The following is a 144,179-nucleotide window of genomic DNA, read 5'->3' on the forward strand; positions in this document are numbered from 1 at the left end:
CATATTGTTATTCTCACTAAGAATTGTACAAAACTGGGTTTCACAATGACTGCGAAATTTGACTCAAGTGACGAAGATGGGTTACTGAATAATAATCAAAATTTAGCACACTTTGATAGAAGATCTGTCTGTCGCAAGGACGCGGCTGAGGATGAACCCAGATTCAGGACACAGGCACTGAGGCAGAGTTGTTAGGCGTTAGCTCCACTGCGAACAGAGAGCCAGTATCTTGGAGAGTCTTTATACAGAGACAAGGTTCACATGGAGAATCCAGGAGACGAAGCAGAACTTAAAACTGACAGTCCTAAATAACCATGAAACAAGGTTACTCATACAAGAGCTGACCAACGAGCTGGCAGTTCCTTGTTGTGATTCCAGGGTTTTTATCCTGCAGTTACTGATGGGAAGCGGGTGTGTGTAATTTGCTGAACTGGGAACAATTGGAAATCAGGCAAGGGGGTTAGGGCCCAATTAAAGAAGGAATGGAGAATTGCCAGAAGGGACAATGACACTCTAAATTTCTCCCAGGTAAAAGTAGTATCCTTTATCTCGTCATCTATTAGGTAGCTTCTTGTGTATCAAACATATCTCTTTATTCTCTTCATAGACATGTGTCTATCCAAATACAACATCCATCATCAAGGATAAACACCTTACAGGACATGCATGCCCTTTTCTCACTACTGTCATCAGGTAGCAGGTATCAAGTCCTTAGGTCCCACCCCACCAGGTTCAAGAACATTTACTACTCTCACCAGAATTCACCAGAATTCTTGACTGATTCTATGACCTACAGACTTACTTTCAAGGATACTTTACAATTCTTATTCTCAGTAAGCTTTGTTATTTGCTCAGTTTGTCTTCTTCAGCAGACTTGATGGGTTAATGAGGTCTTATGGTCTTTTGATCTTTTGACTTGCACACTGGTTGTTTTGGGTTCTGATGAAAGGTCTTGGCCTGAAACATCAACTCCTTAATCCTCTCTAAAGATGATGTTTGATCCTTTGCGTTCTTCCATCATTTTTTCTGTGTAACCCAAGTTTGCCCAACTTTTTGACATGGAATAGATGGGCTAAAATAGTTCAACACGGAATAGATGGGCTAAAATAGTTCAACACAGACTAGATGGGCTGAAGGGTCAGTTTCTGTTCTCTACTTTTCTATGACTCTATGGCTCTACTTTCTTATTCTATTTTCCTTACAGCTTATATCCTCTAAATCTGTGCCCTTTGTTGCTTTCAGTTGGTGCTTTCAAAGTAATTTTTTTTAGATAAAAAAAGCACCACAGTAGCGTATCAGCCAGCAGGACTCTGTTGCAGCTTCACGTGTCAGAGATCAGATTTCATTTCTGAGGCTGTCTGTAAAAGTTTGTGTTCTCCCCATGACCACGTCCAAAAGATGTACTAGTTAGTGAGTTAATTGGTTAATATAAATTGTCCTGTGGTTAGGCTAGAGTTACTGATCACCATGGCTCATTGGGCCAGAAGGGCCTGTTCTGCACTGTATCTCTAAATAAAAATCAAATGAAAATAAATGAAAAACTTTGAAGTAAAAACAAACCATGCAGAATCTTGAAGACAGTATGGGGCATGCCATATTTAAGTCCTACAATCAATATTCAGAATGTGAACAGAATTGATATTGATTTTAGAGCAATCTCACATTTATTCACATCATCTATTTACTCAGTCATTGATCAGATTTATCCAGCATGGAATGAGTATATTATTCAGAGGTACCACGTTGTCAATGACAGAGCTCAAGCAATCTCGCTGTCAAGTTCGCATACCCTGTCAGTACAAACACATCTCGTCATCAGCCACTAATGTTTTTCATTCTTTTGCATTCAAAATCGTCATTGATTGATGACCACGTGACTAAAAGATTGTAGATTTAAATTTAATTACATCTCCCATATTCTCCCCAGTTGCTCAGTCAAATGTATTTGTCTTGCATTCCACATTGGATGTATTAGGGAATTTTACAGATCAGTGGTCGTGTGAGACAGAACAGAGGCTTGGTGGATGCATTGGAATCTCTGCTGGGTTGGGGACTGCCATCTCCTATTGGGAATGCTCTCCTGTGTTAGGTCCCTGCAAGAACAACCTAATAGGAGCAGAATTAGGCCATTTGGCCCAAGAGTCTGCCAAACAAGAACCTATCGATCTCTGCCTTAATCACCTGGCCTCCACAGCTGCATGTGGCAGCAAATTCCACAAATTCACTACCCTTTGGCTAAAGAAATTTCTCCGCATTTCTATTATGAAAGAGCACCCCTCTATCCTGAGGCTGTGTCCTTTTGTCCCAGACTCCCCCATCCTGGGAAATCCTTTCCACATCAACTCTGTCTTGGCCTTTCAACATTCCAAAGGTTTCAATGAGATCCCCCCACCTCTCCTTCTGAATTTCAGCGAGTACAGACCCAGAGCCATCAAACATTCCCCGTATGATGACCCTGAGGAAAGTCACAGTGGTCTGGTCTCTGCACTGAGAAGGGAAAAGGGAAGAAAAATCATGCTGTAGTGACAGGAGATTCATTAGTTAGGGGAACGGGCAGGAGGTTCTGTAGGTGAGAACAAGATTCCCGGATGGTACCGTATGTTGTCTCCTGGGTGCCAGGGTTCAGGGTATCTCAGATCGAGTCCTCATCATTCTTAAGATAAGCAGCCATAACTTGTGGTCCATGTAGGTACCAATGACATGGGTAGGATGAGTGATGAGGTTCTGTATAAGGAGTTCAGGGAGTTAGGTGCTAAGTTAAGAGACAGGGCCTCCAGATTTATGATCTCAAGATTGCTACCCATGCCACATGCTAGTGAGCCTAGAACGAGGAAGATTATACAATTTAATATGTGGCTGAGGGGGTAGTGTAGGAGGGAGGGCATAAGATTTTTGTATCATTTGGATCCAGGGAAGGTGGAAGTTGTACAGAAAGAACGGTTTGCACCTGACTGGAGAGGAACTAATATCCTAGCGTGAAGATTTGTTAATTCTGCACGGTGGAGCTTAAGCTAGTGTTCCAGAGCAATGGGAACCAGAGTGGAGGGATTGTGGAAGCAGATTCTGGTTAAAGCTCGGACAAAATTAAGAACCGAAAGGTTGAGCATGGTGCGACAAAATCTAAATGGTGAAGACGGAACTGGAGGTGTTGAATCTGAATGGATACTGTAAATGGAACAAGGTAGATGAACTTGCAGTTGCAGATTGGCAGGTGGGATGTTGTTGGCATCACTGAATCATGGCAGAAAGGATATATCTTGTAGTTTAATGTACAAGGATGCACATTGTATCAAAAGGATTGACATGAAGACAGAGGGAGTGGCGTTGCTCTATTGGTAAAAAAATCCAAATAATTAGAAGGAGGTAACATATGGTTGGAAAGTATTGAATCATTGTGAATAAAGCTAAGGAAATGCAAGGGTGAAAGATGTTGACGGGAGTTGTATACAGACCCCCAAACAGTAGAAAGGATGTGGCCTGCAAATTAGAATGGGAGATAGAAAATGCATGTCAAAAGGGCAATGTTACAATAGTCATCTGGGTCTCTAGTATGCAGGAAGATTGGGAAAGTCAGTTTGGTTCTAGATTCCAGGAGGGAGAATTTCTAGAGTGCCTATGAGACGGCTTTTTAGAGCAGCTCATGATTAAGCCCACTGGGGGATCAGCTATTCTGGATTGGGTGTTGTGCAATGAACCAGAATTGATAAGCGAGCTGAAGGGAAAAGAACCCATTGGAAAGTGATCATGATATGATCAAATTCACCCTGAAATTTGAGAAGAAGAAGCTAAAGTCAGATTTATCAGTATTACGGTGGAGAAAAGGGAATTACAGAGGCACGAGAGAGGAATTAGCCAGATTTGATTGGAAAAAAAACATTGGCAGGGATGACGGCACAGCAGCAATGGCTGAAATTTCTGGGACCAATTCAGAAGGTACGGAATATATACATCCCAAAGAGGAAGAAGTATTCTAAAGGAAAGGTGACACAACCAAGACTAACAAAAGCCAAAATAAAAATAAAATCCAGAGATGTCATACAATAGACCAAATATTAATGGAAAATTAGAGAATTTAAAAGCTTTTAAAAATGAACAACAGGCAACTAAGAAAGTCATTGATAGGGTAAAGCTGGAATATTAAATATTAAAGAGGATACCAAAAGTTTCTTCAGATACAAAAAGTGTAAAAGAGAAGCAAGAGTGGGCATAAGACCACTGTAAAATGATACTGGAATGTAGTAATGGGAGAGAACAAAATGGCAGACATATTGAGTAAACATTTTGCATCAGACTTCACTGTTGAAGGCACTAGCAGTATGGTGGAATTTCCAGGTGTTAGGAGGCAGGAGGTGTGTGAAGTTATCATAACTAGAGAGAAGGTTCTTTGGAAACTTAAAGGTCTGAAGGTAAATAAGTCACATGGACCAGGTTTCTGAAAAACAGTGTCTGAAGAGATTATGCAGGCATTAGTAATGATATTTCAAAAGATCACTAGATTCTGGAATGGTTCTGAAAGACTAGAAAATTGGAAATGTCACTCCACTCTTCAAGAAGGCAGAAAGGCAGAAGAAAGGAAACTATAGGCCAGTTAGTCTGACCTCAGTGGCTGGGAAGATGTTGGAGTATATTATGTAAGATGAGGTCTCAGGGTACTTGGAAGCACATGATAAAATCGACCATAGTCAGCATGGTTTCCTCAAGGGAAAATCTTGCCTGACAAATCTGCTGGATTTCTTTGAAGAAACAACAAGCAAGATAGACAAAAGAAAATGGATTGGTATTATGCACTTGGATTTTCAGAAGGCTTTTGACAAAGTGACACACAAGAGGCTGCTTAACCAGATACAGGGTATTACAGTAATAATTTTAGCATAGATAAGGCAGTGGCAAATTGGCAGGAGGCAAAAACTGGGAATAAATGCAGCCTTTTCTGTTTGGCTACAGGTGACTTGTAGTGTTCCACAGAGCCCTGTGTTGGTATTAATTTTTTTTATGTTATATGTCAATGATTTGAATGATGGAATTGATGGCTTTTTGCAAAGTTTGCAGACAATATGAAAGTAGGTGGAGGGGCAGGTAGTTTTGAGGAAGCTGAGAGGCTACAGAATGACAGACAGATTAGGAGAATGGGCAAAGAAAAGACAGATAGAATACAGTGTTGGGAAGTGTATAGTCATGCATTTTGGCAGTAGAAGTTAAAGGGTTGAATGTTTTCTAAATGGAGAGAAAATACAAGAAATTAAGCCGCAAAGGGACCTGGGAGTCCTTGTGCAGGATTCCCTAAAGGTTCATTTGCAGCTTGAGTCTGTGATGAGGGAGGCAAATACAATGTTAGCATTCATTTCAAGAGGACTAGAATATAAAAGCAAGGATGGAAGGTTAAGACTTTACAAAGCACTGGTGAGGCCTCACTAAGAATGTTCTGAGCAGTTTTGGGCATGTTATCTTAGATAGGATGTGTTGAAACTGGAGAGGGTTCAAAGGAAAATGATTTCAGGATTGAATGGCTTATCAAATGAAGAGCGCTTGATGGTTCTGGGTCTGTATTCACTAAAATTCAGAATAATGAGGGGTGACATCATTCATTGAAACCTGTCGAATGGTGAAAGGCCCTGTTAGGGTGGATGTGGAGAGGATGACCAAAACATCACACAATACTCCAAGTTAGGTCTTACCAATGTCTTATACAATTTCAACATAGCATCCTAACTCCTGTGTTCAATACTATGATTTATGAAAGCCAATGTCCCAAAAGATACCTTTATGACCCTATCTACCTGTGACACCAATTTCAAGGAATTGCGGATCTGAGTTCTCAGATCCCACTACTGTACTCCCCAGTACCATTCACTGTGCAAGACCTGTTTGTCCTTCCCAAGGTATACCAAACACTTGTTTGAGTGCAATTCCATCTGCCATTTTTCCAGCTGGTCCAGATCCCACATTGGAAGCTTTGATAGTCTTCCTCGCTGTCCATTACACCTCCTATCTTGGTGGCATCTGCAAATTTGCTGCTCCAGATTACCACATTATCATCCAGATCATTGATATAGATGACAAACATCAATGCACCCAGCACCCAAGGCACACCCAAGTTCCAGGCCTCTAATCAGAGAGGCAAGCATTTACCATCGCTCTTTGGCTTCTTCTGCAGAGCCAATATCTAATCCAATTTGCTATCTCATCCTGAATGCCAAGAATCTGAACCTTCTTGATTAAGGCCTCGTTAAAGTCCATGTACATAACATCCACTGCCTTGCTTTCATCAGCTTCCCTGGTAATTTCCTCAAAAAACTCTGTAGGTTTGGTTAATGTTGCATCCACATTGACATTGCCAATGTAAGCATTGGCAATAAGCATTAACATCCATCACTAGATGGGGATGGTCCAAAACATGCTTCGTTTTGATGTGAATGAATCTTCACATTCCTCACCTGGATGGGGGATGGATGAAAACCTGGATTTGGACAAATCAAAACATCCCTCAGCTGGATTGGGATTGATCTTGTGTATGTGTGCCTATGAGAACCAAAAAAACATGAAAATTGAAACCTGAGCTAATGTGGGCTCATTGGGCCAAATGAACTCCTTCTACATCATGTAAGTAAATAAGCTCAAAGTAGAGTTTATTGTCACCTGCACAAGTACATGCACAAGTGCAATGAAAAACTTTCTTGCAGCAGCATCTCAGGTACAGAGCATCAGAGAAGAAGGAAAATATAAATTAAACATTCATATAAATGAATATGCAGATGCTGGAAATCCAGAGCAACAAATGCAAAATGCTGGAGGAACTTAACAGGTCAGACAGCATCAATGAAGCAGAATAAACAGTCGACAGTTCATCGGAAACACGAAAAAATCTGCAGGTGGTGGAAATCCAAAGTAACACACACAAAGTGCTGGGGGAACTCAGCAGGTCAGGCAGCATCCATGGAAAAGAGTAAACAGTCGACATTTCAGGCCAAGACCCTTCATCAGTTGGTCCTAAGTAACAGTCTCAGCCTGAAATGTCGACTGTTTACTCTTTTCCATTGAGACTGCTTGGCCTGCTGAGTTTCTCCAGCATTTTGTGTTTGTGACGTTTCATTATGATTGTCAAGGAAGGGGGAAAAAGATAGTATTATTATTGCTTTACCTTGATCTACTTCAATATACTGTGTAATAAAATGTTTCTGGAAGCATATTGAGCTTTTCAGTGTACTGCTCTTCAGTATTTGATGTTTACACCCTGGGGATAAAAGTGTTACACTTTATTCTGCATTATTATCATTGTTAATTCAAGAGATTCTGCAGATGCTAGAAATCCAGAGCAACACACACAAAATGCTGGAGGAACTCAGCAGGCCAACAAGCATCTATGGAAAGAAATACCCAGTTTTGGGCCAAGACCCTTCATCTGGACATATTAAACATAAATTATAAATCATTTAAACATAACATACACATTTTTGTGAGAAAAAAACAATTACAACAAAGAAAAAAATGAAGGTCCATACATTTTAGTGCAAAATGGTCAAAGTGATCTGATTAAGGTTCAATTGGTTGGTTCGAGGACAGAGGGAATTAGCTGGTGATGAGGGACTTCAGGCTTCTGTACCTCCTGCCTGAAGGTAGCTGTTATGTTTTATAACTCCAGAAACTAATCAAAGGAGAAACACAAGAGCCAGGATACGTGCCTATTCAGTTTCTCCCCCCCCCCACACTTTTTTAGCGACACGCTCTCTTATGACGTGATGGCATAATGAACTTGTCACCTCTAACCCATAATGAATTATGTAAATAAACAAGGAATGCTTAATCAAACAATATACAATATTTTCAAATACTACTGAAATATTAAATACGCTACAGTATCTGCAAGACCGTGGGGAATCTTTGCTGATGGGCGTTGCACTGTTTAACCATAATCCCTTGCCACGGTGTAGCAGATTCTGCCAGGATTTCTGCGATTGATCGGATTAAACCAACAACCTGCGGCCACAGAGGCACCATTGCCTCCTGACAGCAACCAGACTATGACTGTTGATTTTGAAGGACGCACAGCAGCCTTTCAGAGATGAAAGGGAGCTTAATAATGTAGAGCTGGAATGTTCTTGGAAGGTTAGGTTACTTCAGATCTGAGGAGAATGCTTGATAATAATGAGTTTCTACTGCACTTTCTCTGTAACTATAATTCTGCACTCTGTTATTATGTTCCCCTGTCCTTCCTTGATGTTCTGTTGTAATGAATTGAGCAGTATGGATGCAATGAAAGACAAGTGTGGGCAGCAGGGTGGTTAGCAGTTAGTGTAACACTTTGCAGCGCCAGCGACTGGGATTCAATTCCTTCCCCAGCCCCTCCAGCTGAAGCAGGAATTCACTTTCTGTGCTTGATTTACTGCTCATGGTGTGGTAGCATAGTGGTTCGATTCCCATCGCTGTCTATAAGGGCTTTGTGCGTTCTCTCCATAGATCAAAATAAAATTTACTATCAGCCTACAAGCATGTCCCCACATACAACCCCGAGATTCTTTTTCCTGTGGGAATACTCAGTAAATCTATAAAATAGTAACTGTAAGAGTTAATGAAAGAGCAAGAGCATAGAAGACAGCAAGCTGTGCAAATGCAAATATAAATAAATAGCAATAAATAACAAGAGCATGAAATAACAAGATAAAGAGTCTTTAAAGTGACCTCATTGGCTGTGAGAACATATTAATAGGTGTCATTATCCTCTTTTGTTCAAGAGCCTGATGGCAGTGGGGTAGCAACTGTTCTTAAAGCTGCTGGTGAGAGTACTGAGACTTACACCTGATTACGGCAGTTTAGAAAAGCATGGCGTGGGTGCTGAGGGTCTTTAATGATGGAGGCTGCTTTTCTATGACAGCGTTTCATGTAGATGTGCTCAATAGTTGAGAGGGTTTTGCCCATGATGTACTGGGCAGAATCCGTTACACTTTAGAGATGGAATGAGGGAAAAAGAAATAGGTAAATGGGTAAGTAAGTTTTATTATTTTCACCAAGCTATAGTGAAAAACTTTTGTCTTGGGAAATAGAAAATCTACAGTATGTTACAGGCCCTTCAGCCCACAATGTTGTGCCAGATATGTAACCTACTCTGGAAGCTGCCTAGAATTTTCCTAGTGCATAGCCCTCTATTTTTCTATGCTCCATGTACCTCTCTAAGAGTCTCTTAAAAGACCCTATTGTATCCACCTCCACCACCTTCACCGGCAGTGCATTCCACGCACCCTCCACTCTCTGTGTGAAAATCTTACCTCTGACATCCCCCTTGTACCTACTTCTAAGCACCTTAAAACTATGCTCCCTCGTGTTAGCCAATTCAGTCCTGGGGAAAAAAGCCTCTGATTATCCACATGATCAATGCCTCTCATCATCTTATACACTAGATAACTATACAGATTATTTCATTGTAAAAATGCATTTACGTAGTACAAGGGAAGACAATAATAGAATGCAGAAGGAAGCATAACAGAGAAAGTACAGTGTATTGAATGGCAGAGTAGTGTAGTGGTTAGCACATCACTTTACAATGCCTTTGATCACTGATTAGGCCTCATTTCCCACTGTGGTCTGTAAAAAGTTTGTACATTACTATGCAATAGTCTTAGGCACATATATATAGCTGAAGTGTCTAAAGCATTTGCACAGTGCTGCATTTGTCAACGTGGAGTGGAGAGCAAACTCGCAAATCTGGTGGGAGCAAAAGATATCGGGAATGGTGAGGGTGGAGCACCATGGAAAGGTGTAGGACAGGTGGCAGAGAAGGAATGCCAGGGGTGGAGGTTAGCATGGGTGCAGATGCACACAGCCCTGAGGTACTAGGCTAAGTCATTTGATTCCAAATATTCGGTTTATTGATCATTACAGAATGTCTGTCTGGTTCTTCCCAATCCCACCCCCCCTCCTTCCTCTTTGCCCCAACGATGATTCCCCTCTCCATGCCCCCTTCCCACTCTCAGTCCACAATACAGACCTATATCAGAATCAGCTTTATCAGCATTCACATATGTCATGAAATTTGTTTTTGTTTTTGACAGCTATACAATGCAATACATAAAATTACTACAGTACTGTGCGAAAGTCTTTGGCAAACCTAGCTATACAGATGTGACTAAGACTTTTAAATAGTACTGTCCATTCTTTCTCCCTGGGACTGCATTGGGTTTCCTCAGACACTGTACTCCAGTTTCCTGCACTGAAGATTAATGAAGAAGGAAAACTAAAAGGGGATTGTGCTGGGGCAGCCTGCAAATGTCAACACATTCTAAACACGTAAGGTTTACGCTTAGTAATTTGTGGGTATGCCATGTTGGTGCTGGAAATGTGGTGATAATTGCAGGCTGCCCCAGCATAATCCCCTTTTAGTTTGCCTTCTTCGTTAATCTTCAGTGCAGGAATCTACTCGTCCTCATTTCAGCCACAAACAAGACGCTCTCTGGTCTAATATTCTGTCTCTTAGAAGATAACATTAGCATGAGAATCCTACCACGTCACTCTGCAATTTATCTTTCTACCTGCATATTACCAATTTGCGCATCAAAAAGTAAAAATAAATTACAATAACAGAACTGAAAGGTTACTGAATTCTGGAGTTCTATGTCTCTTGACCGCATTCTTTGAGATGATGAACTGATTAGAGAGGAGTAACATAATAGACAATCTGGAATTGTATTGATAATAACTGGGGCCACCTGTCTTGTAACAACAATGGCAAGAAGAAGGCAATGGTAAAGCACTTCTGTAGAAAAATTTACCAGGAACAATCATGGCCATGGAAAGACCTTGATCGCTCATGTCTTATGACACGATATATAATGAACGACCATGAAAGAGATGTTTCCAATCTATTGACTGTATTTCCACTCTCTGTACACCTAAGACTACATAGCCAGATTCTGCTCTAAACTCATCTACCAGTTTGTAAATGATACCACTATAGTGAGCTGTATCTCAAATAACAGTGTGTCATGATACAGGAAGGATATAGAGACCCTAGTGCCGTCTTTGAACACTGATGTAGCTTCATCCTGTACCTTTCTAAATTTGTTTCCAGTTGATTCTGTTGCAGGGGATGCAGCATGAAAATGACAGATGAATCTCCAACCAAGTTGGAGTTGTCTCAGCCAATCATGGCTGCACAATGCTGACTCTCTTGTTTTTTCCACAGCCAAGCTCAATGTGGCTTGTTGGTTGTTATATTTTTTCACTAATACAAATGTCATTCCTACAGGAATTATATTTACTTCAATATAAGTTCTGCACTGGATATCTGCAGACTTCAGTTCAATATCCTTAAAAAGCCATTCGAACTTGTTTTATGGAATGATTGAAACAGCTGAGCCAGTGACAAACCCCATTTTAATTAATTCACCATTCACTTCTGGCATAAGCCATAATGCTTGCCTATTGTTAATTTTCACAATGTAATCTCAAGGCTACCTAGTCCTGTGTCACTTTCATCATTATCCGATTTTTCATCTCATGCTCTTTTTAAAATTGCAACTTAACTGTTTTTTTTTGCTTTTTGCTTCCTTGTGCAGTCCATTTATTTTTGACTGCCTGACATTCTCTTTGTATGTGTCCTGCTTTGTTGCATTTTCTGCAAGTTTTGACTTGAAACCTGCATTGGTCTGGTGTATGACAGGCTCTGCCACAATGGCAGCACAATTTGTTCAACCAGGCCAGTTTCTCTTTACAAGTTGCAAATTTGCTCGAGCTCACTTTCAGCGTTTACTGCAACTCAATTGTGTCTCTGTCTGCTGATTCCATTGATACAACAATTTCAACTGACCTTTTAAAGATGAGTTGTACTTCTGTTAGGATCCTTTTTTTGAATGATTGCTTGTAAGTTTCCACACACTAAATGATCTCTCAGTTTATCATTAAGCCCATCACTGAACTCACAATTCTCAGACAATTTCTTCAGTTCCACCATGAAAACTGAAATGGACTCCCCATTCTTTTGATTCCCTTTATGAAACCTAATGTGTTCTTCAACCAATAATGGATTCGGTTATAAATGTTCCTGTATAATTTCCACAATATCAGCAAAACTTATTTCAGCTGGTTTGGTTGGTGCAGTCAAACTTCTAATCTAACTGCACGTTCTTACACCAATCATCAAAATGGGCACTAGTTTCTCATTGGTTATTTCATTTGCTTCAAACTACAGCTCTATTCACTCAGTATACATCAATCAGTTATCCATTGTGCAATCAAACAAACCCATCCTTCCAATGTAGACAGCCATTTCTGTTCTTTTCTTAACTTCTTGATTATTATCACCCAGTATTTTTTGTTTCTGAACCTGTGAATGTGTTTGTTTACTGATGATTGCTTTAACTTGACCATCTCAGTAAAGTACTTGATATTAGTGAAACATCATTGCAGGAGGGGTGTGATTGGCAACTAAATATTCCTGGATTTTGTTGCTTCAGGTGTGATAGAATCGGAGGGACAAGAGGGAGGACGTGTTGCATTGCTTGTCTGAGAAAATATTACAGCAGTGCTTTGGCAGGATAGATTAGAGGGCTCATCTAGGGAGCCTATTTGGGAGGAATTGAGGAATGGGAAAGGTGTAATAACACTTATAGGGGTGTAGTGTAGTATAGACCACCTAATGGGGAGCGAGAATTGGAGGAGCAAATTTGTAAGGAGATAGCAAATGTGCTTATTTGTAGTAAGCACAAGGTTGTGATTGTGAGAGATTTTAATTTTCCACACATAGACTGGGAAGCCCATTCTGTAAAAGGGCTGGATGGTTTGGAGTTTGTAAAATGTGTGCAGGATAGTTTTTTGCAGCAATACATAGAGGTACCGACTAGAGAAGGGGCAGTGTTGGATCTCCTGTTAGGGAATGAGATGCATCAGGTGACGGACGTGTGTGTTGGGGAGCACTTTTGGTTCAGTGGTCACAATACCATTACTTTCAATATAATTATGGAAAAGGATAGGACTGGACCCAGGGTTGAGATTTTTGATTGGAGAAAGGCTAACTTTGAGGAGATGCGAAAGGATTTAGAAAAAGTGGATTGGGATGATTTGTTTTATGGGAAGGATGTAATAGAGAGATGGAGGTCATTTAAAGGTGAAATTTTGAGGGTACAGAATCTTTATGTTCCTGTTAGCTAGAAAGGAAAGGTTAAAAGTTTGAGAGCACCAAGGGATATTGGAAACTTGGTTTGGAAAAAGAGGGAGATCTACAATAAATATAGGCAGCATGGAGTAAATGGGGTGCTCGAGGAAGATAAAGAATGTAAAAAGAATTTTAAGAAAGTAATCAGAAAAACTAAAAGAAGATATGAGGTTGCTTTGGCAAGTAAGGTGAAAATAAATCCAAAGGGTTTCTATAGTTATATTAATGGCAAAAAGATAGTGAGGGATAAAATTGGTCTCTTAGAGAATCAGAATGGACAGCTATGTGTGGAGCCATGGGGGAGATGGGGGAGATTTTGAACATGGTTAAAAATGGTTAGAACTGGTGAAAACTGGTTAAATCTGCTCCCTGCTCACTCCACTGCCCGCAAATGATGCTGCCCGCTGTATAAGGTTGTGTCCTTTTAAAATTTTCCCTTCTTCACTGCCCGCCGTCACACAACTGCGCAGTCCCGCCTCTCTTAACTCCGATGAGAATAAGAAAAATTCAAGATAGCTCCCGCCGCACTCCCGTTCTGATCCTCCAACTTCTTTCTCCAAATGAAAAAACAGTTTTTAAACCGTTTTAATCAGTATAAACCATTTTAACCATTTTTAACCAGTATGAGCCAGTAGAAACCAATTTTAACCAGTTGTAACCAGTATAAACCCGTCTAAACCAGTTTAACCAGTTTTAACCAGAATAAACCAGTATAAACCACTTTTAACCATTTTAACCAGTATAACCCACTTTTAACCAATATAAACCAGTTTAAACAATTTTAAGCATTTTAACAATTTTTACCAGTTATAACCAGGATAAACCATTTTAAACCATTTCTAACAATTTTTAACCTGTTTTAACTAGTTTTAACCAGTATAAAACTGTTTAAACCAGTTTAACCAGTATAATCCATTTTAACCAGTATAAAACCAGTTTTTACCAGTATAAACTGTATACAGTAGTCCAAATGCGGCTTCACCAATGACTTGTACAACAAGATAAGGTTCTAACTTGCTATCCCATCTATTGATGGCCAGTGTTCCAAATGCTCTATTCACTACACTATCCATGTGTAGCATCGCTTTCAACAAACAACGCTCTTGTAACATTACTAATGCCTCCACAATCTCTACCCCTATCTCTTTCAGAACCCTAGGGTGCAGCTCATCTGGTCTCAGTGACTCATGCACTGTTAGGTCTTTCAATTTTTTGAGCACCTTCTCCCTTGTAATAGTAACTGCACTCACTTCTCTTCCCTCAAATCAATACCGGGCACATTACCAGTGTCTTCCACAGTGAAGATTGATGCAAAATACTCACTTAATTCATCTGCCATCTCCTTGTTCCCCATTATTATTTCTTTGGCCTCATTTTCTAGTGCCCCTGTATCCATTCTCATCTCTCTTACATTTTTTACATGCTTGAGAAAGCTTTTTCGTTGCACCTTGATATTGTCTGCTAGCTTGCATACATATTTTATCTTCTCCCTCCTAATGATTCTTTCTGTTGCTTTCTGTAGGTTTTTGGAAGCTTCCCAATCCTGCTAGTTAAAACCGGTTTATACTGGTTTATTCTGGTAAAAACTGGTTGAAACTGGTTTATACTTGTAAAACACTGTTTAAAACTGGTTTTATACTAGTTAAAACTGGTATAACTGGTTTATACTGGTAAAAACCACTTAAAACCAGTTTATACTAGTTTAAACTGGTTGTAACTGGTTTATACTGGTTTAATCTGGTAAAACTGGTGTGTTGCCCTTAAGGCATTTGTTTAGCTTTATTACATTTTTGCTTTAGTAATTTGTTTGTAATTCTTTTTTAGTTAAAGTTAAGGTTGTTGAAAGTAAATTCATTGTCTGTGATGTATCGCAGCATGCGATGACATCACACCGGTTTCGTCTTATGGGAAAATACTGGTTTGGAGAAACAGGAAGACAGGGACTTGCGTGTGCAGGATCAACGTGAGAAAAGTTTCATTCTGTGCACTAAGAAACATCATAGAAGCAAAACCGGAAGTTCATAAGGTAATCGATATGTTGAAGTAAAAATGTTAATGCTGATCCTGTTAAAAGTAATGACGGTTGATAAAGTTTACTTTCTTGTACGTTACTGGATAGTTTGTGTGAAGTGTATTTAAAGCCAATTGATGGCGTTGGTAGATTCTGACTGTATGTTGTACGTTAATGCATTATAGTATATTGTAGTTTCACTTTTAAAAGTATTTATGATGTAAATGTGATGCCAAGAAGGAAACAAATGCTGTATATATTTTGTATTGTTTTATCAACAGTTTTCACCATATGTTAATGTGGAAGAGTGAACAGTAAATGGTTAATCTTACTGTGATTGTGCCTCATTGACTACGGTTTACCTCGGTGTTTAGTTCAGAGTTCCTACACCCGAACGAGAACACTACAGTGAAAAGGCAGCATTACCAGGTGTTTCGACGAGTGGTACGATGGCCACGTGATCAAGTGTCAAATCCTTGCCATCCAGTGCCAGGAGCAGTAGGGCATCAACAAGCCAGGCTGCCCTTGCAAGAGCTAAAGCAGAAACCACCAAGGTTCGAGCGACATACGCTGAACAGGAAGCAAAATTAAGAATGGAAAAGGCTGCCAGAGAAGCCAAAAACCAGTTGGCAAAGGTAAGGATAGAAACAGAGTTAGAAGTACTGGCACTATGGCAAGAAGCCGATGCTGCTAGGGTGGAAGCAGAAATATTAGAAAGCGCTGAAGAAATGCACATACTAGATGAAGTAAAATCTACTTCAGAAAGGACCAGATTGGAACACACTAGCGAATACATTCAATCTCAAATGGACCTGAAGGTTTGTTCTTCCTCTCCATACTTATTTGCTATCATTCCATTTCATGAGGAGTCAAAGAGAAGCCCAATTGCATCGCATCCATCTAAGGAAGACCATTCACGCTTGCAACTTTGCGATGAAATTGAGAATGAAAGGGCTGACGACAAATACTTCTCAACGCCAAACTTACCAGATTTGGTGAGAGAAGAGGCAAAGGCTGAATTCAAAACAGCAAAGTGTGACTTATTCAACATAGAGAATAATCAGTTCCCATATTACTTTAGAACTTGCTTAGGCAGCGTAGAAATTAAAAGCAGGAAGGCAGAAGGCTTCCACTTCGAGTCGCTGGATGGTAAAGTTGTCGTCTGTCTCCCTCCACTCTTGGAGTGCAATGAAATTTTGAATAACCGCACTGAGATCCCGACGCCAAGCGCAATGCTACACCAGCCGCATCTCCACCACATTACCAAGCACATCCCAGAACTGGATCCAAAAGCCGAAATACCCCTGCTACTCGGAAGAGATGTTCTCAGGGTGCACAAGGTCAGGCAGCAGGTCAATGCCCCCTTTGCCCAACGCCTGGATCTGGGCTGGGTGGTGATAGGAGAGGTGTGCCTTGGCAATGTACACAAACCGACAGTTAACACACTCAAAACCAACGTGCTAGAGAGTGGCCGTCATTCAATTTTTCAACCCTGCACAAGCTTCATGTGTATCAAGGAAGCACAACAAGGCTTTAACAAGAGTAGTGAAGTAACCGAGCAGACACTGGGACAGTCAGTCTTCACTCAAACTGAGCATGACAATAAACTTGCTCCACCAGAAGAAAAAAACTCAAACGAGCGAGACATTTGAGCTGATTGAACCCAAAAGAGACTCAGAAATTCGGCTGCAAATACAAACAGGAGTCACCTACCTGGAAGAAACAATATGTATCACCGAACGCTTTCAGCGGTTCTCCACTTTGAATTCCTTAGCGAGAGGATTTGCGTTCCTCATTCACATGGCCAGATCCCACAAACACTCAACCCAAAATAGTAAATGCAAGGGATGGCACAAATGTGATTTACCTCACACTGCGGACGAATTGGCCCAGGCAAGGGACGTCATCCTTAAAGCAACTCAAAGAGCAGCTTTTGCAAGGGAGTTTTCGGCTCTCCAAGCTAGTAAACCAATACCAAAGGACAGCTCTTTGAGGAAACTCAACCTGAAGAATGATCTCATTTGCATTGGAGGCCAGTTAATACACTCTCACCTTTCAGCTGCAGAAAAGAGCCCAGTAATCCTGCCCAAAGACAGCCACGTATCCTTACTGCTTACTCGCCATCACCATGAACAGGTAAGGCATCAGGGCCGTCACCTGACAGAAGGAGCAAACAGGGCAGCAGGACTGTGGATCTTGGGAGGCAAAACACTGATCAATTCAGTACTCCACAGATGTGTAACCTGCAGGAAACTGTGAGGGAAGCTGGAAGTTCAATGTATGGTGGACCGCCCACCAGAACGCCTCAATGCCTGCCCTCCTTTTACATATGTGGGGCTCGATGTATTTGGTCCCTGGACTATCATCACTAGACGCACTAGAGGAGGACAAGCAGAGAGCAAACAGTGGGCCATCATGTTCAGCTGCATGAGTTCAAGAGTGGTACACATTGAGGTACTCGAATCTTTGGATACATCCAGCAGCATCAACGCTCTCAGGCGCTTCTTTGCACTAAGAGGCCCTGCAAAACAGTTAAAGTCAGATTGCGGCACGAACTTTGTTGGAGCATCCAAGGAGCTCGGGATGGGCAAGATGGTGCAAGGGTACCTCAGTGAGCAGGGATGCAACTGGGAATTCAACACACCACATGCCTCTCATATGGGAGGCTCATGGGGGCGGATGATTGGTATCGCCAGAAGAATTCTTGATTCAGTGTTTCTGCAGCAACGCACCCGACTGACCCATGAAGTACTGTGCACACAAATAGCAGAGGTCACAGCCATTATAAATGCGCGACCTCTCCTACCTGTGTCTTCTGACCCAGAAAGCCCCTTCATACTCTTGCCATCAATGCTCCTTATGCAGAAGGCAGGAGCTCCCCCTCCACCTGAGGACTTCTCAGACAAGGATTTGTACACAAAGCAATGGAGACAGGTTCAGGCTCTCACAAATCAGTTCTGGTCCCGTTGAATACATGAATACCTACCTTTGTTGCAACACAGACAAAAGTGAACAGAACCTTGCAAGAATCTTCAAGTTGGAGATTTAGTCCTGCTCAGGGACAAGCAGATCACCCGCAACTGCTGGCCAATGGCCAGAATCACTGCCACATTCCCTAGTAGGGATGGACATGTCAGGAAGGTTGAGTTGCAAACTTCTGACCAGGGTGATGTGAAAACTTACCGAAGGCCAGTTGCAGAAGTCATTCTACTTCTACATAAAGACTGATTTAGAGACTGAAGTTTGTATTATGTTCATTGTGACCTTACGAAGGTCAGGCGGGGAGTGCGTTGCCCTTAAGGCATTTGTTTAGCTTTATTACATTTTCACTTTAGTAATTCGTTTGTAATTATTTTCTAGTTAAAGTTAAGGTTGTTGAAAGTAAATCCATTGTCTGTGATGTATCGCAGCATGCGATGACATCACACCCGGATTCACCATGTCTTGTGGGAAGATACTGGTTTGGAGAAACGGGAAGGAGGGGGCTTGTGTAGGCTGGATCAGCGCGAGAAAAGTTTTCATTCTACGCACTAAGAAACATCATAGAAGCAACGCCGTAAGTTCATAAGGTAATCGATAAGTTGAAGTAAAAATATTAATGCTGATTCTGTTAAAAGTAATGATGGTTGATAAAGTTTATTTTCTTGTGCTATTGAAAGAGTTGCTGGATAGTTTGTGTTGAAGTGTATTTAAGGCCAGTTGATGGCGTAGGTGGATTCTGACTGTATGTTGTACGTTAATGTAATATAGTTTGTTGTAGTTTTACTTTTACAAGTATTTATGATGTAAATGTGATGCCAAGAAGGAAACAAATACAGTGAATATTTTGTATTGTTTTATCAACAGTTTTCACCATATGTTATTGTGGAAGAGTGAACAGTAAACGGTTAATCTTACTGCAATCATGACTCATTGACTACCGTTTACCTCGGTGTTAATTCAGAGTTCCTACACCTGAATGAGAACACTACAACCGGTAAAACCGGTAAAAACAGACTGCATCCTATCAGAGTGACTATAACATCGTCTATTTGCCCCAATTTCTTTAGGCTCTCAAATATGATGTTGCTTTGGTTGTTTTGCTCATTAAAGATGACATATACATTCAAGTTACTGTTTTGAACAAAAAAAAAGCAACTTACCTGATATGCAAGTTACTTGAGCAAATTATTTGAAATAAAATAGTCATAAATGACAGCAAACAATATTTGTGGCCAACCTGTGAATATGCAGCTCTATTAACATCTCTTATGATAGGATTACCCTTCACCAGCACATAATCTTTTCTTCTTGGGGCTTGGAACAGGTGAATCTGTTAAAGTGTCTTTATGAAGGCCTATTTTTCATTCATTTATTTTTATATGTTCACATCATTGGTCTCTTTCTTCTGTCTGTTTTATCTTACAAATGTCTGCAAAGAAACAAAGACACCATTTCTTTAGTACGCTGTTTATTCATAACTTCACTGTACTTCAGTCACCCAATTCAAATGCTGAAAAAAGTGAGCTACATTAATCCTGTTGGCATTATGTATTCTATCTGATTTAAAAATGCAAGCAAAATACATAAATCTGGTCAATACATCACTACTGCTTGTGGGATCCTGTGGCAAATTTGCCGTTAGGTTTACTACACCAGATTTCAAAAGTACACCACCAGCCATGTGATTTCTGAGATTGTGAAATGCAACATTTTAAAAAAGTCTCCATTCTTTATTGTGGTAGATCATTATCTATTTTTATTATTATTTATTGACGTACATTGCAGAGTACACCCACCTGGCCCTTTGAGCCACTGCACAGCAGTCCCCCAATTTAATCCTAGCTTAATCACAGGACAATTTACAATGACCAATTAACCTACCAATCAGTACGTCTTTGTAATGTGGGAGGAAACTGGGGCACCTGGAGGAAACCTTTACAGTCATGGGGACTCCTTTATAGTCATAAACTCCTTGCAGGCAGCAATGGGAATTGAACCCGGGTTGCTGGTACTGTGAAGTGTTGTGCTATCCATGAAGCTGCTGTCCGCCCCATCCTGCAGCTGGAGGCAGACTAGAATCATGACTACAAGGTTTAATGACTATAAACTATAAACTTAAGACATTGATAGCAACCAGCTTTCTGAAAGTGGAGATTTAAAACAAAGTGTTGAATGGCATAAAGGTTTTGCAAATTATTGGTGACCAAAACTGTATACAGTAGTCCAATTGCGGCCTCACCAATGACTTGTACAACAAGATAAGATTCTAACTTGCTATCCCATCTATTGATGGCCAGTGTTCCAAATGCTCTATTCACTACACTGTCCATGTGTAGCATCACTTTCAACAAACAACGCTCTTGTAACATTACTAATGCCTCCACAATCTCTACCCCTATCTCTTTCAGAACCCTAGGGTGCAGTTCATCTGGTCTCGGTGACTCATGCACTGTTAGGTCTTCAATTTTTTGAGCACCTTCTCCCTTGTAATAGTAACTGCACTCACTTCTCTTCCCTCAAACCAATACCGGGCACATTACCAGTGTCTTCCACAGTGAAGAGTGATGCAAAATACTCACTTAATTCATCTGCCATCTCCTTGTCCCCCATTATTATTTCTTTGGTCTCATTTTCTAGTGCCCCTGTATCCGTTCTCATCTCCCTTACATTTTTTACATGCTTGAGAAAGCTTTTTCGTTGCACCTTGATATTGTTTGCTAGCTTGCTTTCATATTTCATCTTCTCCCTCCTAATGATTCTTTCTGTTGCTTTCTGTAAGTTTTTAAAAGCTTCCCAATCCTGCTAGTTTTTGCTTTGTTGTATGCCCTCTCTCTTTTGCTTTTAGCTTTGACTTCTCTTGTCAACCACGTTGTACTATTTTGCCATTTGAGTATTTCTTTGTTTTTGGAATACATCCATCCTGCACCTTCCTCATTTTCCCAGAAACTCAAGTCATTGCTACTCTGCTGCCATCCCTACCAACATCTCCATCCAATTTCTTCTTCCCAATCAAATTTCAACTTGAACTCAGTCATATTGTGATCACTGTCTCCTAAGGTTTCCTTTACCTTAAGCTCCCTAACTGCCTTCGGTTCATTACATAACACCCAATCCAGTATAGCTGATTCCTTAGTTGGCTTAACTATAAGCTGCTCTAAAAAGTCATCTTGTAGGCATTCAACAAATATTTTGTCCAGCTCTTCCAGTCAAACATGGATTTAGCACTAAAATCTCCTGAAATTGTTTTAAATGATTGATATAATGGCATCAGTAACCAACGTGTCCAGTGGCAACATCCTGAAGACAGCTCACAAAACTATTTCTATGTCTTCTTTTACCTGAACTGTGATCAAACACAACCTCCAATTTCCACTTTTATGATGCAGTCCTCAGAGAGGGATCAGGAGTGGAAAGGGTGAGCAATTTCAAGTTCCTGAGTGTCAACATCTCTTAATATCTATCCTGGACCCACCATATTGATGCAGTGACAAAGAAGGCAAGACAATGGCTATATTTCATTAGGAGTTGATATGTCACCAAAAACACTTGTAAATTTCTACAGATGTACTGTGAAGATAATTCAAACTGACTGCATCAACATCTGGTATGGGGAGGGCGGCACTGCACAGGATTGAAATAAACTTCAGAAAGTGTATCCTCAGTCAGTTCAACATGGGCATCAGCTTCCCCAACATTCAGCACATCTTCAAGGAGCGACGCCTCAAATTCCAAGATTTAAAAAGCAGAGCTTTGAACCAGTTTATACTGGTAAAAACTGGATTATACCATTTAAAATCAGTTTATACTGGTTAAAACTGGTTGAAACTGGTAAAAACAGGTTAAAACTGGTTTAAACAGGTTTATACTGGTAAAAACTGGTTAAACAGGTTTAAACCGCTTTATACTGGTAAGAACCAGTTTATACTGGTAAAACAAGTGAAAACAGGTATAAGCTGGTTTATACTGGTTAAAACCGTTTCAGTTTAAAGTGTTAAAACTGTTTTAAACTGGTTTATACTGGTTAAAACTGGTTAAACCGGCTATTCTGGTAAAAACTGGTTAAAACCAGTTTAAAACTGTTTATACTGTTAAAATCCAGTTAATATAGGTTTAAACTGGTTTATACTGGTTAAACACTGGTTTATACTGGTTAAAACCGGTTTATACCGGTAAAAACTGGTTAAACCCAGTTGAAACCAGTTTATACTGATTAAAACCGGTTAAAACAGCTTTATACTGGTAAAAACTCATTGACTTGTTTATACTGGTAAAACCGGTTAAAACCAGTTTATACTGGTTAAAACTGGTTTATACAGATTTATACTGGTAAAAACTGGTAAGGAAATGGTTAAAACTGGTTTGTACTGGTTAAAACGTTAAAACCGGTTTATACCGGTAAAAGCTGGTTTAAACCAGTTTTTGTCAGTTTTAACCGGTATAAACCAGTTTTAACCATTTTAAACCTTTTTAACCAGTATAAACAAGGATAAATCAGTTTTAACCATTATAAACCAGTATAAACCATTTTTAACCAGTATAAGCCAGTATAAACTAGTTTCTACCAGCGTAAACCAGTTTTAACAAGTTTAAACCAGTTTTAAACTGTATAAACCAGTTTTAACCAGTTATAACCAGTAGAAACCAGTTTTAATCAGAATAAACCAGTATAAACCAGTTTAACATTTTAACCATTATAAACCAGTTTTAACCAGATTAATCCAGTTTTAACCAGTATAAACCAGTTTTAACCATTTTAAACCATTTTCAAGCAGTATAAACCACTATAAACCAGTTTTGACCAGTATAAACCAATATAAACCAGTTTTAACTATTTTTATCCATTCTAAACCATTTTAAACCATTTTAACCAGTTTTAACCGGTATAAACCAGTTTTGAGCAGTATAAACCTGTTTTAACCAGTTAAAACATCAAGTATTTCTGAGAGCGTGAAGCGCAGAAACAAATATCTCTGTGATGATTGTACGCTCTGGTATCAATTGTTTGGTGACAATAAAATATATGGTATGGTATGGTATCTCTATCTCCTTCTGGAAGGAAAAAAGAAATGTACTGAGATTCTTTTTTACTTGGACGTCTCTCTCTTTCTCTCTCCTTCCAAAGAACAGATAGGCAGTCATCGCAGGTTTATTCTAATACTTAATCATAGCCATTGTGGTTTTGTAACTCCAAAACATGCAGTAAAACTAATGGAAAGAAAAGCACAGAGTTGGATATAACTCATGTCCTCTTCATTTGTACTTGTAGTGAGGTACACAAATATGATGTTGTGATGTAATGACATATGCCATTCATGTATTTCACACATATCACCCATAACAAAGAATGCTTAGTCAAATAGTACGTACACAATGCTGGAAGAACTCAGCAGGTCAGGCAGCATCCGTGAGAAAAGAGTAGCCAACGTTTCGGGCCGAGACCCTTCATCAGGAATGGGGGGGGTGGGAAAAGAGGGCCGAAGCCCAGTTGTGTACGCCCTATCTCTATTACTGGGCTTCGACCCTCTCTTCCCCCCCATTCCTGATGAAGGATCTTGGCCTGAAACGTTGGCTACTCTTTTCTCACGGATGCTGCCTGACCTGCTGAGTTCTTCCAGCATTGTTTACGTATTCTTTGATCCACAGCATCTGCAGTTGTATTTTTGTGTCTTAATCAAATAGTATGTTTACAAAAATACTGAAATATTACTGAAATAATGCTCAACAACTCTGATTATGATTGTTGAGTAGATTGATTTTAATATCAATATATTTACCACTAATAAGTTAATTAAACATAGGCATCATCAAATGCTATGGTTAATACCTTGTCTGTTACCTTTAATGACATCAAAGGGAAGGAGGTTGGTCAGGGGGTAACGGCAGTTGAGCACACAGACGATGCTCAAACTGCCAAGTTCCTCCTCCAGATCTTTTTATTGGTCATGAAGGAACTAAATTATTGGAGAAAACATCTAACTAGAATGAGTCAAAAACAGTGGAAGTCGACAAACCAAATGTCTTTGCTCATCACGTGCGGTGAAAGCAATAGGGGCCACCATTTTGTGACACTGTTTGAAAGTACAGTAGGGACAAGCGGGGTCAGTGATGGGAGTAGACCAGTGGTGAGGGTAAGAGTGTCAGGTTTGGCTCAAAGGAGGCTTCGGCTCGAAGGAGGTGTTGGCTCTGGGTAAGTTTCTGTTATTAAAGTTTTGTTTTTTTTCTCTTATTCTACCTACTGTAGTAAATGGCTGTTGTGTGTTCTTCATGCTGGATATTGGAGTCCTAGGTGGCCCAGAGTCTCCCAGGGAACTACATCTGCATGAAATGCATCCGGCTGCAGCTCCGTGAAGACCATGTTAGGGAACTGGAGCAGCAGCTGGATGACCTTCGGCTTGTGTGGGAGAGTGAGGAGATAATCAATCAGAGTAACAGGGGAGTAGTCACCTTTAAGTTGTAGGAGACGAGTAGCTGGATGACTGTCAGGAGAAATGGAAATGTGAATAAGCAGTTAGTGCAGAGCACCCTGTGGCTATTCCCCTCAATAATAAGTAGGCCAGTTTGGAGACTGTTGTGGGGGGGGTGACCTCCCAGGGGAACGCCACAGAGACCGGGTTACTGGCACTAAGTAGAGAAGGGAGAGAGGGAGAAGAGGGAGTGGTAGTGATAGTGGACTCAATAGTCAGCAGAACAGAACAGATAGGAGATTCTGTGGATGTGAACAGGACACCCAAATAGTATAAAAACACAAAATGCTGGCAGAACTCAGCAGGCCAGACAGCATCTATGGGAGGAGGAAGTGATGAAGGGTTTTGGCCCAAAACATTGTCACTACCTCCTTCCATAGATGCTGTCTGGCCTGCTGAGTTCTGCCAGCATTTCGTGTTTTTATTTATTTCCAGCATCTTCAGATTCACTTGTGTTCACCCGAATGGTATGTCGCCTCCCAGGTGCCAGGGTCAGGGATATCGTGGATTGAGTCTACAGCGTTTTAGATGGGGAGAGAGAGCAGTCAGATCTCTTGGGACATATGGTACCAATGACATAGGAAGGAAAAGCAAAGAGGTCCAGAAAAGAGAATTTTGAGAGCTCGGCAGAAACCTGAGAAGCGGGCCTTCCTTCCCGGGTAGTAACTTCTGGATTGCTACCTGTGCCACACACCAGTCGGGGGTAGAAACAAGGTGATCTGGCAGATTAATGTCTGGCTGAAAAGCTGATGTGGGGGAAGGCCTTCAGGTCCTCGATCTTTGAGATCTTTTCTGAAGAAGGTATGACCTGTTCAAAAGTGACGGGCTGCACCTAAACCCAAGGGGACCGATATTCTCATTGATAGGTTTGTTAGAGCTGTTGGGTGGGGTTTAAACCTGTTTGGCAGATGGGTGGCAACCGGAGTGAAGGGACTCAGGATTTGAAGGATGGCAAAAAAACAAAGATCGCATGCAGTCAGACCGTCAGGGAGGACAGGCAGATGATAGGACATAACTGCAGCTAGCAGAGTGAGTACAAGTGCATTAGGAATGCAGAATCAAAAAGGGGAGCAAATACAAATACAGTACTCGAAGTGTTATATCTCAATGCACGGAGTTTAAGAAATAAAACTGATAATCTTGTTGCACTAGTACAGATTGCTAAGTATGATGTTGTGGCCATCACTGAATTGTGACTGAAGGATGGCTGTAGTTGGGAGCTGAATGTCTAAGGTTATACATTATATTAGAGGAATAGGAAGGTGGGCGGAGGAGATGGCATGGTTCTGCTGATAAAGAATGACATCAGATCTGTAGAAAGATATGAGATAGGATTGGAGAATGTTGAATCTTTGTGGGTTAAGTTAAGAACCTGCAAGGGTAAAAGTACCATGATGGCAGTTATATATAAGCCATGCAACAGTAGCTGGGATGTGGACCACAGATTACAACAGGATATAGAAAAGAGGTGTCAAAAGGGTCATGTTATAATAGTCATGGGATATTTCAACATACCAGTCAATTGGGAAAATCAGGTCGGTAATGGATCTCAAGAGAGTGAGTTTGTTGAATGCCGAAGAGATGGCTTTTTAGAGCAGTTTGTCGTTGAGCCTACTAGGGGATCAGCTATACTGGATTGGGTGTTATGTAATGAACCAGAGGCGATTAAGGCATTTAAGGTAAAAGAACTATTATGAGGCAGTGTTGGTGGTGAGGCAAATGCAATGTTTTCATTCATTTCAAGTGTTCTAGAATACAATACGGTGATGCGATGCTGTGGCTTTAGAAGGCACTGGTGAGGCCTCACCTTGAGTATTGTGAACAGTTTTGCACTCCTTATCTAAGAAAAGATGTGCTGACATTGGAGAGGGTTCAGAGGAGGTTCACAAGGATGATTCCAGGAATGAAAGGTTTATCTTAAAAGGAACATTTGATAGCTGCGGGTCTGTACTCACTGGATTTTAGAAGGATGAGGGGGGATCTTATTGAAACCTTTCAACTGTTGTCAGAGTAAATGTGTAAAGGATGTTTCCCATGGTAGGGGAGTCTAGGACAAGAGGGCACAGCCTCAGGATAGAGGGGCACCCTTTTAAAACAGAGATGGTGAACTTGTGGAATTTGTTACTACAGGCAGCTGTAGAGGCCGGGTCATGTGTGTATTTAAGGTTCTTGATTGGACACGGCATTAATGGTCAGGGAATGGTCAGAGAGAAGGTCAGGGAATTGTGATGAAGAGGGGGAAAAAGGATCAGCCATGATTGAATGATGGAGCAGACTCGATGGACTAAATGGCCTATTTCTGCTCCCATAGTCTAATGGTCTTACGGTCTATTCCACATTTTGTGAATGATCTCTGAGCTGATTTTGGTGAATCAAAGCATTTGGTCCCCTATTGATGTTCTGCTGAACTAAAAACAATTTCCAAATGAGAAGTTGTGTGATGCTCTTTGGTTAAGATATGCATATTTATGAATAGGGCAGTCAGTGTCTGGAACCTGAGGCAACCTGGGCCTAGCAGTTGGCTGATTGGCTGAAACACTCTGACTCAGAGAGAACCAAAAAAGAAACAGTAATTACAAGTTGTTACTTGGAAGAAGGGCAGTAAGTTGATGATGCCTTGGACTAGAGCTGATGAAAAGCTGACACACATTAGCCAGATCGACCAGAGCCAACAAGATCAGAAAATAATGTTTTGAGCTGATGAGGATTGAAGGGATTCAGATGCAAAGCAGTAAGAACTCTAGACTCTAACTATTGCAAGGAAGGTCTCCAAGACAGGGCAGGGCTGGGAGAAGGAGGATCAATCGTTTTGCCAATGGGAGATCCGTTATTTCAATGGTAGAAGTTGGAGTGGCGGTTTGAGTGAGAAGATCAGAAGACGTACATAGGAGCAGAATTAAGCCATTCAGACCCATTGTGTCTGCTCAACTGTTCTATCTAGACAGACTTATTATCCTTCTCAACCCCGTACTGGTGCCTTCTCCCTGTAACCTTTGATGCCTTTCCTCATCAACAGTCTATCAACCTCTGCTTTAAATATACCCAATGACACACAGCCATCTGTGGGAACAAGTTTCACAGATTCGGCAGTCTCTGGCTGAAGAAATTCCTCTGTTCTAAAGGGTCGTCCTATTCTGAGGTTATCCCCTCTGGTCCTAGAATCTCCCACTATCAGAAACATCATCTCCACGTCTACTCTGTCTAGGTTTTTCAATATTCAATAGGTTTCAGTGAGATCCACCTTATTCTTCTGAACTCTAACGAGTACAGGCTCAGCAGCATCAAACACTCCTCATATATTAACCCTTTTATTCCTAGGATCATTCTCCAGACCCTCTCTATGACAATTCTCTGGACCCTCTCCAATGCCAGCATATCCTTTCTTAAATAAGGGGCCCAACACTGCTCACAATACTCCAAGTGCGTTCTGACCAATGTCTTATAAAGCCTCAGCATTACATCCTTGCTTTTTTATATTCTAGTCCTCTCAAAATGAATGCAATGTATTGTTAGAAAGAAAACAATAGAATTCATAATTAGGCTGTAGGCCCGAGGCAATAGCAGTTACATTGATATTTATGTAGAAACTACAAAGTATAAGGTTGGAATTAATTAAGCATGGCATAGTGAATTGCCCAAACTAGATCCTTTTGTGATAGATCAACAGTCTGTTGCTCCAGATTCCAGCAGCTTTTGTCTCCATGTTATTAATATGCCCTGTTAATGAGTCATCACTGAGGTTATTTTTAATTATTGAAGAACCTTGAATAAGATCTCACTCATCTTTATGTTACCACTTCATGAAATTCTGCTTGGGCCATCTTTAGCATATTGCATTCAGTTCTGTTTTACTCATTACAGGAGAAGTTTGCAACGCCGTCTGCTATAGAAACACCAATGTCCAAGAATGGAAAAGCCTGAAAAAAGGGTTGATTCAGCCCAGACCATCACAGGAAAAGCCCTCCTCACATTGAGCACATCTACAAGGAGTGCTGCTACAAGAAAGCAGCATCCGTTATCAAGAACCATGCTTTCTTCTCATTGCTGCCATTGGAAAGAAGGTACAAGAGCCTGAGATCCCACGCCACCATGTTCAGGAACATATATTAACTCTCAGGGCTGGGAGAAGGAGGATCAATTCTTTTGCCAGTGGGAGATCTGTTATTTCAATGTTAGAAGTTGGAATGGCAGTTTGAGTGAGTAGACCATAAAACATACATAGGAGCAGAATTAAGCTATTATCCCATTGTCCCATTGTGTCTGAATTGGATAACATCACTCACCTCAACATTGAACTGATTCCACAATCCATTGACTCACTTTTCAAGGACTCAACAACTTGTGTTCTTACTGTTTATTTATTTACTTTTGCATGTGCACAGTTTGTATTCTTTTGCACATTGGTTGTTTGTCCATCTTTGTGTAGAGTTTTTCATTGATTCTATTGTATTTCATTGTTCTACTGTGAATGCCTGCAAGAAAACGGATCTCAAGGTTGTATATATTGACATATATATATTTTAATAATAAATTTACTTTGAACTTTGAACTGAGATTTCTTAGGATGAAGACAAAGGGAAGTTCAAAGAAGATTATGCTTTCTCTGGAGTGAGGGAGGCTACAGTAGAGATGCTTTAAGTTTAAGGAAAACTGTAACAACTCCTTTAGTGCAACCAAACACAGAGCCTAGAGTGTGTTAAAAACTTATTGTCATTACATCATCACGTCAGACCCGCCTCTTAAATTGAATCCTAACTCAATGTCGGTGTTTGTGAATTACACATGTACATTACCCTACACTACAAGAGACTAACATGAAACTTTTAAAATTATGTGAGGCCACTACCTTTTTCCTAGAATATGTCTCATACATGAGGGCATGTATTCAAGGTGAGAGGGGGAAATACAAAGGGCATGTGTGAGGCAATTCTTTTAATACAAAATGGGTTGGAGTCTGGAATGCACTGCCAACTGGTAGGGTTGGAAGCAGGTAGAACCGGAACATTTTAAGATATTCTTGGACAGGCACTTCATGTTGCCTGGGATGAAACATTCACTTCTGAGGAGAGATTGGACAGATTGGGATTGAGGAGGCTGAGAGAGTACCTGATATGGGGGCTGTCCATCATGTCTGACGATGACAGGAATCCTGTGTGGGAGAATTTTTAGAGTGGAAAAGGCGTTTCACTGGAGCAGCTCTGCCCTCTTGACCTCGGAAGTCCAGGTCTAGTTGTAGCAGCAAGTGTCACAAACTGGGGTCGTCCTTGGCTGCAGTGGACGACCATTAAGACGTCTGTGCCTTGCCGTGCACTTCGCTCACCATGGAGCGTTGCAGTACCACCTTCCTGGCCATTGGATCACTCTGTAGACTACTGGAGCTGACTTCACATGCTGGGAAACAAATCTCTCTGGGGTATGAGGCTATCAGAAACCCACACCTGGCTTAGCCCGCCTGGCAAAGTGGTGTACCGGAGCGTGGCTGCTGTTGCATGCAAACAGCTACTTGAAGCCACAGGTGAGAGCTGAGTGCCCGGCGGGCCCAAAGGTAAGTGAGCTGCCCCAGGATGGACACAAGTCCCTTCTCCAGAGGAGCTACCCCTTGCTGGGCACCTCATACATCCCAATAGTACCTGATAGAGGTGTACAAAATTATAAAGGCCATACATAATGTGAATAGTGAGAAATATCCCCATATGGAGACATCTAAGGAACAAGTTTAAGATGAGAAGTATGAGAATTCTTGGACAAGGAGATGTCATTACATGTTAAGATGGAGTTTTAAGTACAAATCTTTTCAGCCAGAGTCCTGGTGAATTGTCTTTTAATCCTTTCTAGTTCATTAATATGTTCCCTATATAGTGGTAACTAGAAGTACACAATAGGTGAAGTTCATTAAAGGATAGTTCAATAGTAGGGGCATCTAGGACCAGAGGGCATAGCCTCAGAATAGAAAGATGGCCCTTTAGAACTGAGATGAGGAGGTAATCCTTTAGCCAGAGGGTGGTAAGTTGTGGAATTCATTACCACAGGCAGCTGAGGAGGCCAAGTCATTGGGTATATTTGAAGTGGAGGTTGATAGGCTCTTGATTAGTAAGGATGTCAAAGATTATGGGGAGAAAACAGGAGAATAGGGTTCAGAGGGATAATAAATCAGCCAGGTGGAATGACAGAGCAGATTTTAATGGCTGCATGGCCTAATTCTGCTTCTATGTTTTTTTTTGGTCTTTTGGTCAATCAAAGGTTTACAAATTTGCCTTTATCTTATAATTTATGTTTATATATAATGGCCATGATGGCCGTTCGACTCAGCACATAATGATGATGATGCTGAATGTAGTTCTGCATCTCAGATCCCTTCTTCAACGAAATATGGTATCTTGTTATGCCTGCACTCAGGTCCAAGTTCAAGCTTAATTGTCATTCAACAATTGTCGTTGAGACAATTAGGCCAAGGTCCAAAACACAGTACCGACAATCATACACAGCACAAGGAACATGTAGCTCCTAACAGGCTCTTCTGGTCTAGTGAGCTGCACTGCTCAAACATCCACATGACCAATTAACCTACCATCCTGTACTATTTGGAATGTGTGAGGAAAGCGGTGGAAATCCATACTGTCATGGGGAGAATGTACCAATTCTATCTTTGCTGAGAAAGTATTCAATGTCCAGTGTTCAGTACTCAATGTCCAATGTTCAGTACTCAACGTCCAATGTTCAGTACACAATGTCCAATCACCAGTTCCTTATGATTAGGATGTCTACAAGTTCCTCTCTGTTATTTGATATTAGCTCATTTGTGAGCACTACAGCACTGAAACAGGTCCTTTGCCCCATCTAATCCTTCTGAAATTGAATATGTCTGTTAAAAAAAAAATTGATTTAATGCATCTGCCAATTCTTTTATGAATTCACTAGCCTCGTTCTCTATAAATATCATACTTGCTTTATCCACTTCCTTCCTACTCACTTATCCATAGAAATTCAAGTATTTGTTTGATATTACTCACACGTTTTTTCTCAGAATCAATTTTCTCCATGGTTATGAGTTTTATTTTTTATTCATTGACTGCTAAATTCTATAAACTTCCCACTCCTTTGACCTACCACTAGACCTTGTCACATTGCTTATTTTTCAATTTAACGGGATCCTCAACCTCTTTGGTTTACCATAGATTGCACGTCTTCCTCAAGCAATCTCTGCCTCTAATCAGCATAACTTCCCTTCGAGTGCTGAGCAGCAGATAGGAGTCTGTAGTATAGCAAGTCTGACATCAGCAGTGTGAGCATAGAGAGCTCGAGTTCCAAATATGGATTTCAGCCATCTCCCTCTCTTCTCACTGACACAAATGGGTTGCAGAGGCCTTGGGTCCATGCTGCTAGGTTCTGGAGCAGTTGTTGCCCAGCAGTCGTCGGGCTCTTGGACTGGCTTCACCTGCCTCAGTACTGAGCTGATTCTGCAGCTGTGGCCTGAAGTCGACTGGGCTCCTGGACTGGCTACAGCACTGAGCACTCTCCATGGCCGTAGGCTCACTTTTGGTGACCCTGCGGCTCATGTTCTGTATATTATAACCATATAACAGTTACAGCACGGAAACAAGCCATCTCGGCCCTTCCAGTCTGTGCCGAACGCTTACTCTCACAGGTGGCGCAGTGCTTTACAGTACCAGCAACCCAGGTTCAATTCCCACTGCTGTCTGAAAGGAGTTTGTACCTTCTCCCTGCGACCATGTGGGCTTTGTCCAAGCACTCTGCTTTCCTCCCAGACCACAGACATACCAGTTGGTAGTAAATTGTCCCGTGGTTAGACAAGGGTTAAGGGCAGCCCAGCTTGAAGGACTGGAAGGGCCTATTCCGAGCTGGATCTCAACAAGTACAGTAAATAAATATTGTTTGTTTACTTCTTTTATTTGTGCTCTTTTATTGCACATTGGATGTTTGACAGCATTTATTGTCTGGGGTTTTTCATGGATTCCATTAAGTTGCTTTGTTTTGTGGCTGCCTGCAAGAAGATGGGTCTCATGGTTCATATGGTACATACGTGTTATTGATCAATTTACTTTGAACTTCGAAACTTTGAAATACTCGGCCACTTCAGATCAGAGGCAGAGCAAGAAAGGACAGTTCCAAGAATGATTTTGACTTCTTGAAATCTGAAGCTTTATAAATCGAAGTTCAAAGTAAATTTATTACCAAATTACTTACATGTCACAGCATACAACCCTGATTCATTTTCTTGTAAACATGCTCAATAAATCCATAATGACTCATCAGGCTTAGATGAGCTCAGGTTTTGGAGAGGTACGTTATCTTGTAAGTTACTCTCTCTCTCTCTCTCTCTCTCTCTGTCCTTATTTGTTCATGTCTCATCAGTTAGGGCAGAGTAGATCAGTGAGAATGGCTCCAGGGCCAGTGTTTTGTACTCTGTGTGGGATGTGGGAAGCCTCGGAGACCTCCGGACTCCCAGATAAACACACCTGCACCACGTGCACCGAGGTGCAATTCCTGAGAAAACGTACTTAGGAACTGGAGCTGTAGCTCGACGACCTTCGACTCATACAGGAGAACGAAGAAATGAGAGATGGGAGCTACAGTGTGGTAGCCACCCCTAGGTTGCAGGAGGGGAAATGCACAACCAGTGCAGAGTACACCTATGACCATTCCCCTCGATAATAAGAACACAACTTTCAATGCTATTGAGAGAGTCAACCTCCAAAGGTGGAGCCACAGGGACTGAATTTCTGACACTGAATCCGGTGCTGTAGCTCAGAAGAGGCAAAGGGGACTGCAGTATTGATCGGAGATTCCTTAGTCAGAGGAACAGAGATGAGGTTCCGTGGGATCGATAGAAATACCCGGATGGTATGTTCCCTCCCTGGTGCCAAGATAAGGGATATCTCAGATTGTGTCCATGATATTTATAAGGGTGAGAGTGAGCAGCCAGAAGCCTTGGTGCATATTGGGACCAATGACATAGGTAGACAAGGTGAGGAAGTCCTGAAGAGAGATTTTAGGGAGTTAGGTCGAAAGATGAGAAACAGGGTAGTAATCTCTGGATTGTTGCCTGTGCCACATGCCAGTGAAGGTAAGAATAGGTTTCACTGGTGAATGTGGGGCTGATGAACTGGCGCAGGGGCAGGGGTTCGGAGTTATGGATCACTGGGATCTCTTCTAGAGAATGTATGGCCTGTACAAAAGGGACGAGTTACACCTGAACACGACCGGGTTCTATATCCTTATGGGCAGGTTGGCTAGAGTTGCTCAGGTGTATTTAAACTTATTAGCCAGGGGGATGGGAACTGGAGTGATCATGCCGAAGGTGAGGTAGCTGGGTTACGAACAGAGCCAATATGCAGTGAGACTTCTAGCAAGGACAGGCTAATGATAGAGCAATATTGCAGTCAACACTGGAAGGTTCAATCATTAGGTATTAATGCTGAAGTAGTAAAATGGATTCAACAGTGGCTGGACGGGAGATGTCAGAGAGTAGTGGTGGATAACTGTTTGTCAGGTTGGAGGCTGGTGACTAGTGGTGTGCCTCAGGGATCTGCACTGGGTCCAATGTTGCTTGTCATATACATGAATGATCTGGATGATGGGGTAGTAAATTGGATTAGTAAGTATGCAGATGATACTAAGGTAGGTGGTGTTGTGGATAATGACGTAGGTTTTCAAAGCTTGCAGAGAGACTTAGGCCAGTTAGAAGAGTGGGCTGAATGATGGCAGATGGAGTTTAATGCTGATAAGTGTGAGGTGATACATTTTGGTAGGAATAATCCAAATAGGACATACGTGGTAAATGATAGGGCATTGAAAAATGCAGTAGAACAGAGTGATCTAGGAATAATGGTGCATAGTTCCCTGAAGGTGGAATCTCATGTAGATAGGGTGGTGAAGAAAGCTTTTGGTACGCTGGCCTTTATAAATCAGAGCATTGAGTATAGGAGTTGGGATGTAATGTTAAAATTATACAAGGCATTGGTAAGGCTGAATTTGGAGTATTGTGTGCAGTTCTGGTCACCGAATTATAGGAAAGATGTCAACAAAATAGAGAGAGTATTAGAATTTTACCTGTGTTTCAGCACCTAAGTTACAGAGAAAGGTTGAACAAGTTAGGTCTTTATTCTTTGGAGCATAGAAAGTTGAGGGGGGACTTGCTAGAGGTATTTAAAATTATGAGGGGGATAGATAGAGTTGAAGTGGATAGGATTTTTCCATTGAGAGTAGGGGAGATTCAAACAAGAGGACATGAGTTGAGAGTTAGGGGGCAAAAGTTTAAGGGTAACACGAGGGGGAATGTCTTTACTCAGAGAGTGGTAGCTGTGTGGAACAAGCTTCCAGTAAAAGTGGTAGAGGCAGATTTGGTATTGTCATTTAAAGTAAAATTGGATAGGTATATGGACAGGAAAGGAATGGCGGGTTATGGGCTGAGTGGGGGCCAGTGGGACTAAGTGAAAGTAAGCACTTGGCATGGACTAGAAGGGCCGAGATGGCGTGTTTCTGTGCTGTAATTGTTATATGGTTATATGATAACACGATGAGTTGCAATGTAAAAGGCGGACAAAATCGAAAGGGGTGAATACAGGACTGAAGGTTTTATATTTCAATATGTGCAGTATATGGAATAAGGTAGATGTGGTGAACTATGTGCCTGTCGGGACACGCCCCTGCTGACTGCTCCTGTGGCTCCTCCCACAGGCCCCTGTATAAAGGAGATCTGCGGCCTGACGCTCGGCCTCAGTCTCCAAGACATTGTATGATAGACACTCACTCCTGGTTCCTTCTTCCAGTCAATAAAAGCCAATATCTCGCCTTACGTCTCAGTGTGAGTTATTGATGGTGCATCAGTAGATGAACTGGTACCACTGATAGAGATTGGCATATGTTATGTTGTAGGCATAACTGAATCATGGCTGAAAGAGGAGCTTAATGTCTAAGGATACAAATTTCATTGAAAGGACAGGCAAGAAGGCCAAGAGGTTGGCAAGGTTCTGTTGGTAATGAAACCTCTTTTTACTGGGCATCTCCAGAGATGTAATTCGATAGCCCCCCGCTAACAGCCAGCAGACTCAGCGATGAGAAAACAACCTTTCTCAAACTCCATATAACTAGGGTCGATAGGACTCGGGTCCCGCCAAACCCACGAGGTAGGGACGTCTCGCCCACTGAACCCCGATTTGTGTGAATTCCGTGTAGCTTACTGCTCCCATGCAATCGCCCAGCAGCAAGAAATAACAGACCATACACTGCATACAAATATAAGGAAAGTATATTAATGAATGTTAACAAACAGTTACTAAAGAAAAGAAAAAAACAAAAAGGCCCATCATAATTAAACAGTGAAGTGTGCTCATAAGTTGGAGCTCATCTTGAAGTAGAATTTAACTCACATGCTGGACAGTCAGACTGCGTGAAAGCACACACCACTTTCCGAATGTCGCTCGAAATCCATCTCAAACGAATGGGCTCCTCCGCAGGCAGATTGGACTTCCCTCCTGGAAGTTACTTGTCTGTACAAAGCACCTTGTACAGCCGGGACAGCATCCTCTACTTTCTTCCCTCCTGTCTCCTCCCAGCTCCCGCCAAAAAGATCTCGATCCACACCAGTGTCGATCACAAAAACCTCTCCCCCTCAGCGTTCTCTAGAACTTCTCCCAATTCCACTATCCTGATTGGCTGGCACAACATTCCGAAGTTGAACAACAGGGCCACTTATCTCAGCTCAAACTCAAAGAGGCTGAAAGCAGAACAGACAGCTCTTCCAGAACTGCTAAAATGAAACACCTACAGCCTAGCAGTAAAAAATCTTAACCAGGTACAACAGTGAAAAATGAAATCAAATCATTAAAAACAGGTGACATAGGGTCGAAAGGTGTTATAGGTAGATCTAAGGAATGGCAAGGGTAAAAAGACCCTGATGGGAGTTACGTACAAACCCCCAAACAGTAGTAAGGATGTGGTCTTCAAATTACGACAGGAGTTAGAAAATGGCAATGTTACAATACTCAAAGGGGGACTTCAATATGCAGGTAGACTCAGCGATCAGCTATTCTGGATTGAGTGTTGTGCAATTGATCTGGAATTGATTACAGAGCTAAAAGTAAAAGAACCCTTAGAGGCAAGAGATATGAATTTTGAGATGGAGAACCTGAAGTTGGATGTATCAGTATTACAGTGGAGTAAAGGAAATTACAGGGGCATGTGAGAGGAGTTGTCCAGAATTGATTAGAAAAGAACACTGGCATGGACGATGGCTGAGCAGCAATGGCTGAAATTTCTGGAAGCAATTCAGAAGACACAGGATATATACATCCCAAAGACGAAGAGGAAGACATAACCATAGAGAAGTCAAGGTCAACATAAAAGTAAAAAAGAGGGCATATAAAGTCCAAAAATTAGTGGGAAGCTAAAGGATTGTAAAGCTTCCAAATACCAACAGAAGGCAACTAAAAGAAGTTATTAAGAAGGTAAAGATGAAATATGAATGTATGCTAGCCAACAAAATTAAAGAGGATACCAAAAGATTTTTCATGTACACAAAGTTTAAAGGTGAGGTGAGAGTGGATATCAGACTGCTGGAAAATTATGCTGGAGAGGTAGTAATGGGGACAAGGAAATGTGGAAGACACTAGCAATGTGATTTCGGGGGGTATGAAGTACATGAAGTTACCATTACTAGGGAGAATGTTCTTAAAAAACTTGAAGATTGGAAGGTAAATAAGTCGCTTGAACCAGATGGTCTACTCCCCAGGGTTCTGAAGGAGATGGCTGAACAGATTGTGAAGGCATTAGCAATGATCTTTTAAGAATCCCAAGATTCTGGAATGTTCTGGAAGACTGGAAAATTGCAAATGTCACTTCATTCTTCAAGAAGGGAGAGAGGCAGTAGAAAGGAAACTATTAGCCAGTTAGTCTGACCTCAGTGGCTGGGGAGATATTGGTGTTGATTGCTAAGGACGTGGTTTCGGGATACTTGAAGGCATGCGATAAAATAGGCTGTAGTCAGCATGGTTTCCTCAAGGGAAAATCTTGCCTGACAAATCTGTCAAAATTCTTTGAAGAAATAACAAGCAGGATAGACAAAGGAGAATTGGTTGATGTTGTGTACTTGGATTTTCAGAAGGCCTTTGACAAGTGGCTTGTCACACATGTGGCTGCTTTTCAAGCTACAGGACCACGGTATAACAGGAAAGATTCTAGCATGGATAAAGCAGTGACTGATTGGCAGGAGGCAAAGAGTGGGAATAAAAGGGTTGGCTGTGATGACCAGTGATATTGCCTGGAGGTCTCTGCTGGGAATGATTCTTTTTACATTTGAGGAAGTAGAAAAGCTACAGAGGACTTACACAGAATGGGCAAAGAAATGGCAGGTGCAATACAGTATTGGGAAATGTATGATCAGGCATTTTGGTAGAAGAAACAAATGGGTTGACTATTTCCTAAATGGAGAAAAAGTACAAAAATAAAAGACTGGGCTGCAAAGGACCCTGGGAGTCCTTGTGCAGGATTTCCTAAAGGTTAATCTGCAGGTTGAGGAAGGCAAGTGCAGTGTTAGCCCTGACTTCAAGAGGACTAGAATATAAAAGCAACGAGGCAGAGTAGATGCAGAGAGGATGTTTTCGATGGTGGGAGAGTCCAGAGGACACAGCCTCAGAATAGAGGGTGTCATTTTAGAATGGGGATGAGAACGAATTTCTTTATTCAAAGAGTAGTGTATATGTACCATTCCACAGGCAGCTGTGGAGGCTGAGTGTTTACTATTATTTAAGGTAGATGTTGATAGATTTTTGTTTGGCCAGGGCATGAAAGGGTACGGGCGAAGGCGAAGGCAGGAAGTTGGGGCTGAGAGGAAAATTGGATCAGCCATGATGAAATAGCGGAGAAGATTCGATAGGCCAAATGGCCTAATTCTGCTCCTATGTCCTATGGTCTTATGGCCTTTTATGCATGGACACCAAAGTTCTGGAACAAACTGATGGGAATGTGCTTTGTGGTAGGGAAAACAATTGTGTGGGCTAGTAACTAGTAAATAGTGATGCAGATTGTATTAATGTGCTAACAGGGAACCACAGACAAGGCCCAGAATTAGGAATGGAATGCAACAGCATCAACACCCAAGTTTCAGAAATTTCATGAATTATGTTATAGCATGCATAGAAAAATGGAAAATGGATTTGCTGTTAGACTGTCACATATACAACTCTGAGGTTCATTTTCTTGTGGGCATTCTCAATAAATCCATAATAGAATAATCCAAGTGCTTATCCAAACTTCTCTGAAACGTTGCAATCGAACCTGCGTCCTCCACTTCCGGTGGCAGCTCGTTCCACCTTGTACCACCCTCTGAAAGAAGAAGTTCTTCCCTCAGGTACCCTTAAATATTTCATCTTTCCCCTTTAACCTAGTTCTAGTCTCACCTAACCAAAGTTGAAAAATCCTACTTGCCTGTACCCTATCTGTACCCCTTATAATTTTGTACATTTCTGTTAAATCTTCCATCATTATCCTAGCTTCAGGAAATAAAGTCTTAACCTATTCAGCTTTTACTGATAACTCAGTTCCTGAAGTGCCCTCACAATCTTTGTAAATTTTCTCTGAACTCTGTCGATCTTATTGATATCTTTCCTGTAGGTAGGTGATCAGAACTGCACACGATACTTCAAATTTGGCCTCAACGTCTTATGGATTTTCAACATAGCATCCCTACTCCTGTACCCTGTGCTCTGACACATGAAAGCTGATGTGGCAAAAGCTCTCTTTATGACCCTATCTACCTGTGATGCCACTCCCAAGGTTTTATGGATCTGTATTTACAGATTCCTTGTTCCACCTCACTCCTCGGTGCCCTACTGTTCATTTTGTCCTCCTGAAATGCAACATTTCACACTTGTCTCATTAAATTCCACCTGCCATTTTTTTCTTAACAATATGCAGTATGCCTCCTTCTTGAGGAAGTGATCCCTGTGGAGAAAAAGACTGCATTTACCCTATTTCTACCCCTCATAACTTTGTATACCTCGATCTGTCTCAATCCCTTTCCGAGTAAATACAGATACAAAAACAAGTGCCAGTCGGGGGGTGGTGGTGTGTGGGGGGGAGTGACTATAAAATCTTCCAAGCATTGCTCATCTTTCAAGCGGTAATAACTCTGACTGCAGAAGGACTGAGTCATTCACTGCTGCCTAAACTGAAGATGATCAATTATGGGGATGAATAGAGAGCAGATCAAAATGATAGTAAACACACCTGGGTCCGGCTCTGAAAAATATTCAGGAATCTTAAGTTTGTGAAAAAGCCCTAACGAGCATTGATGACCTTCATCTTTCAGAGCGGTTTCTCCACAAAAAAGAGATTTAATATCCTGATGAGCGTGGGCTGTTCAGAAACCACAGACAAAAAGATGTTTGATCCAAAATCAAGCTAAAACCCCGTTGGTTCAGAATATGTTCTTTCTCACCAACCCCCCACGCCCCCACCCAGGCAGGTGAAGAGAAGGTAAGAGGCAAGAGGGCTCAATGCAAGCTTGAGGAAAAATATCTCATAGAACATTCGAGCACAGGTCAGACAATTCGGCCCATGATGTTGTGCTGATCTATTAACCTACTCCATAATCAATCTAACCTTTCTGTTCAATGCAGCCCTCCATTTTTCTTTTATCCATGTGGCATCTATGAAATGCCCCAAATGTATCTGCCTCTACCACCACCCATGGCCGAGTGTTCCACACACCCACCACTCTCTATGTGAAGAACCTGGCTCTGACATCCCACCTCCACTTTCCTTCAGTGACATATTAGAAGTACTTCCCCTCCTGTAAGCCATTTCCACCCTGGTGAAAAAGCCTCTGTACATTTGAAGTATGCCTTTTATCATGTCAGGATGGAGCTCCCAGGACTGGACACCATCCATTCCAGCAGACTCAGGAGGAAAGCAATCAGCATAACCAGAGACACCACGCACCCCGGCCACTCACTGTTTGACCCACTGCCGTCCAGCAAAAGGCTCAGGACTCTAAGAGCCAGAACAAATAGACTGAGGAACAGCTTCTACCCCAGAGCTGTGGCCTCCATCACACCACTCCCACAGAACAATGACTGAAACTGTGAGCACACACAAGGACTCAAATACTTGCACTAACAGTACTTTGTGCATTACTGTGATATTCTGGTGCTGTTGTAACTTATTTTCTGCTACTTATCTATTTAATACCATTTTTCTATTGCTGTCTTGTTTTTATCTACTGCTTTGTTTGATTGCCTGAGAGAAAGCCAAACAGAGTTTCATTGTATCTATGTATATCATTCATTCATCTCATACACGTCTATCATGTCACTTCTCATCCTCCTTCAATCCAATGAGAAAAGCCCTAGCTCGCTCAACCTTTCCTCACAAGGAATGCTTTCTAATCCAGTCAGCATCCTAGCAAACCTTTGAAGCTTCGACATCCTTCCTCGCTTACTATTCTTCCATCCATGGGTGTTGTAGCTTTCTGGACCTAGTCATGAACTCTGCAATGTTGAGAATTGAGAATTCTGTACCTTGTGGATGTGAGATGACATGGCCCTGAAGGTGATGATTTCAGATGATCACTTTGTTCACCTATGATAAAGGGAAAAGTTTCCCATAGCCCACTCTATCCCTGACCTTCATCATTTTATATACTTCCTCAGATGTCGAAAAGGAAGTTTCCACATCCTCTTTGACTTTCACCAATTTTTATCAATGTACCACAGAAAGCATCCAACCTGGATACCTGAGAATCAGGTTTAATATCACCAGCATATGTTGTAAAATTTGTTGTCCTTGTGGCTTGACGTGGCATCTGCTCAGCCTATGATCACAAGAAAATGCAAAGTGGACTCTGTCCCTTCTTGCTTCCCCAGCAAATCAGCCAACCTAATGTTGTCTCCTGGGTGCCAGGGTCCAGGATATCTTCGTTGAGTCCTCAGCATTCATAAGTGAGAGGGTGAACAGCTAGAAGTTGTGGTCTATGTAGGTGCCAGTGACATGGGTAGGATGAATGACGAGTTTCTGCAGAGGGAGTTCAGGGAGTTAGGTGTACAGGAGGTTAAAGGACGGGATCTCCAGGGTTGTGATCCAGGAGTGCCACGTGCTGGTGAGGCCAGAACTAGGAAGATTATACACTTTAATTTGTAACTAAGGAGTTGGTATAGGAGACAGGACATAAGATTTTTGGATCTTCGCTTCTAGGGAAGGTGGGACCTGTACAACAGGGACGGTTCACACCTGAACTGGAAGGGGACTAATATCCTCACTGGTTTGTTAACACTGCATGGTGGGGTTTAAATTAGAGTTACGGGGGGATAGAACCAGATTGCCAGAACAGCTGGTGGAGAGGTTGGGGAGGCAGATGCTGGAAACACCTCAGACTCATGTCCTGAGCTGCCCATATTTCAATGCAAGAAGTTTGATAGGAAAGGCGAATAATGGTGCTGAAGATGAGGTAGCTGATTTACAAACAGAGGTGATGTGTAATGAGGAGAGGCTTTTGATCTGGCAAAATTGCAGTCAATTTTGGAGGATGAGTTGCAAAATAAAAGACGGACAAACTTGAAAAGGGTGAAGCTAAAGGTGTTGTATCTGAATGTGTGCAGTATATGGAATAAGATAGATGAACTTGCAGCACAGTTACAGATTGGCTGGTATGATGTAGGCATCAGTGAATCATGGCTGAAAGATCATATCTGGGAGCTTAATGTTCAATGTTACACATTATATTGAAGGATAAGCAGGAAGGTTGAGGGGGCGGCATTGTGCTGTTGGTAAAAAATGAAATCAAATCATTAGAAAGGGATGACAGAGGGTTGGAAGGTGTTGAATTGCAATCAATAGAGCTAAGGAACTGCAAGGGTAAAAAATCCTTGATGGGAGGGCCAGTAACCAAACAGCAGTAAGGATGTGGCCTACAAATTAAAACAGAAGATGGAAAATGCATGCCAAAAGGGCAATATTACAATAGTCATGGGGGACTTCAAGATGCAGATAAATAGGGAAAATCAAATTGGTGCTGGATCCCAGGAGGGGGATTTCTAGAGTGCCAAAGAGATGGATTTTTAGAGCGGCTTGTGGTTGAGAAAACTACAAGATCAGCTGTTCTAAATTGGGTGTTGTGCAATGATCCAGAATTAATTAGAGAGCTTAAGGCATAAGAACCCAAGGGGAGGTGATCATTATGTGATTGAATTCACCCTGAAATTTAAGGAGAAGCTAAAGTCAGATGTATCAGTATTGCAGTGGAATAAAGGGAATTACAAAGGCCTGAGAGAGGAGTTGGCCGCTATTGATTGGAAAAGAAAACTGGCAGGGATGACGGCAGATCAGCAATGGCTTGAAATTCTGGAAAGAATTCAGAGGACAGAGAAAGTATACATACTAAAGAGGAAGAAGTATTCTAAAGGAAAGATGACATAATTGAGGTTAAAAAGAGAAGTTAAAGCCAACATAAAAGCCTAGAGACAGTATATAAGAGTAAAAATTAGTGGTAATTTAGAGGATTGGAAAGCTTGTAAACACCAACAGAAGGCACATAAAAAAGTCATTAAGAAGGTAAAGATGGAATGGTAAAGTAAGCTAGCCAACAATATTAAAGAGGATACCAACAGTTTGTTCAAATGCATAAAGTGTAAAAGAGAAGTGAGAGTGAATGCTGGACCACTGGAAATGATGCTGGAGAGGTAGTAATGGGGACAAGGAAATGGCAGACAAACAGAATAAACTGTGGAGGACACTAGCAGTGTGGTGTCAGGAGGCATAAAGTGTGTGAAGTTACCACTACCAGGGAGAATGTTCTTGGGAAACGAAAAGATCGGAATGTAGGTAAGCCACTTGGACCAGATGGTCTACACCTCAGGGTTCTGAAAGAGATGGCTGAAGAAATTGTGAAGGTATAAATAATGATCTTTTAAGAATCACTGGTTTCTGGAATGGTTCTGGTAGAGGCAGGTTCAGTATTGTTATTTAAAGTAAAATTGGATAGGTATATGGACAGGAAAGGAATGGAGGGTTATGTGCTGAGTGTGGGTCAGTGGAGCTAGGTGAGAGTAAGCATGGACTAGAAGGGCTGAAATGGCCTGTTTCTGTGCTGTAATTGTTATATGGTTATATAATTACAGCACAGAAACAGGTCCCTCAGCCCATCTAGTCCATACCAAACCATTTAAACTGCCACAAAACAACAAATTTCATAACATATGTCAGTGATAACAAACCTGATTCTGATTCTGATAATGTGTTTAACTGGACACTTAAGTCACTTCCACATAGGTGGCCAAGTGCTGGAAGATGGGAATACTTGTTGGAAGATGGAGGATAGGAAAGGGTTAGATGGGGAAAAACCACCAAACACTGAGAGGCCTGGATATTGCAAAAAGTGAAGTGATGTTCGTGGGTTCATTGTCTGTTCATAAACCTGATGGAGGAGGGGGAAAAGCTGTACCTAAAACATTGAATGTGTGAGCAGTGGCAGATACGTTCATGAATAGTCAGGGAGTCAGAAGTTACGGGAGAGAAGGCAGGAGAATGGAGTTGAACGGGAAAATAAATCAGTCATAATGGGATGGTAGAGCCAACTCAATGGGCCAAATAGCTTAATTCTGCCCTTATGTCTTTTGGTCTTAATTCATATGGGTGCCCACTGGATCAGAAGTATATGTTGGGCTGAATGGTCTTCTTCCCTACTGTATGACTCAATGACCATAAGGCATAGGAGCATAATTGGGTCATTCAGCCCATCTAGTCTTCACTGCTATTCCATCATGGCTGATTTATTATCCCTCTCTTCGCTATAACTTTTAATGCCCTGACTATCAATCTCCACTTTAAGTCCATCTAATTACATGATGCAGCCATTTGTGGCAAGTTGAAAGGAGCTGTGACTCCAAGGGTCTCCTTTGTACCACACACAAAATGCTGCATGAACTCAGCAGGCCAGGCAGCATCCCTGGAAAAAAACACAGTCGACGTTTCGACAGGACTTTTCAGCCTGAAACATAGACTGTACTTTTTTCCATAGATGCAGCCTGACCTGCTGAGTTCCTCCAGCATTTTGTGTGTGCTGCTCGGATTTCCAGCATCTGCAGATTTTCTCTTGTCTCCTTTGTTTCAGACTGTCCTGCTGACGACAAAAAGTCTTTGTGTCTGCATGCTTGCGTCAGTCTATTCCCACACTCCCATCCCATAAATGACAGGAGAGATTTTTGTTAGCAATTCAATTGAAAATATTTCCCCTTTAATATTTAACAAACAATAGTGAAGGAATCTAATTAAATCCTCCCAGGGTATAATCATGATGGTAGATATCTTTATGTATAATAGTAAAATAAAACATCACTAATTTATATACTGTATATAAAATCTGTGCACTATTGAGCACATTTAATTAAAAACAGAACCTTGAGATACACTGATAAATTTTATTATATTACTCCTAAATGAAACCTGACCATTGTTGCTTAGCAACCACTTCTACGGCAGCACAATATACGTCCATGGCACTGGTCTTGGGTGAAATCAAGAAACAAGGTAGCAGGGTACAAACAAATGCCAGGGGACTGGTTATATGCATTTATGTATCACCTTACATAACCCTATGACATCATCCCCCACCCGACTGTTGTCACTGTGATAGTGCTTTTGAACTATAAAAGAGAGCAGAAAGATTTACCAGCTTGTTGCCTGGACTTGGGGGGCCCCCGAGTTTCAAGAAGATGCTGCATTGATGAAAACTTTTATTTTCCCTGGAACACAAGATATTGAAGAATTACCTGATAGAGGTATATAAGATCACGAGGGGCATTTACAGGATGACCATGACACCATAAGACATGGAAGTATAATTAGACCATTCAGCCCATCAAGTCTTCTCCAACATTTGATTGTTGCTAGCTTATTATCTATCTGAACCCCATTCTCCTGCCTTCTCCCTTGACATCCTGAATAATTAAGAACTAATCTATTTCCACTTTAAATATTCTGAATGACTTAGCCTCCACAGCTGTGGCAATGAATTCCACCCATTCTGCACCCTCCAGTTAAGAAATCCCTCCTCATCTCTGTTTTTAAGGAACGTCCTTGTATTCTGAGGCTGTGCTTACTCACTTACTCACTATTGGAAATATGCTCTCAACATCCACTCTATCTAGGCCTTTTAATATTTGTAAGGTTTCAATGAGCGTCCCCCTCATTTTTCTAAACTGCAGTGAGTGCAGGCCCAGAGATATCAAACACTCCTCATATGTTAACCAGAGAGGAAAACTGATCATTGCCAGAGAAGTGAGGCAACGCCAGATTAACCTCGCCTCTCTGTTTGAAACCCATCTGGTGGATAATGGGCAACCGAGGGAGGAGAAGGGTGGTCCTATTCTTCTGGAAAGGGAAGGCGGCTGATGAGCCCAAGATCCATGGTTTTGGGTTTGCAATGAATAACCAACTTGTCAGTCTACTCTCTGAACTTCCTGTGGGGATCTGTGAGCCATTCATGATGACCCATTTGGTGCTTGCCTACAACCAAATGGCAACCCTCATGAGTGTTTATGCACCAACTCTGGGCTCAAATAAGTATGAGAAAAGGCCTTCTATACTTGCCTAGATGCAACACTTTTGAGCAGCTCTAAGGAGGATAAGATAATTCTCTCAGAGGACTTCAATGCCAGGCTTAGTTGGGACTTCAAGTTTTGGAAGAATACCATAGGAATGGAAAGCATTGGCAACATCAACTCAAAAGGAGTATACTACCTTTCACCATATGAATTAAGCACAATTTTATCATCACAAACACTCTCTTCCACCAGATAACAAATTTAAGTTATTTTGAACGCTTCTCCAGTCTAAACAGTTGCAGCTTATTGATGATGTCATTGTCCAAGCTAGGGATCACCATGATGCAAATATTATAAGGACCATGATTGGCACAGATGCCTGATGGACAGGTCATCACTTGATCCACTCCACGATGTCCATCAGACTGATGAAAAAGAGGAAGGTTCATAGGAAGCAGACCAGGCCAAGACTAAAACCCAAGAGCCTACTTGATGTTGCCACCCACCAGCATCCTCAGACCTCGTTTGGAAAAAACCTCCAGTAGGAATATCTGAAGGATAGCAAGGATCACTGGGGTCTGCTTAAATCCACCATCCTCGATACCTTTAAAAACAAATCCAAAAAGAAAAGGATTGCTTTAATGATACAACATGGAGATAGAACCATGTAAGATGGCAGTATGCTCAAATGCAGTGGCCTCTCTGAGGCCAACAAAAAGGTGTTTTTCTCTTTTTTTAAATGTTTTGTCTTACAATTGGAAGAGAATGCAGGACAATAAGAACTTCAAGTACTGCAGGACTACTCCATCAATGAATTGCTCGTTAGCAGAAGTGCTGGTGCAGACTGCATTGCTGTGTGCTACAGAAAGGCATCAGAGTCAACGTGCAAAGGCTGCGTGCAGTCTAACGGCGAGGGATTGTCTCGGATGTTTTTCTTGTGATTGTAAGTCTTCGTTGGACATTGGTAATGTAAAATGCTGCCAGTCCGGTTCACTGGTTTATTGGCGAGTCTGACAGCAGGGGGAGATGTGTGGCCTCGGTTGTAACAAGGACTAGGCCTCAGGCTGCAGAAGGGGAGATGCTGGAGGTGGTGAGGTGCGGCATTCATGCTGGATTAGGGGCTGGCCCCTCCCATTGGTAATTATCATTCAATTATACATGAATAGCCATCAAAACAGCCAAATGACATAGTGTTCCTCTGATGCCAAGGTACAAAACACAGTACCAACAGGCATACACAGCACAACACACATATAACACATATGTGACTGTATGTTTCCCGCTAGCATATATGTGCTGTAGGTGTCTTGTACTGTGTATGACTTGTTGGGACTGTGTTTTGTACCTTAGCCCTGGAGAAACACTGTTTCATTTGGCTGTTTTGATGGATATTCATGTATGGTTGAATGATAATTAGACATGAGCTTGAACAGCTTATCGCCAAGAAAAGAAAGGCTTTGTGCCTGGCAGAATGACATTGGCAGTAATACAAAAAGTGAAGCTAAATCCAGAGCCAAGGCAAATTTCCAGTGCAGGGGGAGAGAAGTAAAGCATTTTTGATGGATTGAGAAAGCCCTGGAATTCTGGAGACTGGCAGACTCTGGTAACACGTGAGGCTTCTTCAGTGCCGCCAAAGCAGTCTACGGTCTAACACTGATGAGATATTTGCATTACTGAGCAGGTGTACAGGTGTACCTAATAAAATGGCCACTGAGTGTGTACGCTCGGCTGGATCACCAGATTCACAACCTTCATGGAGAGCAAACCTGACATTTATTTATGACAATCTAGTGGCCTCAAGGTCGATACGACTGGTTTATTTAACAACTTGTAACAACATTCAACAACTGTTTTCAGATTTAGACTCATCATTACTGATCTTGCATCTGGGGCTCTGGATAACTACCACACTGACAGAGCCAGCACCTTACATGTATATACATTGTGTGTAGAAAGGATTTCTTCCCATAGTAGTAGGGCACTGCAGAACAGAAATAGCCCATTTGTCCCATCCAGCTCTTGCTGATTCTGCCTAGTCCTATTGACCTACTCCTGGACGAAAGCTCTACATACCCTGCTCATCTGTCTACTTTTCCAAAGTTCTCTTAAATGTTTAAATTGAACCTGTATCCACCTCTTCTAATTTCCACCTTTAAACTATAGTTCTAGTCTCACACAACCTCAGTGGAAAAAGCCTGCTTGCATTTAACCTATCCATGAGAATGTAAAAGTATAACATACAAAATTATGAGGAGACAATACCCCTCATCATTTTGTATACTTCTACATTCTCAAACACCCTAGGGAATAAAGTCCTAACCTATTCAAACTGACCCTATAACTCAGGTTCTTAAGTCCCAGAAACATCCTTGTATGTTTTAGAAACATAGAACATAGAAAACCTACAGCACAATTGTGGTGAACTACATATACCTGTCTGGACACGCTCCCTGCTGACTGCTCCTGTGGCTCCTCCCACAGACCCCTGTATAAAGGCGATCGAGGCCTGAACCTGGCCTCTCAGTCTCCAGGATGTAGTATGGGGGTCACTCACTGCTTGTTCCTTCTTCCAGTCAATAAAAGCTGATATCTCGCCTTCACGTCTCAGAGAGAGTTATTGATAGTGCGTCAACAATACAGGCCCTTTAGCCCACAAAGCTGTGCCAAACATGTCCTTACCTTAGAACTACCTAGGCTTACCTATAGCCCTCTATTTTTCTAAGCTCCATGTACCCATCCAAGAGTTTCTTAAAAGACCCTATCGTTCCTCCACCGGCAGCCCATTCCATGCACTCACCACTCTGCGTAAAAAAAACTTACCCCTGACATCTTCTCTATACCTACTTCCAAGCACCTTAAAAACTGTGCCCTCTCATGCCAGCCATTTCAGCCCTGGGAAAAAGCCTCTGACTATCTGCACGATCAATGCCTCTCATCATCTTGTACACCTCTGTCAGGTCACCTCTTGTCCTCCGTTTCTCCAAGGAGAAAAGGCTCATAAGGCATGCTCCCTAATCCAGGCAACATCCTTGTAAATCTACTCTGCACCCTCTTTTCTGTAAATTTTTCAATCTTTCCCGTGGGTCAGCAATCAGGACTTCTGGTTTAAGATGGTGCTGGTGAAGCCCAGTGACTATTTACTGGCAGCAAGCAAAACAAATCATATGACCAAACCTTTTAATAATAACACTTTTTCTTGTAAAATTTATGGTAAATGATCATATGAGCCATGCGGTCGAATGAGCAGTGGCAAGGCTAAGCCGAGGCTTGGACTGTGCAGGTGTGAGGAGAAGTCGAAGCATATTCAGGCAAATTTGGAGTGAGTGGAAAGGAGCAAATTCAGAGCAGAGGAGAGGCAGATTGAAGGCCCGTCCACCTAAACCGGAAGCAAGGTCTGATCGACCTAAGTGCCAGGCTGATTTGGGAAGGTCAGATACAGGCTGAAAGGTGGCAGTGGGGTCCAGGCCCAGAGCATATTGATGCAACAGGGCCCGTGTCCTAGTGCTAGGGACAACACGATGTTTGAATGATTTAAGTGCCAAGTCAGATGGATTGAAAGGGCAGGCTGGTTCCGCTCGCTGCTCTGCGATGTTTACTGGGCTCTGCGCTGAATTGAGACTAAAACTGTGGCCTGCTCCAGTCTCTGTCTGAAGGCCCAGTTATGTTACTCAGTTCTGCACTGAATTGAGGCTGGGGCAGTGGCCTGCTATGGCTGCTCCAGGCTTCGTGTCTATGGACCTACTTTGGTTTTGAATGCTAATTGCTTACTTTTACTGTTTGCACGATTTGTTTTAGTTTCCTCTCCACACACTGAGTGTTTGACGGTCTTTTTTTATGGGGTGTTTAGGAGTTATTTGTTTATGGCTGCATGTAGGGAGAAGAATCTCAAGGTTGTATAATGTATACAAATCTGATAATAAATATACTTTGAACTTAAGGCTGTAAGCCAAGTAACAGAGCTCATATATTACAGATATACAAAAGGTTGGCTGGAAACTGGGGCTATCACGAACTGCTGGACGAACTCAGCACATCAAGCAGCATCTGGGGGAGGAAAGAAATTAAAACACTCCTCAGTCCACCTTTCACCTCACACGCAAAGACCTCGCACTATTGACCATCATAGACACTTACAAGGAATGCTGCCATAGGAAAGCTGCATCCATAATCAAGGACTCCCACCATCCTGGCTATGGTCTCTTCCCACTACTACTGTCAGGAAGGAGATAAAGGAGCCTTAAGTCCCACAGCACCAGCTTCAGGCTCCTGAACCAATACGGATAATTTCAATCAACACAATTTTGTATTGATTCTACAGCCTGTGCAGACTCACTTTCAAGAACTCTTTACAATTCCTGTTCTCAGTGTTATTTTTTACTTGTACAATTTGTCTTCTTTTGTACATCGGTTGTTGACCAGAGGGCATAGTCTCACAATACAGGACGTCCCTTTAGAAAAACGGTGGGGAGAAATTTTTTAGCCAGAGGGAGGCAAATCTGTGGAATTCACTGCCACAGACAGCCGTGAAGGCCAAGTCTTTTTGCATATTTATAGCTGATGCACCATCAATAACTCTTGGAGACATGAGGCGAGAGATAGGCTTTTATTGGCTGGGAGAAAGAACAAGCAGCAATTGACCACCACGCTGCATCCTGGAGACTGAGGCCGGGGCAGAGTCCCCAATCGCCTTTATACCGGGGTCCGTGGGAGGAATCACGGTCAGTGGGAGGAATCACGGTCAGTGGGATGAGCCACAGGAGCAGTCAGCGGGGTGGGGGGTGTCCAGACAGGTATATGTAGTTCACCACAATAGCAATGGTTGATAGATTCTTGATTAGTAAGGGCGTGAAATGACAAGGCAAGAGATTGGGGTTGAGGGAGGATAATAAATCAGCCATGATGGAATGGCAGAACAGATTCAGTGGGCCAAATGTCCTAATTCTGCTCCTATATCTTATCTTTAATGGACCCCAAGATTTCCCCTTCCCCCTACACTGCTAAGAATTCTGCTATTAGCTTTGTATTCTGCCATCAAGTTCGACGCTCCAGTGTATCGCTTCACACTTCTCTGGATTCGCTTCACTTATGGCATCCTTGACTACATTCTAAATGTAAATCACAATCCACATTCCCAATAGTAATAGTGATTCCACTTCAAAGGAACTCAGTCAGCATGAGAAGTTATGTATTCTGAGCCTTATGATCCAGGTTCAAGTTCAGTTTATTGTCACGCAACCATGCACATTTATACCACCAAATTAAACAACGTTTCTCCAGACACATAACACCTGAAATAATATTGCCACAAACAAGTTAATCAATAATAATGTGTTAACTAATTATCAAATAAGAAAGGTAAGGAGGGTTTTTTTTCTGCCAGAGAGTATTGAATCTGTGGAATGCTTTGCCATAGAATGCGGTCGAGGCCAGGTCTGTGGGTATCTTTAAGGTGGAAGTTGTTAGTTTCTTGATTGGTCAGGGCATCAAAGGATATGTCAAAAAGGCAGGTATATGGGGTTGGGTGGGATCTGGGAACAGCCATGACGGAATGGCAGAGCAGAGTTGACGGGCTGAATGGCCTAATTCTCCTCCTCTGTCTTATGGTCTCATGTGCATTTACGACTTGTTAAAATGTAAACAGTATAACGACACTGGTTTTTCATACATGATGAAATCTAGGTAGTGGCAGAGAGATCAGTCATCTTATGGCCTGGGGGAAGACACTGTTTCCCATCCTAACAGCTGATGTCCAAGTGCATGGTACCTTCTGCCTGATGGTAGGGGGTCAAAGAGATTGTTGGATGGTTGGGAGGGATTATTGACAATGCTAGGGGCCCCGTGCATGCAGCGCTCCTGATGAATATCTCTAATGGATAGAAAAGAGACCCCAGTGACCTTCACAGCAGTCCTCGCAATCCTTTGCAGGGTCTTGCAATTTCCATAGCAGACAGAGATGGAGCTGGTCAGAACATTCTCAATGATACTCCTGTAAAAAGGTAGTTCAAAGTTCAAAGTACATTTATTATCAAAGTATGTATACTGTATACAACCTTCTTGCAGGTAGCCACAAAACAAAGAAACACCATAGAACTCATTTAAGTAAAGCTGCCCCCCCCCCCACAACAAGACTGTCAGACATACAAATAAAGAAAAAAATCATGAACAAATGACACACGGAACATTAAACATTAAACCGCAGAAACCCCAAAAATGAGTCCTCCGCCACAAGCTGCCGTGATGAGGTGAAGCAGCCCAGGAGCCATGTCACTGTGTCGATGGCTACAGGCCTCAGCCACAGGTCCAGTTCACACTGAAGCAACTCCATCAAACCGTGCAAAAGGTAAAGCATTAAACAACAAACCACAGCTGAAAGAGCATTTCAGAATTGTTTAGAATGGGTGGGTAGCCTCGCACGCCTCAATCTCCGTGAGAAGTGGAGAAGCTGCTGTATTTTCTTGACCAGAAAGGTGATGCCGAGAGGCCAGGTGGGATTATTGTTCAATATTCCCTCCTCAGTAAACATCAGTCACAACAGATTAGCTACTGTTTGATGGGCTTAGGTTGTACGGAGTGATGACAGTAGCAGCACAAAGTAGTTCATCTCAAATGACGTGAAATAGATGTGCCAAATTACTCCTCTGATACTTTTCATTATGCATTTGTGTCAATGTTGTATGATTGGCTGTGAACAGATCAAAAAGTTGTTAATTTAATCAGTGCTGGGGAAGTGCTGTAGAATCAATGTGGAGAACTTTTCAATAAAAGAGCACGTCTTATGAGGATAGATTGAGTAAGATAAGACTTGTTTTTGGAGTGAAAGAGGATAGAGGTTTGATGGGGAGTCTAAAGCTAGATGGAAAAGATGGGGAGGGGGGGAATAGTTTTACATGGATGGTGGTGGGTATGTGGAAGGGGCTGCCAGGGGAAGCTGCTGGGGAGGCACAGCTACAAGGTTTATAAGACATTTAGCCAGGTCCATGGATAGAAATGGAATAGGGGAAAGTGCAGGCAAATGGGATTAGATTGGATAAACATCTCAGTCACAAGGTCATGTTGGGCCTCAGTCCATGCTGTATAACTCTATAATGATATGGTTCTAAGTCACATGACAGCTGTGCGATACTTCGGTTAGGCCACTCTGTAGTTCTGCTCACCCCATTACATGAAGAGTGTGGAAGCTTTAGAGAGGGAACAGAAGAGATTTACCAAAAGTTGATGTGGATTAGTTCCTTGCAGGCAGGTTTGTTAGAGCTGTTGGGGAGGGTTTAAATTAATTTGGCATGGGGCTGGGAACCGCAAGGAAGGGCCTCAGGACAGGACAGATGGTAAAAAAGTAAAGGTAGCACCGTGCCTTAGCTGTTAAAGCACTGTTTTTAAATACCATTGACTGGGTTTCAGTTACACCACTGTCTGTAAAGAGTTTGTACATTCTCCCCATGACCGCGTAGCTGACCACTGACTGCTCCAGTGTTCTTTCATATGCCAAAAACAAAGATTTGCAGGTTAATTGCTCATATGGGTGTACCCAAGCAGTGCAAGCTGGAACAGTCTGTTATGGAGCTGTACCTCTAAATAAAAAATTAAAGATCTTTACAGCTGCTGCATGCTCACAAACTTGAAGATAATGTGCCAAGGCATGACAGAATGCAGATTCAGGAATCTGGAGCAACACAAAAAACACTGGAGGAATTCAACGGCTCAAACAACAACAGTGGAGAGTAATGGACAGACAAAATTAAGTGTCTTGGTCCACATCATCTACTGTCCATTTCCCTCCATAGATGCAGCCTGACCTGCTGAGTTACTCCAGTGCTTTGCATGCTGAATAAGGTCATAGAATAATAGAGCATCACACCACAGGAACAGGCCCTTTGCCCCATCTAGTCTGTGCTGAACAATCAATCTGCCTAGTCCTGCCAATCTGCACCTAGACCACAACTCCCCGTACCCCTCCCAGCCAGGTATCTATTCAAATTTTCCTTAAATGTTGAAATTGAACCTGCATCCACTATTTCTACTGACAGCTCATTCCACACTCTCACCACCCTCTGGGATTGAAGTAATTCCCCCTTATGTTCCTCTTAAATGTTTCAGCTTTCATTCTCAACCCATGACCTCTAGTTCTAATCTCACCCAGTCTCAAGGGAAAAGCCTATCTCTAACATTCATAATTTAGTATACTTCTATCAAATCTCCCCTCATTCTTCTACATTCTAGGGAATAAAATTCTAACCTACTCAACTTTTTCCTATAGCTCAGGTCCTCAAGTCCTGGCAACTTCTTTGTAAATTTTCTCTAATATCTTTCCTGTAAGCAGGTGACCAAAGCTCCACATAAGCTCACCAACATCTCATACAACTTCAACATAAAGATAATGTGTAACTGATTAATTTTATTGCTTTGCCTAGAACAACAATAGAAAACAACATATTGAGCCATCTGGCTGTATGAAATTAGATGCCTGAATGTTCAGCATATGGTAGCATGCACGGAAGGTTAAATGATATAAAAGCTCCATCACCAGAAACTGGAAATGAGATACAGTGAAATTGTTGAATGTGGAAATCCAGAGTTGAAGCCTGGAGGTTGGGTCCTGTCATCGGTGAGCCTTGAGGTCAATACCAGAGGTCAATTGGAATTCTGGAAGTCAAGGCACATGGGAGCATCTGTGTGAGTGGCCGTCCGCATCAGCTGGGAGTAAACCTGAATGTGTCCTCAGACCAAACTCAACAGGAGTCACCAACCCAACAGAGGAAAATGTGGATTGTCACCAATTACTTATAGATTCCCAGCCCAGTAACTGTGTGTGAGTTGGTGGGTGGGAGGGAGGAAAGAGATGTGTTTCTGTTGTTGTTACTTGTGTTGTTCTGATGAACGTAAGGGGCATGCTATATTGGCACCAGAACCTGTGGTGATACGTGCAGGCTGCTCGCAGCACATCCCTAGGTTGTGTTGGTTGTTAACACACATGACAGATTTCACTATGTTTTGATGCACCTGTGATAAATAGATCTGAATCTGGGTTCCCTTGAAAGATGAGATACTAAAGTTACTGTTCAAAGTAAATCTATTATCAAAGTGCACATTTGTCACCATATATAGCCTTGAGATTTGTTTTCTTGCTGGTCTCTTCCCTTTTCTCCTCATCAGGTGCCCATGACACCCCCACCCCCACGATGCCACTCCTCCACAAAACAAAGACTTAAACAATTTGTTTAAAAAAAGACAAAAACAATTTGTCTTAGTATACCCTCCAGTTCAAACATTATGTCATCAATTATATTCTTCATCAACACTTAAACTGAACTAAAAATATTTTATAAGAATTTCAGTTTATTTACCACAGGAATATTTATTTTAGAATCATTAATTTTATGACATCCAGGGACAAATAGTGTAATCATCAGCATCATTTTTATCTGCCATGAAATATAATGTAGGCAATCATGGTCTCCAGGACTATGATTGTTCTTGGCAAATTTTTCCATAGAAATGGTTTGCCATTGACTTCTTCTTGGCAATGTCTTTACAATTCAGATGACTTTATCCTGACATCATTGATCACGTAACCAGGATATCATGATCATCACATCCAAATGATGGACATGAACTTCCCCTGGGTAGATGTAAGCTGCAGGAAGTATAAACGGAATTCCTTCTGTCCTGCCCAAACATAAACCAATCATAGAACATAAAACATGGAACACTCCAACATAGTACAGACCCTTTGGCCCACAATATGGTGCTGACCTTTTAATCCTCTGTAAAATCAATTTAAGCCTTCTCTTCTGCACAGCCCTCCATTTGTTTCTATAATCTATGTGTCTATGTATTTATTTTTTGAGATACAGTGTAGAATAAGCCCTTCTGGTCCTTTGGGCCATGCTGCCCAGCAAAGTCAGACTTAACCCTAGCTCAATCACGGGACAATTTACAATGACTAATTAACTGGTATGTCTTTGGACTGTGGGAGGAAACCAGAGTACCCAGAGGAAGTCCACACAGTTGCAGGAAGAACACACTAACTCCTTACAGACAGTGGCGGGTCTGTAAGAAGAATCTAAGGAGGGACTAAAAGTGGGGCAGAAAATTCACAGGAGCTTCTCACCATTACAACACACGTGGTTGTTTTCCTTCCTCCATCTGCCTGCCAGCAGCACATGAACACCATACTGAGTGGTATCAATTACCTCAATGACATCATTGTGATGGACATGGACCAGACAGAACTATGCTAACACCTAATCCATGTTTTGAGCAAGCTACAATACTTTGGATTGAGACTTCGGGCAGAAAAATGCACCCTCCCTCCTAGTAACTTCATTCAAGAAACTGGGATCCATAATAGATGAAGATGTTAATTGCCCAGATCCTGAAATAATGTTTCTGTCTTAAAGATGTCTCCACCACCAGATGTTAGCACCTTACAATCATTTCTGGGCATGATTAGTCATTATTCAGCATTCTTCCCAGCAATGCAGCAACCGAGAGAGATATAGAATGCCCTGCTTAGCAATGGTGGCACATGCAAATGGTCCGAACAATTCCAAGAGGCTTCCAACCTTCTCATGACATGTTTCAGTCCAAACGCTTCACTCTCCTTACTATGCTCAAGCTACTGTTGTCCGCCTTCAGGTCTTAGAAAGGCACCCAAGTGTATACAACCAACCTTCTGCAAAGGTGAGCAATGATGTTATTAGCCTATGATTTTGAAATCAACCCATGAACTGAAAACGAAGACCCAGTCATGGCTCTGGTTTCAATTGATTGTGAAGTTCACCAGGTTGTATCGGATATTATCAAAGGTCTTCCGGTCACGGTCGACAAGATTAGAGCAGAAACGGCTGCAGATCCCATTCTTCAGAGTATCTCCAGATTAATTGATAGCTAGTCAAGGCTGAGGAAGATGCCGTACCCTTCTACTGATGTCATACATTGCTCTCAACTGTGAACTGACTCCTGCCTAACGTTTGAAGTCTGAATAGTGACTCCTCAAACCATTAGACCTAAAGTAATGAAACAATTCCACCATGGTCACCAGGTTATCAATAAAATGAAAGACCTGGAAAGAAGCTTTGTATACTGGCCAGGCATAGACAGAAATATCACATCTGTATGCAAGCAGTGCTCCATGGCAGCAAAGAATCCAAGTAGAACCGATCGACAACCATGGCCACAGGCTACCAGACATTGGAGTGGAGTACCTATAGACTTTGCTGTCCCAGTCAATAGACGTACCTAGCTTGTCCTGGTTGACGCCTATTGCAAATGGTGAGGAGTTATACCGGTAAAGTCAACAATGACAGAGACTGTCATTCAACAGATGTTGCAGGTCTTCAGCCACCTTACAATGCCAGAAGTGTCTGTTTCTGACAACAGCCCCCAACTGAGTGAACAGAAGTTTGCTGCGATCTGCCAGAATGGTGAAATTCTCCACATCCACTCACCCTGTGTCAACCCCAGTCCAACAGCTGAGCAGAGAGGCGTGTGGATAAATCCGAACGGTCACTCAGAAATCAAGAAGAAGGAGCATCAGCTGACGCTCCCAGCACATTTCTACCGACATATCAAATTACACCTCATCCAGGCCTCGAGGAGCAGTCTCCAGCTGAAGTGCTTTTGGGAGGAAATGCATTTTGGGTGCAATGCTGCCTTAGTGCCCAATATCTCGAGACAGCAGATGGTCAAGCGTACAAACACAGCCACACTGACCTTGGTTGTTGGGTGAAGTCATTCAAGCCTGGAGCTGCAGTGTGGGTCAGACAGTATTGCAATGGGCATGACCTCTAGGTACCAGCTCAGATTGACAAAGGCACGGGGAAAGCACTCTATGAAGCTATCATAGACAGACATCCCTAGCGGCACCACACCAACCATTTGTGACCCCATGCTCCCAAAGGCACAGCAGGCTCATCAGGCAGATTGTCAAATACAGAGTTGGACCTTAATCTCCGCCTGGAAGGTCTCAACTTAGCCCGACCATACCAACCATCAGCGTCAGCGCAGTTGCAAACAACATTGCAATGACATCGTGACAGCCTGCAACCACAAGGATGGACTGATTGCCATCGCAGGCCGAGTATTCCAACCCAAACCAAATCTCACCTCAAATCCTACAGGGGATCATCTGCAAGAGGGAGGTGTTACAGTGAGATGAAACAACCAACGCCTATTGGTCAGCTGTCATCCAATCCCAAGCTGGCTTTCTCTGATTGAGTATTGTTCCTGACAATATCTCAAATGTTCTTTGAGCCTTTAAAATAATTGTGCTGGTTGCACTGCTGGTATTTTGGCTGCATGACTTGCTGAAATAAGTTTTATTTCCTGTTCCAGTTTTGTTCAATTTCCAGGCTCAGGTACTCACCAGTAGTTACAGGCAAGAGAACACAATATTTTTTAGCAGAAAGGTGAGGGAAAAGGTTATGACAAAGTCAAACCACTGTACTTTAAGTTAAAAAAAAGACAAGAAAATAGGTACAGGAGTAACTCCCTCGACCCCGTAAGCAGCCCCACAATTCAATATGGTCATTGACGATCAACCCCAGGCCTTAACTCTTCTGTGCCAGATCCACACTAAACCCACAATTCCCTTTGCTTTCAAAAATAATTGCACCTCTCCATAACACTTTTAATTATATAATATCTAGGACCTTTGCAGCATTTGGTTAATTCAGATGATATTTGCTCTTGTTCCTGATTTTCCTGTGGACTCGTATTTGGTATTTAGAACATTGTGCAGCCAATATAGTGACATGACCTTTAAATATTGTTCTGCGGAGAAGCTACATCCAACGGAAGAAGCAGGAGATATAACTTCTAACTTGATATTAAATCCAAATATGTCATACACACAGTAGATCAGTTTGTGCTATAAAGCACAAACCCTGTGACAAATCATTAGTATGAAAGGTTTTGAAAAACTCAAGGAAATCTTCTCACATAAATCCCATTATGCATCAGGATATTGTGAATTTGATAGGACCAGGTACTGTGTGTGTGTGTGTGTGTGTGTGTGTGTGTGTGTGTGTGTGTGTGTGTGTGTGTGTGTGTGTGTGTGTGTGTGTGTGTGTGTGTATGTGTGTGTGTGTGTATGTGTGTGTGTGTGTGTGTGTGTGTGTGTGTGTGTGTGTGTGTGTGCGCGCGCGCGTGTGTGTGTGTGAGAGAGACATGCCGTGAAATTTATTGCTTTGCCGCAGCAACACAGTGCAGGGCAATACACAAAAAAGTACACCAAGCTACAATAAGAAATATATTAAAAAATTTAAAAATTACTGTAAAAAGAGAGCAAAATATCAAGTTCACCAGTTGTGCATGAGTTCACAAACAGTTCAGAAGTCTGATGGCAGAGTTGAAGACGGCATTCCTGAAATGTCAGATATAGGTCTTCAGGCTCCTGAATCTCCACCCTGATGGTAGTGATGAGAAAAGGACATGCCCTGGGTGGTGAGGATCCTTACTGATGGATACCATCTTTTTATCATTGTTGTTGTTGTTCAAGGTTCAGCATTCAAGTTTGTGGGCATTGAAACATACAGTGAAATTCATTGTTTACATTAACAACCAACACACCCAAGGATTTTTATTTTTTGAGATACAGCACGTAAAAGACCTTCTGGTCCTTCAAGCCACTCCACCAAGCATTTCCATGACTTAACCCTAGAAACTAGAAACCTTATTGATAGTGAATGATCAGCCATGATCTCAGAATGGCGGTGCAGACTCGACAGGCCGAATGGTCTACTTCTGCACCTATTGTCTATTGTCTATAAACTGCATGGGACAATTTACAATGCCCAATTAACCTGTACATCTGTGGATTGTGGGAGGGAACAGAGCACCTGGAGGAAACCCACATGGTCATGGGGAGAACATACAAACTTCTCACAGGCAGTAGTGGGAATTGAACCCAAGTCACCTGCACTGTGCCACCCCAAATCTGTCGCCGCACGTTGCAGCGCAAGCATAACATGCACAAAATGCTCAGCAGAGCAACAAAATAACAACACAACAAATCGAGCCCCACTCTTCTCTTTCCTCAGGAGCCATATTTTTTCATCCAGGTTACAAGACTTCAGGCAGTTGCTACCTGTTTGGTAAAGAATTCAGTAAGAATCATTACCTACCTTTCTACAGTCAAATAATTACAGTAATAGCTAAGACCTTTGCACAGTACTACAGCCATTTTATGTATTGCCCAGTTCATATTTTAGACATGGATTCAGATTTATTTATCCCATAAGATTATGAGACCATAAGATTTAGGAACAGAATTAGGCCATTTGACCCATTGAGTCTGCTCCACCATTTCATCACGGCTGACCCATTTTTCCTCTCAGCCCCAAACTCCTACCTTCTCCCCATATTCGTTCATTCCTGACCAGTCAAGAATCAATCAACCTCTGCCTTAAATATATATAAAGACTTCACCTCCACAGCTGCCTGTGGCAAAGAATTCCACAGATTCACCACTCTCTCGCTAAAGAGATTCCTCCTCATCTCTTTTAAAAAAAGATCGCCCCTCTATTCTGAGCCTGTGTCCTCTGGTCTTAGACTCTCCCACCATGGGAAACATCCTCTCCACATCCACACTATCAAAGCCTTTCACCATTCAATAGGTATCAACTTGGTTACCTCTCATTCTTCGTAATCCCGGTGGATACAGGCCCAGAGCCATCAAATGTTCTTCATATGACAAGCTGTTTAATCCTGGAACCATTTTCATGAACCTCTTTTGAACCCTCTCTATTTCAGCACATCTTTTCTAAGGCTACGTCCACACTACACCGGATAAATCCGTAACTGAAGCTTTTTCTCTTCGTTTTTACCCTTCGCCCACACTAAAACGGTGTTTTCGTCTCCCGAAGCTGGAGCTTTTCAGAAACGCTGTCCAAGGTGTGTATTTTTGAAAATGCCACTTGGGCAAATCAGTGTGGACGGGGTAACCAGAGAAATCTGAAAACGCTGTCAGACGGCAGCGTGCTATTTCATTGTTTTCCTGAACGTAACCGAACAATTCAGAACAGACGGCAATGAGACTGAAGCCAGAAGAGTTAGAAATGTACTCACCAAATACTTTGACCCATAACTTACTGAATAAATAAGTATACTCACTTTGCCCTGTTTTCTGTCCTTGCTCGTATGAAGGTGGTTTACCTATTTATGCAAGTACTTCTCTGACAATAGATGTGTAACAGCCTAATGTTATGTTGTATGGAAATACAAGATAATACTGATGCAGACGTTTTACACATTTAACAAGGAGCTTTATTAATGCAACAGAGTTAGTCAGTTTTTCAATGTTCGTCATCAGTCAGGTCAATCTGTCCGTGAACTCCCTGTCTGTTGCCTCCATACACTCCAGTATTTGTTTTTTTTTTACCTTTAAGTCCTCCTGCGCGAGGGCCAACAGCTGCCCGTCGTTTAAGTTTTTCTAGTCTGTAACTACACAAACACGTTCACAGTGAGATTCGACACCAAACATGTCGCTTGTTTTCAGTAGACATGTCCTGTGCATGTGCAATAGGAGGAGATTCACCGAAATCTCCGCTTCAATGTGGACAGAAATATTTTTAAAAACATATAATGTGGACGCCTATTGTTTTTACATGAAACCGGCATTTTCAAAATTATCCGGTGTAGTGTGGATGTAGCCTAAGAGGCCCAAAACACAAAACTCCAGGTGAAACCTCACCAGTGCTTTATAAAGTCTCAAAATTACATCCTTGCTTTTATATTTTGGACCTCTTGAAGTGAACACTAACATCACATTTGCCTTCGTCACCACAGACTCAACCTGCAAATTAACTTTTGGGGAACAAAGAATCCCAAATCCCTTTTCATCTCAGACTTCTGTATTTTCTCTTCATTTAGATAATAGTAAACCCCTAATTTCTTCTATTTAAGTGCAGGACCATACACTTCTTGATACTGTATTCCATCTGCCACTTCTTTGCCCATTCCCCTCATCTGACGAAAACCTTCTGTTCTGTAACCTCTCTATTTCCTCAAAACTACCTGCCTTCCATCTATCTTCACATTGTCTACAAACTTTGCAACAAAGCCATCAATTCGATCATCCAAATCATTGGCATATTACATAAGACAAATCCATCCCAACACAGACCACTGGTCACTGGCAGCCAACCAAAAAACACTTTCTTTATTCCCACTCTTTGCATCCTGCCAATCATCCACTGTTTTATCCGTGCTAGAATCTTTCATGTGACACCACGGGCTCATAGCTTGTTAAGCAGCCTCACATGTGGCACCTTGTCAAAGACCTTCTGAAAATTCAAGTACACATCAACTGATTCTCCTTTGCCGATCCTACTTGTTGTTTCTTCAAAGAATTCCAGCAGATTTGTCAGGCAAGATTTTCCCTTGAGGAAACCATGCTGACTACGGCCTATTTTATCATGTGCCTCCAAGTACCCTGAGATCTCAATCTTAATAATCAATTCCAACATATTCCCAACCAGAGTAACTGGCCTATAATTTCCTTTCTTCTGCTTTCCTCACTTCTTGAAGAGTGGAGTGACATTTTCAATTTTCCAGTCTTCTGCAACCATTCTAGATTCAAGTGAATCTGGAAAGAGTATTATGTATAATGCCTCCACAATCACTTCAGCCACCACTTTCAGAGCCCTGGAGTGTATACCATCAGGTCCAGGTGACTTATCTATCTTCAGACTTTTCAGTTTCCCAAGAACCTTCTCCCTAGTAATGGTAACTTCACACACTTCATGAACCCTGACACATGGAACTTCCACCATACTGCTAGTGTCTTCCACAGTGAAGACTGATGCAAAATACTTATTCAGTTCAATCGCCATTTCCTTGTCCCCCATTACTACCCCTCCAGCATCAGTATCCAACAGTGCAATATCCACCCTCGTCTCTCTTTTACACTTTATGTATCTGAAGAAACCCTTTGGTATCCTCTTTATTGAAGACTTTTCTAATTGCCTTCTGTCGGTATTTAAAAGCTTCCCAGTCCTCTAACTTCCCACTAATTTTTGCTCTAATATATGCACTCTCTTTGGACTTTATGTTGGTTTTGAATTCTCTTGTTAGCCATGGTTGTGTTATCTTTCCTTTAGGGAACACCTTCTTCTTTGTGATGTATATATCGAGTGCCTTCCGAACTGTTGACTCTCCAATCCATCTGGGCAAGCTCCTGTCTCATTCCTCTGTAATTCTCTTTACTCCACTGTAACATCTCTCTTTGGATTCTCCTTCTCAAATTTCTGGGTGAATTCAATCATATTATGATCGCTTACTCTTAAGAATTATTTTACCTTAACCTCTTGAATCAACTCTGGTTCATTGCACAACACCCAATACAGAGTAGCTGATTCCCCTCATGGGCTCAAGCACGAGACGCTCTAAAAAACTATCTTGTAGGCAATTGAGAAACCTTTCCCCTCTTGGAATCCAGCACAAACCTAATTTTCCAAATTTACCTGCATATTGAAGATCTCCCCTCCCCCCGACTATTGTAACATTACCCTTTTGGTATGCATTTTCTATCTCCCATTGTAATATGTAGACCACAACCTTCCCACTATTTGGGGGAGGTCTGCATATAACTCCATCAGGATATTTTTACCCTTGCAGTTCCTTAGCTCCATAACAATTTAACACCTTCCGACCCCATGTCACATCTCTCTAATAATTTAATTTCATTTTTACCAACATGTATATGGAAACATATACTGAACTTCATTGTTTGCATTAATAACCAACTAAGGATGTATTGGAGGAAGCCCGTAAGTGTCATCCATTCTGATGCCAACATACTGCCTTAGGTACATACTATATATATAATATATCTACACACACACACACACACACACACACACACACACACACACACACATATATATATATAGGTGTCAAAGACTTTGACACAGTACTGAAGTAATTTTATGCATTGCACTGTACTCCTGCTGCTGCAAAAAATATAAATTTGATTACATATGTAAGTGATGATAAACCTGATTCTGATACGGGTCTTTATAGTGGACTGAGAGTGAGAAGGGGGCAGAGAGTGGGGTTCATAGTTGGGAAGTGGGGAAAGGATAGTGAAGGGAGCAGAAAGCATTGGAGAGACATTCAGTAATGATTAATAAACCAATTGTTTGATATCAAATGACCCTGCATGGTGTCTCAGGGCTGAGTGTATCCGCACCAACACCACTTCTGGCTGGGCACTCCAACTCTTGTGACACGTCCCACACCCTACCCATGCCACTCCACCCTGATCATTCCCAACATCCTTTGCTCCCACTAGATTTACGAACTCGCTCACCGATCCACGTTGACAAGTACAGCACTGTGCAAAAGTTTTTGGCATGCTAGCTATATATACAGGTATGTGTCTAACACTTTTGCATTGTACTGGACATACCCTTCCCTTTAAAGAACCAATGTTTTCTGTAACATCTCTTCACAGAGATAAAGCATTTCATGGTCTGATGACATATGGTACAGAATTTTCCATCAATCTCCAAATCAGAAATAGAATCATAGTCAGGTTTAAAACCGCTGGTGTATGTCATGAGACTCGTCTACTTTATTATTGTTAGTTTGAAACTGATGGCCATTGGGCACTAATGCCCCCAACCTAGCAAGCAATGTTTTCGTATCCAGATTATTTGTATCATTAAAAACTAATACACTTTCTGTTTCTTCTCTGCTATTGGAATTAGTTTGATTCATTCATTCTCTGCTTTCAATATTTTTAATAATGCATTTTTTCCAGACTATATGCGGTTTTTCAGGCTCTGCACAGAACATGAGTCATTATTGTAAACAGCTTCTTGGCGAATTTCTTACAAAGTCATAAATAACAAGTGTACAAACTTCCTGAAATTTCACTCATGGAGCACAACATTAGGGAATTCATGTTTAATTCAGATTTAAAATTGCCCAGCTGAGACCTGAGACCATGTTAAGCACGTACTGTGATTTGAGGCAGAGATGAAAGCAGGTGATGATGACGATAATTGGTTTGCAAGACGTGGTCGAGCTTCCTGCTGCTCTCAGATCTTGGAAGTGCAATGAGGTCACAGGAGGTTAGCCTAAAAAGAAGGAAACAGAGTATCATGTATAAAACCCTGGAGGAACTCAGCAGGTCAGGCAGCATCTATGAAAATTAATAAACAGCTAACTTTTTAGCCCGAGACCCTTCAACAGTACTGAAAGGGAAGGAGGAAGAAACCGAAATAAGAAGGGATGGGAAGGAGAGGATAAGGATGTGGCCTACAAATTACAAACATTCTACAACGGGAGGTGGAAAATGCATGCCAAAACGGCAATGTTACAATATTAATGGAGAACATTATGCAGATAGATTTAGGAAGTCAGGTTGGTGCTGGATTCCAAGACGGAGAAGTTATAGAGTGCCTATGAGACACACTTTTAGAGCAGTTCATGGATAAACCCTCGAGGGAATCAGCTACGAGCCCATGGTATTACTGGAAGGATTCTAACATAAATAAAGCAGTGGCTGATTGGCAGGAGACAAAGGAATCTTTTATGGTTGGCTGCTGGTGACTAGTGGCTCTCCACAGGGATCTGTGTTGGGACCGATTCTTTTTACGTTATATGTCAATGATTTGGATGATTGAATTGATGGCTTTGTTGCAAAGTTTGCAAACAATATGAAGATAGGTGAAGGGGCAAGTAGTTCTGAAGAACTTAGACACATTAGGGGAACGGGCAAAGAAATCGCAGATGGAATGTATTGTCGGGAAAAGTGTGGTCATACACTTCGGTAGAAGAAATGAAAAGGTTGACAATTTTCTAGGTGGAGAGAAAATACAAACAATGAAGGTGCAAAGAGACTCAGGAGTCCTTGTGCAGGATTCTCTAAAGGTTAATTTGCAGGTTGAGTCTGTGGTGAAGAAGCCAAAGGCAATGTCAGCACTCATTTCAAGAGGACTAAATATATAGCAAGATGTAATGATGAAATTTATACAGCACTGGTGAGGCCTTACTTGAAGTATTGTGAGCAGTTTTGGACCCCTTATCTTTGAAAGGATGTGCTGAAACTGGAGAGAGTTCAAAGGAGGTTCATGAAAATGATTCCAAGATTGAATGGCTCATCTTATGAAGAAGATTTGATGGTTCTGGTCCTGTATTCACTAGAATTCAGAAGAATGAAGGGTGACCTCATTGAAATTGACTGAATGTTGAGAAGTCTTAATAGAGTGGATGTGGAGAGGATATTTCCCATGGTGGGGGAGTCTAAGACCAGAGGACTCAGCCTCAGAATAGAGGGGTGTCCTTTTAGAATGGAGTGAGCAGGAACTTCTTTAGCCAGAAAGTGGTGAATCTGTGGAAATCTTTGCCACAGACAGCCGTGGAAGCCAAGCCTTTATGTATATTTAAGGCAAATGTTGATAGATTCTTGATTAGTCAGGGCATGAAGGGATATGGGGAGAAGACAGGAGATTGGGGTTGAGAGGAAAATTAGATCAGCCATGGTGAAATGGTGGAGCACAAAAAGGCCTAATTCTGCTCCTATATCTTATGGTCTTATGGTCTAAGGTCATAGGTGAAGCCATGGAAATGATGTGAGAAGTTGAGAGATCATCGGAGGAAAAGGTAAAGGGCTGGAGAAGAAGGAAACTGATAGGTGAGGAAAGTGGACCATGGGAGAAAGGAAAGGGAGAGGGACACCAGGGGAGGTGATGGATGGATGAGGCAAAGAGAAGAGTTAAGAGGGGAGAGCTGCAATCATAGTGAGCAGTCACCTATTTGGCTAGAAGTCATGAGTTTTAAGAGGAGTTCGCAGCCTTTTGGAATTTTCAGAAGGCAGCAATCATAACCATCTATTAGGCACTCAGCAGAGGCCAATAAAATGAAGTTAAGTGCAAGCAGCACAGCCATTCTAGGAGCAGCCATTTTTGGAGTGGACAATGTTAGAGCGGTTAGGCTTGGGCAAGAAAGGCGGGAGCTCAAAGTAAGTTTCTAGTATGTGTTTTTATCTTTCTTTCCCTATTAGCTCATAGTTACTGTGAGAATGAGTCAAGATTAGTAGTATTTACTTTGTGTGAGATATGGGAACTCTGGGAGATCCCCGTCTCCCTGATAACTACATCTGCACAAAGAGTATCAAGTTTCAGCTCCTTAGAGACCATGTTAAGGAACTTGAACTGCAGCTCAATGACATTCAGCTTGTACAGGAGAATGAGGATTTGATAGAGAAGAAGCTGAATGATCTGAAGATGGATAGATCATCTGGACCTGATCGACTACTGTCCAGCATTCTGAAGGAGGTGGTTGAAGAGATTGTGGAGACATTAGTAACGATCGTTCAAGGATCACTAGATTCTGGAATGATTCCAGAAGACTGGAAATTTACAAATGTCATTCTACTGTTTAAAGAGGGAGAGAGGCAGGAGAAAGGAAATTATAGGCCAGTTAGCCTGACTTCAATGGTTGGGAAGATGTTGGAGTCTATAGTTAAGGATGTAGCTTTGGGGTACTTGGAAGCACACGATGACAGAGGCCAAAGCCAGCATAGTTTCCTTAAGGGAAAATCTTGCCTGACAAAAGGAAATAACAGTCAGGATTGACAAAGGAGAGTCAGTGGATTCTGTTTCCTTGGATTTTCAGAAGGCCTTTGACAAGGTGCCATGCATGACGCTGCTTGGGCAAAGTGGTACAAGGAATACTGTGAGGGAAGTGTATGGTCATGCACTTTGGTAGAAGGAATAAAAGCATAGACTATTTTCTAAATGGGGAGAAAATTCAAAATCATATTTGCAAAGGTACTTGGGAGACTTTGTGCAGGATTTTCCGAAGGTTAGCTTGGAGGTTGAGTTAGTGGGTTAGGAAGGCAAATGCAATGTTAGCATTCATTTCGAGAGGACTAGAATATGAAGGCAAGGCTGTAACGCTGAGGCTTTGTAGGGCACTGGGCTGACCACACTTGGAGTACTGTGAGCAGTTTTGGGCTCCTTATCTAAGAAAATATGTGCTAACAGAGGAGGTTCACAAGAATGTTTCCAGGAATGAAAGAGTTAACATATGAAGAGTGTTTGATGGCTTTGGGCCTGCACTCACTGGAGTTTAGAAGTATGAAGAGGGATCTCATTGAAACCTATCAAATATTGAAAGATCGAGATAAAGTAGACATGGAGAGAATATTTCCAGTAATGGTGGAGTATAGGACTACAGGGTAGAGCCTCAGAATACAAGGATGTCTCTTTAAAACAGAGATGAGGAGGAATTTCTTGAGCAAAGGGTGGCGAATCTATAGAATTAATTGCCACAGACACAATGGAGGCCAGATCATTTAAAGTGGAGTTTGATAGGTTCTTGATTTGTAAGGGCATGAGAGGTTACAAGAAAAAGGCAGGAAAATGGGGTTAAGTGGGAAAATAATACAGCTGCGTTGGAATAGCAGAGAAAACATGATGGGCTGATAGGCCTAATTCTGTTCCTTTGCGTTATGGTCTTATGGTTTGGTTGGAGGGCCCAATGCTCAGATAGATTTCTTCACAGGTTACATCTCAGGTTTTCCCTCAGTCGAATCTATTGTCATCCATGCAAGTACACTGAGGCACAGGAGCTACAAGAAAAGCTTGCTTACCGCAGCGTCTCAGGCACCTAGGAACAGACTACACACAGAAAGTAAAAACTGCACATTAGTAATGTGGTTGGGGTGACTCAGGTCCCCATGATCCTTCAGGCCCTTTTTACACACTTGTCCTTGTAAGTGCCCTGAAAAGTGGGAAGTTCACATCTTTTCACCACACAGCCAGTATGTATCGACCACATGAAGTCCTTGGTGGTGTTTACGCCAAGGAACTTAAAGCTGTTCACCCTCTGAATCCCAGATCCACTGATGTCAATAGGGGTTAGACTGTCTCCGTTCCTCCTGTAGTCCACAACCAGCTCCTTTGTTTTTGTGATACTGAGGGAGAGGTTGTTTTCATGATACCACTGTGTCAGGGTGATGACTTCTTTTCTGTAGACTGCCTAGTCAATATTTGAGATTAGGCCAATCAATGTAGTATCATCTGCAAATTTCATTAGCAGATTGGAGCTGTGGGTGCCGACATAGTCATAGGTGGTAAAGAAGGGGGCTTAGGATACAGCCCTGAGGGGCACCCATGTAGAGGGTCATAGGGGCAGAGGTGAGTGAACCCATTCTTACTACCTGCCAGCAATCTGACAGGAAGTCCAGGATCCAGCCGCACAAGGCAGGGTGAAGGCCAAGGTCTCTGAGCTTCTTGTCAAGCCAGGATGGAATTATGGTGTTGAATGCTGAACTGTAGCCCAGGAACAGCATTTGCACACAAGCATCCCTCTTCTCCAGATGAGCAAGGACGGTGTGTAGAGCTGTGGCTATTGCATCATCTGTCAATCAGTTATGTTGATCGGCTGCTACCATCCAGGAAAGGGTACCACAGCATTAAAAGCAGGACCAACAGGTTCTGGAGAGCTTCTCCCACCAGGCCATCAGACTGATTAATTCATGCTGATACAATTGTATTTCTATGTTATATTGACTGGCCTGTTGTAAATAACCTTTATTACTAATTACTATAGATTGCATCTTGCACATTCTGACAGAGGTGTAACATAAATCTCCTCACGTTTGTGGATGATGTAAGAAATAAAGACGATTCAATTAAATTCAGACAGTAATGAGAGAGAGAAAAATGACTGTGAAAATCAAGACATGAGTGCAAAATAAAAAAAAAATGGAGTGACTCAGCAGGTCAGGCAGCATCAAAATGAACTGTCCACAGTTCAATATGCTTCCCCCCCAACACCCTTTTATTCTGGCTTCCGCACTCTTTATTTCTGGTCTGAATAAAGGATCTCAACCAAAATTGTTGGCTGTTTATTCCCCTCCATAGATGACGCCGGAACAGCTGGGTTCCTCCAGCACTTATTGTGTGTTGCTCCAGGTTTCCAGTATCTGCAGAAACTCTTGTGCCTTCACCTTCCTGCAAAAAAAAGGAGAGACAAGTCCATGACAGTACAAGAGGAGGTCCATAGTTTTCCATTGCTGAGGTGCTGTTTATGGTCGTCCAGGTTGGTTCTAGAACCAAATGGTTGATGGGAAGTAACTGCTCTTGTGGGCCTTCACACTTCAGTACCTCCTGCCTGATATAGCAGCTAGAAGACTGCATGATGTGGATGTGGGGATCATTGATAATCAGTGCCACCTTCTTTAGGCAAATGGACCAGGTTATGACAACTTGCTTGTCTCTCAAACACAGCATAGTTAAATGGAGCCTGAAGACTCATTCCGCAAGGTTCAGCAACAGCTTCTTCCTTGGGCTAGTTGTCACTCTCAGCTGGTGTCATGATGTTTATTTCATTGTATAAGTCATGTATAATTATGTTAATTTAAGTATGTTAACTTGCAATTGACAATCTACTGCGCTGTTGCTGCAAAATCCTGTTTGGCATGCCATTTATGTATGTCAAAGTTGAGTTTATTGTCATATGCACAAGTACGTGTATGCACATGTCACAATGGTCGCTGGCAGGTCTGGACCCAGGTGTGGAGGAATGTCAGGCCTAGTCAAGGTGAGCGTTAGCAACGGCTTAATCCGAAAGTGGAGGAATAGCACACTGCCCATGAAGCGAGGGGAACAAGAGGTTAGACGTCGGAATACCGACAGAGCATCGGAGACACAACCAAGCGACACCACGAGATAAATCACTCTCAGTGCAAACGCACAAGAACCCAGCTCAACTTCTCAACATGAGTTCCCTTTAAATAATCATAGAATGTGGGAAACCGTGCCAATCACAGCTAACTTGATAAGATTAAACCAAAAGCACAAGGGTGTAATAGCTCAAGTTAAAATAAGAATTAGAAAATACAGTTGCTTGAGAAACCTTGAAGCTTAACGCTTTGCAGCATGCCACAGAGGCCCACAGGGCTCGGTACAACACAGGTGTAAAGAAAAATCCTACTTGCAACAGTATCACAGGCGCATGCATCAGAGAAGCTGCATTCGCAAGCAAAACATAAATTATACACAATCAAAGGTTCATTTACTGTCAAAGCAGGTTTCTGTATATAACTCTTGAGATTTGCCTTCTCCAGAGATTCACAGAACAAAGAAAGAACACAAAAATCATTCAGAGAGAAACATTAAACCCACCACCCCCGCTGAAAAAGAATAGTATCCCAATCATCAACCCCCAATCCCTCTCCTCCCACACAAAACGGAAGAACATTGATCTTCCTCCCAAGTCCGCCCAGAAGAAAATGGAACATGAACGTTGACCATCGAACCATCCCCGCACAAAAAACTAACAGGATGTAACAAGAACATCATTCCCCGAACCCCTCCCTTTGCACGGCAAAACAGAAAGAAACAGGTGAAAAACACAGAAAAATAAAGACCATAATTCAGAAAAAATCCACAGTCCATGAATGTAACAGTCCAATACATATCTTTACAAGAAAGAGAACACAGTTGGACCAGAAGGAAAAGTCCATTGTAGTGCAGAGTGATCAGTCAGTTGCAATACTGAGGTAGTGATTTGGATAGTGCAGGTTGGTTCAGGAACCAAGTGGTTAAACCATAAGACTTAGGAGCAGAAGTAGGTCATTTGGCCCATCGAGTCTGCTCCACCACTCAATCATGGGCTGATCCAATTCTTCCAGTCATCCCCACTCCCCTGCCTTCACCCCATACCTTTTGATGCCCTGGCTAATCAAGAAGCTATCTCTGCCTTAAATGCACTCAATGACTTGGCCTCCACAGCCACTCGTGGCAACAAATTCCACCAACCTCTGACTAAAGTAATTTCTCCGCATCTCTGTTCTAAATGGACGTCCTTCAATCCTGAAGTCGTGCCCCCTTGTGTTAGACTCCCATACAATGGGAAATAACTTTGCCATATTAAGGTTGAAAGGAAGTAGCTCTTTTTGACCCTGGTGGTTTGAGACTTCAGGCTTCTGTACCTCCTGCCTAATGGTAACTGCATGAAGTTGGCATGGGCTGAATGGAGGAGAACAGAGATGATGGATATTGCCTTCTTGAGGCAGCATCTCCTGTAGATATGAGCAATGGTGGGAAGGGATTTGCCCGTGATGTTTTGGGCACAGTCAACTACTCTGCAGCTTCTTACATTCCTGCCCACTAAGACTGCAGTCCCAGACCATGATGTCACCAGTCAGCATTACTCCATCTGTAGAGGTTTGTGTTCCATGACAAGCTCGACCTCCTTAACTTTGCGTGTCTATGATAATAGAATGTTTTGGATTGAAGCATTCTTCCTGAAACTGACAGGAGTCAATGTGAACACTGCATGTGAAAATAATGATATTCTTGGGACAGTGAGTGAAAGCTCCCTGTCATATGGGGACAGGGTGGTAGGGTGGAGATATGTCTCTACCACAGGACGTGTACGGCTCTCCTTCCCTCTGCTAGCCTGCAGGTCAGCCTTGTGAAAGGTGTAGCACCTGCTTAGCTCCCCGATCAGGGTCATGTGAGCCGGGGAGCAGGTGGAGGATGGTCATATGAGCAGCTAGTGCTTATCAAAAGACCTGGTTGTGCAACCACTGAACTGGCACCAGGGAGACAAACTCTAAAGAGTATTGATAATGGCTGAGGTCACCCATCTTATAAAGACACTGCCCAGAAGAAAGCAATGACAAACCACTACTGTAGAAAAATTTGTCAAGAACAATCACGGTCATGGAAAAAGAGAAAAATCAGATTAAAGACAGATGGAAGACTATGATTGCCCACGTCATTCAGGGATAAAGGCAGAGCAGAGATGGCTGAAGTTTCCAGGAATAATTCACAAGACACAGGATAGATATGTTCCACAGAAGTTTTTAAATGGCAGGGCTGGGCAACTGTGGTTGACATGGAAAATTAAGGAACTGCATAAAAGCCAGAGAAATGTCATTTAAGTTAACAAAAGTGAGTGGGAATGTGGATGACTAGGAAGCTTTTAAAATCCAACAAAAACCAATTTAACAAGCAATCAGAAGGGAAAAGATGAAATATGAGGGCAAACTAGCCAATAATATAAAGTATATAAAAGTATTTCAGTTATATAAAGAGTAAAATGGAGGAGAAAGCCGATGTTGGGACAACTGGAAAATTATGTTAGTGCAGTAGTAATGGGGGGAGAAAGAAATGGCAGATGAAATTAATGGGTACTTTGCATCAGTCTTCACTGCGGAAGGAGTACCAGTGTGCCAGAAGTCGGTGAGTGTCAGGGAGCAGGAGTGAGTGCCATTGCTATTACAAAGGAAAAAGTGTTAGGCAAACTCAAAGGTGTTAAAGTGTATAAGTGACCTGGACCAGATGGATTACATCTCAGAGTCCTGAGAGAAGGTGCTGAAGAAATAATAGTTGTATTGGTCAAGAATCACTTGATTCTGGCATGGCCCTAGGGGACCGGAAGATTGCAAATGTCACTCCACTCTTTATGAAGGGAGGAAAGCAAAAGAGATTATGGGCCAGTTAGCCTAACCTCAGTGGTCAGGAAAGTGTTGGTGTCTATAATTAAGGATGAGGTTTCAGGGTACGTGGAAGCTATGATAAAACAAGTTGGTTTAAATAAATATAAATAAATATGAATTAAATATTTATAATTATATTTAAATAAATATAAATCAGCATGGTTTTCTGTAAAGGGAAATCTTGCCTGACAAATCTGTTAGAGTTCTTCGAGTAAGTAATGAGCAGGGTGGACAAAGGAGAGGCAGTGGATGTTATTTACTTGGATTTTCAGAAGGCATTTGATAAGGTGCCACACATGAGGTTGCTTAACAAGATAAAATCCTATGATGTTACAGGAAAAATACTGACGTAGATAGCGGAATGGCTGACAGGCAGGAGGCAACGAGTGGGAATAAAGGGGGCCTTTTCTGGTTGGCTGCCAGTGACTAGTGGTGTTCCTCAGTGGTCAGACTTGGGACTGCTACTTTTCACATTGTTTGTCAATGATTTGATTAATGAAGTTGATGGCTTTGTGGCTGAGTTAACAGGTGATACGAATTTAGCTGGAGGGGTAGGTAGTGCTGAGGAAGCAATGTGATTGCAGCAGGACTTAGACAAATTGGAAGAATGGGTAATAAAGTGTCAGATGGAATGCAGTGTTGGGAAATGTATGGTAATGCATTTTGGTAAAAGAGGAGAATGTTCAAACATCAGAGGTGCCGAGCGACTTAGAAGTCCTCATGCAAGACTCCCAGAAGGTTAATTCACAGGTTGAGTCTGTGGTAAAAAAAAAGGCAAATGCAATGTTGGTATTTATTTCAAAGGAAATGAAGTATAAAAGCAAGGAACATTTCCCTGTGTTTGTGTATAAAAGCAAGGAGATAATGCTAAGCATTTATAAGACACTAGTCAGGCCACACTTGGAGTATTGTTGACAGTTTTGGGCCCCATATATCAGAAAGGATGTATTGTCATTGGAGAGAGTCCAAACGAGGTTCACGAGGATGATTCCAGGAATGGATTATTGTATGAGGAGCGTTTGGCAGCTTTGGGCGTGTACTCACTGGAATTTAGAAGAATGTGGTGGGGTCTCAACAAAACCTACCAAGCGTTGAAAGGACTGAATAGGGTTAATGTGGAGAGAATGTTTCCCATGGAGGGTGTATACAGAACTAGAGGGCACAGCCTCAAAATTGAGGAAAGACCTTTTAGAACAGAGGTAAGGAGGAATTTTTTTAGCCAGAGAGTAGTGAACCTGTGGAACACTATGCCACAAATGGTGTTGGAGGCCAAGTTCATGAGTATATTTAAAGTGGAAGTTGATCATTTCCTGATTGGTCAGGGCATCAGAGGATATGGTGAGAAGGCAGGTGTATGGGGATGAGTGGGATCAGCCATGGTGGAATGGCAGAGCAGATTAGATGGGCTGAATGGCTTAATTCTGCTCCTATGACTTATGGTCTTATGATATGACATAAGTATATCATATGATGATACATAATGATGATGACATAGGACCAAAGCTGTCCTAGCATGTGCAGTCAGCACGTGCTGGTTATATCAAGAACTACTTAAGTTTAGCCAACATTATCAGATATGATGGACAGCTGACTCATCAGTTAATAACTCATCTGGGTGATTGATAGTTTGTGGCCTAGGGTAGAAGGAGATGAGTTATTAACTTCAAACATTCTGCATAATCACTCAAAGTTGACCTGCATGTGCATGTAATGAGAGCTGCATATCTCCTTCTACCTTAGGCCACAAATTTATCAATCACCCATCTGTGGACACTTTCTGGAGGTCCAAGATCCGTATGCTCAACTACCACTGGACTAAGTGTGTAAATGTAGGAGGGGATTATGTTGAAAAATAAGTGTGCTAGATTTTCTAAAATTGACTCCTTCTACCTTAGGTCACAAACTTATCAATCACCCCTCGTATATATTTTCTGAAGAAAATGTATGTTTGAGAAAATAAAACAGTTTCTTTTTTTGCTACTGCAGACTGCAAGCTGTGTTCTGAATCTGACACTCCATGGAGGGGATGTATGCCCACTGGCATTTGTTACTTCCTGTTCAGATCCTTTGCATAAACTTCAAACACCAGCCATTCCGATTGTAATTCCGCAGGTTTAGAGCAGAGACATTATAAACTGCTTTCAAGTCCTTTCAGTGGAACAGCAGGTGGTATAATTTTATGCGGTGAAAATAATGCTGGTCTCAGAGGGTGAGGACTTTCACATTGCTAGGCTCTGCTGGGGTGCAGTTCAATCAACATGAGAGGCCGTCTGTTCCTAACCAGGCCTTAAATAAAAAAAAACCTCCTGTAATTTGGTAAGCAATTTAGACAGATGTCACAATGATTTTACCAAAACCATTTAGTTGATGGGGAGCATGCTGAAATTGCATTAGATTGCTAGCTGACCACAAGACCATAAACATAGGTGTAGAATTAGGCCATACAGCCCATCGAGTCTGTTCCACCATTCAAATCGTGTCTGATTTATTATCCCTCTCAACCCCATTCCCCTGCCTCCTCCCCATAAACTTTGACACCCTTACTAATCGGGGGGGGGCATGCTATGTTGCCGCTGGAATGTGAGATGATGCTTGCAGTCTGCCCCCAGTACACCTTTGTTAAAGTGAACAATACATTTCACTGTACGTCCGATGTACACCCGATAAATAAACTGAAATCTTGAAATTATCAAACTCCACTTTAAATGCACCCAATGCCTCGGCCTCCACAGCCGTCCCTCATATAAATCAGTTCATAGTTTCACGGAGTTATACTGCACAGAAACCAGGGCCATGACAGCATAAGCTCAGAAGAGAGGACCAGGCTATCCAGCCCATTGAGTGTGCTCTGCCATTCCATTATGTTGGATTTTTTAATCCCTCTTCACCCCATTCTCCTGCCTTCTGCCCATAACCTCAGACAACCTTCTAATCAAGAACTTAACAACCTCTGTTTTAAATGTACACAATGACTTGGCCTCCAAACTGTCTGTGGCAGTGAATTTCACAGGTTTACCACTCTTTAGCTAAAGTATTCACCACACTACTACTGGCTGCTTCTGCAGCGAATCGTGGCCTCGCCTTCAGGAAGTGTAGGGATGGTTTCAGTCAAAGCCAGATAACCACTGGCATACAATGGGCCCCATTGACAGGCAACTTTGAACAACAATAGGACCATCTCGGACAGGGGCAGCAAATATTTTTTGAGAGCATGTGCCCAAATTGGCAATAATCTTCTAAAAGGATTTTTTTTTTTAATTTAGAGATAACTATAACATCAAGAACTGCCAAAATTTAACAGTCATCATCAGATATGATGGACAACCAACCAACTTCATAAACTGTATACTTTCTTTATGAAGATGAAATTAACAAGCCCTTCCAGCCCATCAACCCTGCGCCAGCTAATGACACTCATGTGACCAGCTAACATGCTAACCTATATACTGTATCTTTGGACTGTGGAAGGAAACTGGAGCACCTGGAGGAAACACACACAGTTACAGGGAGAATTTATAAATTATTTACAGACAGCAGCAGGAATTGAACCCAGGACGATGGCACTGCAATAGCCTTATTCTAACCACTATGTGGCTCTGCCATTCCATGTGCCGTGATAACCTTGGGCAGGAGATCTGAGATTATCACTGATTAATAAATTAGTAACAATAATTATGTGTTTTTCAGGAAAGGGATGAATCTTCATGCTTATTTACATGAATTGATTGCTTTACTATTAATATAGGAGAGACAGATTGAAATCAATGAGGCATTTAGAAAACCAGTTCAAAATGTATTAATATTTAAATAATCAAGGGGTGGCATTGCATGGCAGTGCCAACAAGTATTTTTTGTATGTGCCATCATGGGCACATGTGCCAAAGGTTTATCACTCCTGATATAATGTCTTAACATTTTAGGCACTTTGCTGGTTATCAATTGGTAGTTTGTTTATTACTGTTCAGTCACGTAAATCAAAACATCATAACATACAGTGAAATGCATCATCTGCGTTAATGACCATCATGGTTCAAGAATTGTGTTGAGGACAGCCTGGAATTTTCTCCATGCTTCCAGTTCCAACACAGAATTCCTTGAACTTAATAACCCTAATCCGTACATTTTTGGAATGTGGGAGGAAACTGGAGCACTGGAACAAAATGCACGTGGTCACGGGGAAAACATACAAACCCCTTCCAGACAGTGGTAGGAATTGAACTCAATTATGATGGCTGGTGCCGTAAAGCATTACACTAACCATGCGCCGTTATCCTCACTTGCCCTGAAACGCAATGAAAAACTTAGTTTTTCACGCCAACCATACAGATTGTCTCATTTCACACATGCATTGAGGTAGTGCAGTTCTATGTCAATGTCTTAGGTACACATATATCCCAGGATGCCTAAAGATTCTGCACTGAATTTTAAATTGGAATGAAGTTTGCCCCTGAGGACCTCAATGCCTTTAGTGCTTGTTGTTAGGAGGTATTCAGGAGTTATGTGAATATAGCAGATATGAATTCAAGCAAAGAACAGCCTTCAGTTCTTAAAGTAGATTATAAATTGCAAGCAGTAGAGTTGCAAAATTGTGCAGAAATCTGAGGCACCCTGGTTCGATATATGTGCCTAAAGCGGTAAATCCAGCTGAGTGCTGCCATAACAACAGCCTCTCACTCAATGTCAGCAAGACAAAGAAGATGATCATGGACTTCAGGGAAAGGAACTAGAGGACCATGAGCCAGTCCACATCGGAGGATCATACGTCGATAGGGTCAGCAACTTTAAATTCAAAGATGTTACAATTTTGGAGGACTTGTCTTGGACCCAGCACATAAGTGCAATTAGGAAGAAATCAGGGCAGTGCCTCTACTTCCCTAGGAGTTTGTGAAGATTCAGCATGACATCCAAAACTTTGACGAACTTCTATAGACGTGCAGTGGAGAGTATATTGATTGAATGCCTGGGATGGAAACACCAGTGTTCTTGAATGGAAATTTCTACACAAGGCAATGGATCTGGCCCAGTCCACCATGGGTAAAGACCTTCCACCAGTGAGCACGTCTTCACAAAATGATGTTGCAGGAAAGCAGCATCCACCATTAGTGATCTCCACCACTCAGGACGCTCTCTTCTCGTAGCTGCCTTCAGGAAGGAGGTACAGGAGCCTCAGGAGCCACACCACCAGGTTCAGGAATAGTTATTACTTCTCAACCATCTGTCTCTCGAACCACAGGGGATAACTTCACTCAACTTCACTTGCCCCATCAATGAAATGTTGCCACAACCTATGGAGTCACTTTCAAGGACTCTTCATCTCATGTTCTCGATATTTATTATTTATTTATTTATTATTATTGTTCTTTTTGTATTTTCACGGTTTATTGTCTTTTGCACACAGGTTGAGCATAGAAACAAAGAATCCTTGTGGAATGCCTTGGGGTTTTACTTAATCCTGTCCGCCAAGGCCTTCTCATGGCCCCTTCTGGCTCTCCTAATTTCATTCTTAAGCTCTTTCCTGCTAGCTTTATAATTTTCTAGATTTCTATCATTAGCTAGTTTTTTAACCTTCCATAAGCTTTTCTTTTCCTCTTGAGTAAATTTACAACAGCCCTTGTACACCATGGCTCCTGTACCCTACTATCCTTACCCTGTCTCACAGGAACGTACCTATGCAGAATGCCACGCAAATATCCATTGAACATTTGCCACATTTCTTCTGTACATTTCCCTGAGGACATCTGCTCCCAATTTATGCTTCCAAGTTCCTGCCTGATAGCTTCATGTTTCCCCTTACTCCAATTAAGTGCTTTCCTAACTTGTCTGTTCCTATTTCTCTCCAATGCTATGGTAAAGGAGATAGAATTGTGATCACTATCACCAAAATGTTCTCCCGCTGAGAGATCTGTCACCTGACCAGGTTCATTTCCCAATACCAGATCATTACAGCCTCTCCTCTTGTAGGCTTATCTACATATTGTGTTGGGAAACCTTCCTGAACACACCTAACAAACTCCACCCCATCTAAACCCCTTGCTCTAGGGAGATGCCAATCAATATTGGGGAAATTAAAATTTCCCATCACAACAACCCTGCTATTATTCTACCATTCCAGAATCTGTCTCCTTATCTACTCCTCGATGTCCCTGTTACTATTGGGTGGTCTATAAAAAACACCCAGTAGAGTTATTGACCCCCTCCGGTTCCTAACTTCCACCCACAGAGACTCAGTAGACAATCCCTCCATGACTTCCTCCTTTTCTTCAGCTGTGACACTATCAGCAGTGCCACGCCCCCACCTCTTTTGCCTCCCAACATGTCCTTTCTGAAACATCTAAAGCCTGGCACTCTATGTAGCCATTCCTGCCCCTGAGCCATCCAATTCTCTGTAATGGCCACAACATCATAGCTTCAAGTACTGATCCATGCTCTAAGCTCATCTGCTCATCCACTTTGTTCATAATACTCCTTGCATTAGAATAGACATTAAACCATCAGTCTGAGCACATCCCTTCCCTATCACCTGCCTGTCCTCCCTCTCACACTGCCTATAAGTTTCCACTATTTGTGAGCCAACCGCCCCTTCCTCCATCTCTTCAGTTCAGTTCCCAGGCCCCAGCACTTCTAGTTTAAACTCTCTCCAATAGCCTTAACAAACCTTCCTGTCAGGATATTGGTCCCCCTCGGATTCAAGTACATTATTGTACAGGTCACGCCTGCCCCAAAAGAAGTCCCAGTGATTCAGAAATCAGAATCCCTGCCCTCTGCTCCAATCCCTCAGCCACGCCCAAGTTGCTGTGGTCTTTTGTTGATTCTGTTATCCTTACTATTCTATTTTGGATTTATTGTGTGTGTGTGGCCTCTGTCGGTCATGGTCGACCATGGGTACCGCGTCTCTGCTAGTCACCGGGAGTGGCTTCTCCAGGGCGCAAGCCAGGGTAGAGCTGATATGGAGATCCGCCTGTTACCTATGCAGTGGGACCCCATGCTGATGATGGGTCCAAAAGGAACGACGGAACTCGATACAGTTTGGTGCCAGCAGCATCACGGGAGTTGCCATGCCGGTGCTGGGTTCAGCAGTCAGCCGCTTTTGGGACTCCGACTCCAGATTTTTCCTTGGGGTTTACTCGTGAGTGGGTATAGCTGCAAGGCTGTGGAGGTTTGAAATCGGAGTTTTCCCTCTCCTAAATGATCTACCATCTGTGGTTAATGAGACCTACCTGCCCGGAGCAACCGGTTTGAAGGCACCTGTTGGGCCCGCCTTTGCCCCTTCTCCTGTCAGTGAGAACAACTCCAACAGGTATAAGAACTATGCCACACGTGAAGACCAGGGTTGTCAGAGGCTGTTTGAGACGCACGCCATGAAGAGCATTTGTTTAGCAGTGAGAGCCCGTCCCCACTACCACACTTCGGCTACAACTACCCTTGGAGCCTTTATTGAGTGTGCCTGCAGGAAATGAATCTCAGGGTTGTATATGGTGACATATATGCACTTTGATAATAAATATACTTTGAACTTGGATATAGCCGATTGTAACTCAGCAAGAACCAGTTTGCTCTTAATACAAACAGTAAATTGAAGTTACAGTATTGTGCAAAGTTTACATACTCTAAATATATATAGGTGACTAAGACTTTTGCACAGTACTGTACAAGGGATAATAATAACTGAATGCGTAATATAGCGTTAACAGTTACAGAGCAGATAGACAATAATGCGTAAGCACCGTGAGTTTGGTCTGCATTCTGAACCAGGTCAAAAGGACTCGTGGCGGTCACCCATCACAAAATTATCCAATTCAATCCACTTTCTCTCCAAGTCCACTTTTGATGTCAGCCTGCCATTAGTTTAATTGTCCTTCTCATCCGAAACCTAATTACGCAACATAATAGCTTTCTTGAAGCATGCCTATCTTTGCTCAGTGGACATACACACTTAGTTACACCAGGAAAATCCATTTAGCCCATTGCTTCAGTGATACATCTTTGCTGAAGTGACCCTTTTGTAAATGATAAAGATCTTTAAAAATTAGCTTTATGTGCTACATGCACAGCAAAACATGCAGTGTACATCACGTGAAATATTGAAACATAGAGAGCGTGAAAAGGGCGTTGTTTGCATCAAAGACTAACACAGTACAAGGATGAGCGGGGGCAGCTGAAGTGCTTCTGACATCAACATAGCATATCCACAGGTTAGTAACCCTAATCCGTATATCCTGTGAATATGGAAGGAAAGTGGACCAGCCAGAGGAAACCAACGCGGACACAAGAAGAGTGTGTGAAGTCCTGACAGACAGTGATGAGTGTTGAACCCCGATTGTTGATTCCAGGCACTATACAATCCACTATGCTACCAGCACCAGCTCTCTATGAGCTTCTCCTTAGACACTGAGATATTTAGGAGCTGAAGAGCTTTATTATAGATAGTAGAACCTAGAAGTGTACAGGCCCTTCGGCCCCCTAATTGGAGTCAAACACTGAACTGGAAATCTGCCTACAAGTAGTCCACTCCATAAGCCCATAAGATAGAGGAGCACAATTAGGTCATTTGGCCCATCGAATCTACTCCATCATTTCATCATGTCTGATCCAACATTACTCTCAGCCCCAATCTCCTGCCTTATTCCCACATCCTTTCATCCTTGTTCATGTGTCTGTCTAAATGTTGTTTAAATTCCACCTTCTACCATCACCACCCCTTCCAGCTCATTCCAGGAACCTACCACATTTTGGGTAAGAGCTTCTTTTACAAGTTTTCCCCCTCTCACCTTAAACCCATTCCCTCTACTATTTGGTACCTCCTCATTAGAATAAAGATTCTGACTGTCTATGTCTCATTGTACACTGTCAGAACCAAGTGGGGTGGAAAAACTGACTAAAATGTAGGAACGACAACCAGAGTTTATTCATAAGAATTCCAACAGAAGATTGGTGGCTCCACTGAGCCAAAACAAGGGCCCTGCAATTTGCACTAATTGGGAGTCAGTTTAAAAAACCAGAATAACATGGAATCCCCAAACCTATCAAAATAAACTTAACAAACTTAAACAGAAAGCTCCAAGGGACTGTATAACAAAGAGTGAGTCACTTGAGAAAAAAGACATGGATCCCTACACGATTAACGACTCTCATTAAACAACAATTAATTAATCCAAGTGTTCTAAAAACTTCAGCACCTAACGCTCTCTGGTGCCCTCCACAGGCCTGAAGGGCTCACTATAGCCTATCCTATCTATGCCTCTCATTATTTTATAAACTATGGCTGCTCCCAGGGACACACACAAATAGAAACATCAAGTGCTACTAGCAGATCACCAACTTGGTGAAATTCACCTTTTGGTCCGCTTGAAACATGTTGGCCTGCCAGCAGTGTCTCAAAGTGTGCATAAGGGTTGTTTAGAGTGTCAAGGAAGGAGGTGCCACTGGTGTAGTAGATGCTGTTTTCCCTTGTGTAATCAGTAATGCCCTTGATGCCCAGCCACATATGCCAGGGATCGTTATCCAAGTTCCTGAATTTTTAAAACAGAGATGAGGTGGAATTTATTCAGCCAGAGGTTGTTGAATCTGTGCGATAATCTGTTGTTGCTCTGTTGGTGAGGAATGATATTCAGTCCCTTGAGAGGGGGGACATAGAATCAGGGGATGTAGAGTCAGTATGAATAGAACTGAGAAATTCTAAGGGTAGAAAGACCCTAATGGGAGTTATCTACAGGCCCCCAAACAGCAGACTGGATGTAGGGTGTAAGTTGAATGAAGAGTTAAAATTGGCATGTCGCAAAGGTAATGATACAGTTGTCATGGAGGATTTCAACATTCAGGTAGACTGGGAGAATCAGAATGGTACTGGACCCCAAGAAAGGGAGTTTGTGGAGTGCCTCTGAGGTGGATTCTTAGAACAGCTGGTACTGGAGCCATTAGGAGGTAGTGACCATAATATGATATGTTTTAACCTACAATTTGAGAAGGAGAAGGAAAAATCAGATGTGTCAGTATTACAGTTGAACAAAGGGAACTATGGAGTTATGAGGGAGGAACTGGCCAAAGTTCAATGGAACAATATCCTAGCAGGGAAGACAGTGGAACAGCAATGGCAGGTATTTCTGGGAATAATGCAGAAGGTGCAGGATCAGTTCATTCCAAAGAGGAAGAAAGATCCTAAGGGGAGTAAGGGGCAGCCGTGGATGACGAGGGAAGTAAAAGGCAGTATAAAAATAAAAGAGAAGTATAACATAGCAAAAATGAGCGGGAAACTGGAGGACTGGGAAGCTTTTAAAGAGCAGCAGAAGATAACAAAAAAGGCAATACGCCAAGAAAAAATGAGGTGCGAAGGTAAACTAGCCAAGAATATAAAGGAAGATAGTAAAAGCTTCTTTAGGTATGTGAATAGCAAAAAAATAGTTAAGACCAAAATTGGGCCATTGAAGACAGAAACGGGTGAATTTATTATGGGGAACAAGGAAATGGCAGATGAGTTGAACAGGTACTTTGGATCTGTCTTCACTCGGGAAGACACAAACAATGTCCCAGATGTAATAGTGGCCAAAGGAACTAGGGTAAAGGATGAACTGAAGGAAATTTATATTAGGCAAGAGACGGTGTTGGATAGACTGTTGAATCTGAAGGCTGATAAGTCCCTGGGACCTGATGGTCTGCATCTCAGGGTACTTAACGAGGTGGCTCTAGAAATCGTGGATGCATTGGTAATCATTTTCCAATATTCTATAGATTCAGGAACAGTTCCTGCTGATTGGAGGGTGGCTAATGCTGTCCCACTTTTCAAGAAAGGAGGGAGAGAGAAAACAGGGAATTAAAGACTGGTTAGCCTGACGTCAGTGGTGGGAAAGATGCTGGAGTTAATTATAAAAGAGGAAATTACAACACATTTGGATAGCAGTAGAAGGATCAGTCCGAGTCAGCATGGATTTATGAAGGGAAAATCATGTTTGACTAATCTTCTGGAGTTTTTTGAGGATGTAGCTATAAAAATGGACAAGGGAGATCCAGTGGATGTAGTGTACCTGGACTTCCAGAAAGCTTTTGATAAAGTCCCACATTGGAGATTAGTGGGCAAAATTAGGGCACATGGTATTGGGGGCAGAGTACTGACAGGGATTGAAATTTGGCTGACTGACAGGAAACAGAGTAGCGATTAACGGGTCCCTTTTGGAATGGCAAGCTGTGACCAGTGGGGTACCGCAAGGTTCGGTGCTGGGACTGCAGCTGTTTACAATATACATTAATGATTTAGATGAAGGGATTAAAAGTAACATTAGCAAATTTGCTGATGACACAAAGCTGGGTGGCAGTGTGAAATGTCAGGAGGATGTTATGAGAATGCAGGGTGAGTTGGACAGGTTGGGTGAGTGGGCAAATGTATGGTAGATGCAGCTTAATGTGGATAAATGTGAAGTTATCCACTTTGATGGCAAGAACAGGAAGGCAGATTACTATCTAAATGGAGTCAAGTTAGGAAAAGGGGAAGTACAATGAGATCTAGGTGTTCTTGTACATCAGTCAATGAAAGCAAGCATGCAGGTACAGCAGGCAGTGAAGAAAGCTAATGGCATGCTGGCCTTTATAACAAGAGGAATTGAATATAGGAGTAAAGAGGTCCTTCTGCAACTGTACAGGGCCCTGGTGAGACCCCACCTGGAGTATTGTGTGCAGTTTTGGTCTCCAAATTTGAGGAAGGACATTCTTGCTATTGAGGGAGTGCAGCGTAGGTTCACAAGGTTAATTCCCGGAATGGCGGAACTGTCATATGGTGAAAGATCGGAGCGACTGGGCTTGTATACACTGGAATTTAGAAAGATGAGAGGGGATCTGATTGAAGCATATAAGATTATTAAGGGATTGGACACGCTGGAGGCAGGAAGCATGTTCCCACTGATGGGTGAGTCCAGAACTAAAGGCCACAGTTTAAGAATAAGGGGTAGGCCATTTAGAACAGAGATGCGGAAAAACTTTTTCACCCAGAGAGTGGTGGATATGTGGAATGCTCTGCCCCAGAAGGCAGTGGAGGCCAGGTCTCTGGATGCATTCAAGAGAGAGTTAGGTAGAGCTTTTATAGATAGCGGGGTCAAGGGATATGGGGAGAGGGCAGGAACAGGGTACTGATTGTGTATGATCAGCCATGATCACAGTGAATGGTGGTGCTAGCTAGAAGGGCCAAATGGCCTACTCCTGCACCTACTGTCAGTTGTCTATTGTCTATTGGCTGTGGAGGCTAAGTCTTTGAATACATCTAAAGCAGACATCAATAAGTTCATGATTCGTCAGGGTATCAAAGGTGATAGAGAGAGGGCAGGATAATAAATCAGCCGTAATGGAGTAGCGGAGCAGACTTGATGGGCCAATTGGCCTATTTCTGCTGATATGTCTTTTGGTCTAATATGACTGTTTCTGTGGTGTTTAACAGTGAAACTGAATTTAAGAGAAGACATGATCTCTGTTGCATTTGTTCCATTTGGTAACATATTACATGCTCCAATAAGAATTGAACAGAAATTTCTTCCAACCTTTCTTCTCTCTCATTGACAATTTTAAATTGATAGTTACACACCATTAATTCCCCAGATCAGAAAGTTTCCCTTACAGTCTGACTCCATTGAAATATATTTATTATTTTATTGTTTAAAACTCCATTAAATTTCCTCTTAGTTTCTTGTCACTGGAATCTTTCCGGCTCACTTACACCATCAAATTGATAAATTCGAAGAAACACACACACAAAATGCTGGAGGAACTCAGCAGGTCAGGCAGCATCTGTGAAGAGGAATAAACAGTCCTGATGATGGGCCGAGAAGGTTCAATGTCCCACTCCTGGACGTCTATATAGTAGCTGTATTACATAGTATACTGTGTGTGTGCACGATAATGGCTGCTTCTTTGCTTGCGGAAGAAGGAAGAGTCCTCAGAACTGACAGCACAATCGTAGGTAACTGCAGAGGCCGATTCTGAATCTGTGGACTCTGCAGCAGTAGGGACACGGGAACAGCTGGGATGTGGGTGCTTGGGTAATAAGATCCTTCATGCACCTCCTCTCCTCTTCAGCAGTCGCTCTTCTAGATTCCTCAAAATTCTTGGCTGCTCCGTAGATCAGCATTCTCCAGCGGGGTCTCTGTCACAAGCCAGCTGCTGCCACTCATTGACCTTGATATTTGCCTGAGAGAGCAGCTACATTAGTTGGTCTTTGTACCTCCTGCGCGGGGCACCACGATCTCTCTTGCACTGAGAGAGTTCTCCGTAGAGTACTGCTTCCGGTAACCTGGAGTTGTCCGTGCCAGACATGTGCTTGAGCAGCAAAATGGCTTCAATGCTTGGACATTGAGCATTCTTCAGGATATCGTTGTTGGAGACATGATCCTCCCAGTTGATACCCCTGATGGAGCAGAGGCAGCACTGATGGAAGTGCTCGAGCAACCAGATGTGCTTGTGGTACAAGACCCAGGATTTGGAACCGTATGGCAGTGTTGTGATGATGGCAGCCCTGTACACCTCGATTTTTGTGGACAGATGCAGCTGGTGGTTCTTCCACACGTGTATCTGCCGAAAGGCACGTGTATCTGCTAGTTCTGGCGAGTCGATTGTCAACATTCCTTACTACCGTAGCATCGTTGGAGGTGATGCTGTGCAGTTGGGTGAATTGCTTGACCGTGGTGAGAGGGTGGCCGTCAATGGTGATCCAAGGTGAGTTGTAAACACCACAAGGAAGCTTCTGATGGAGGATCATTGTTTACTTCAGACTGACCATTAACCCTTGCAGCCTTGGTGAACTGAGTGACTGCAGCCTGTAGCACGCCCTCTGTGTGCGTGAGAAGAGCACAGTCATCTGCATGTTGTGGCTCGAGAAGGGGCTCTTGCATGGTTTTTGTTTGGGCAAGACGACGATGGAGGTTGAAGATATTTCCACCAGTGTGGAACCAAATGTAGATGCACTCCAGGGTGGGCTCTTTTACTTCCCATAGCATCATGCTGAAAGAGATGGCAAAGTGCTTTGGTGCCAAAACAACACACACACACACACACACACACACACACACACACACACACACATACACACACACACACACGGACGGACACACACACAAACATAGACACACACACACACACACACACACAGACACACACATACATACACACACACAGACACACACACAGACACACACACAGACACAAACACACACAGACACACAGATACACAGACTCACAGACACACACACACACATACACACACACACACACACACAGATACACAGACACACACACAAACACACACACACACACACACACACACACACACACACACACACACACACACAGACACACACACACACACACACACACACACACACATATATATATATTTTTTTGTGTGTGTCATATGCAAACATCTCACTAACTGAAAGTAAACACGGTTGTCGTGTTTTCCTTTCTGGAGTTACAAAACACAACACAATCGAACGGTTGGCATTCCATACTGTACTACTGCAGTGGTTGAGTGTGTTGGGATCCCTGGTGCTGCAAGCAACCTGTCAATGATAATCTGGCAGAGGTTTCTTCAAATGAGCCTGACTGAAGTCCCCAACAATGATTTGATAGTTTATGTTCAAGTTCAAAGTACATTTATTATCGAAGTATGGATTCATATACAACTGTGATATTTGTCTCCTCACAGGCAGCCACAAAACAAAGAACCCCATTGAAACCTGCATCTTCTTTAGTTGAAATCAAAAGAAGATCGTCAACCACCCAATGTGCAGAGACAGAGAGAAAACAAATCGTGCAAACAGCATTCAAAACTGAATTGCACAACACCAGGCATCACTGCAGCTGGTTCAGAACTCCACGGTAGTTGATTTAGAAGGCCTCAGTCCAGCACGGAGTCGGACAAACCCTGCAGAACAGTGAGCTGAACCGGCCCGTCTCTCACCTCCAACTCCGACATCCCGAACATTTCAATCTGGCCTGGCACTTAAATCGTCCAAACCTAAGGTCATTCTTCACTCTCATGCTTGGGTTCAGTCACGTTGATAAGGCCAGTATGCAACCTATACAACTCAGCTCAGCTCTTAAATTATCAAACCTCGAATCTCTCCTCACTTGAGTCCAGCTCGGCTCCAGCTCATCAAGTTACCTAATCTTTTCATTCTGGCTTTGCTCTTGAATTGATCAAACCCCCTCTGATCTTTCCAAACCTCAGCTCCATCACATCGAATTGCCTCCAAGACATCTCCAGCAACTCCAGCCCAGACACGCCACAACTTTCCTTCCCCAGTGAGACTCCAGTCACACCACAAAAAATGGCAGATCATACAGGGAAGCTACAATTCACTACTTGCAGCGATCGTTTACCATAAAAAGGTGGTGGCATTCAATACCTGGACTGCCTTTGGCAGTATGTGAACTGTGGTTAGGGCTATGGAGGAGAACTCTCACAGTAAGTAGAATCGTCGGCATTTCATCATTAGATGTTTCAGGTCAGGGAAACAAATGTGTGACAAGGCTGCTGCATCTCAGAACCACAAAGAGTTTATCATAAAGACAGACCCCACTTTTTGCCTTCTCCAAATGTGCAGTTCGGCCAATCTAGTGTAATGAAAAGCCTTTGGGTCTAACCAACATATATGGCATGTCTTGAGTTAGCCGTGTCTCCATGAAACACAGAATGCAGCAATCCCTTATTTGTCTCTAATCCCTTAGATCCTCAACCTTGTTCTCCAGCAAACGTATCGTGGCCTGCATATAGTCTATAATGACAGACGAAGAAGCTCGTTAGCTAAACAACCATTTTATTGTGATAAATACAAAACAGACCAGGCACCATGACCCAGAGAGTGAACCCAACCAGTCTCACACCGACGGGGAGGTGACCATCACACACTCCAGTTACTGTTAGGGAGACCCACAAATACACAAGCAAATAGCTGTATAACCCAAGCTAAAGTGTAGCAATAAATGAACCGAAACTTCCCATCATAATCCCACAAAAGCATTTTATCACAAAACAATAAACAGTCATTATTCATTAGATTAATTCATTAGAAATGCAGCGGTGTGCTGTTGACCATGCCCCTCTCCCAGAACGTCACAGTTTACAGTATTTGCTGAAAAGATACCAGTTAGAGGAAATTTCATACCCTAATACTTAATTCTGGATTGGAGTCCAACCTTCCTCCCTCTTTTTCAGCCATGGCAATGAAGCTTCATCTGTTTAAAGGTGCCCTATCTGCATTCTTGAGAGTTAAGTCAATGAAGTCTTTCAGAAGACTGAGAAATCCCTGGATCGTTCAGACAGTTCGGGAGTATATTATTGAAATAGAGATCACAGGCTGCAAATTCAGACAGAGTAGATCTGAAGAAATTTATCTAGAAACGTTGTAAGAGGCCTGCAAAGTGTTGCTGTTTTTCACCAGTGCCATTGTGCAATCTAAGGGGCAGAAGTGACTGCAGTGCTACTATTAAGGAGAAGTTGTTTTGGAAGCTGAAAGCTCTGAAGTCACCTGGACCAGATGGACTATGTCCAGGGCTCTGGAGGAGATAACTGAAGAGATTGCAGAGACATTGGTAACGATATTTCAAGCATCACTACACCCTGGAATGGTTCAGGAGAACTGGAAGATTGAAAATGTCACTCCACTCTTTAAGAAGGGAGAGAGGCAGAAGAAAGCAAATGAGAAAATTTGTGAACCCTGTAGAATTTTCTTTATTTCTGTATAAATATGACCTAAAATATGATCAGGTCTTCACATAAGTCCTAACACTAGATAAAGAAAACACAATCAAATAAATTACACTAAAACATCGTACTTGTTCGTTTAGTTATTGAGAAAAATGAGCTAATATTACATATATTTATTGGAAGAAGTATGTGAACCTCTGGGGCAATGCCTTCTACAAAAGCTATTTGGAGACAGGTGTTCCAATGAATGAGATGAGATTAGAGGTGTGGGTTCTAGAGGTGCCCTGCCCCATGAAAAAAGTACAATAGGTCAGGTTACTGACCTGCTATAGGAGACAGAGAGTCTGCAGAGAGATTTGGATAGATTGGGGGGGGATGGGCAAAGAAGTGGCAAATGAATTACAATGTTGGAAAGTGTACGGTCATGCACTTTGGTAGAAGAAATAAACGGGCAGACTATTATTTAAATGGGGAGAGAATTCAAAGTTCTGAGATGCAACGGGACTTGGGAGTCCTCGTGCAAGATACCCTTAAGGTTAACCTCCAGGTTGAGTCGGTGGTGAAGAAGGCAAATGCAATGTTGGCATTCATTTCTAGAGGAATAGAGTATAGGAGCAGGGATGTGATGTTGAGGCTCTATGAGGCACTGGTAAGACCTCACTTAGAATACTGTGTGCAGTTTTGGGCTCCTTATTTAAGAAAGGATGTGCTGACATTGGAGAGGGCTCAGAGAAAATTCACTACAATAATTCCGGGAATGAGAGGGTTAACATATGAGGAATGTTTGACTGTTCTTGGACTGTACTCCTTGGAGTTTAGAAGAATGAGGGGGGACCTCATAGAAATATTTTGAATGTTGAAAGGCATGGACAGAGTGGATGTGGCAAAGTTGTTTCCCATGGTGGGGGAGTCTAGTACGAGAGGACATGACTTGAGAATTGCAGGGCGCCCATTCAGAACAGAGATGCAAAAGAATTTTTTTAGCCAGAGGGTGGTGAATCTATGGAATTTGTTGCCACGGGCAGCAGTGGAGGCCAAGTCGTTGGGTGTATTTAAGACAGAGATTGATAGGTATCTGAGTAGTCAGGGCATCAAAGGTTATGGTGAGAAGGTAGGGGAATGGGGCTAAAGGGGAGATTGGATGAGCTCATGATGAAATGGTGGAGCAGACTCGATGGTCCAAATGGCCAACTTCTGCTCCTTTGTCTTATGGTCTTATTCTTATGAAGGATCTGTTTATGTACAGCATGTCTTGATCAAAACAACTTTCAGAGGACCTTAGAAGAACTGCTGACGTGCATGAAGTTGGAAAAGGCTAAAAAAGCATTTCTAAAGATCCGAATGTTCGTCAGTCCACAGTAAGAGAGATTGCCTACAAATGGAGGAAATTCAGATCGGGCATCCTGCAAAGATCACATCAAAAGCACAACATGCAATGCTGAAGGAAGTGAAAAAGAATCCAAAGGTAATGGCAAAGACCTGCAGAAATCCCTAGAACTTGCTAAAGTCTCTGTTATGTATCCACCATAACTGAACAGGAATGGTGTTCATGGAAGGACACCATGGAGGAAACCACTGCTCTCCAAACAAAAACATTGCTGCACATCTCAAGTTTCCAAAAGACCACCTGGATATTCTACAACACTTCTGCGACAATGTTCTGTAGACAGATGAGACAAAAGTTGAACTTTCTGGCAGAAATACACATTAGTACATTTGGAGGATAAAGGGCACTGCACACCAACACCAAAGCTGCATCCCAACTGTGAAGTATGGTGGAAGGAGTATTATGGTTTGGAGCTGTCCAGGGTCTGGACAGCTTCCAATTGTCGAGGGAACAATGAATTTAAAGTTGTATCAAGACATTTTACAGAAGAATGTCAGGGTTTCAATCTTTCATCTGAAGCTTAATGTAAGTTGGATAATACAACAAGACAATGATCCGAAAGACAAGAGTAAATCAACAGAATGCTTTATAAAAAAGAAAATTCATGTTTTGAGATGGCCAAGTCAAAGTCCTGACCTTAATCCTATAGCAGGTGGAAGGACTTCAAGCAAGCAGTTCATTCAAGGAAACCCAGCAACACCCCAGAGTTGAAGCAGTTTTGTAAGGAGGAAGGGCCTAAAATTCCTCCAAACCAACATGCACGACTGATCAACAGTTATCAGAAATGTTTGGTTGAAGTTATTGCTGTTCGGGGTGGGGGGTGGGTCACACCAGTTACTGGAAGCAAAGTTTCAAGTACTTTTTTCCAAGAATTACACATAATATTGGCTAATTTTTTTCAATAAATAAATGAACAAGTTTAATGTTTTTTGTGTTACTTATTTAATTGGTTCCCTTAATCAAGTTTTAGGACTTACATGAAGATCTGACCACATTTTGGGACATTTTTATACAAAAATAGAGAAGATTCTACTGGGTTCACAGGTGTTCCAGTACCACTGTAGGCTAGTTGACTTCAGTGATTCAGTAGATGTTGGAATCCATTATTAAGGATGAGGTTTTGTGGCACTTGGAGGCTCATGGTAAAATTCAACATGGTTTCCTTAACAGGAAAGCCTTGAAGAAGAGTTTATTGAGTGTATTCAGGATGGGTTCCTTGAACAATACGTTACTGAGCCGACAAGGGGGCAAGCAGTCTTAGATCTGGTCCTGTGTAATGAGACAGGACTAATAAAAAAATGTTCTAGTAAAGGATCCCCTTGGAATGAGTGACCATAACATGGTCGAATTCCATATTCAATTAGAGGATGAGAGGGTTGGATCTCAAACAAGCGTACTGAGCCTAAATAAAGGAGACTATGATGGTATGAGAGGGGAATTGCTTAAGATGGATTGGGAAAATAGATTAAAGGGTAGATCGGTACTTGATCAGTGGTGTATATTTAAGGAGTTATTTTACAATTATCAAGAAAAATATATTCCACTGAAGAAAAAAGGGTGTAAAAGAAAAAATAGTTATCCATGGCTAAGTAAAGAAATAAAGCAAAGTATATGACTAAAAAGAAAGTTATATAAGGTAGCTAAATCTAGTGGGAAGATTGAAGATCGAGAAGCTTTTAAAGATCAGCAGCAAATAACAAAAAGATTGATTAAGAAGGGGAAGATAGATTATGAAAGTAAATTGGTGAAAAACATAAAAGCAGATAGTAAGAGTTTTTATAGTTACATAAAAAGAAAAAGGGTGGCTAAAGTAAATGTTGGTCCCCTAGAAGATGAGACCGGGAAATTAATGGTAGGGGACATGGAGATGGCGGAAACGCTGAACAAATATTTTGTATCAGTTTTTACAGTAGAGGACACTCAAAATATCCCAACACTGGATAAACAGGGGGCTCTAGGGGGAGAGAAGCTAACTACGATTCAAATCACCAAGGAAATGGTACTTGATAAATTAATGCGACTGAAGGTGGATAAATCCCCTGGACCGGGTGGCTTGCATCCTAGGGTCTTAAGGGAAGTGGCGGTCGGGATTGTGGATGCATTAGTGATAATTTTTCAAAACTCGCTGGACTCGCTCGACTCGGCAGATTGGAAAAATGCTAATGTAACTCCTTTATTTAAAAAGGGCAATAGACAGAAGGCTGGGAATTATAGGCCAGTTAGCCTAACATCTGTGGTTGGCAAAATGTTGGAATCGATAATTAAGGAAACAGTAACAGGGCATTTGGATAAACATAGCTTAATAGGACAAAGTCAGCATGGCTTTACAAAAGGGAAGTCATGTTTGACAAATTTGTTGGAGTTCTTTGAGGACATAACATATAGGGTAGATAAAGGGGAACCAGTGGATGTGGTGTATTTGGACTTCCAAAAGCCATTTGACAAGGTGCCACACCAAAGATTATTACTTAAAGTAAAAAATCATGGGATTGGGGATAATATTCTGGCATGGGTGGAGGATTGACTTTCTAACAGAAAACAGAGAGTTGGGATAAATGGTTTATTCTCAGACTGGCAGTTGGTGACTAGTGGTGTTCCGCAGGGGTTGGTGTTGGGACCCCAACTCTTTACAATCTATATTAATGATTTGGAGAAAGGGACTAAGTGCAACGTATCGAAGTTTGCTGATGACACAAAGATGGGAGGGAGTGTATAATGAGTGCGGAGGACATTGAAACCCTGCAGGGGGACACAGATAGGCTGAGTAATTGGGCAGACATTTGGCAGATGAAATATAATACTGACAAGTGTGAGGTCTTGCACTTTGGCAAGAAAAACAATAAGAGCAAGTTATTATCTAAATGGGGAGAAACTGGAAAGTGCTTCTGTGCAAAGGGATCTGGGGGTCCTGGTGCAAGAAACACAATAAGTTAGTATGCAAGTGCAGCAGGTGGACAAAAAGGCCAATGGAATGCTGGCTTTTATTGCTAGGGGGATGGAGTATAAGAACAGGGAGGTCTTACTGCAGTTGTACCGGGTATTGGTGAGACCTCACCTGGAGTACTGCGTGCAGTTCTGGTGTCCATATTTAAGAAAGGACATACTGGCTCTCGAGGCAGTGCAGAGAAGGTTCACTAGGTTAATTCCGGGGATGAGTGGGTTGATGTATGATGAGAGGTTGAGTAGATTGGGACTCTACTCATTGGAGTTCCGAAGAATGAGAGGCGATCTTATTGAAACATATAAGATTGTGAAGGGGCTTGATCGGGTGGATGCGGGGAGAATGTTCCCAATGATGGGTGAAACTAGGACTAGGGGGCATAATCTTAAAATAAGGGGATGCCGTTCCAGGACTGAGATGAGGAAAAATTTCTTTACTCAGAGGGTAGTGGGGCTGTGGAATTTAATGCCCCAGAGAGCTGTGGAAGCTACTACTCTCAATAAATTCAAAACGGAGATAGACATTTTCCTGGATAAAAATGGCATTAGGGGATACGGTGAGCGAGCAGGTAAGTGGACATGAGGCTAGGTTTAGATCAGCCATGTGATCTCCTGGACCAGTTTTCGATAGCCTGGATGGGTTGAAGAGGAATTTTCCAGATTTTTTCTCCTCAATTGGCAAATCGTTTTTTTTTCCCCCGGGTGATCACATGGGTTTGGGCGGAATGAATAATAAAATAAAATGGGTGGCATGGTGCCCTATTGGTTGGCACTGTTGCCTTGTGGGATTCGGTGAAAACTAGAGTTAAGATTGGATCAGCCATGATCTTGTTGAATGGCGGAGCAGGCTTGAGGGGCCGATTGGCCTACTCTTGCTCCTATCTCTTAAGAAACCTTGCCTAACGAATCTCTTGGAATTCTTTGAAGAAATAACAAGAAGAATAGATGAAGGAGAGTCAATTGAATTTGTGTATTTGGATTTTCAGAAGGCCTTTGACAAAGTGCTACTCAGGAAGTTGCTTAACAAGATAAGAACATACAGTATTACAGAAAAGATACTTGAATGGATAGAAGATTGGCAGACAAGCAGAAAGCAAAGAGTGAATTTAAAATAAAATTTGATACATTCTTGATCAGTTAGGGCATCAGAGGTTATCGGGAGGAGGAAGGAGGATGGTGTTGAGAGGAATAATAAATCAGCCAGGATGGAATGGTGCATCAGACTCGACGGAATGAATGGACTAATTCTACTCTTGCGTTTCGATAGTTTTATGGATATTCAACTCCTCTGTGTTGATAGATTTCTGCCAGGCATAGAGTGGGTGCTTTTTATAAACTGTGGCTGGTGTTCAAGTCAAAGAACCAATGAACCTCTCAACACTCTCTGGAACATCATCCAGAGAAGCTTTCATTGAAATTACCTCTGTGTATGGGCCAAATAAGATGTCTTATGATCTTATGGTCTATGGACCTAACCTATGGCCTTTAGTTCTAGCCTCACCCAACTTCAGCGGGAAAAATGTCTGTTTTCATTTACCCCATGTGTACTGCTCACATGTTTTACATGCATTGTCACATCTCCCCTCATTCTCCTACACCTCAGGCAATGAAGTAATAGTAAGTCAGAAACCCGGCTGAGAGGGAGGCATTTCAAATCGAGAGCAAGTTGCATAGAGTTAGGAAATGTACACAACAATGAATGTAATCAGCAAGACTTGCGTTTACATTCCACATGCAATGAGCAACGTCAGGGGCCTGTAAATGAACAAAGCATTAAAAGTTAAGTGACTGGGCTAAAACTGCTTTTTAAGGCAATTTGATTGTAAATTTCTGCATGAAATCATATTTGAGTAGTTCCATATAGCAAAGCAGTCAAAATTGACATTGAATCGCCCCATTAGCCTTTGGGTGATCTTTCCATTATCTAATTTCTTTGTTAACTGAATTGATTTGATTTCCATTTCTATAAAATTGACTTCCTTCAGAAAGGAGAGGAAAATAAGAATAATTCTACAGAATATTTGCAACGCAGTATGAGGAAGCAAAGATTATTGATTTTGGCAATTTATTTGTGATGGCAAGGCGTTCAACATTTACAAGGCAACTGTAAGAAAGGGTAAGAGATACGAATGTGTGAGCAGGGAAGATTAGGATGGACAATTTAAATGGGTTTTCAAAGTTCAAAGTTCAAAGTAAATTTATCATTGAATTACATATATGTCACCAGGAAGGGTGTCAACATTTACGGAGAGAAGAAGGAGATCAGGGCTGAGAGGCAAAAGAGATCAAGAGTTCGGCACGGACTAGGAGGGCCGAGATGGCCTGTTTCTGTGTTGTGATTGTTATATGGTTATAAATCAGACACGATAGAATGGCAGAGCACACTCTTGATGGGGCCAAATGGCCTAATTCTGCTCCTATATGGTCTTATATACCACCTTAAGATTCGTTTTCCTGCAGGCATTCACAGCAAAACAAAGAAATAGAATAGATTCGATTCACAGAATAGACAAAGCCATAGAAAGACAAACAACCATATAACCATTTAACAATTACAGCACAGAAGCAGGCTATCTCGGCCCTTCGAGTCCGTGCCAAACGCTTACTAATGTGCCAACCAATGTGCAAAAGAAAACAAACGGTGCATCTAAAAATATATAAATCAATAAATAAATGCATAGATAAATCATACTGATGACACGAATTGTAGAGTGTTTGAAAGTAAGTCAATAGGTTGTGGAATCAGTTCAGTGTTGAGGTGAGTGAAGTTATCCACACTGGTTCAGGAGCCTGATGGTTGAAGGGTACTAACTGTTTCTGAACCTGGTGGTGTGGGACCTATGGTATCTACTGCCTAATGGTAATAGCAAGGAGGGGACATGGCCTGGAATAGGGGATCCTTAACAATGGATGCTCCTTTCTTGTGGCTGCGCGCCTTGTAGATGCTCCCAGTGGTGGGGAGAGCTTTGACTCTGATATCTCACTTCATTGCCTGAAACCTTTCCACCGTCCATAATGAAGATATAGAAATTGCTTGAGGGCGGTACAGTAGCGTAGTGGCTAGCACAATGCTTTACAGTACTTGCGGCCCAGGTTCAAATCCCACTGCTGCCTGTAAGGAGTTTGGACAATCTCCCTGTGACAATGTAGATTTCCACCAGGTGTTCAAGCTTCCTCCTAGGGTCCAAACCCCTACTGGTTGGTGGATTAATTAATCTGTCACGGTCCGGTCCGCAGACTCCAGACTCTGGGTCCTCTGGCTGTCCCTTGTTTCGGTTGGACTTAACCATGAGCACCTGATACTCATCTTGAGGCTGGGAATATAAGTGGCCCTGGGATTGAGAGTGGATGGGTGTCTTGTGGAGTCAAGATTCCCTGGGAGCAGATGGCTGGTGGAAGGCTAGAATGGCCACTTGCCATCTTTAGGCTGTGTTGGAGAACCATGGCTTCTGGGAGCCTTGCTGGTAGTAGTTGGATCTGTCATTGTGGTTTGGATTCAGCTGTTTCCTGGGCCAGCTGGGTGGCTGTCAGCTACTCCGAGCCAGGTAGGGATCCAGTTGTTTCTGTAGCCAGCCGAGGTTGCTGGCCGTAACTGTGACTTGGAGCAACCTCGATGCAGAGATGTCTGTCGTTCTTTGGTGTTTGTCTCTTCCTGTCCTTGCCCTGTGGGGTAAGTCAGGCTGTTCTGCTGTTGCCCTGCAGGGGGAATCTGTCTTGTCTTTGCCTCTGTCAGGTAAGTCAGGCTGTTCTGCCATTACCCGATGGATGGACCTGCCCCACCTTGGTGTGGAGTGAAAGTTGAGTCCCAGCTTGTTGAAGGATGTCCCAGCTCTATGTTGATGTACAATTCCTAGTTTGTCTCCAAGCTCCAGCCTCTGAGTTATGCGGGCCTCAATACCCCAGCCTCAAGCCTCGAGGTCCAAGAACCCAGGCCTCGTCACATCTTCGCCTGGTTTGGGGTCTGAACCCAAGTCAAGACCCAGGTCCTGGGTCCTTGTGCAGTCTCGGGCTTGGAGTCCTTGTCCAGGTTCCTTGTTCCCAGTCCTTCGTCCTGGTCCTGCTTCCCTAGCTTAGTCTGTGACCTGTCCTGTCCTGTCTCTAGTACTTCAATGACTGTGTCCTGAATTTGGGTCCATTCCCAATGCCCCCCTTATGACACAATCTTTGTAAATCGCCCTGTGATTTGACTGATATTAAATCAGTTGATTGCTGGGCAGCGTGGATCGAAGAGCCAAAAGGGCCTATTCTGTGCTGTATCTCAATAAATAAATACATTATTTATTCAGAATGATTTTGGGCCAAACACAGGTAAATAGGAATCATTTAGGTGGACAACTTGGTTGCCATGGATCAGTTGTACTGCTGGGACTAGGATTCTCTCCTAAAATATAGAAATCACTGAAAATACCAGAATCTATTGAACATTCCTAAATGTACTTGAATACATAAGGAAGACAGATCACTGAATGTGAATCAGATTTATTATCACTGATTTAGATATGCCAATTAGATTCAGGAACAGTATCACCCTACAACCATCGGGCTCCATCCTGCGTGGATAACCTCACTCACCACAACACTGAACTGATTCCTCAACCTAATGACTCGCTTTCAACGACTCTACAACTTATGTTCTCAGTATCATTTATTTTTTCCTTGCACAATGTATCTTCTTTAGCACATTGGTTGTTTGCCACTCTTTCTTTATGTATATTTTTCAAAAATTTTGTTGTATTTCTTCATTTTCCTGTAAATGCCTGCAAATAAATAAATCTTGTGGTATATAATGACATATATGGACTTTGATAATAAATTTACTTTGACTGAATGTGATGTGAAATATATTGTCTTGCGACAGCAGTATAATACACATACATAAACTATAAATTTTAGATTAAATAGTGCAATAATGGATCAGTAAGGTTATGTTTATGGGTTCATGGACCACTCAAAAATATTAACGGAGGGGAAGAAGTTGTTTCTGAATCATTGAGTATCGGTCTCCAAGCTCCTGTACCTTGTCCTCAACAATAGTCATGAGAAGAGGGCAGGTCCTGGATGGCGAGGGCTCTTCAGATAGATGCTGCCTTCTTGAAGATGTCCTCAGTGGTGGGGAGGCTTATGCCACGATGGAACTGGTTGCATCTACAATGTTCTGCAGTCACTTGCAATCCTGCACAATGGAGTCTTCATTCCACTGATGCAATCACTCAGAGAGCTCCACTGTATGTCTGGAAGTTAGCAAGATTCTTTGGTGGCATATAAAGTCCCTTAAATTCCTAATGAAATATAACTGCTAGCATACCTTTTACAGGACAATCTCGACAAGCTTGGCCCAGAATAGCACCTCCGACAGGTAAATGTCCAGGAATCTGAAGCTGTCAACCTTTTCCTCCACTGACCCCTCAATGAGGGCTGCTCACCCAATTTCCCCTTCCTGAAGTCCACAATCAATTCTTTGCTCTTACTGAAGTCTTATGCAAGGTAGTTTTTGCAACATCACTCAACCAGCCAACCTATCTTGCCTCCTCATTACCATCTGAGATTCTGCCAACAACAGTGGTGTCACCAGCAAATTTATAGATGGTGTTTGAGCTGATGTATGTAGAGAGAGTAGAGCAGAGTAACTCTGAGGTGAACCCGCGTTGATTGTCAAAGATGCACTGACAGTGGTCTCCCAGTGAGGAAAATGAGGATCTATTTGCAGAGGGAGGTATAGAAGCCCAGATTTTAAAGCTTGGTGCTTCGTACCGAGGGGATAATGGAGTTGAATGCTGAGCATCCTGATGGTTAAAGTGCCGAGCAAGATTAAAACCGTTGAGGACGAGAGTGGAAAATGAACAGGTGTTCAGCGCCCTCTGCCTGCGTTTGACTGCTGTCTTCTCACTGCCGCCAGTGGGTGGAAGGTGCAGGAGTCTCAGGTATCAAGCCACTGGGTTCAAGAGCAGCAGTTGCCCTGCAACCACTGGGCTGCTGGACGGGTGGCACTCTGCTCAGTGTTGAGCACACTCCACAGCTGCGGACTCTGCAGTTCCTGTTCCTTATGTTTTTTTAACTATTTGTGTGACCTGATTCAGCGGCCGTGGCCTGGAACTATCGGCACAACATTAAACCGATTCTGCGGCCGTGGCCTGGAACTATCGGCGCAACGTTAAACCGATTCTGCGGCCGTGGCCTGGAACTATCGGCGCAGCGTTAAACCGATTCTGCGGCCGTGGCCTGGAACTATCGGCGCAGCGTTAACCCGATCCTGCGGCCGTGGCCGGGAACTATCGGCGCAGCGTTAAACCGATTCTGCGGCCGTGGCCTGGAACTATCGGCGCAGCGTTAAACCGATTCTGCGGCCGTGGCCTGGAACTATCGGCGCAGCGTTAAACCGATTCTGCGGCCGTGGCCTGGAACTATCGGTGCAGCGTTAACCTGATCCTGCGGCCGTGGCCTAGAACTATCGGCGCAGCGTTAAACCGATTCTGCGGCCGTGGCCTGGAACTATCGGCGCAGCGTTAACCTGATCCTGCGGCCGTGGCCGGGAACTATCGGCGCAGCGTTAAACTGATTCTGTGGCCATGGCCTGGAACTATCGGCGCAGCGTTAAACCGATTCTGCGGCCATGGCCGGGAACTATCGGCGCAGCGTTAAACCGATTCTGCGGCCGTGGCCTGGAACTATCGGCGCAGCGTTAACCTGATCCTGCGGCCGTGGCCGGGAACTATCGGCGCAGCGTTAACCTGATCCTGCGGCCGTGGCCGGGAACTATTGGCGCAGCGTTAAACCGATTCTGCGGCCGTGGCCTGGAACTATCGGCGCAGCGTTAACCTGATCCTGCGGCTGTGGCCGGGAACTATCGGCGCAGCGTTAAACTGATTCTGCGGCCGTGGCCTGGAACTATCAGCGCAGCGTTAACCTGATCCTGCGGCTGTGGCCGGGAACTATCAGCGCAGCGTTAACCTGATCCTGCGGCCGTGGCCGGGAACTATCAGCGCAGCATTAAACTGATTCTGCGGCCGTGGCCTCTGTGGTTCTGTGGCTATGGACTCGCTTTCGAGGACTCTGCTGTTAATGTTATTTGTTTACTTTTTATTGCCTGAATGATTTGTTCTTTTTTCACACATTGGGTGGTTAATGTTGTGTGGGTTTTTTCTTTGTGTTTCTTTGTTTTGTGGCTGTCTGCAAAAAGATACATCTCAGGTTTGTATACTGTATACATGTTTTGATAATAAATGTACTTTGAACTTTGAACATCTTCATTTCTTCTTTCTTTGTTTATTCTTTGTTCTTGCAACACTTAATAAACAGCCGCAACAATTGAGTTTTATGCCTCTCCTTTCAGGTCCCATTTCTGGTGCCCTTTACCTCTTCTATCATCTCCCAGCTTCTCACCTCACCCATCCCTCCCCCACCCACCCACATTCCCCCTCACCTGGTCTTAACTATCACCTGCCAGTTCCCTCCTCCCATTCTGCCTTCCTTTCCAGTCCTGATGAAGGGTCTGAGACCAAAATGTTGACTGTTGATGAGGGGCAAGTTCTTTGCAGGGAGAGTAGTTGATATTTGAAATGTACTGCCAGAGGAGATAATGAAGGATTTAGATAAATGCAGTAAATATATGAGGCACTGGAGGTTTAGTGTAAATAGGCAAAGAGGTCAGCATGAACATGATGGTCTGAAGGGCCTGTTTCAGTGCTGAATGACCAAAGCCTCAATTAATTAACTTACTAGTAAAGCTATTGAGGAGGACAATGGTGACAGAGGAGATGGCAGATGCTGGAGTCTGGAGCAACAAACAATCTACTGGGGGAGCAGCAGGTCGAGCTGCATCTGTAGGGGGCACAGGAAAAAACTGTCGTTATTTCAGATCAAGCCATTGTTCCAGCACTGAGCTTAGAAAGGTGAAATGTCTTGCTTGACCTCCCATGTTTCTCTTTACACCCTGGAAGCCTCTCTTCACCTACCTTCATCCTGCTCCCCCTCTTACTGCTTCCATGCGCCGATCTCATGCACAATTACCACCTCCCCACTTCCAACCATGCTCTGGATCCAACTGCTATGCACCTCTTCCCAATCATTTCGACTGTCACACAACCTGGGTTGCCTGTACTGTAAAGTGTTGTGCTAACCTCTACGCTACTGTGTCACCCCACATACACGGCATGTAAGTCAGTGATTATTTTCATTTAGAGATACAGCAAAGGAACAGGCCCTTCCGGCCCAGTGAGCCCCCGCCACTGATTATTCCCATGTGACCAACTGATTCGTGCATCATTGGGAGGAAACCAGAGCATCGAGAGGAAATCCGCACGGTAATGGAGAAAGTATGCGTACTCCTTACAGACAGTGCCAGAACTGAACTCTGGCCACCGGCACTACAATAGCATCGTGCTCACCGTTACACTATCATATTAGTGAACCTGATTCAGATTCTGATTCTCTAAAGCTATCAAGTCATCAAGAACATCTCAAATTGACTTCAGGCTTGATAATTTTCAATATCCTTACTCCTAGAACTTTAGGATGCCATGGTAGGTTAGCACGATGCAATTACAGCTCGGGGTGTAGGAGTTTGGAGGTCAGTTCTGGTTCTGTCTCTGAGGACTTTGCACGTTCTTATGGGTTTTCTCCCACAGTCCAAACACGAATCAGTTGGTAGGTTATTTGACACTGTAAATTGTCCTGTGATTATTTAGTTAGTTACTTGTTGCCTGTTATGCTGCTGGCATTTAGGGCAGCAATGAAGGTCCTCCATCTCTGTCTGTCCTTGGCCATCTTCTCTATTGTGCCCCAGGTGTGACTCAGGGTGCCCATTTCTGCTTCGACAGTACGGTGCCAAGCTGCCTTTGGTCTCCCACATTTCCTCCGCTCTTCAGGGGTCCAGTGAAGTGCTGTCTACATGATGGAGTTGACCTCTCTTCCCATCAAGTGCCCAGCATTTCCTCATCTCCTGTGGTTAGGCTAGTGTTAAACTGGTGGGTTGATGGCTGATGCGGCCCATCTCTGAATACATAAATTAAATAAACTCTGACAAATCTCTGTGAACAGGCTACCTCAATCTCAGGGACTCTGACAGGTTAACATTAAACACAATGCACATGCCAATCAAGTGACTCAAAAATAATCTTCGGGCTTCCAACGGACAGCATTACAGCAACAAATGGCTAGATCTGTTATCAATCCAAACAGTGGGTGCATTGCATTTGTAGCTCACGATATCATCAAGGATTGTTGGTTCAATTACCACATTGCAATCTTGTCAGTCTTCTCAGTGAAATATCAGCCCTATATAGAGAGTCTCGACACAAATCTGCTTCATATTTCCACAAAAGTAAGCAGAACAGGATATGGATAAATCAAAAGGCTTCGGGCAACAAAGAAACTTGCTATCTTAAATGTTTGTGCATCTGCCAATTATGCCTGATTCTATTTCTCTTGTGATAAGGAAAAAAAAGGAAGTATTCGAATTGAAATGGAGATTACTTTCTGTTAACATTTTTAGAAAAACAGCCGAAGAAGCAGTAAAGCAGCTAATCAGCTTCTGACAAAGGCAACTCAAACTTTGACGTACACTCCCTTGTTGAATTTCAATACAGTGAGTGTAGCCTTAGGGCCTGAGACCCGGGTTCGACCTTGACCTCTGCTGCTGTCTGAGGGTGGGGTTTGCATGTTCTCCTTGTGACTGTGTGGGTTTACCCCAGCTGGTCCCGTTTAGAAGACTTGTGGGTAGATGTGTTAACTTGCCGCTATAAATTGCCCCATAGTGTGTAAGTGAGTGGTAGAATCTGAGGGAGAGACGAGAATGTGTGAATTTCAACATCCCAATTAGTCTCCATGAAATAGAGGATTAATGTATGATTACTAATCCCCTTGTCCAAAGATGATTTATTCAGTGATTACAGAATAATATTACAACATTACAGTATTTAACATCAAAGTTAAAATCCATAAGGTCAAAAGACCATACAAACTTATGACCATTGGAGCAGCATTAGTCCCCACTTCAAAAGCTTGTCCATCGATGTAATGATGGAAACTTTTGCTTGTACGTGTGTTGGCAAGAAGCTTTTTCTCTATCTGTGCACAGCTGGCTTCCGCACTTGTTAACGCTCTTGATGCATCAGCACAGTTTGCCATGTGTCATCATACTGCTGCATTAGTACAGTACTGCTCCCAGGCTGTACTGAGGCGCATTAGCCGAGATCCTTTTCAGATTATTAGACTTCAGCATGGGCTCTTCAATTAGGCCCTTTTTCAGCATCTGAAAACACGCTTCTGGCTCCTGAGACCAAATCCACTCAGTTTGCTGCTCAAGGAGTAATCAAAGTAGTGCTGTCACAGCAGACAGTCAAAGGATGAACTTAGCCAGTTAAGTCACCATCATCGGGAAATGTTCCATCTCCTCTTTGTTTTGGACCCTCTCCATGTTTTCAATGGCTGATGTCTTTCTTGGGTCAAGCTTCACTCCCTCTTCGGATATGACATCTCCTATGAAAGTCAATGTCTGAACACCTAACTCACATTTCTTTTTACCTAATTTCAAATTGACATTCATGTCATGTTTAACAGCTGTCTCTGTTGCTGTCTCTGTTCCTTGGTGGATCCCACGCCCCAGAAAATGTTGTCATCCATTATGGTCTCGTCATCAGGTATGTACTCAAAGATTACGTGGATGGTTTTATGGTAGAATTCCGGTGTGGACAGAATCCCATGCGGTAACTGAAGAAAGCAATATCTTCCCTCTGGTGTGTTAAAAGTACACAGCCTCATCCAAGCTTCATCTGCCAAAACGCTCACAGTGCATCGAGTTTGCTAAACCACCTGTCACCTGAAAACTGGGACATGATCACCTCCCGTGTTGGCAATTTAACATGCTCTCTCTTGATGGTTTTGTTGAGATCTCTTGGGTCTAGACATATCCACAAAGCTCCATTTTTCTTTTGAACAATGACCAGTGAGCTCAACCAATCTGTTGGTTCTTCAGTTTTCTGTGTGCTAATTCTCCTTTAAGTTGTCTCTAAATGGAATGGGCTTTTCCATGGACAACAGGTGCCACTATCTTACCTAAATGAATTTTTGCATTCACCAGGTAAGCTTCTGAACCCCTCAAAGACATCTGCATACTCTTCCATGAGTGACGTGTGGTGACCTTTGGTTTGTGAAGCCACTACAAAAATTCTTTTCACCAAGTTGAGCTTTTCACATGCACTTGGATGTAATATTGGATGTAATCGCTTTTCAACAATCAGTAGCTGTGCCTTTAAGAGCTGCCCCTTTTACTGGTACGTTCTCTTCAGTATAGCTGTCACTTTCACTTCACTGGGTAAATCTTGCTCTTTGCTTTGAGAGCCTTCTAATCATCTTTAGACAACAGATTCACCTGAGCTCCAGTGTCAAGCTGAAATTGAATTGTTGTCTCATTCACAGTCACTGGAACAATCCCACATTATGTTTTTCTTTAATAATGACTAACAGTGTGGGTAAAAATTAACACAGATTTATTTATAGCAATGGCTCCAGCTCAACATGAGCAAATGCAATCAGCTCACTAATGGAACTTCCAGTTCCAGATAAACCATCCACATTGCACACCAGAAACTGAAGTTCTTTATTATGTACACACATAATTACACAGTTTTGACTGAATGATAGTGCTGAATGCTGATCTGTAGTCAATGAAGAGCATCCCGATATATGCATCTTCACTGCCCAAATATTCCGGGGTTGAGTGAAGAGCCAATGAAATGGCAACTGCTGTTTACCTGTTGCAATGATACGTAAGTTGGAACCACTCCTCAGTTAGGAGTTAATATGTGTCATGATCAAGCTCTAAAGGAACTTTATCACAGTGGATGTAAGTGCTACTGGATGATGGCCTAAAACAGGTTACCAAGTTCTTCTTGGGCACCTGCATGATTGAAGCCCACCAGAAGCAAGTAGTCATTATGTCCTTGTATCTCATTGTCCGACTGCATTCCCAGATTCCTCAGAATAGAGGGATGTCCTTTTAGAATGAAAATGAGGAGGATTCTTTTCAGACAGAGAACAGTGAATGTGTGGAATTCATTGCCACAGGTGGCTGTGGAGGCCCAGTCTCAAAACACTGAGTGGATTGGGTACAGGAGATGGGATGTTATGCACTTTCTCTGTAACTGTAATATTTTATTCTGTAACAAAAGTTTTTCACTATACTTTTTCACAAACGTTTTTTATTTATAGATACAGCTCAGAACCATCCTTTTTGGCTCAAAAGGTCGCACCACCCAGCAACTCAGCTATTTTATTTTAACACAGGACAATTTACAATGATCAATTAAGCTACATGTTTGGACTGTGAGGGGAAACATGCAAATTCCTTACAGATGGCACCAGAATTGAACTCCGAACTCCAGGACACCTTGAACTGTAATAATTTTACATTAACCGTTACATTATCCTGGTGCCCACCGTTCATGTGTAAATAACAAGCTAATTCCCAACAGCCACCGTAAGAAATGGAATTGCCCCTATATCCCCCACTGCTAAACTTCTCTTCGGATAACGCCAACAGATAATTCACATGAAGCATGATCACAGATTACTTGATCGACTGTACTTGAACAGGTTGTCAGGTTTGATTAGGTGCTCAGGTCTGGGATTGAAGTCTCAGCTTACAAGTACTTGTCCTGGAGGCCAAGGAGGTACTGAGCTAATTTCAAAAATATCAGTGGCCCAGAGGTTTCACAGTGACTTGTACAAGTGCAGTGTCAGTGTTTTTCACCTCCCTGGGATGCAGAGGACCCTGTGGGATCACCTCGAGCTTGAATGTCAAACCTTATTTCTCTAATCACAGAAGGGAAGTTATTTTGAATTACCTTCATTTTAACACTCTGGATCAGACATTGAAGACTTTTTGAAATTTCCTTTTTGTTTTCCCATGGCTATTGTACCACATGAGATATTACCCTTTTTGGCAAAGATTATTGGTGTCTGTTTATTATTGTTACATGTACCGAGATGCAGTGAAAAGCCTTTATTTTGTGTGCCACCTCGACAGGTCATGCCATATATAAGTGCTTCAGGGTAGTAAAAGAAAATCAGAATGCTCCTAGTCTTAGAGTTAAGACTTAAGAGAGTAGAATGATATATAATAAAGATAATTTATAGGGTCATAGAGCATTACAGGATAGAACAAGGATCATTGGCTTAACTAGTCCATGACAAATTATTATTCTGCCTGGTCCCATCAAACCGTACCTGAACCATTGCCCTCTATTCCTCTCCTATCCAAGTACTAGTCTAAATTTCTCCTAGATTTTACAATTGAACCCACGTTCAGTACACCCACTGGCAGTTTGTTCCACACTCGCATCACCTCTTTCAAATCTCCCCTCATTCTCCCACGCTCCCGGGAATGAAGCCCTAACCTATTCCACCATTCCCGATAACTCAGACGCTCATCCTGGCAACATCCTTGGAAATACCCTCTGTGTTCTTTCAATGGTATTGATATCTTTCCTGTGGGCAGGTGACCAGAGATACACACAATATTTTAAATTAACACTCCAAGTTACTCCGAATCTGGCCTCCCCAACATCTTACACAACTTCAACATAACATTCCAACCCCTGTACTCAGATATTTGTATGCATTCATGCAATGTTCTGCCAGAATATTATTACAGTGCCAGTGATTGGGGTTTCGTTCCTGCCCCTGCCTGTAAGGAGTTTGTACATTCTCCCCATGCCCGAGTGGATTTCCTCTGGACGTCCCGGTTTCATCCCACGTTCCAACGATGTACAGATTAGGATTAGTAATTAATAGGTATGCTTTCTTGGCACTGGAAGCATGGCCCTCAGCACAGCCCCGGACAAGGATGGGCAGCTCCACCATTGTCACTGCCTCCCCAACATCGAGGGCATCCTCAAAATGTGATGCCTCAAAGGGGCAGCATCCATCATTAAGAACCCCCATCACCCAGTACGTGCTCTCTTCTTATTACTGCCATCAGAGAGGAGATACAGGAGCCTGAAGGTATAGACTCATTGTTTTATGAACAGGTATTGCCATCTGCCATCAGATTTCTGAATGGACAATGGACTCCTGAACTCTACCTTATTATTTTTGCTCTCTTTTTGCACTACCTATTTAATTTCTTTATATCTCTATTTCTCATTGTAATTTATATTATCTTTTGTATGTATTGCACTGTGCTGCTGCCACAAAACAGTAAATTTCATGACATAAGCCAGTGATATTAAACCTGATTCTGATTCTAGCACTGTCTTCAACATTGGCATAAACCTAAGAACATAAGAAATAGGAGCAGGAGTAGTCCATCTGGCCCATCGAACCTGCTCCGCCATTCAATAAGATCATGGCTGATCTGGCCATGCACTCATCTCCACCCATTTTAACCCTTAATTCCCCTACTACACATTTCACTGTGTATTTTCATGTTTTGATGTACCTGTGAGAAATAAAGTTAATCTTTAAATTTTTAATGAAAGGATCTACTGAAGCCATCTCATCTCATAATCGCTATGAGAAGTTAAAAATAAGTAGCCATCTTTAGTACCCTGGAGAAGATGCCTTCATAAACTGCCATAGTTCTTCTGGTGGAACCTTTCCCACATTGTTCCTTGGGGAGGGAGTTCCAGATTTAAACCTAATGACAAGGAAGAACAGATCTTCCAGTCCAGATGAAGAGTTGCAACCCAAATTATCAACTGTCCATTTTCCTCCACAAATGCTGCCTGACCCATTAATTTCTTTCAGCATTTATTTTCATTGTTGCTCCAGATTCCAGCATCGGCAGTGTTTTGTGCTTGTAAGTGTCGTATTCTTTGTTGAGGAGGCCATGAAACGGGTAATATTTTGTTGTTAGATGTTTCCAGCATCTGCAGTTGCTTGGGCTTCTGTCCTGTTTCTAAAAGAGAAAATTAAATGACTTGGAGGTGAGGCCTGCCATTGGTTGTGGTGCTTCATGATTTCTGCCAGAGACAATTGCGTTACATTCCTGACCCCTGTTTGTGTAGATGATGGCAGTGCTCTGGAGCTTTAAGGCATGACCTTCTTCTGTAAACACAATAGAGCACCTTTTCATTAAATTTCAATTGGCTCTGTTGGTTTAGGGCAGGGGCGTCAAACTCATTTTAGGTCACGGGCCAGATTGAGAAAAGTGCGACTTCATGCGGGCCGGATCAGTTGTGCACGCGCGCGTGCTCCCACAGCTTTCGTTGCCTTCATTTTTTCAACCTGCTCTCATGTGTCTCAGTCTCTGCTATATCTAAAATTGTTTCACTTTACGAATTTCGTTTTTTATGAAGCAGATTGCCTAGCAAGCATTCTTTTTATGATTGGTATTAACTTACAGACATAGATTACAAGAAAGTAGGCAACGAGAAAGAAACGATGCTATTTCGGCTAAGATTGTTTTGGGAGCCATACCTTTTCCATTAATAAACCGTTTGAAATCAAGCATTAGCAAACACAAATGTAGACCTAACGCAGGGGTGTTAAACTCAAATACACAGTGGGCCAAAATTTTAAAATCGGTACAAGTCGAGGGCCGGACTGGTTCAGCGTTTATTGCAAAACTTATTGAAATGAATTTATTACACATATTAACCTGGAACTAACAAAGCTTAGGTTATTGCCTACAAAAACAACATTGAACATTAAATAAATAAAAAATCAGTTGCATTTATTTCTTATGGCTTTATCTGCAGCTTTTCTGGAGTAATTTCTAATGAAAACATTTTTCCACAGGCCAACACTCTGTGATTCACACTAGTCTAAGCCAGATACTTGGCATCTCATCTTGGATGCAAGTTCATCAATGTTTGGAGTCAGGCTCTGAGCTGAGGAAATCCTCAGAATTGAGTGAAGGTGTTCGTCAGAAAGACGACTCCTGTGTGATGTTTTGTTTATCTTCATAAAAGAGAACAGTTGTTCACACAGATATGTGCTGCCAAACATAGAGAGCATTTGAGCAGCTTGGGTACACAGCTGGGGCATTGTTTCGGGAATGAAACGTAGAAACTGTGCAGCGCCCGCCGAGTCATACTTTGCCTTGAGTGTGTCACTACATTGGAGTTCAATCAGCTCCATTTGTATGTTGGTTGGTGTGCTTTCCACGTCAGCTGCAAATGGATTACTGAGCAGTTCAAACCTGCTCTTTTGGGCTTCAAAGTCGGCAAATCGCCGTGTGAAGTCGGCACCAAGTATGCTAAGTTTTTCAGCAAACTTTGCACATGGGAACACTGCGGTAGAAACCTGCTCTTTCATAGTTTGGCAACACGGAAAATGGCTCAAGTTTTCTTGCTGCATCTGCATCTCCCACAGGCGCAGCTTGGTTTTAAAAGCCCTCACTGCAGCGTACATGTCTGTGATCACATGACCCCGCCCCTGAAGCTGCAGGTTGAGCGCATTGAGATGGCTCGTGATGTCACACATAAACGCCATTTCACAAAGCAACTTTTTATTCTGGAGCTCTGTTGTGTCTTTCCATTTGCTTTCTATGAACTGACAGATCTCCTCACGCAACTCGAAACATCTTTTCAGCACTTTTCCTTGGCTTAACCATCGCACCTCTGTGTGATAGGGCAAATCATTATATTCTGAACCCAACTCCTCCAGAAACGACTTGAACTCGCGGTGATTTAAACCTTTGGCTCTTATGAAGTTAACTGCTCATGTTATGGTGCTCATTATATGTTCCATTTTCAAGGCTTTGCCACACAACTATTACTGGTGTATGATGCAGTGATAAGCTGTCAGCTCACCTGCGCCGTTTTCCTCCCGCATCTTCTCCCGGATCCTGCCCACCAATCCTCTCTTTTGACCGCACATCGCGGGCTTCTGTTTCTTGTCCAGATGCTTGTATTTGTCGTGATGTTTCGTTTCATAGTGTCGTCTTACGTTATATTCTTTAATTACAGCCACACCGTCTCCGCACTCAAGACAAACAGGTTTGCCCTTTATATCTGCGAACATATGCTCTGCCTCCCACCTGCCTTGAAAACCCCTGTTTTCAAAGTCCACCTTTCGTTCAGCCATTTTTGGGGTGAGGGAGCTGAAAGTTGACCACACGTGACTAGCGCCATAAGGATGCTGATGAGAGAGTAAGGCAAGCGCGAGCAATGCACTGGCAGTGCATTGTGGGATTTGTAGTTTAGTGGTGCATGCAATATACCGGCAGGCCAGCTCTAATAGAGAAAAAAATTATTCATTAATGATATTCAGGAAATAAACCAGGGAAACCGAATAAACACTAAAAACCCTGAAAACCTGGTACCTGATTAAACTCAGCATTAGCCATATCATACGCCATAGGCGCTTCGATTACTGGGGCCAGCTTTAATAGTAATTAGATATTATCTCGCGGGCCAAAGATAATTCCACCGCGGGCCGGATTTGGCCCGTGGGCCTTGAGTTTGACATATATGGTTTAGGGTGTTGAATCTTTATATTTCTTGCAGATTTCTATAGTTTAATTTTCCAGTGTTTGTTTGTATTTTCCGATCATCACTCTGGCATCATCATCCTCATTAATATTATAGAAACATAGAAAATCTACAGCACAATACAGGCCCTTTGGCCCACAAAGCTGTGCCAAACATGTCCTTACCTTAGAAATTACTTAGGGTTACCCATAGCCCTCTATTTTTCTGACCTTCATGTACCTGTCCAGCTCCAGGAGTCTCTTAAAAGACCCTATCATATCTGCCTCTACCATCATTGCCGGCAGCCCATTCCACGCACCCACCACTCTCTGAGTTAAAAAGTTAACCCTGACATCTCCTCTGTACCTACTTCCAGGCACCTTAAAACTGTGCCCTTTCATGATAGCCATTTCAGTCCTGGGAAAAAGCCTCTGACTGTCCACATGATCAATGCTTCTCATCAACTTATACACCTCTATCAGGTCACCTCTTATTCTCTGTCACTCCAAGGAGAAAAGGTCAAGTTCATTCAACCTATTCTCATAAGGCATGCTCCCCAATCCAGTTAACATCCTTGTAAATATCCACATCGAATGACCTAGATAATCACAGTCTTTCCATAACCTTGAGTGTTCTTGGAAAATTTTCCACAGAAGTGGTTTGCCATTGTCGTCTTCTAGGCAATGTCTTTTACAAGACGGGTGACCCTCAGCCATTTTCAATACTCTTCAGAGATCTACTGCCTGGCATCAGAGGTTGCATAAACAAGGCTTGTGATTTGCACCATCTGCTCATATGACCATCCACCACCTGCTCCCATGGCTTCACATGACCCTGATCAGGAGGCTAAGCAGGTGCTACACCTTGTCCAAAGGTGACCTGCAGGCTAATGGAGGGAAGGAGTGCCTTACACCTCCTTTGCTAGAGACATATCTCTACCCTAACACCCACAATACATTCTATGGCCACTTTATCAGACACACCTGTACAGCAGTTTGTTAATGCAAATATCTAATCAGCAAAACCTTCAAATGGAGGGCAATAGCAGGAGAGAACTGCCAACATACACTTAGTGGCTACTTTATTAGGTACAGGAAGTATTTAAAAAGGTGGTCACTGAGTGTACACGTGTAATTGTTTCATGAATTGTCCAGCAATTATGATTGTTTTTCTGTATTTTTCTCAAGGCTTCTTAGTTTTCAGTAACAGGTGTCATGCCACTTTTGTCTGTTTTATAGCTTAATTGTGATCAGTGGAACTTTGTCATGTTCTCAATATTTATTGCTTATTTTCTTATTATTAATTATTTATTTGTGAACCTGAACTTTGCACACCGGTTGAATGCTGGAATTGGTGTGGTCTTCAATTGATTCTATTATGGTTATTATTCTATTATGCATTAATTGAGTATGGCCACAAGAGAATGAACCTCAGGGTTGTATCTGGTGACATACATACACTTTGATAATAAGTTTGCTTTGAACTTTGTTAATTATAGTCTGAGTATGAAATGACCACAACTGCTTTTTCCTCTGTCCCCTCAGCTCCACTTTCATAGTTATTTTCCTTTTTTCTTGTAGCTCTTAATAAAATTGCAAGTAATAAGTTTTATGCTTCATTCTTGTCTTCCGAAAAAAACTATAAATTGGAAAATTATTAGGATCCAAAATTCTTGAGAATTTTGGGGGACCTGAGTTATAGGGAAAGGTTGAATATGTTAGTGCTTTATTCCTTGGAGTGGAGGAGAATAAGGGCTGTTTTGGCGGAGATATTCCAAATTATGAGGGATATAGATAGGGTAACCAGCAGGTTTGTTCCACTGAAGTCCGGTGAAACTGAAACTAGAGGTCACGGAGTGAGGGTGCAAAGTAAATTTTGAGGGAAACATGAAAAGAAACTTCTTCATTCGGAGGGTGGTGCAAGTGTGGAAGTGATGGATGTGGTTTCAATTTCAACACTTAAGAAGAGTTTAGGTAAGTACAAGGATGAGAGAGTATGGAGTATCAGGTTCAGGTGAAGATTGATGAGACTTGTCAAAGCATTAGTTTGGCATGGACTAGATGGGCTGAAGGGCCTGTTTCTATGCTGTAGTGTTCCATGACTCTCTGAGTGTAGATCATCTGGGTAATTGGATGTTGCTCCTATTACTATTTAAATACATTTTTATTTCACTCTTGTTACATGTCAGTGGCATGCCCTTAGTTATAATTTATATTAATTTAATTTAATATTGATATTCCTTATAATGTACTGGGCTGCACTACAAAAGGCTAATTTTCATGGTATTTTTACCCTTTGAATTATGCTTATGACAGCAATAAACCTGAACTTGAACTGAAATAAATTTTCTCGTGAGCCTGACGAATTTAAAGGAAGCCATGCAATACACAAGAAATTACCCTGGGAAGGAGGCCCTCATTGTCCATAGTCCGCAGTCCATAAGACCTGAAGGTATAGGAGCAGAATTAGGCCACTTGGTTCATCGAGTCTGTTCCATCAATTCAACATGGCTGATCCCATCTCCCTCACAGCCTCAATCTCCTCCCTTCTCCCCGTAAGTCTTCACACCCTGAATAATCAAGAATCTATCAACCTCTGCCTTAAACATACCCAATGACCTGGCCTCCACAGTTGCCTATAGCAACAGATTCCACTGATTCACCATTCTCTAGCTAAAGAAATTTCTCCTCATCTCTGTTCTAAATGGAATTGGGCAGGATTGCCCACTCTCCCCTATCTTGTCCGGGTGCTGTCTAGAATATTTTGTTGAAGCCTTCAGGAAGGACAAGAGCATAGAGGGGTGATGCTGTTGGGCAGTCGAGGGTGCCAAGTAAAAACTTGTACACGGAGAACATCACCGTCTTCTGCTTAGATCTGAGGTCAGTTCACAGGTTGAGCAGCATCTGCAAACTTCTTGAATTGGCATCCAGGGCCAGGGTATAAAGAGCAAGGCCAAGCCATTCCAAGGGTGACCTACAGGCTAGCAGAGGAAAGGAGCACCTTACAACCTCCTTTGGTAGAGACGTATCTCCACCCTACCACCCAGAAAATACTCTGTGGCCACTTTATTAGATACGCAGTAACTCAAATAACCACACGTTACAACAGTGGTGTGCAGGAGCATCTCCGAATGAACAACATGCTGGGCCTTCACATGGATGGACTATGGCAGTAGAAGACTTGGTGTCATCAAAACTTAAATATGGTGTTAGCGCTGTGCTTAGTCCCACAATCATGGGTATAGAGTGAGCAGAGCAGGAGGCTATGTGCACAGTTTTCAAACATAGAACAGTACAGCACAGGAACAGGCCCTTCAGCCCACAACGCTATGCTGAACCCAATAAAATAGTAATCAAATGGCCAACGGAACATCCTCTTATGTCCACACAATGTCCCTATCCTTCCATTTTCCTCACATTCATGTGCTTATCTAAACGTCTCTTAAAAATACCTATGTATCGGAAACTATCATCACCCCAGACAGAGCATTCCAGGCACCCAGCACTTTCTGTGTAAAAAACTTGTCCCTCATATCTCTTTTGAAATTACCCCCTCTTACCTTGAATGCATAGACTCTGGTATTAGGAAAAATATATTGTCTGTCTACATATCTAAACCTCTCATAATCTTATAAATCTCTATCTTATAAACTTTAGCCTCTGCTGCTCCAGGGAAAATAACCCACATTTCTCCAGACTCTTGTTATAGTGCATGTCCTCTATTCTAGGCAGCATCCTGGTAAACCTCTTCTGCAACTCCCCCCCCCCCCCACCGAAGCCTCGACATACTTCCTATCGTGGGGCAACCAAAACGGTATGTGATGCACCTCTGCAGATACTGAGCATTTCTTGTCTTCCATTCTATCGTCGACAGAGTCGTCCCCAGTGATCGGGACCAGGAAACAGTGAAGACAACCTTGTTTTGTCTGGCAAGAGGCTTGTTCATTGATCGTTGCGCATGAATCATTGAATTCATAATTCCTTCGGTGACAAAGCCTTCCATTCATACAGACAGCAAAATGTGGCCACCTTCAGGCTTTGAATCAAAACTGAATCAAATTAGTCACACTCGAAAATGGATAAGCTTTAGTAAATTATAAAGTCCTTAAGTTTAATTACAAATTCACGTGTTAATTATGCCCTGGATATCTCACAGAAAACTAAGCAGGCAAAATGGAAAGTATATCGTTCCCATGCTGCCACAAAACCAGTCAATTAAGTTACAAGAACAGAACATAGAATACAGAACAGTGCAGCAAGGAACAGGTACTTTGCCCAGCAAAGCTGTGCCAAACTAATTAGTTTGTACATTAGGTACCAATTCTTTCTGTGACTGCGATTGTGCTTGGCAAATTTTTCTGCAGAAGTGGTTTGTCAACACATTCTTCTGGGCAGTGTCTTCACAAGACAGGGGTGACCTCAGTCATTATCAATACTCTTCAGAGATTGTTTACCTGGCGTCAGTGGTCGCATAACCAGGAGTTGTGAAATGCACCAGCTGCTCCCACGGCTTCATGTGACCCTGAGCAGGGTGCTAAGCAGGTGCTACACCTTGCCAAAGGTGACCTGTATGTTAGTGGAGGGAAGGAGTCCTTTAACTTTCTTTGGTAGAGACATATCTCCACCCTGCCCCCAGCAAAACTATTTAGATTAGTAATAAAACTTTAAACTGAATGAAGTGTTTCCGCCTATGCAATGTTCATATCTATCCATTCTCTACACATCATGCATCTGTCAGCTATCTAAGAATCTCTTCAATGTCTCTATCTTATCCGCATCAGGAGCATTGCTTATTGCTCTGGTTGCTCCTCTGTAGGAAGGATATGGAAGCTTTGGAGAGGGGTTGAACGGGTTTGCCTGGATTAGAGGGCTGCTCGTGCTATAACGAGAGGTTGGACAAACCTGCGTTGTGTTCTCTGGAACTGTGGAGCTTGAGGGGAAATCAGATAATGGTTTATAAGATTACGAATGGCATAGATATTGCAGACAGACAACATACATTTTCCAAGCGTTGAGACATCTAAAACGGGGGGGGGGGGGGGGGTTGCATTTAAAACAAGAGGGGGTAATTTCAAGGGGGATGTGAGTGGCAAGTGTTTTTGCTGCTTGGGGTGATGGTAAAGGCAGAAACATTAGAGACTTTGAAGAGATAGTTAAATAAGCACATGAATGGGAGGGAAATGGAAGGATGTGGACATTGTGAAAGTAGAAGGAAGTAGTTTAGTTGGCCATTTGATCACTAATTTAATTGGTTTGGCACAGCATTGTGGGACAAAGGGCCTGTTCTGGTTTTGTACTGTTCTACGATCTATGTTGTACCACCCCTGGCTGTGCTTTCCAGAACCCCACCACTCTCAGCGGGGGGAAAAAAATTCCCTGAAAAATCTCCTTTGAAATTACCCTCTCATGTTAAATTCATTGCATTTAGACCATAAGACATAGGAACAGAGTTAGGTCATCTAGGCCATCGAGTCTGCTCCACCACTCAATCATGGCTGATTCTATTTTTCCTCTCCTCCTCAAGCCCAGTTCTTGGCCTTCTCCCTGTAACCTTTGATGTCATGTCCAATCAAGAAGCTATCAATCTCTGCCTTAAATACACCCAATGACCTGGCGTCCACAGCTGCATTTGGTCACAAATCCCACAAGTTCACCATTCTTTGGCTAAAGAAATTTCTCTGTATATCTGTTCCTTATTAGATATTCCAAACCTAATATTCTACTGTCTGCTCTGTCTGTGTCTAATGTAATTTCTTTCAAAGTGAAAATAAGTCTATTTTCAAAATACATATGTGTCTCCATGCACTATCTTTAGATGCATTTTCTTCCAGTCGTTAGGAGCAGAATTAAACCTTTCAGCCCATCAAGTCTGCTCCACCATTTTATCATGGCCGATCTATTTTCCTTCTCAACACCATTCTCCTGACTTTTCTCCATAACCTTTGACACTTTACTAATCAAGAACCCATCAATTTCTCTTTAAATATATCTGAATGAGTTGGCTAACACAAACGTCTATGACAATGAATTCCACAGATTCACTTCACCCTGGCTAATGAAATTCATTCCTATCTCTGATCTAAAGGAATGCACTTGTACTCTGAGACTGTGCCCTCTGGTCCTAGGCTTCTTCTCTGTAAGAAACTTCATCTCATAACCACTCATTCTGGGCCATTCAATATTAATGGATTTCAATGAGATCTCCCCCCATTTAAAGTTGAGAAATACAATAGAATTAATGAAAAAAACTACGTAATCAAAGACAACCAATATTCCACAATATTTCAAAGACTACCAAACACCAATGCATAGAAGAAGACAAGTTGTGCAGATTAAAAAAAACAGAGAACATGAGTTATCGAGTCCTTGAAATTGAGTCTGGAGATTGTGGAATCAGTTCAGAGTGAAGTTATCCATGCTGTAAGTTTGATGGTTATGAGCTTGGCTCAGGTTTACCCTCAGTCTTCAGTACTCTAGAGTAAATTTTATCCAAACTCTGGAAACTGAGGAAGCTTTCATATTGTCTATCAGATGAGACCTTTGCCTGTACTGAGCATGGGCTCAGTTCATCGATTTTTCCAAATCTGGGTTAACTAAGCTGAACTCTTGTCTTTTATCTTTGTTCAGACCAGACTTAATAATTAAAATATTCACAAGAGAATACAGAGATGTACTTGGAATGGTAAGTAAATTACAAGGCTTCAGACTGATAAATAATACCACACCTTGATCCCAAAGCACATAAAGTGCTCCGTCAAATTGATTTAAAACCTAGACCAACTGATGGCTTGACCCCATCACCCAGGACATGCCCTCTTCTCATTGCTACCATCAGGGAGGAGATACAAGATCCTGAAGACACATACTCAACATTTCAGGAACAGCTTCTTCCCCTCTACCATCAGATTTCTAAATGGACAATGAATCTATGAACACTACCTTACTATTTTTTCCTTTCTTTTTACACTACTGACCTAATTTAATTTTTTAGTATATATACTTTGGGTAGTGGGATGGGATACATCAAAGTCAAACTCACAATACATTTATTATCTAAGTAAATATACCAGATACATCTCCTTAAGACACCTGGACCAGATGTACACTACAGGGTTCTGAAAGAGGTGGCTGAAGACATCGTGGAAGCATTAGCAATGATCTTTCTGGAATCACTAGATTCTGGAATGGTTCTGGAAGACTGGAAAATTGGAAATGTCACTCCATTTTCAAAGAAGGTGAGAAGTAGAAGGCAGGATACTATAGGCCAGTTAGTTTGACCTCAGTGGATGATTAAGTTGGAGCTGATGATTAAGGATGAGATCTCATGGTACTTGGAAGCACTTGATAAAATAGGCCATAATGAGTATGGTTTCCTCAAGGGAAAGTCCTGCCTGACAAATCTGTTGGAATTCTTTGAAGAAATAACAATCAGGATAATCAAAGGAGAATTGGTTGATGTTGTATACAGTACTTATATTTTCAGAAGGCCTTTGACACGGTGCCACACATGAGGCTGCTTAACTAGCTATGAGCCCCCGGTATTACAGGAAAGATTCTAGTATGGATAAAGTAGCGGGCAATTGGCAGGAGGTAAAGAGCGGGAATTAAGGGAGCCTTTTCTGGTTGGCTGCCAGTGACTAGTGGTGTTCCACAGGGGTCTGTGTTGGGACTAATTCTTTGTACGTTATATGAAGAAGCTGCAGAAGGTTGTAATTCTAGTCAGCTCCATCTTGGTTACTAGCTTACAAAGTACCCAGGACATCTTTAGGGAGCGGTGTCTCAGAAAGGCAGCGTCCATTATTAAAGACCTCTAGCACCCAGGGCATACCCTTTTCTCACTGTTACCATCAGGTAGAAGGTACAGAAGCCTGAAGGCACACACTCAGCGATTCAGGAACAGCTTCTTCCCCTCTGCCATCCGATTCCTAAATGGACTTTGAAGCTTTGACACTACCTCACTTTTTTTAATATGCAGTATTTCTGTTTTTGCACATTTTTAAATAATCTATTCAATATATGTAATTGATTTACTTGTTTATTTATTATGTTTTATTGTATTTATTATTTTTTTCTCTCTCTGCTAGATTATATATTGCATTGAACTGCTGCTGCTAAGTTAACAAATTTCATGTCACATGCCAGTGATAATAAACCTGATTCTGATTCTGAAATTGATGGCTTTGTTGCAAAGTTTACAGAAGATTTGAAGATAGGTGGAGAGTCAGGTAGATTTGAGGAAGTAGAGAGGCTACGGAAGGGCTTAGCCAGATTAGGAAAATGGGCAAAAAAGTGGCAGATGGACACAGTGTCAGGCAGTATATGGTCATGCACTTTGGTAGAAGAAATGAAAGGGTTGACTGTCTTCTAAATGGCAACAAAGTACAAAAACCTCATGTGCAAAAGGACTTTGGAGTCCTTGTGCAGGGTTCCCGGATGGTTAATTTGCAGATTGAGTCTGTGGTGAGGAATGCAAATACAATGTTTGCATTCATTTCAAGAGGAATGGAATATAAAAGCAAGGATGTAATGCTTCAGAATAGAGGGGCACCCATTTAGAACAGAGATAAGGATAAATTTCTTTAGCCAGGGAGTGGTGAATCTGTGGAATCTGTGGGTGAGGCGACATGATGATAAGAGGCTTAAATTGAGTTGATAGCCAGAGACTTTTTCCAAGGGCAGAAATGATCAATATGAAGAGGTATAATTTTAAAGTGATTGGAGGAAAGTAATTGAGGGGTATAAGACCATAAGATACAAGAGCAGAGTTAGGCCATTTGGCCCATTGAGTCTGCTCTGCCATTTCATCATGGCTGATCCAATTTTCCTCTCAGCCCCAATCCTCTGCCTTCCTCCCCATATCCTTTCATGCCCTGAATCTATCAACTTCCACCTTAAATATACCCAATGACTTGGCCCCCACAGCCACCTGTGGCAACGAATTCCACAGATTCATCCATCTCTGGCTAGGATTCTATTCTAAGGCTGTGTCCTTTGATATTAGACTCCCCCAGTAAAGGAAACATCCTCTCCACATCCACTCTATCGAGGCCTTTCACCATTCCACAGGTTTCAGTGAGGTCGTTCCTCATTCTTCTGAATCCCAGTGAGTAGAGGCCCAGAGACATCAAACACTCCTCATATGACAAGCCTTTCATTTCCAGAATCATTTTCCAGGACCTCCTTTGAACCATCTCCAATGTGATTGCTGAACCCATTCTGCAGTCTGGTTGCACAGATCCCACAGCAGAATCCGGGATTGTGTCAAGAAAAACCTTAGCTCGCTCAACCTTTCTCATAAGACATGCCGTCTAGTCCAGGCAGCATCCTAGTAAATCTCCTCTGCACCCTCTTGAGAGCTTCCAGATCCTTCCTAGGATGAGGCGACCAGAACTGAACACAATATTGCAAGTGTGGTCTAATCAGGGTTTTATAAAGCTGCAACATTATCTCGTGGCTCTTAATAGTAAATTTACTTATATAGCATCTTCCATACATGAAGATGCATGAACTATCTTGGCATATCTCAGTCAGTAGAGTGGATGTGCAGAGGATTTCCTTTGGTAGGGGAGTCTAGGACAAGAAGGCACTACAAAATAGAGGTATTTATATTTAGAACAGAGATGAGGAGGAATTTCTTTAGTCAGAGGGGGGTGAGTCTGTGGAAATTCATTGCAATGAGCAGCTGTGGAGACCAGGCCACTGAATGCATTTAAAATGGAGGTTAATAGTTTCTGGACTGGTCAGGGCCTGAAGGGTTATGACAAGAAGGCAGGAGAATAGGATTGAGAGGGAAATGGATCAGCCATGATGAAATGGTGGAACAGACTCGATGGGATGAATGGCCAAAATTTGCTCCGATGTCTTATGTCGGCTCAAAGTGTTTTAAAGTAGATCGCAAGAATAAATCAATTATCATCATAAAAAATAAGACAAAATTAAGAATCATAAGACAAATGATATTTAGAATAAAATGTAATTGAATATACCAAATTATATAAATATAATCAACATCATACAGGCATTAATAACCCTATAATTAGGGCTTTCAAAGTGTTTTGAAATGCACCATAGTATTAGCCAGACGCATCCCAGTCAGTAGAGTATCCCAGATTCTGGTGCACAAGAACAACAGGCTGCATCATCAGTTCTAATATGCTTGTCTCCAGGAACACTAAGCAAATCAGCATTCGCAAATCTGAGATTACACTTAGGGATGTAAGGAACTCATTTCCCCAACTAATGAAGGCCAACTCACTATATGACTTCCAAAACACCTAATCAACTTGCACAGCAACTTGGCCCATGACATATTCAGTGGGCAAGTTATTAAACATTAAGGATGCGGCAAGCTTGAGCTTGTTGCATTTGAAACATCTGCTGTGAAACCTTGCAGCAAAGATTCTGCAGAGTGCCTCGCTAGCTCTACCTGACAAGTCCCCAGCTGACTTTAAATCACACACACAGTGTAAATTATACATACACTTGCTTTCAGAGTCTAGGTTAATGAAGAGGCTGTTAAAGTCCTCACTATTGCGAGTGGTGATCCTGTGGCAGGGAACATCACCGAGCAGTGAGATTCACAAATGCTACTTTTTAAAGACAGTCAAATTCACTGAAACGTTTATGCATTCAAGTCTTGATTTTAAAACATTTTCTTGGACTTTGGATGTTCTGAAAACTATTCCTGTCATTAATATTGATTGCTCAATATAATAGAAGCATGTTCAGTTGCCTTCAACTTGGAATTTGTGAAGTCCACAGGTAGATTAAAACTGCAAATGCCCCTGGCTGATGGCACACACCCAGGGAAATGTTTCATTTGTGAGTTACTTGTGCTGTATCTAATAGTGAAAAACAGAGTTAACGACAGGGTAAATATTTGTTTAATTATGTTACTTTAACTTTTCACATCATTTTAAAAAATGCTTGAAAGTATCACTTTGACCAAAATTTGTTTGATATAATTAAAGGGGGAGTACACAGTCACAATCAGAATCAGGTTGAATATATCTGTTAATACACTCGTTGGCCACTTTATTAGGTAGTCATGTACCTAACAAAGTGGCCACTGAGTGTATATTTGTGGCTTCTACTGCTGTGGTCCATAAGGCTATGAGACCATAATACATAGGAGCAGAATTAGGCCATTCAGCCCATTGAGTCTACTCCACTTTTTCATCATGGCTGATCCATTTCCCTGTCAACCCATTCTCTTGCCTTCTTTCCATAACATTTCACAGCCTGACTAATCAAGTACCTATTGACCTCTGCCTTAAATATACATAAATACTTGGCCTCCACTGCCTTCTATGGCAATGAATACCACAGATTCATCACCCTCTGGCTAAAAAAATACATCATCTCCATTCGAAATGGATATTCCTCCATTCTGAAGCTGTTACCTCTGGTCCTAGACTCCCCCCACCATAGGAAACTTCCTCTCCACATCCACTCTATCTGTGTCCTCTGGTCCTAGACTCCCCCCACCATAGGAAATTTCCTCTCCACATCCACTCTATCTGTGTCCTCTGGTCTTAGACTCCCCCCACCATAGGAAACTTCCTCTCCACATCCACTCTATCCGTGTCCTCTGGTCCTAGACTCCCCCCACCATAGGAAACTTCCTCTCCACATCCACTCTATCTGTGTCCTCTGGTCCTAGACTCCCCCCACCATAGGAAACTTCCTCTCCACATCCACTCTATCTGTGTCCTCTGGTCCTAGACTCCCCCCACCATAGGAAATTTCCTCTCCACATCCACTCTATCCGTGTCCTCTGGTCCTAGACTCCCCCCACCATAGGAAACTTCCTCTCCACATCCACTCTATCTGTATCCTCTGGTCCTAGACTCCCCCCACCATAGGAAATTTCCTCTCCACATCCACTCTATCCGTGTCCTCTGGTCCTAGACTCCCCCCACCATAGGAAACTTCCTCTCCACATCCACTCTATCCGTGTCCTCTGGTCCTAGACTCCCCCCACCATAGGAAACTTCCTCTCCACATCCACTCTATCTGTGTCCTCTGGTCCTAGACTCCCCCCACCATAGGAAATTTCCTCTCCACATCCACTCTATCCGTGTCCTCTGGTCCTAGACTCCCCCTACCATAGGAAATTTCCTCTCCACATCCACTCTATCTGTGTCCTCTGGTCCTAGACTCCCCCCACCATAGGAAATTTCCTCTCCACATCCACTCTATCTGTGTCCTCTGGTCCTAGACTCCCCCCACCATAGGAAATTTCCTCTCCACATCCACTCTATCTGTGTCCTATGGTCCTAGACTCCCCCCACCATAGGAAATTTCCTCTCCACATCCACTCTATCTGTGTCCTCTGGTCCTAGACTCCCCCCACCATAGGAAATTTCCTCTCCACATCCACTCTATCTGTGTCCTCTGGTCCTAGACTCCCCCCACCATAGGAAATTTCCTCTCCACATCCACTCTATCTGTGTCCTCTGGTCCTAGACTCCCCCCACCATAGGAAACTTCCTCTCCACATCCACTCTAATAAGGCTTTTCAACATTCAGTAGGTTTCCATGAGATCCCTCCTCATTCTTCTAAATTCCAGCGAGTGCAGATTCAGAACCATCCATTGCTCCTCATACAATAAGCCTTTCATTCCTGGAATCGTTCTCATGAGCGTCCTCTGAACTCTCTTCAATGTCAGCACATCCTTTCTTAAATAATGGGCTCAAAACTGCTCGCAATACTCCAAGTGAGCCCTCACCAGTGCCTTATAAAGCTCCAACATTACAACCTTGTTTTTATATTCTAGTCCCCTCAAAGTGAATGCTAACATTGCATTTGCCTTCCTCACAACAGACTCAATCTGCAAATTAACCAACAGATTAACCCTGCATGATTCCCTTTGCACCTTGGATTTTTGAATTCCCCTCCCTAATTAGAAAATAGTCTATGTTTTTATTCCTTCTTTCAAAGTGCATGACCACACACTTCCCAACACTGTATTCCATCTGCCACTCCTTTGCCCGTTCTCCTAATTTGACTAAGCCCTTCTGTAGCCTCTCTGCTTCCTCAACACTACCTCTACCTCCACTTACCTTCATATTGGTCGCATCACAGACCATTAGTGACCGGCAGCCAATCCGAAACAGTCTCCCTTTTTTCCCCACTCTTTGCCTCCTACCAATCAACCATTGCTTTATCCATACTTTTCAAGATATGACATGTTGTGAGTTCAGAGATGCTACTCTGCACACCACCATTGTAACACATTGTGTTTGACCTGCTGTTAACTTCCTGTCAAATTGAACCAGTCTGGACATTCTCATCTGATCTCCTTCATTAACAAAGTGTTTTCTCCCATAGAACTGCCATTCAGTGGATGTTTCTTTTTAGTTTTCCCACACCATTTTCTGTAAACTCTAGAAACTTTTGTGCATGCAAATCCCAGGAAATCAACAGTTACTGAAATACTCAAACCACCCCCTCTGGCACCAACTATCATTCCACGATCAAAGTCACTTAGATCACATTTCTTCCTCATTCTGATGTTTGATCTGAACAACAACTGGACTTCTTGACCACACATGCCTCTGGGCTCTGTCAAATGGTGTACACACAAGTATGATCTTCACAGAGTCATAGAGGAACCAGTCCATACTGACCATGGTGCCACCCAGTTAGTCCCAAATTCAGTCCATACCCCTCCAAACCCAACTGGAATCATAAGTCCAGAAGTCCAGGCCCGTTGACCAGTTCCCTGGGTCTGTGAATCTCTGTGAGGCTCCAATGTCCACGTATCTGCATTCGAATCAGAGTCTGCTGGAAGCTGGAGAGAATGGACTGTCATGGGATTAGAGAACAGTGTACGCCCCTGGGAGATAGGATGAGACAGGTCTTGCTGTTGCTGCTTTGTTGCTTGTTGGATTATGTGTTGTTCTTCCGAGCATTGTGGGAATGCTATGTTGACACCAAAATATGTGGCAACACTTCTGGGCTGCCCCTAGAACACCCTCAGACATGTCTGTAGGGTAACGTAATGGGTGACCGAACCTGTTCTATATGATTCACATACACCATCATTGAGCTGTTGTGTTTACTTTAAGAGACCATGTCTGACGTAATGACGTCAGAGTAAGGTGACAGCTTTTGGTTTGCTTATGATGGAAGTAAAGAGCTGCAGCTTTTGTTAAGCACATAAAACAACTCTCACATGGCTTATTCATAAAATCATATATGTTGGTCATTAATGCAAATGACGCATTTCATAGAAACACAGTAAACATACAGCACAATACAGGCCCTTTGGCCCACAAAGCTGTGCCGAACATGTCCCTACCTTAGAACTATCTAGGCGTTACCCATAGCCCTCTATTCTTCTAAGGTCCATGTAGCCATCCAGGAGTCTCTTAAAAGACCCTATCGTTTCCGCCTCCACCACCATTGCTGGCAGCCCATTCCACACACTCACCACTCTCTGCATAAAAAACTTACCCCTGACATCTCCTCTGTACCTGCTTCCAAGCACCTTAAAACTATGCCCTCTCATGTTAGCCACGTTTTTTTTAAATCTCCAAAATACTCTCCCACTGAGAGATCTATCACCTGACCAGGTTCATTTCCCAATACCAGATCAAGTACAGCCTCTCCTCTTGTGGGCTTATCTACATATTGTGTCGGGAAACCTTCCTGAACACACCTAACAAACTCCACCCCATCTAAACCCCTTGCTCTAAGGAGATGCCAATCAATATTTGGGAAATTAAAATCTCCCACCACAACAACCCTGTTATTATTACTCCTTTCCAGAATCTGTCTCCCTATCTGCTCCTCGATGTCCCTGTTACTATTGGGTGGTCTATAAAAAACACACAGTAGAGTTATTGACCACTTCCTATTCCTAACTTCCACCCACAGAGACTCCGTAGACAACCCATCCATGACTTCCTCCTTTTCTGTAGCCGTGATGTTATCTCTGATCAACAGTGCCACGCCCCCCACCTCTTTTGCCTCCCTCCCTATCCTTTCTGAAATATCTAAAGCCTGGCACTTGAAGTAGCCATTCCTGCCCCTGCACCACCCAAGTCTCTGTGATGGCCACATCATAGCTCCAAGTGCTGATCCATGCTCTAAGCTCATCCACTTTATTCATGATATTCCTCACATTAAAATAGACATATCTCAAGCCATTGGACTGAGCACGTCCCTTCTCTATCACCTGCCTATCCTCCGTTTCACTGTAAGTTTCAATGTTCATGAGATAAACTAATTTGGATCTTGAAAGTCTTCCCCTCCACACTGCTCAGCACAATCCTCGCTGATTTGATTTGATGTCAGAGTTAAGTTTTTTTACACAGCCTGTTGGGTGTGCAGAGTGCCCTGCCATTGTAGATACAAAGAAACTCTTAGACAGGCACATGAATGAATGGAGGCTATGTAGGACAGAAAGGTTAGATTGATCTCAGAAGAGGTTATAAAGTCAGCACAATATCAGTACGTGAAGTGCAAAAGGATAAGATATGAGAGAATAGGACCAATCAAGTGTGACAGTGGAAAAGTATGTATGAAACTGGAGGAGATAGCTGAGGTACTTAATGAGTACTTTGCTTCAGTATTCACTACCGAAAAGGATCTTGGCAATTGTAAAGATGACTTACAGTGGATTGAAAAGCTTAAGCATATAGACATTAAGAAAGATGATGTGCTGGAGCTTTTGAAAAGCATCAATTTGAGTAAGTCTCTGGGACAGGACGAGATGTCCCCCAGGCTACTGTGGTAGGCAAGGAAGTAGATCGCTGAGCCTCTGACAATGATCTTTGCATCATCAATGGGGACGGGGGAGGTTTCGGAGGATTGGAGGGTTGCAGATGTTGTTCCCTTGTTTAAAAAAGGGAGTAGAGATAGCCCAGGAAATTATAGACCAGGGAGTCTCACTTCAGTGGTTGGTAAGTTGATGGAAAAGGTTCTGAAAGGCAGGATTTAAGAACATTTGGAGAGGAATAATATGATTAAGATTAGTCAGCATGGCTTTGTCAAAGGCAGGGCATGCCCTACAAGCCTGATTGAATTTTTCAAGGATGTAACTAAACACGTTGAAGAAGGTAGAGTAGTAGACGTAATGTATATAGATTTTAGAAAGGCATTTGATAAGGTATGTTTCGAAGTGCATGTGACAAAGCTCATTCTTATCCAGGTGTCTCTTAAGTGGAATTATTTTACTTGTCTCAGCCACTTCCTCTCACAGCTCATTCCATATCCTCACCACCCTCTTTACGAAGATGCTGCCTCTCAGCTCCCTTTTAAATCTTTCTCCTTGCACCCTAAACTGCTACTCTCTAGTTTTGATCTCTTGTAACTCATGGGGAAAGAGAGTTAACACCTTATCCGTGCCTCTCACAATTTTAAACATTCCTATAACGGCACCATATCATTCTCCTACATTTCAAGGAATAAAGAAATAACCTTCATATAATTTCCATCTCACTTTCAAAGTGTTTGCTTATGCTGTGATCATAGCTGTGAATAGGGATATATTGTTTGAATTAAGTCATGGTATTAGCTCCTTACTGCTCTCACAGATATGACTGGAGGCAATGTTTTTAAAATTGTATTTATTCAGAGGGCTGGCAATGCTAATACTTATTTCCCTGCCCTTATAACATTTAAATAATATTATTCACTTTTTTTTGAATTTCAGAAACACATTGGTACAGTAATTGCTCTGCCCGTGACCGCAACAAACTGTGGAGGGTTGAGGATACAGCTCAACAGATCACAGGAACCAGCCTCCCCTCCATGAACCCCATATTTCTTGCTACTTGGTTAAAGCAGCCAGCATAATCAAAGACCCCATTTACCCCAGACAGTCTTTCTTCTCGGCAAAAAACACGAAGTCCTGAAAGCACGTACCACAAGGCCCAAGGACAGCTTCTATCCCACTGTTATAAGGCTGTTGAACAGTCTCTACTTTAATAAGATGGACCTCACAATCTACTTCATTATAGAACGTTGACCACAGAGCAGTACAGCACAGAAACAGGTCCTTTGTCCCACAATGTTTTGCTGAACCAATTAAATCAGTAATCAAATGGCCAACTAATCTCTTCTGCCTACCCAATGCCCATATCCCTCTATTTCCTTATGACCTTGCCTCTTAATATCCGCCTTCACTGCACATTCTCTGGAAATGTAACACTTCACTCTGCAGTCTGTTTGATTTTACCCTGTACTTCTTCATTTGGCTGGTGGAATGGAGCTACGTCTCTGCCAAAGGAGGTGTAAGGCGCTCCTTCCCTCCACTGGCCTGCAAGCCACTATTGGGCAAGGTGTAGCCGCACCCGCACCCCACCCCGATCAGGATCACGTGGAGTCATGGGAGCAGGTGGTGGATGGGCACATGGACAGCCGGTGCAGATCATAAGTCCTGGTTATGCGACCACTGACGCCAGGCAGACAATCTCTGAAGACAATTGATGACATCTGGCGACACCTGCCTTGTAAAGACACTGCCCAAACTTTGAAGATCAAAGTATATGTATTATCAAGGTATGTGTGCTATATACAACCTCGAAGCCATGAAGAAATCTAATAGTACCCTTTAACAAAATAGAAGACCGGCAGGCACCCAGTGTGCAGAGAAGAGAAACACAAATCCTGCAAACAATAGCAGTAAGCAAATAGCACTCAGAACTGAAGTTTACGAAAGTGAGTCCACAGCCACGAAGCCGATTCAGGAGCCCATTAATTGCACACCACAGCCTCGGTTCAACACAGAGGTGAATATGCCTTGTGGAGCAGAGCGCTAAGCCTGAAGGAGGCATTGGCAAACCTCTTCTGTGGAAAGTTTGCCAATAAAAATCATAGCCATGGCAAGACCATGATCCTCATGTCATACAACACAGCACATAACAAATGAACTACCTCAGTGCACCGTAGTAATGAATTGTGTGCAAGATAAGATTTTCATCCTACCTTGGTATGTGAGAATAATAAATCAGTTTACCGAAACTACCAGAATAGGTATAAAGAGCTGAATGGCCTACTTTGTTTCATGTTTCTAATGTGTGGGCCATTCTAGGCAAGGGTACAGACATCCACAAACCTGGTGGACTTCAGAAAGGGTAAGACAAGCATAAGAGAGCCTTCATAGAGGAATCAGAAGTGGTAAGAGCAAATTTCAGGTTCCTGGGTGTCAATATCTCTGAGGTTTCTAGCCTGGTCTAACATATCGATGCAGTTATGAAGAAGGCATGACAGTGGCTATACTTCATTAGGAGATTTGGTTTGTCACCAAAAACACACACAAATTTCTACAGATGTACTGTGGAGAGCTTTCTACCTGGCTGCACCACTGTCTGGTGAGTGTGGGGGTGGGGGGGGGGGGACTGTGCAGGATTGAAATAAGCTGCAGAATTGTAAACTTAGTCAGCTCCAACATGGGCACAAGCCTCCGAAGTATCCAGGACATTTTCAAGGAGCGATGCCTCACAAAGGAGGCACCCATCACTAAGGACTCCCATCACCCAGGTCATGCCCTCGTCTCATTGCTATCATCAGGAAAGAGGTACAAAAGCCTGAAGGTACACACTCAGTGATTCAAGAATAGCTTCTTCCTCTGTCATCAGATTTCTGAATGGACATTGAACACATGAACGCTACTACACTACTTTTACACTTACTGTAATTCACATTTCTCCCCCTATTATTATGTAATGCACAGTACTGCTGCCACAAAGTTAACAAATTCACACCATACGCTGGTCATATTAAACCTGATGCTGATTGTTAATAGCAATCTAGTGACATTATGGCCAACGTTACTGCATTAGATGGTTATTGCAGATTTTATTTAAGCACCTGAAATTAAATTCTGAAGCTGTTGTTTGAATTCTCATCACCGAATCATTATAGTGCGGGTAGTAGATTCGAAAGCTCACAGTTCCAGAGGTGCAGGTTCAGTCCCACCCTCGGGTGCTGTCTGTCCAGAGTCTGCACATGCTCTCTGGGTGCTCCAGATTCCTCCCATTTCCCAATGTCAAAAAGAATCAGAAGGCCATAAAGCATAGGAGCAGAATTAGGCCATTGGCCTTCTGAGCCTATGCTGCCATTTCTTCATGGCTGATTTATTTTTCCTCTCAACCCAATTCTCCTGCCTTCTTCCTGTAACCTCTGATGCCCTTACTAATCAAAAACCTATCGGCCTCCACTTTAAATATACTGATGACTTGGCCTCCTCAGCTGTCTGTGGCAATGAATTCCACAGATTTACCACCCTCTGGCTAAAGAGCACTCGCTCTTTGGCCCATCTGGTCAGTGCTGAACTATTATTCCGCCTAGCCCCATTGAGCTGCACATGGACCATGGCTTTCCGTACCCCTCTTATCCATGTACTTAGCCAAACCTCGCTTAAATGAAGCCTGCAGCCACCACTTCTGCTCTCAGCTCGCTCCACATTCACACCACCCTCTGAGTGAAGAAGCTCCCCCTCATGCTGGCGTTAAATATTTCACCTTTCACCCTTAACCTCTGACCTCTATTTCTAGTTCCATCCAACTTCAATGGAAAAAGCCTGCTTGCATTGAGCATATCTATACCCCTCACAGCAAGGACCCCATTTATTACCTGTATCAAAATGCAAAGACCCAGCCATATGGCGAATGTAGGCGTATTCCAGCTGTTCAATAGTTAGTGCCGTATCAAGGAGGTTTAAGGATGAAGAACGTGGTAATCTGCCTCAATGACCACTATACAGTTGCACTTACATCCACATTAATGAAGAGCTTTGAGAGGTTGGTTTAGTGATGAAACATACCAACTCCTGCCTGTGGAGTGACTTGGATCAGCTCCAATTTGCTTACTGGAGAAATGGTCCACAGCAGATACCATCTCAATGGTTCTTCACTCAACCCTGTAATATCTAAACAGCAAAGGTGCATACAGTTTGGCGTTTAATACCATTATCCCCTCAAAACCAATCAGTAAGCTTCAAGACCTGGGCCTCAATACCTCAATGTGCAATTGGATCCTCAGTTTCCTCACTTGCAGATCCTAGTCAATTTGGATTGACAACAAAATATCCTTCATGATCTCCATCAACACACGTGCACCATAATGCTGTGTGCTTAGCCTCCTGTTCTATGTTCTCGTTGTATATTTATGACTGTGGCTAAGCACAGCTTCAATGCCATATTCAAGTTTGCTGATGACACCACTGTTATCGGCTGAATCAAAGATTGTGACGAATCAGCACATGGGAGGGAGATAGAAAATCTGAATGGTGCCACAATAACAACATTTTTCTCAGTGTCATCAAGACCAATGAGCTTATTGTTGACCAGGAAGAAAAAACCAGAGGTCCATGAGCCAGTCATCAGATGATCAGAGATGGAGAAGGTCAGGAGCTTTAAATTCTTCTGAGGATCTGCTCTGGGCTCAGCATGGAAGTGCCATTATGAAGAAAACACAACAGCGCCTCTACTTCCTTTGGAGTTTGTGAAGATTCGGCATGACATCTAAAACTTTGACAAACTTATATAGATGTGTGGTGGAGAGTATATTATTTGGCTGTACCACAGACTGGTATGGAAACACCAATGCCCTTGAATAGAAAATCTAACAGAAGTAGTGGAAACACCCAGCTCATCACCAGTAAAGCCCTCCCCACACTGAGCGCACTGTTGGCCAGAAGAAACTTCATACGGATCGAGGAGAGGGAAAGCTGTAACAACACCTATGTGAAGCATTGTCACAGGAATGCATCAACAGGAACCCGCACAACCCAGGACGTGCTCTCTTCTTGCTGCTATCATCAAGCAGAAGGCACAAGCAGAACTGTAATTACCCCTCAATCATCAGGCTCTTGAACCACAGAGATTCTCTCCACTTCACTTGTCCCATCATTGAAATGTTCCCACAACCTATGGACTCACTTTCAGGGACTCTTTGTCTCATGTTTCAATATTTATTGTTTAGTGCATTGGCCCATCCATACCAGCTGGTGATGCAACTAGTTAAATGGTCTTCACGGTACATCTGTAGAAACTTGATAGATTCTTTGGTGGCACACCAAATCTCCTCCAACTCCTAATGGAATATATACACCGGCATGCCTTCTCTGTAATTGCATCAATATGTTGGGTCCAACATAGATCGTTCGATATGCTGACCACCAGGAACCACATTTACCCACATTGTACATCAAATGAAAATATCATCCTTCAGGAGTTAGTGTTGGCAGAACCAGATTATGTAGACCTCCAGGTATAATAAAACAGAGCAGACTGAATGTATTTAGGGAAAACTTAGACTGGTTAATTAGATGAATGAATAATTATGAGTTTGATACATATTCCCTAGTCGTCAAGTTTTCAATCAAAACTGTACTAAGGAAATTAAAATGACTGAAGGGAAATTTACTCTGTGAGTTAGATGATCAGCCTGTTGATTCTACTACCTGCGTTCTCTGTGTCTTCATTGTTTGTCGAGAGGCCTGAACTAATAACTCACAGAATGTGAGGAGAGAAGATTCCTTTCAATCAGAATTTAGTGACTGCATGATGTAAAGATAAAAACGAGCTTTTTTTGCCACATTTATTGAAATGTTCAAAGCACAAAGTTCAAAGTAACATTTATAATCAGTGTGCATACATGTCACCACATACGACCCTACAATTCTTTTTTGTGGGCATACTTAGCAAATCGAAAGAATAGTAACTGTAAACAAAGGACAACAAACTATGCAAGTGCAGGTATAAATAAATAGCAAAAAGTAACAAGATAGAAGAGTCCTTAAATGAGTGTGGTTATCCCCTTTTGTGCAAGAGCCTGATGGTTGAGGGGTAGTAACTGTGCTGGCACCAGTCCTGAGGCTCTTGTACCTGATGGTAGCAGTGAAGAAAGATCATGGCCTGGATGGTAAGGATGGGAATGATGGATGCTGCTTTTCCACAGCAATGTTTCAAGTAGATGTGCTTGATGGTTGACAGGGTTTTACCTGTGATGTACTGGGCCAAATCCGCTACCTTTTGTAGGATTTTCCACTCAAAGACATTAGCGTTCCCATACCAGGTCATAATGCAACCAGTCAGCACACTTCCCAACACACACCTATAGAAGTTTAGAGAGTCATAGAGCACCACAGGGCAGAAACAGGCCCTTTGGCCCATCCGAGCTATAATTCTGCCTAGTTTCATTGATCTGCATCTGGGCAATATTCCTCCAGATCCTGCCCATCCGAGTCATGCTTCAGGCACCAACATGGTATGCCCACAACTTACTAAACAAACGCCGTTGGAATGTGGGACGAAACCAGAGCACCCAGAGGAAACCCACACTGACACAGGGAGAAAAATAGACAGCAGTGGGAATTGAATTGTGATCAGTGATCAGAGGCACTGTAAAGCATTGAGCTAACAGTATACCACTGTGCCATCCTCTTTTCCACCCTTATCCACGCCTACAAGTAAGTACCCCGCCCATTTACCAGCCCTTGATCTGTGACTTCTGTACGGACGGCACGCAAAACAAAAGTTTCCACTGTACATGGACATGTGACCACAATAAGCGAATTTGCAAATTTACTAAAAGCTGGTGTCCTTATGCAGTCTGATTTTTGTACATAGAACACTAAACAGTACAGCACAGGAACAGGCCCATCAGCCCACAGTTTTGATTAAATTAGTAATCAAATGAGCAAACTAACTAATCCCCTATGCCTACACAATGTCCATACCCTTCCATTTTATATAACCATATAACAATCACAGCACGGAAACAGGCCATCTCAACCCTCCTAGTCCGTGCCGAACTCCTAATCTCACCTAGTCTGACCTACCCGCACTCAACCCGTAACCCTCCACTCCTTTCCTGTCCATATACCTATCCAATTTTACCTTAAATGACACAACTGAACTGGCCTCTACTACTTCTACAGGAAGCTCATTCCACACAGCTATCACTCTCTGAGTAAAGAAATACCCCTTCGTGTTTCCCTTAAACTTCTGCCCCCTAACTCTCAAATCATGTCCTCTCGTTTGAATCTCCCCTACTCTCAATGGAAACAGCCTATTCACGGCAACTCTATCTATCCCTCTCAAAATTTTAAATACCTCGATCAAATCCCCCCTCAACCTTCTACGCTCCAATGAATAGAGACCTAACTTGTTCAACCTTTCTCTGTAACTTAAGCGCTGAAACCCAGGTAACATCCTAGTAAATCGTCTCTGCACTCTCTCTAATTTATTGATATCTTTCCAATAATTCGGTGACCAGAACTGTACACAATAATTTTCCTAATTTTTTCATATTTTCCTCATATTCATGTGCTTATCTAAATGTCTCTTAAAATCCCCTAATGTCTTTACCACCACCACATGTAGCACATTCCAGCCACCTACCAGGCTCTGTGTAAAAAACTGCCCCTCACATCTCCTTTGAAATTACCCCCCTCTCCTTAAATATATGTCCTCTGGTATTAGTCATTTCAACCCTGAGAAGGGGATCATGCATGTCTACTTAATCCTATCGCCATTATGTGTCGTGTCGTATGACGCAGGTGATCACGCTCATGATCATGACTGTTCTTGGCAAATTTTTCTTCAGTTTGCTATTGCCTTCTTCTGGGCCGTGTCTTTACAAGACGGGTGACCCCAGCCATTATCAATACTCTTCAGAGATCGTCTGCCTGGTGTCAGTGGTCACATAATCTTGTAAAGACCTTCTTTCAACCTGCTCCACTCCAGAGAAAACAAGACATCTGTGCTCAACCTTTCATTGTAGCCCATGTTCTTTAATCCAGGTAACATGCCAGTAAATCCTTTCTGCACCCTCTCTGAAGCCTTGACGGCTTTCTTATTATGGAGAGTCTAGACCCGTATGCAATCTTCAAGATGGCACCTGCAACCAATGTGGCTAACGGAAACATCCTGCAAGACAGTTCACCTTCTTCTCCTTCTTTTAGATGTACTTCTACTGACGACTGCACGTGATTGGAGTCTGCAGCTTACATTTTGCTGGAGTGTGCTTGGGCCATCTGAGTGATCTGGCACTTTTGATATCTCGTGGGGGGATTGGGCATGGTTGAGAGTGAGATTGAGGACAGAGTATGCAGCCTACTGGCAGAACACAAACCCACAATCAGCTCTATAACTTGCCGATCTTGCTGATTAAAGTGTCGAGCGAGATTGCAATCAACATGAACAAGAGTGGAAGGTGAGCGGGTGTTCAGCGCCATACGCCTGCATTTGATCGGTCTCCCTCTTGCTGCTGCTGGAAGAAAATGCAGAGGTCTTGGGTCATGGGCAAAGTTTGACTGGCACAGTTTGTGGATTGTACTCATTTTTAGAGGACTCTGCTGCTCATGTTACATGTGTTGCTGGTTACTCTTTTTTTATTATACAGTACTTTGCACGTTTTGATTGAGCCGCATCGACGCGGCCTGGCTTCGCGTCCTGTAGTCAGCGAATGACACAGCACTAAGGTGAACTGAACTGAACTTCCCTGGACTGCTTCAAGTACTCTGCCATTTGATGTTTAATATTCTGTGTGACAGTCACTCGTTTTTTGCCATTTGCGCAGTTTGATTTTTTTTTGCACGTTGGGTGTTTGATGTTCTTCTTTGATTGGGCTGCCAGCAGGAAGACAGATCTCAGCATTGTATACCACACGTACGGAAGGTGCAATAAGCTGCACTTCCATCCAGCAGCCTGGACGAGGTGTTCAGGGTTTCCCGCACAAGAGAGATGCTGCAGTACAGGGATTCCGAGGACCCTAAAGTGGCAGCAGCTGGCATCTTGGTACAGAGGGGCAGGAAGTGGAGGGCACAGGAAGGGCTGGTAGTAGCAGAGTCCCAGCTGAGACACAGGGATGCGGTGGGGACAGTGTCAACTGGGTGAGGGGGGTTGGGCTCCGTCTCACAATGTCACCATGACGAGGCAAAAGGCAGGGACAGATGCCAACTAGTCCTGGAGGAAGTGCAGGCTGGCATTGAAGAGGAGAGGAATAGCAGGATGGTGGGCATGCAGCAGCAGGGAGGAAGGTGCACTGGTGCGGAAAATCTCCTGGTCTGACATTTGGCAGGCAGAACCCCAGCGCATTAAATTTATGATCCAGGCTGTCTATGATGTTTTGCCAAACTCTGCAAACACAGTGTCTGGGGCAAGAGCGATACACCAGCATGTCCTCTCTGTCCAAGGAGAGGATCACTGGAGCACATTCTTAGCAACTGCCCCAAAGCCTTGTGGGAAGGTTACTACCGGTGGCGTCATGACCAGGTTCTGAAGGCAGTGGCAGAGAGCATTGCGATGGTCAAACAGAGTGGTCAGAGGAAGATCATCTCCTTTGCCAGAACCAGAGCACAGCCCCTACGTCAGCCCAGACCAGCATCGTCATCGGGCCTGCTGAGCACCGCATCAGATCGGCTGCTTCAAGTTAACATGGGGAGGTGGCTGAAGTTTCCCGAGCAAATAGTAACAGCTTTACTGAGGCTGGATGTGGTCCTTTCTTCAGTGTCCACGAAGAAGGTTGTCCTCATCGAGTTGACAGTCCCCTGGGAGGACCGCATTGAGGAGGCAAAGGAGCGGAAGCGGGCCAGGTACCGGGAGCTGGTGGAGCAGGGCTGGAAGGCTCGCTGCGAGTCCATCGAAGTAGGGTTCAGGGGGTCTGCCAGCTGCTCACTCTGCAGAGTCTACACCCTACTGGGGCTGGCAAGAGGAAAGCTATCAGGACCATCACAGAGGCTACTGAGAGAACCTCCAGATCAGGAGGCGTGATCTGTGGGCCAATGCTGCTGGGGCACAAGCTGGGGTCTGATCAGCCCCGGCTGGGCGAGGGTGTATGATGTTGAAAGACCCGAAACACCCGACGACCCCGGGTTACATCACTGATGATATGTCCCAGCACATCCGCGGGGTGTATCTCAGAATCAATTATGTTTTTCTTTGAATGGGTTCCATGGTGTTTCTTTGTTTTGTGACTGTCTGCAGGAAGATGGATCTTTGCGTTGTATACCACATGTATGCTTTAATAATAAATGTACTTTCAATCTTTGAATCCTCCAGCTGCTGCCTGACCAGGCTTCATAAAACTGCAAAGTAATTTCCTGACTTTTAAACTCAGTGCCTCAACTAATAAAGGCAGGCATGCCATTTGCCTCCTTAACCACCTTATAGACCAACTGGCCAAATTGATCCTACTATGTATGTGAGTGAAAGAATCAAGAACGGAAAAGCCTACAGAAGGTGGTGGATGCAGCCCAGTCCATCACAGGCTAAGCCTTCCCCGCCACTGAGCACATCTACAAGCAGAGCATCCAGCATCAAGGACCCCACCATGCTCTCTTCCCACTGCTGCCTTTGGGAATGAGCCACAGGGGCCTCAGGTCCACAGCGCCAGTTTCAGGAGCAGTTATTACCCTTGAGCTGTCACGCTCCTGAACCGGAATAGATAACTTCACTCACTTCAACTCTGAACCGACTCCACAGCCCATGGACTCATTTTCAAGTATTCTACAACTCATGTTCTCAGTATTGTTTATTTACTTACTGTATTTATCATCTTTATTTGTATTTACATAGTTTGTCAACTTCTGCACATTGGTCGTTTGTCAGTCTTTGTATGTGTGTAGTTTTTCATTGATTCTATTGTGTATCTCAGTTCTACTGTGAAAGCCTGCAAGGAAAAGAAACCCAGGATAGTATGTGGTGACAAACACATTATTTGATAAATATACTTTGAAATTTGAACTTTAAACTTTGAATCTGGGGGAGCTGAGATGAGTGCAGGGAGAACTGAATGGGATTAAGGTAGGGTTGGATGATGGTCAGCACAGACTATGTTCCCACGCTGTATCGCTCTATGACAATGACCATCAAATACGTAGTTCAAATGGTTCAATTTAACATCAGAGAATGGATGCAGTATACGATCTGAATTTCTCACTCTTCACAGACATCCACAACACCGAAAAAAATTTAATGAATGAGAAATATCAGAGCCCAAAGCTACCCTCCTCATCCCACACACAAGCAGCAAGAGAATCATTGACCCTCCCCCTCCTTCTCCTCCCACTTGCACCAGCAGAAGCACCAACCCCACCCCCTCCGTACCCTCCCACTGTGCAACCAACAGCAAAAGCCCCTCAAAGAGACCTTGCTCAAAAACTACAGTCCATAACCCAGCTCTTCAGTATCCCAGACAGGCTCTTTCATTCCATCGAGTGCGAGGGAGATTGCTCCTGCAATGAGAGTGGAGACCAGCAACTCACTTTTCCGATGTTACAACCTTCTCCAGGCAATCCCACCCACCCCCCTCCAGAATTGAGGCCAATCAGACTCTCATTCACCATCGAGTGAGAAAGATAGAGAAGATCGCTCGAGTACAGGGCCCTTCTTCTGACAGCAGCACAGACCCACCCGCTGTCCTAACGTTTCAGTCACCCACGATGCCTCAGTTGGTGAAATAGGCGAGGAACCGTTCCCCAAAGACTGGAGACAGTAAAGCGCCAGGCTGCGCGGCCGGTGCGAAACCCCACTGCCTGCGAAGAACCGTAGCCTGAGCTGTCACTCATCTCCTCCAGTAGAACTCCAACTACCTTGAAAAGAAAAGAAAGACACAAGAGAAGGAGAATAAGCTGTTTCATGGACAAACTGAAAGAAGTCGCCTGGATCCACAGAAGCTGCTGGTGCCATCTTTCCTTTAGGTGACAAGGAACTACCTCAGGGACACTGTTACTTCAGTGCAATGAACAGATCCCAGAAATAATTTCTGAAACTCTTCTACTTAAGCATATTCCTGCAACTCTGCCAAGTTTCAATCATGATGTAGCTCCATACTGGATGAAAGTTTTTGTGTCAGTTTACAGTTGAGGGGTCAGCACATTTTCTGTTGAACTCTGGAGTCTTGGAAAGTTATATATAACAGTTCACGTGAGCTCTAATGTGGTGCAATCAGCGTTATCTCATCATGCATCACAGATATCGCCCTTTGCTCAAATCACTTCTATCATAATGTTTTCATAATCATAACTGTATTGTATCTTGAAAGCGACTTCAAGGCCTGCCAAAAAAGTTAATTAAAACATCACCATTTTATGTACAAGTATTAATTTGTCATATTAACAGATTCCAGGCTTTGGAGCATGATGACAGCATAAAATATAGACTAATGCAACAGCCCCATCTGTTGTGTCTTCTAAACCTGGGGGAATGAGGGGGAGAAGTAATTCCTTTCAAGCTGAATGAGGGGAGGAAAGGATTCTGCTGGAGGGGAATGAGGGAGGGAGGGATTCTGTTTGAGTAGATGGAGGGAAAGAAAGGATTCTTACTGAGGGAAATGGGGGAGGGAAGAGATTCTTTTGGAGGGGAATGAGGGAGAGAAGTGATTCTGTTGGAGTGAAATAAGTGAGAAAAATCGTTGGAGGGGAATGATGTAAGATAGTGATTCTATTTGAGAGAAATGAGGGGTAAGTGTTTCTTTTGGAAGGGAATAAGAGAGGAAAAGTATTCTGTGGGATGGGATGATGGAGGGAAGCTGCGGGAGAGCACAATCAGGGAAGTACATGTTTCTGTTGGAGAGGACAAGGATCAAGTGGAACATATGCTTGGAAGTTGTGAAGTTGTTGAAAAGAGAACAGTCCGCAGGGACTGGAGGAAATTCAGATTTTAATTCAGGGCAACTCATCATCAGCGTTACCTGCTTTTGCAAGCACTGCCCTGGCAGTATGGTAATTTGTCAGTTCCCCTGCACAGTGCCGGAGTACATTGGATGTTTCTATACTTGGTGCTATAGTGGTCCTGGCATCCAAGAGGGGCTGGCTCAGCGAGGAAGACCAATAAATGACTAACACATCGGTCAGCTTCTTTCACTGTGTTAATTATGACAGTGAATGCTTCAGTACTAACCAGATTCTGTAAATGCTCTCTTCATTGCTGAAGAGTCCAAGCAACTAATAATGACTTGTTACCACATTTAAGCTTCGGCAGATGAGTATAGCAATCAAATGCCAACGACGAGACAGGCGGGGAGAGAGAGAGGGAGAGAGAGAGGGACTGGTGAAGACATGAGAGGGAGAGATGGAAGGAAGGAGCAAGAAAGGGAGAGATGGGGGAACAGAGGGATGAATTAGAATTGGTTGAAGCTCATCCTGCATGCAGCTCCTACAGATCAAATCATTACACAATGCATTGAGATCAGAGCTGGTGGGAGAGAAGAATGAGAGGGAGGCAGTAGGTATTTCTTGATTAGTAAATGGGTCAAGGGTTACGGGCAGAAGGCAGAAGAATGGGGTTGAGAGGGATAATAAATCAGCCATGATGGAATAATGGAGTACGGGACCAAATGGCCTATTTCAGCTCTTATATCTATTGGCCTTGTGGTCTAATAAGACAGAATCAAAAGATTCTGGTTCTTCAGTCATTTGGAATAGTGGTTTGTGGCAATTGGTACACTGCATGAGAATAGAACAGCTTTGTTCCTTGTTATTTTGAACCCATTTACTGTACTTTGCAAAAACCTGATTGCGTCAAAGAAATTGCAGTGTTTATCCTGCACATAATTTACTGAGACTCCGTCAAAGGATTTTAAACCCAAAGCCCACTCTCAAAGCAGCAACTTTTAGATTTTATAATCCAACATCATTTTATTATAACCTAAATAATTATATCATAACTCCTTTTCAAAGGGTTAGAGAAAAACTTGTATGCCTCTCTGAAAATTGATGCAGCTGATTTAAAGCATGTTGAATATCAAAGATCCCCGATTCTATTCAAAGGAATAGAAAAACCTGCTGAAAGCCAAGTCCATCACAGGAAAGCCTTTTCTACCACTGAGCACATTTATAAGGAGCACTGCTGCAACAAAATATCAAAAACCTCACCATCCAGTCCACTTCTCTTCTCACTACCATAATTGGGCAGGAGGTACAGGAGCCTCAGGTCCCGCATCACCAGGGTCAGGGACAGTTATTACCCTTTAACCAGCAGGCTGTTGAGCCAGAATGAATAAGTTCACTCACCACTGCTCTGAGCTGATTCCTCACTTTCAAAGACTCATCAGCACTCATGTTATTTTATATTTGGACAATTTGTCTTTTGCAAATTGGTTGTTTTTCAGTCTTTGTGTATTGTTTTTTGTTGGTTCCATTGTATTTCTTTGTTTTACTGCGAATGCCTGCAAGAAAATGAATGTATTTTCCAAGTTATTGGCAATGCAAATGACAAACAAAGTTCTTGGGAATGTTCTCTTGAAGATAACAAAATCAAAGATTAAAGTTGTAATCCTCATAATATCCATGCCAATGCGGGTAGAGGTACTTACAACAGACTTCAGCAACATTTTTCCATCCACATCATCAGATTCAAGTGAAATGGGTCATTTGTGTAAACAACTAACACAAGCTAGGGACATGCTGGGGGCAGCCTACAAGTGTCGTCACACATAGCGTGTGCCCACCATGTTCAGTAGAACATCATAAACAGCAGCAACAACAGCAGCAAAATAACAAAAGCAAGATGACCCCTTTACCACATACGCAGGCCTCTGACTCCAAGATAAGCTGCCTCCAATCCTTGCCCCTGGCCTCCAACCAGTCCTCAGTCCACACTTGCAGACTCACAGACAAGCGGCCTCTAACCTGGATGAAGAGGGCATGTCTTATGAAAAAAGCTTGAGTGAGCCAAGCATTTTCTCTTTGTATAGGAGTGTGGTGAACTATGTGCCTGTCTGGGCATGCCCCCTGCTGACTGCTCCTGTGGCTCCTCCCACAGGCCCCTGTATAAAGGCGATCTGAGGCCCGACGCTCGGCCTCAGTCTCCAGGACATAGTATGATGGACACTCACTCCTGGTTCCTAATTCCAGTCAATAAAAGCCGATATCTTGCCTTACGTCTCAGTGTGAGTTATTGATGGTGCATCAAGGAGGATTAGAGTTGATTAAATAGGGATGTACAAGATGAAAAGAGGCCTAGATAGAGGGGAAAGCCAGTATCATTTTCCCAGGGCACAAATAGTTCATATGAAAGGGCATAATTTGAAGGGGATTGGAGGAAAGTCTAGGAGGGATGTCAGAGGCAGTAGTTATTTTACACAGAGTGATGGGTGCCTGGAATGCACTGTTGGGCATGATGGTAGAGGCAGATACATCAGGGACAATTAAGAGATCTTAGATGATGAAAGAAAACTAAGGGTTAGTTAGGAGGAAAGGATTAGACTGATCTTAGAGTAGGTTGGAAGGTTGGCTCAACGTTGTAGGTCTGTAGCCCTATACTGTGTTGTAATGTTCCATGTTCTGTTCTATGGCCACATCCAGGTTTCATCACGACAGATCAGAGTAAAATGGGAGAAGTGGCAATCCCTGCAGAGCTCAATGGAATGATGGAACTGATGCTCACAGCTCGTAAGGAACTCAGAGCAAAATGGATGCTGATGGTAGTGCACCAGCACCAGCCAAGGAGGGAGCTCAGCTGGTTCCTGGCTCGTTGATGTGTTGCGTCCAGTTCCTCTCCAGTCTGCCAGCCTTGCTGTGGCCTTCGTGAACTGTTGAAAGCAGATGGCAGATGGAATTGGCATTCACAGTGTGATGAGGTACTTCAACAGCACATGGATCAGCTTTCAAATAGGTCGTGTCCACACTCTACAACTGGGGAGGTCTGTGGAGCTTGTCTGAGATGCATCCCTATCTGGAGCCAGTGTAGTCAGCTCAGGTGTTCAACCCCACATCACTTCCAGAATCACCAAGTGAGTGAAATTATTTTACCAGCTGAAGGTGAGGAAGCCCGCACAACCTTGATGGTCAAGAATTTTGACAGACACTTGGATTCAGTTTGCCAGCAGATCACGGAAGTTTTTTTTTTAAACCATTCCAGGGCCAATAATGAGATTTAGGTTAACTTTATTTCCTACGTGTGCATCGGAACAGTGAAATGTGTCATTTTGTGCTGACAATCAGCAAAGTTCAAGGGCATCCTGGGGACAGCACAGAGCTGTCGCCACGCCTATGATACCGACGTGCCAACCTCATGCGGTCATGAGGAGAACATACAAACTCCTTACAGACAGCGGCAAGATAATGCTAGTGTAATAAGACTACAAGACCATAAGATATAGGAGCAGGATTAAGCTATTTGGTCCATCGCATCTGCTCCACTGTTTCATCATGGCTGACCCAATTTTCCTCTC

This window comes from Hypanus sabinus, chromosome 12 (genome assembly GCF_030144855.1).
Source record: "Hypanus sabinus isolate sHypSab1 chromosome 12, sHypSab1.hap1, whole genome shotgun sequence".
Classification (NCBI taxonomy): domain Eukaryota; kingdom Metazoa; phylum Chordata; class Chondrichthyes; order Myliobatiformes; family Dasyatidae; genus Hypanus; species Hypanus sabinus.